The sequence below is a fragment of the Lemur catta genome, chromosome X (assembly GCF_020740605.2).
Source record: "Lemur catta isolate mLemCat1 chromosome X, mLemCat1.pri, whole genome shotgun sequence".
NCBI lineage: Eukaryota > Metazoa > Chordata > Mammalia > Primates > Lemuridae > Lemur > Lemur catta.
This window is the reverse complement of record NC_059155.1, coordinates 15,731,495-15,852,128: the sequence shown is the minus strand read 5'-3', so window position 1 is coordinate 15,852,128 and position 120,634 is coordinate 15,731,495. Positions and strand designations below refer to the sequence as shown.

The 120,634-nt window shown below is 41.4% G+C and overlaps 1 protein-coding gene across 4 annotated transcripts; it reads left to right on the top strand.

Moving 5' to 3' along the window:
• The first annotated feature begins 32,292 nt into the window (after positions 1-32,292).
• On the top strand, positions 32,293-95,076 carry AMOT (angiomotin). 4 transcript variants are annotated; one of them, XM_045537784.1, is made up of 14 exons: positions 32,293-32,773; positions 40,921-40,997; positions 48,385-48,533; positions 50,558-51,447; positions 57,704-58,232; positions 61,979-62,123; positions 63,046-63,138; positions 67,770-67,915; positions 79,786-79,935; positions 80,712-80,902; positions 88,034-88,156; positions 88,908-89,140; positions 90,266-90,937; positions 91,271-95,076. In XM_045537784.1, exons 4-14 carry the CDS (start codon positions 50,576-50,578, stop codon positions 91,366-91,368), a joined length of 3,252 nt encoding a protein of 1,083 aa, XP_045393740.1. In that variant the 5' UTR covers positions 32,293-32,773; positions 40,921-40,997; positions 48,385-48,533; positions 50,558-50,575; the 3' UTR covers positions 91,369-95,076. The 4 variants fall into 4 exon arrangements, with proteins under 4 accessions (XP_045393740.1, XP_045393739.1, XP_045393741.1 ...); XM_045537783.1 differs by having other exon boundaries at positions 50,514-51,447; XM_045537785.1 differs by lacking the exon at positions 48,385-48,533 and having other exon boundaries at positions 50,514-51,447.
• The last annotated feature ends 25,558 nt before the right edge of the window (positions 95,077-120,634 follow it).

Here is a 120,634-nt window from a genome sequence, read left to right as displayed (position 1 = left end):
CGCCTTGGAACAACCTCATAAACGCAGAATAAGCAGACAGATTGATTCATAATTTCTGATTTTTTTAAAGGGCAAATGTCTAGCTTCTAAGGCAAAAAGGCAGCAGCAGAAACAAAAACCACACCCATTTTTAACAGATTATTATTGCTATTAACACATTGCACTAGTATAGTGCTTTATAGTTTACCAAGCCCTTTTGCAATTATTATGTCATTTAATACTCACACCAACCCTGTGGGACAGGTGTTCATTAATATAGGCATTTGACAGATGAAGAAATTCAGGCACAGAAACGTTACGTGACTTACCCAAGGTTGTACTGTGAGTTGGTATTCATAAGAATCATTTGCCTTTTGTGCTAGATAAATGGAGATATCGGAAGAACTCACAGTTCTGTTTTCTATGAGTCCTGATTGAGAGGAAAACTCCACAGCCGTGTGTTGCAGGCTCATCTTTATTTCAACTAGTGTTTTTGGTATGTTAAATGTGTAGAAGCAGCAGACACGCAGGTTGCTCAGTGAAATTGGCATGATGCATGTGTGATAGGTAATGTTCAATAATGGACTAATGCTCAACATTATCTGCCACATAATCAATGCTCAGTGTGGCCTAAGAAGGACAAAACACCTAGATTAAGGTGTGAATTTGCTTGGATTTCGTGATTATTTCCTAACAAATTTGGTAAATAAAAATCTGTCCTTCAACCAAGTCAGGGAGCAATTTCCTCATGGCTTGATTTTTATTAACCATCAGCCAGCCCACTTAACAAATGTAGAACAATAACCTGTTGTTGAATATTCACTGTGAGAGACAAATCTCAAAACTGATATATTCTGAGATATCTATTGGGATTAATTTCCAAAATCTAAAATAGCCATGTTCCCCAATCTCTCCAGAGTCTAACAACAAATACTAATTAGTGAGAACACGGAGATACTTTCTGATCCCTTTCCTGCTGAATTTTTTTTAAAGAAAAAAAAATGAAATGGCGGTTGTAGCATATTCCATAAAGACAGTTTTTCAAATATAAAAAATGGGAAGTTTGCAGCATTTGTAACAAAACTTTGCTTTCCTTCGAGATATTTTTAAGGTAACTTGATATTCTGTATTTTAAAGACAATTTCTTTGGAGAAAAATAAGGTTTACTCATCACATTTTATTGTTGAATAGTAGCTACTAAACCTGCTAGCTGAAATGTGTTTATGTGAGAAGCTGCACTTTGAAGGAGGTAATTACTACTTTATATGTTTCCATTGCCACTGCTCAATTCTCATTTTCATAGTTTAAAAAGAAAAATAGGTTTAAATAATGCAATGCTTATTAGCATATGAATATGAACTTAATTGTCCCTTTTTGACTCTAAGAGGAATAAGTGGGAATGTCCTCTATGTAATTGGGTTAAGGAATGTGCCACATATGCAATAATAACTATTAATAAAAACTTCCATTTTGAAAATCACAACCTTATCTCTTTGTCTTTTAGTAGCACAATAATTGCCTGTCACTCTGCACTTTGTTTAGAAGATCCGTTTTACGAATACGTGTAGAATAGTAAAACCAGCACATTGAATTACAGCAGAGTGGATTAGTGTCCTATAGCACTTTGTAATACTGTAATACTCGGGTTGCATCAAACAAAGCCAAAAGGATAGTTCAAAAATGAAAAATAAAAGCAAAGTGGTTATTTAGCATCAAGTAGACCCTGAGATAAATCCGAGGTTTTTGTTTTTGTTTTGGGTTTGTTTTTTTTTGTTTGTTTGTTTGGGTTTTTTGGATTCGTTTTCCTTCTGAACTAGACAAACCCATCAGGAAGTGGCATAATCTGGATGTTCTAGAAGTTTCTCAGAAATTTATTCAGTTACCCTTCCTAAGACTCAATGAAAAATGTTTCCACCTAACACTGCAAGTTTCTCTTTCCTACCAGCTCAGAAAATGCCTGTCATATTTCAAAACATGCACTAGAGACCAATGAGATTTTAGTTAAATTTTCTTAATGATTATAAACACTCATTTTTAAAACACTGGGCTCATTTGTATATATGATTGCTCAAGCTGTTAAAGTGAAAAATTCTCTCAAAAACCAAATTTCTTTTTGGCTCTGTATTGCCAAATACTAGTTTGGCTAATTGTGTTTGTTTGGTTGACTGAATTTTTACCCAGAATGCCTAATCAAACTGCCATTTCATAGACCCCATATATATGAATTTCAAAATATCCTTGCTATGTATACTTTATATCCCATGCAACCAGTTTTCAGTGTATTTATTCTATGTTATACTGACATCTATGGACTCCATAAGAGAAATTCACTGTTTTAGAAAAATTCTTTTGGTTGCTTATGAGCAATTTAAAATGTGACTCAACTATTCATATGTAGACTAAGGGTCCCTCAATCTATTGTATGTGAGCTACTTGTTGATCTTTGAACCCTATCATTTAGATCAAAATCATTACAAAGCACTTCTCTCTACCTACTGGACCTGTCCCCTAAGGAACTCACAATCTAATGAAAGAGACAGAGAACTAAAAACAGTCAGTGTACAATAGACTATGATAAGTACTATGATAGGGTGTAGTTTTCAGGATAGGCTAAATGCTATAACAAACCTGAAGGTTTCCGTGGCTTGTCGGTAAAGGTCTTTTGCTCATTGAAGTCAAAGTCCAATGTGGTCCATAGGAGGCAGAGGGGCCTCTACTCTAGCCAGTCATTCAGGGACCCGGATTCCTTCAATTTTATAATACCACCATCTTCAATGCATGGTCTCTAAGATCACTGTGGAGGGGAAAAAGAGAGAGAGAGAGCATGGGTAAAAAATATCCACTCTTACCTGGCTCAGTCTAAAATAGACACATCACTTCTGCTCACATTCTATAGGGGAGAACCAGTCACATGGACCCCCTTAGACAAAGGGAGACTGGGAAAGGGAGTTCATCTGTGTCCCTTAGAAAAGGAAACAGGCTTGGTAAACAACTATTGATAATGAGATGTAGCTAGTGGTAACTAAGTAAGAAAGGTAATTAGAGATAACTAGAGAAAGCCAAGAAGTAAAAACAAAAAATGTCCTCTCAAATCTATCTTATTCTATGTTAGAATTATGAGTCACAGCTACAGAAAACTAGAAAAAATAGAGGATCATGTTATGTTAACTAGTAACTAGCTAACTAAATAATTAGAATAACTGGAGTAAGCCACGAAGCTCAGAATCTCAGAATAATACTTTCATCTCAATTCCAATTTCTCATTTCTTACTTGAACAACTACTGATAATTAGATCTAACCAGTTTTGATTAGATAACTAGCTAACTAGAGATAACTAGAATAACTGAAGTAAACCAAGAACCTAAAAAACATATTCCTCTCAAATGCAATTTCTTATTTCTCATTAGAAAAGCAAATGAGAACTATAGAAAACTAGAGACAGATAGAGATATTATACAATTAGTTAACTAGCAACAAACTAACTAATAGCTAGATACTAGAGACAACTAGAATAACTGAAGTAAGTTTCTGATCCTAGAGGATCAGAAACGTACATTGCACTCAATTCTAACATCCTACTTTTTATTTTAGTAACTATGGCCAAGTAGATATAATTAGTGGTAAATAGTTAACTAGAGATAGCAAGAATAACTAGAGGAATCCCCCCCAAAAAAAACTGAGAAACACGTTATTATCAACTTCAACTTCTTCTCACTTTCGGAGCATTGTCCACCTCTATGTTTCCTCATTATGTAATATATCCCCTATTAGGATGCCCATTGTCTCCTTTTAAACCCTATTTGCTCCTACTTCACACTCCCCTGATGTTAAAGACCAACTTCTTGATTGGATGGCTACTTCCAAAATGTCTGCTCCATTTACCTCTTGGAATCTAATATGCTAGATTTGTGCTCAGTGATAGTGGGCTACAAAGAGCCAAGTATGGAGTGTTGTCCTATTTACACAAAAAGAGAAAGGGTTACTGGAACACAGAATACATCTGAGATATGGAGGGAGCCAGGCAACCAGATAGAAGGTGACCAGTTTGGCAATGGCAGTTATGGGAAAGTACATTTGCAAATGACAGAAACCCAAACAGAGTCATTTGAAGAAAAAAGGAAATGATTGGATTATATAACTGGGAAGTCTAAGGTAGGGCATTTGGGCCACATGCTCAAATGATACCATCAAGAATATCTCTGTCCATCTTTTGCATTTCCTTTCCTTTGGTTTTTGGCCTCATTCCCTTCTACTAAGGTAGATTCTTCCATATGGCAGGAAAGACGACTGTTTGTGGCTCCCTTTCTTCTTCTAGGTTTATGAGCCAAAGTGCTAGCTCAAAATTGAAAATTTGAAGGAAGGACTCTGACTGGCTAAGCTCAATCACACTAGATTGAAAATTTCAAGGGAGGACTCTGATGGGCTATGCTCTGCCCCACCAGAATCACATTATTGGACAGGAGGAGCAATCCCTCTAAGGAAGTGAGGGTGCTGAACAGAAAAACCAAGATACATCCATGATAGGATCCAATCACTTGTAATATGTAATAATTTTTTGAGCATATGGGTCCTGATTCAGGCCTCTATATAGATGTCCTCCAGGAGTTTGGCATGGAACTAAGTTTATTCTTGGGTATTGCTTGCTGAAGGATATGTGTGTTGTTAAAATATTTGTGAGACAGTCATCTGTAATGAAGACAACAATGGGCAGCAGATACAAAGGTGAAAACTACATTCAGCATAGAGTGAAGTACTCTTGATAGATACACAACGTGTGTCAATTTAAGAGACATCCAGTGAGGATAGTAAGGCTACCTGCATATTTTGCTATAGCGGGTCTAGAAATGGAGTCATGGCTTAAACATCTAGGAATGATGTACAGAAGAGAAGTTTTGTAATGAGTAAGGTGTCAAAGAGAGACCTTCCAGATCCAGGAGTTGAGTTTGGATAGAAAGTAGGACATTTTCCTAACGATGCACATTTGTGAAACTTATTTTTTAGAGAATCCAGTTTCAAGACAATGGATGGCATCGTAGCCCCAAAGTTGTGACATATCCATGATTATGAAGGTCCATGCATAAAAGAATTGTTGGATATATTAAATTATATAATGCATATAAAGTGCTTAACAAAATGAGCACATATTAAATGTTCAGCCAATGATTTTATCATTATTGTTACTGTGTAGATGGCAACATGCCAGGTACTTTAGATTATGTAACAATAACCCTATTTAGAGAAATATTGCTACTCTATTTTAAATAATTTGCTAGGATAACAGAAATGTTCTTTTGCAGAGTTGGAATTTAAACCTGGGTCTATCTGACTCCAAGGTTTGTGTTCTTACCATATGCCACAGGCCTCCCAAGGAATGCTAATAATTTCCCATGAAATCAAGAAATACTAAGTAATAAATGATATATTTTTGGTGCTTAGAGCCCTTTGTAGTTAACATCTAAATTCCTTACAAGATGAGAAACCTGATATTTAGAAGGTTGAATTGACATTTCTGGAATTCTTCGTATTGATAGAATTGATGCTATCCCTGGATTTGTCTGGAATGAGATGTTCTATTCACTCAAGCAGGAACATTAGAGGGTGTCATATTACAAAGTAGACTGATAATCCCATACTGTTCTAGTCCATAATGAAATATAATGTTTATGAATCTTTGGAAGACTTCAGGGCTTTTACACAGAGTAAAGTTTCTGAACAGTTGTTCACATTGTCTGTATTTAGTCTGGAAGGTGGTTTTCTCCTCACCTTCCTTGAAAATTTATATCAATTTAGATGTCTCTCAAAGACTTAGGCAAGAGAAAATGTAGTCTATGATGTCATGGATAAGAAGCATCAGTCATTAATCCTGGAAAGTGATGGCACTGAGGCCTCAACAATAGTTATGGAAATAAGGTGGGAAGTAGGAAGAGGTAGGCTGGCTCTGTGCAGGTAGTCTTAAAGACCTCGAACTTAGGATTTGAAATTTAGTAAATCCTTTTGGCAGAAATCATCACCCCAGACATCTTGGAGATAGTCTAATCACACTTGACGATAAGGACTTGACTTCTTGCTTATTGAGCCCAATTGTGAATCTTGCATACCTGGGATGCTATTTCAGGGCAGCCTTTGTACTTTCCTAAATGGTTGATATTGCCTAGCCAAGATGCTACCTACTCGCTGTGTTTCTGTGCTCCATAGAACATTAGGCTACCACCACATATACATAGATGTTATTAGGAAGAAAAAAAATATGGTGATCAAAATATCTAAGAAATAGTGGTTTAAATGTTCAACAGGTTTGTTTATTATAGGACTTCTCAGAGGTTTTAATAAGCTCATATGTGCTATGAATCTTTAGGGAAAACATCTATTATGAACTGTTTCCAAGTGTATTTGATCAGGGATTTATTTGTTTCTTTTTTATGACTACATACCAACATATTATAGAAAACTAGTATATTTCTGTGAAATACAGTTTAGGGAATGCTAATCTGTGCTAGCATAGGAATAGGTATGACACAAACCAATTGGTATCCATAATGGAGGATCAAAGCACTATTGGAAGTGTCTAGCAGCCAACCCCCAAATTCTTAAATTAACCCCAAGAAAGCTTGATAAGAGCACTTTCTCCACTAGGAAACATGTCTGACAAGTCTTTCAAGCTCAGGAACAGATATATCAGAGGAGGGTCCTGTGAACTCCGGGCCCACTTGGACTATATATCCTCCCCCTGCCTTGCTCAGTTCAGTATTGGAGGCTGGGCTTCCTCAGTTCGTGGAGTACATTCCTGTTCTCTCACTGGCAAGGAAACACGTCCCTCCATTCCAGGCTTTATGGCATTAACCCTGACCTCTTGCCTAATTCTTGTCAGATCCCTCTTCCTGGAGACTGTTGATTATTTAATGATAAAGTATGATGAGTAAATGACATCACCTGTGTTATAAGCGGTAAATTAAATTACACATGTAAAACACTCAACACTGTGTCAATTTGGCATACACTCAGCAAATGTTAGTTTCCAAATAGATACTGAAAATCTCTTTAACAAAATCTGCCATCCATCTCAACCTTTTACTTTTCATTTTATACATTTTGGTATTATTTGGAATTTTTTAAAGTCACAGACATAAATTACCCTTATTTTAAAAATTAAAATAACTAAAATAAGCCAATCACAAAGAGACAAGTACTGTAGGATTCCACTTATATGAGATACCTAGATTATTCATAGAGACAGAAAGTAGAATGGTGATTGCCAGGGCGCGTGGGGAGGAGGGAGTGTGGAGTTAGTGTTTAATGAGTAAAGAGTTTTAGCTTTGTAAAAAGAAAAGTTCTGGAAAGTGGTTGCACAACAATGTGAATGTACTGAACACTATTAAGCTGTATATTTAAAAATAGTTAAGGTGGTGAATTTTGCATAATGTATATTTTACCACAATTAACAATCTTAATAATTAAAATTAAAGAACTAAAATAACTAAATAAAAACGTTTTTCTCCCTTCCTTTTGTCCTGCTTAAAAGTCTCTGCCTACCCTTCATCTCCTATTCGGTTTTCCATATTGCCACTAAGATGGTGAATCTGACCACAGCACTCCCTATTAATCACTATAGGGTAAAACCACAAAGTCTTCAGCCTGACATGCAAAGCTCTTCACTTAAAGCCCCTAACTGTCCCCATCTCCTAACACTGCCCCATTTTGTGCCTCTGACCAAGCCATGCCATATTGCTCTTATTTTTCAAAACACGGTATTTCATCACAGCTTGTCTCTGCCTGAAATGCCTTCTCAGAGTCCCTTGTCTGCCTGCTGAACACCTCATCTTTCAAGACTAGGCTTAGTGTCTGCTCTGTGGAGCTTTCTTTCACTAAGCAGAACACTGCCTCTTTTGTACCACCACTCTACCTGGTAGAGCACTCGATCACTGCAGGTAGCATGCTGCATTGCAATGGTTTGTTTATACGTCTGCATCCCTCAGTAGACTGGGAGGACATCAAGGGCTCATTCATGTTTGTGTGCCCAGGGTTTAGAGCACAGTGTCTGCTACATTGGAATTGATTAATGCATGGTTGTTGAGTGAATGAATGAATGTATAGAAGTGGAAGCACAGACCTGAGAATTCTTACCCCTGTTTTCACTACTATCAATAGAAACACTAAAAAAATTATATATTCCTTAAAGAGACTCTGTGTTGTCATGACAGCAGGCAGACCAATACCTGATGATGCAAAAGAAAAGGGGTGGCCAGCCCCAAATGCCTAAAAATCTCTGTCTTCCTTCTCCTTTCCTGCCTCTGAAGAGACCACCCTCGTCTTGGAGCCTGACTGAAAAAGGATTTAGAGTTGGGGTAGGGGAAGCCCCGGAGGAGAGTCACCGTAAGAAAGGGGAATTTAGTCTGGTCTTCTCATGTTGGAAATGAACTTTATTCTTTATAGAAATGTTATTATAGATGATCTATAATATTTTACATCAAGCACACTATGAGTTAAGTAGGTGGACTGGTTTGTGAATATGCCCATAATTTATAACATTGTTGATACGGGAAAATTGTTTCTGAGTTAAAAAAAAAAAAAACCTTTGGAACTTAACTTGATGACTTCTTGAATTCTTTTTGGAATTACATTAATAGTATCAATAGTAATCTGGAGATATATGAAAATGAAGAGTTTTAATTAGGGGAAAAGTGATCGTGGCAATATTTAGCCATAACATTATAGCTATTATGACTAGGTTACACCAATCCTATTTTGTAGTTCTCAAATTACCCATTATTGCAACAAGTCTTAAAACCTAGAACAAAGTAACTGAAATAAAGTTGAAAAATGCAAGTTTCCATTTTAAACCCAGTCTCGTAAAGGCCCACCATCCAATATAACCTATGTTGTGTCATACACGATGCCTGCAACTTGCTTCAGGACACAAGCAGCCTGTAAAAGTGACGTACCCTCTCTCCAGCACTTTTACAGCAAAATGTCAGACCATGAAAATGACTCACTGACTTACAGTTTGTCATCAGGATAAACTATTCCCCGAAATAAAACAGTCTCTGTAGGGACCCTCTGTGTGTAAACAGATGCATTTGAAAACCCATATGACCCAAATGGTTATTTCTGGCCATTCCCCTCCCCACATCCAAATGTTTGTGATATATTACTATGCAGTTGAAGGCTGCAAGGCAATATGCATGATTTGAGAGGAAACAGTTCATTTACTGACACTACACAGAAAAGTTGAAGAAAGAGGCTTTCTTTTAAAAAAATAGAAGAATCTAAAACTGCTTTTAAGAATCACTCATTTTCCTGTTAGAAAAAACAATCGTGGATATCTGTCAAATACTAATGACAGTCTGTCAATCACACCCCAACCCTGCCCCTCCCTATTTTCAAGAGCTTGTCTTCTTATTGTAAAACTAGCTTTTAACTATTTCCAAAGCAACAGAATTATATTGCTGCTATGTGTGACTGAAATGTGTGACAGGTTGTTTGGACTGTCATTGCAAGGCCTCATTTATGACCTCCCAGCTAACACACTCTCCTCATTCAATAGAGCCTTGTGACTACATAATGTCAAACAAATGGTAGGGCACTAAACAAATAATGAGCTGATTCAGTAACCTGTGGAGTGTCTCAGGTTGTGCCTAACCGTAGGTTGGCAACTTGAAATTATTCTGAGAGGAGGCCTGCCCCATGGTAACACTGTGATGTTGAGGGATTATCTGGGCCATTCACCCACATCTTGTCTCACTACAAAGTGCTGAACATGCTGAACACATTCATTCACTAAATACTTAAATGAATGAACCCTAAGGAAAGACTCTTTGGCCTTTCTAAGATGGAGTAAATTCACCTAATTTTTTTTTCCTATTTTAACCGTCTGATTCACATTCATTTAAAGGAATCAACTACTCAGACATCAGCAATGTTTTCTTAAACCTTTCCCCAGGGACATCTTAGGCTATGGCAAAATAAGGGGATTATGCTGGCTGTCTGGTGACTCAGGGCAGGGATGGATTCAAGGGAACTGATACATTAAGTGTGGGGCCTATAGAGAGTAGAAGGAGTGGGCAGTGGGCTGAAGTGTTCGGGGAAGGAGACAGAGAAGATATAGGCCTCAGGCTCTGGTTTTTGATATAGATAAGACTTGTCCTCTCAACCTCTGCTTCTCTCTATCTCTGAATTCATCCTTTCATCCTTCCTTTCAATCTCAAAATAAGATGTACACCCAGTCATTGTCAAAGCTCAACCTTTCTGCTCTTCCTATGAACGTTTCTAGCACTCATTATCACATTAAGTATGGACAGCTCTACTAATACAGCTAGTACCATGGCTTGTCTACACAATAGGATTATAATATACCTGAAGAGAGGGACCTTGTCCTCTACTTCTCAGGGTAGCTATACCATTCTGGGCCTCTCCTCTCTTCCTGCTCTTCCTGGATGTTTTAACTCTCTCTTCTTTGCTTACTAACATGCACAGGACATTTTGACTGCTAAAAACAACAACAACAAAAACATGATTCTGCCTTCTGTAATGTCTTATCATCATCCTTCTTCTCTTCTTACCATATTCCTTTCCTTAGGTGATATCTTCTACTCTCAGGATTTCAATCATCAACTAAGAAGATAGTTTCTAAGTGGCAGTCTCCAGCCCTAATTTTGCCTCAGAATCCCAGCCCTATCTCTCAAAACTGATTGATGACTTACATAATTTGCTGTCATCCGATACTTGGCCTAGCACCAAAATGCTCCTCCTAACTCCCAAACTTAATTTTCCCCCTGACACCCAGATTTCTGCTAATGAAGCATGAGTCTCCAAATTATCATATTAAGTTCAGTTTATCTTGGGAAATAATTGGGTGCTTACCATGAACAAGACATTGAACCCAGAAATCTTGCTAGGCATCTTTAAATCTTCCCTCTCATTCTCTATTTTCAGTCTATCCTGAAGCTCAGTAAGTTCTTCCTTTGAAATGTCACCTATATCCAAACCTTGTTCTCTATTCCCTTTGCTGACCCCTTCAGCAGTCCCAGGACTCAAGATCTTATGCCTGTGTTATAGCCTTCTAGCTGGTCTCCATGCTAGTATCTCTCCTTCCTCCATTGCAGTAGTTCTCCAACTTTGCTGAATATTAAGAATACCTGGGGATCTTTATAAAATCCTAAGGCCCAGACTATATCCCATACCATTAACTCAGAACCTCTGCATTAGGAGCCAGACATCAGTATTTTGTAAAGCTCCCTTGTTGATTTTAATGTGCAGCCAAAGTTGAGAGCCCATGCTTATTTCTTTCTACTCATTAATGCCAGGACATCTACAAACACTGCTTTTATTATGTAACTTACTGGCTCAAAAACCTTTAACAATCTTCCACTGACCAACTCCAAGACTCTTTACAATCTGATTCAATACCACCTCATGCAACCTACACCTTCCCAACTCCAGGACCATCTCCTGGAACGCCTTTCTTCTGCCTACGCAAATCTTACTTGTCCTTCAAGGTCCAGTTCATTCAAGAAGCAGCTTTCCTTAAGAAACAGACCACAGTGATTATCTTCCCTCTGGCCACCAAGAGCACCTTTTGCCTATATAATCATTTCCTAAGTATCGCCTTATCACCTTAGTAATATTTTATGCTCATACCTCATTTTTGAAATTAGTTGTATGTATTTGGGGAAATAGCCTATATCTACCATATGCCTGCCCACTGTACCTAGTACAGCACTATGAACATTATAGACATTCAATAAATATATGGACTGGTTTACATCCATCCAATCATAAAGGATGCTTCAATCAACATGAAACTCACTTTACATGTTTGTGCCATGTTGTAATATAATAAAATTAGGCAGTATGCTTAATCTTCTCTACTTTAGTCAGTAGACAGGCTGAAAGAAAACAGGACATCACTTTCAGATGGGGCTGCTTGTCTTGAATATCTCCTGGGTATAGCCAAAGCATGTAGATGAACTGTATATAATAAACCCAAGGGAGTCTATTAACAATTCAACATTTCCTGTTCATGTGGAAAGGCTAATTCAGTTTTACAAAGAAAGATAGAACAGTTGTTCTTTTAGTCCCTTTTTGGCTCCTCAAAGCCCAAGGCTGTAATCTCTAGTGGAGCCGGGGAATGGAGAAAGGAGCAAACCTTCCCAGTGACCTTCTGACCACTGGGTCAGAAAGTCAGGCTAACAATAAAGATTTCTATGTTCAGAAATGTTAAAATAGACCATTTGTAACTGAAGGCAGCTGTGGGTCTTGTAAAGAGCAAGAAAGCTGGAGTCAAAGGAGCTGAGTTCAAATCCCAGTTCTATCCACTTAATGGTCCTGTGACTTTAAGCAAGTCAGGGAGCATTTCTGAACCTCAGTTTCTTCACCACAAAAATGAGATTGGTAGTAAATCCCATTTTAGTGTTTGGGAGATTATAAAACAAAACAATATATGTGACTGTCCCTAGCACGTAATAAGTAGTCAATAAATGTTAGTAGATTTGAATAATGCTAAAATATGTTATTTGCATATTTAGCATAAAATGTAAATATTTTAACATAAGGGAGCCATCCAGCTCTGCAAAGAATATTCCATACATTTTTTAAACACTGGCTTTTTATTTGGAAATAATTTCAAACAGAAAAATGTAAGAATAAAATAGTGTAAAGAATACCCACATACCCTTTACCCAGATAATCCATTATTAACATTTTATCTCATTTGATTTATCAATTTTATCTATCTATTCTACCAAAACTCCTGGACTATTGATTGTAAGTTGCACACATCATAGCCCATTGCCCTTAATTGCTTTGGTGCATATTTCCTACCTATAAGGATATTTTCTTACATACCACAGTATGGTTAACAACTTCAGTAATATCAACATTAGTACAATATTCTATCTAATCTACCATCTGTTTTCTAGTTTTGTCAATTGGCCCGATAATGTCCTCTATAACGTATTGTCCCCTTCTCATACTGGATTCAGTCTAGGATGAGGTATTTCATTTTACTTGTCATGTCTCTCTAACCCCAATTAATCTTGGACATTTCCATAGTAGTTCTTTGTCTTTTATGATAATGGAGTATTGCTCAGGCATAAAAGGTGAATTAATACCTTTTGCAACAACCTGGATGTAACTGGAGACCATCCTTTCATTTTAAAATGAAACAGTTCTCTTATTATACAAAGTATAGCAGTTAAGAACATACGCTCTGAAACCAGACTGGCTGAATTAGAATCCTCACGCTACCACCAATTAACTGGATAATCTTAGGCAAGTTACTCAAAGTCTCTGCATCTCAGTTTCTTTCATGAAAAATAGGGTTGATAATGTTACTTCATAAGGTTGTTATGAGTATTAAATGAGGTGATACACATAAAACATCTAGAACAGTGTTTAGCACATGGTAAGTACTAAATAGTGTTAGATATTAATATTATTATAATTCCAATGCCAAATCAAATGGATCAAAATTTACTGAGTACCTCTTACATGGAAGACCAAGTCACGTTTACCTAACCAATTATGGAATCATAGATAATAATTAATTTTTGTGAGTGATAAGAGGTGCAGATCCTGTTTCAGTCTTCTACATGTGGCTATCCAATTTTCCCAGCACCATTTATTGAGTAGGGATTCTTTTCCCCAGTGTATGTTTTTGTCTATTTTGTCAAAGATCAGATGGCATTATAAGGATGGTCTTATATCTGGTGTTCTAGCAGGTTCGGTGTACCTCTCAGGTTATCTCCGACTTTCTGTCTTCACCTTTTCCCAACGGTGTGCAGTGAGTTATGTCCCCCAGCTTAATCTTGGTGATGGTGGGTGGTACTTATGAGTACGAATCAGCCACTCCCTGTTTGCTTCAGTTGGGAGGCACTATGCTTAGCTATGGAGTTGTTCCCATCATTGGTTGATATTTGTGTGGAAGAGCCAGCTGCCAAGATGGTCTTTTGTGCCCATGGTAAGCTCTGGTCTCCCAGGTGGGGCATACAAATGCCCCAAGCTTTAGGAGGGACCCTGTAGCATCCAGGGATTTGCTTGATCTCCACTCCCCTTGAGGTGGGGAGAGGAACAAGACAGATCGTGGCTGGATTGCAGGAACCTGAAAGGCTTTGCAAAGCCTCAGCAGGGCTCAGAAGTTGCTTTTCTGGTCACTAGGGGGAGTCGCTGCTAGGAGGCTCAGGACAAGCTCTCCAAACTGGGAGAGCTGTTCGCTGGAGAGGGGCTTAAATACCTGTATACTAATGCTCCAGGCTGGGATCCTTCTGCCCTTATCAAATAGTGAAGTTTTTCTGTGGGGAGGGGTGAGCACTCCACCAAATGGCTATTGCTTGGACCCCCTCACACCCTGTAAAACTGAGTCAGTAAATGCTGTAAAGGGCATGCAAATTGACCTCCCTGTCAGTAGGTGGTGCTTGCCAGAAGGAACAAGCTGCAGTGATGTTTCTGGGACCTGTGACTGGCTCTAGTCCTTCAGGAGAAGCACTTGAATGCTCCAGGTGGTGGATGGGGCCTTGGAACTTCCAGGTGAGTCCTTATTCTCTGCCACAGCAGAGGTGGGTGGGGGAGTGTGGCTGGGCAGGGCTGGGTTGAGTGAGCTTCCCGTGAGGTTCTACAAAAGCTGGCAAGGTAGATGTTTTGGCAGGGGTCGGAGGTCTGCTCCCAGCTTCTGAGGAAAGCTGCCAGGAAGGGGCGGAAGTGGCCCCACCCAACCAGAAAGTCTGCTTGTGGAGGTGGGGCCACCTGAGATTCACAATCTGACAGTCTGCAGTGAGCCTCACTCCTCTGCCTGCTCCTCTGTTCTGTGGTCTTTTCCTGGCATCTGCCGGCAGGTAGGAGCTCAAATCAGCTGAGCTTCCCCATGACTGTGCTGCAGGCTGGGAGGTTTCCCACCCAGGATCCTGGCCTGAGCCGAGAGTGTGGCCCTCCTGTGGGGTAAGGGGTGCCCTGCGAGCACACTGCAGCTAGGATCTACACTGTACTCTCCCGCCAGATCTGCCCACACAGGCTCCCTCACCTCCCAAGACCAAGAAGATCAATCCCTGACCATGTCAGGGAGAAGCGTGCTGGTCCTGAGTCACCCATGGGGTGCCTGGGCCGGATCGATGTCCCTCCACCTCTGGGCATGCCCTGCTGTGATGGAGCCTCTGGCCAAGGAGCATTAGGGAGGGTTGGAGAGCAGGTAGTTCATAGTCTAAGCACCCCTGAGTCTGCTGCAGGACCCTAAGAAGAAAGGCCTGAGCCACACTCTTTGTGGATGCCTCGGTGTAGTGGCTTAATTGTCTCTCTCAGCAGCTGTGAGTGGGGGAGGGGGAAGGAAAAGAGTCTGTATGGAGGAATACTAGCCCTCTGGTCATCTCTGACCCTCTCTGCAGGAGGCAGTCCACCCAGAATGTCCAAGCTCTGGAGTCATGAAGATCACCTGGGACCCACTGCACCCCTGTGGCTCCTGCAATCTGGGCCAAAGCTGAGAAATGTCTGTGTGGGAACGAGCAAGATGAAACCTGAGGAATTGAATCTCCCTAGGGAGGACAAAGGTGCAGGGTGGGTAGACAAGCAATGTGGCGCCTGCCATCCCAGTTCAGGTCTGTGAGGCAGGAAGAGCCCCTGGGGCGGGGTGCTGGGAACCTGGTCCCCTGTCCACAAGAAGCTCCCAGCTCACTGGTGTCAGCAGCCTGTGGGCTCATGTGGGCAGAAAGTCTCTCCAACAGCGGGAGAACTGACTAACTGTCAGAGATGCGAGGGAGGGAGAAACAAACTGCTCCTTCTACCCTTCCTGCTGGACTCCAAGCCCCATGGGGGGTGATCTTTGCAGATACCGTGATCCTTCTTGTTCTGTTCCACAATTTCTTCCCATGGAGTCTCCAGAAGGTTCTAGCACCCTTCCTTCAAACCCACATCTGATTTATGTTTGTTCATTTTTTTTCTTTCATCTAAAACTCCTTCTTACTGAGACGCTCTGGCAGCTGGTATCTCTGGTCAGCCATTTTGCTCCACACCCGCCTTTTCACATTGTTGCTTTGGCTCACTGAGGTAACTTAGCCTGCCAAGGTACTAATATCAAGGTGTCAGCTTGAGGTGTGATCCCCTGAAAATAGTAGTTTATTTTTAAAGCAGGATATCTTAGAAACCAAAAAGCCCTCTAAACCAAAAGGAATCCAGCTCTAACAGTGGACTGGCCTGCAGTGGATGAATCCTTTGGGGCAGGGGTCCTATACCCTGTCATATTCACATATTCTGTTCCAGCTGACATGTATTGAGCCTATACTCTTTCCCCAATTGTGCCACACATTTTCTTTCACACCGCTCATTGTATTCTTCTCAGCAACCTTCTGAAGTAGATATTAACATCTTCATTTTAAGGAAAAGGAAACTGAGGGCCACAGAACCAAAGTGATTTGCCCATGGGCAGGCAGCAGAAATGCGTCAAAGTTAAAACAAATTCCCCATGCCTCTCTGATTTCTAGTCCAATATTCTTTCATCTATACCACACTGCCTCATTTGACATGTTACAGATGAAAGGAATGCCTCCTATGTGCAAGATGCTGCCTTGAGCCTTATGGAATGATGCAGAAATGAGTACAGCATGTCTATGCCCTCTGGGAACTTAAAATCTATTTCCCATCAAATCATATTACGTAGTCAGTGCCTCAAGGACAGACTATCTCAGAGATTATCTTACCCAGGTCTAAAGAATTCTCATTGAGTCACTCAGGATGAGGGGAAATGGAAGGTGGTTAATGATGCTTTCATTTATATGCTTTCTTATGACCAGAACTCTAAAAATATTTTTCTTTCTATAAGCAATGTCTATTTCCCCTGGGTAAGCAGTAGCCTCCTGTTAACCTCCAGCATCCTGTTAAACTCTAGCCTCCCAGGAAGTCAGCTGTTTCTCCTTGTTAGGCTGGACTCTTTCTCTATTGGAGCAGAGTTTCTTATATTGCCAGGCTTTGCCCTCTGCAATGATGGGCAGTTTTAGTGAGACCTTACATGTGACTGACTTTTTTTTCTCTGCTCATGGCATTCCCTAACATTCTATATACCAACATCTTTCCCATATTTTATATTGTCTGCCACCTTCATGCTTTCTTTGCTGTGTACCTATCAAACTTGCTGCACTCCAGAGGGATCGGGTATTCGACCTTTATATGTCACTGTGAATATGTTCAGATTCACTAATTCATCTATTCCAGTTACAAATACTTTGAAGGATATGTTATACTATATGTAGGTAGATATCATTGACAGAAAAAAGACATGGACCCTTTCCCTCAAAGAACCTATTTTCTATTAGGAAAGATAAACAGACCATTACAATATAGTAGAATGTGATTAGTTTTATATTGAAAATATGACTAAAGTACCATAGAGGCCACAGAAGAACATTCAATGCACACTAGGATAGTTGAGGAAAGATTTCTCAGGGAGGTAATGGCTAAGCTGTCTTGAATGACAAGTAGTAAATAAAGAAGTAAAAATTTCCAGAGAGAGAGAGAGATAGAGAGAGAGAGCAAGAGAGAGCAGTACATGCAAAGGCACTGGGGCATGAGCAGGCATTCAAGGAAAGAGTAACTGTTCTGTGTGAATGGAACACAAGGCACGAGTTGGGAAGAAGATTGAGATAAGCTAGAAGGCTTGAGAGCCAAGCTTAGGAGTTTGAGTATTATCTTGAAAGGAATATGGGGCACTATTGAAGTCTTGTATATAGAAGAGTGGCAAGATTAGATTTTTTTTAACAGGATGCTTGTTTCTGTGGTGTGGACGAGGGACTTGAAAGTGAGATGGGAGAAAGACACAGGGCAGGGGAAGCCAGAGGTCATGAGAGCCTAAAAGTAAGACAGTGGCAGTGGGAATGGAACAGAGATTTGAGATATTTTAGTGAATGACTGGATAATGGGTGGTGAGGAAGAAGGAAGATTTTTGTAGGTCTCCTATGATTTGTGATCTCCTTGGGTAATTAGGCAATTAGGTAGATAGTGGTGTCATTCATGGAAATGAGGGATACAGGCAGAGGCAGAAGGTAGAGACAGGGACAGATGATTTTTTATACTTTTTTTAAGAGATGCTATGATGTCTAGGCTGGAGTGCAGTGGCTATTCAAAGGTGTGATACCACTATGATCAGCACAGGAATTTTTGACCTGCTCCATTTCCTACCTAGGCTGGTTCACCCCTCCTTAGGCAACCTGATGGCTCCCCGCCCCCAGAAGGTCACCATGTTGATGCCGAACTTAGTGCAGACACCAGATAGGCATAGCACACTACAGCCCAGAACTCCTGAACTCAAGCGATCCTCACACCTCAGCCTCCCAAGTAACTGGAACTACAGGTATGCCACTCTGCCTAACCGGTTTTATACATTTTAATTTGAAATAGCTATCAAACATTCAGGGAGTTCCAGCAGGCTGTTTGATACATGGATGGCATAAGAGATCTGGCAGGTGGTATTGATTTTGAAATTATTAGTCAACATGTTCCCTTCTTGTTTTTTGAGGCCATGAAACGTCTTTGGCTTCTGAATCCTCAAGAGCAGTTGAAAAAGGCATTTTTAAGGGACAGAAACTCCTTGAAACACTTTCATGGTCTTGCCACCTGCTGAATGTGCCCTCCAAATCCAGTGTAGCTGCTTTAGACAAAGCACAGGTCTATGGATTTGGCTGAGAAACATGATGTATGCAGTGGTTAAGGTATTCTTCAGGGGGTGGTAAAAGACCCAAGAAAGTCAAACTTGGTACTCGCAGTCTTGTTCCCTAGTTAAATAGTATATATGCACCAAGGAGAACTGCACAGAATGAATAAGAGGTTGTATACTCCTGGCTTTGGACTTCTTTGTTTTTAAAGCTCTGTAAAGTCTCCGTTGCCTCCAGTTTATATACTCTCTGAACCATTTTGTACCACCACCAGGTTACTCTTGGTAAAATGCCATTTTCATAGGTCTCCAAAACCTCCAAAAGAACAAGTTCCAATTGTTATAGCTGTCATTGAAATGCCTCCAAAATTTAGTCCTACCTTACAAAGCTGAAATTAACTTTTTCTAACCTCTACACAAACTGTCTGCTGCAACCAGTCTAGTCTGCTCCCTTGTACTGCAAACAAGCCAGACGTTTTCAAATTATAAACCTTTGCTAATGCTATTATTCCCTAAGCTTGGAAAGCTTTCTCCAAACTCTCTTCTATAATCATTCAAAGAATCTTCATTGAACACCCACAATGTACCTTCTTTGCTAATCAAAGCTCATAACAATCTCTCCCTTCCCTTCTCTATTACAGAAAGCATGGTCACGGTGACCATATATTCAGAATAAAATGACAATTTGAAATATATATATATGTGCTATGGGACAATCAGGACAGTCTATTTAAAATTGAGGCTATTCACTCGTGTGGGTTGTATCACAGAACCCCTTGCATAGTTATTTAAGCATTTTGTCTCTCCAGCTACACTGAGGTTTTTGAAGGCTGGTCCAAGTTTCAACTTCTTTGTACCCCACAAGGCACTGATCACATGCTTAGGTATCTAATAGTTCTACAGTAAGTATTTGTTTTTCGACTAACTGCTAATGTTCTTTGTTTGATGTTGGCAACATTCTTTAGGTGTGGCCCACCCTGTGTAACTATGAAGGTAGTGCACAAGGAAAACCAATGAGAGTAAGATTAAACTTGGCAGAAAATACATTTTAACAGGGGAGATTAGCCCTTCTGCTGAGTAAGCTGAGACCTAGTAAACTGATCCTGCCTTCTTCCAAAGAGCTATGGAAATAAATCACCTTGTGGGTAAAACAGAGTTAGTCTCCATTTGCAGGGGGATTTCAGGTGTCTCCACGGTTTAGTCGTCCACAAAAATCTCCACATATTTAACATCTGCTCTGTCTTTGAATTACCCTGACCATTTTTCTGAGGCTCTGTGAAAATGAGCAAGGAGCTCTCACTTTCCAAGGTGTCCACCAGAGCCAAAGGGATATTAATTAGAGGCAGGAGGTGAGGGAACAGGGAACTGGTCTTAGCGAAGGAAGATAGTTTATTCCCTGGGAAAGAAATGAAATGTGAGTTCAGGAGGTAGAACAGAAACCTTTTAAACTCTTCATGGCTAGACTGGAAATTGAATGGAAGGGATAGATTGAGATGGTAAAATGGGGTAATAAATAAGTCAGAAATTTCCTGTAACCTCGGAAGAGAAGGTGATAGGGTCAAAACTCCTTGAAACTGTTTTTTATTTAATAGATACTGAGGAAAACTCTAGAAGTCAGAAAACTTTTTCTGTAATGGACCAGACAGTAAATATTTTAGGCCTTGTGAGCTACATACCTGTAGTCTCTGTCCCATAATCTTCATTTTTTAAACAACTCTTTAAAATTATATATAAAAAAAATCTTAGCTGGAATTGCACAGAAACCAGCCACTGATGAACAATAGTTTGCTCAGCTTTGCTAGAAGATGGTGATTGTGCAAATTCCAATTCCATTTCGACTTGAAGAATACTTGCTGGGCACAGTGGCTCACGCCTGTAATCCTAGCACTCTGAGAGGCTGAGGTGGGAGGATGAGGTCAAGAGTTCGAGACCAGCCTGAGCAAGAGTGAGACCCCATCTCTACAACAAATAAAAAAATTAGCTGAGTGTGGTGGCACGCACCTGTAGCCCCAGTTACTCAAGAGGCTGAGGCAGGAGGATTGCCTGAGCCCAGGAGTTTGAGGTTGCTGTGAGCTATGATGGTGCTGCACTTTCACTGGCAAGCAAGAACAACAAAGCAAGACTCTGTCTCAAAAAAAAAAAAAAAAACTAATTGAGCACCTATTGTGGTAAGATGATCAACCATGCAAAATCAGCAGTGAAAGTCCTCTAAGGTAAATGTAAAGAGGTTTCTAACTGAAGAAAAGACTAAGCCTGACACTAACTAACCAGGGCTCTTCAGCCTGCAATAAGGCAACTGTTCCCTGCAGAAAGAGCTAGCTGGAGAGGGGGCAGGTTTGAGTGAATCTAATGGTCTGTGCAAAAGCTATTCAAAGTGAAAAAAAAAAATAAATGGTGAGTGTGACTTGAGCAGGACACTGAGTATCTGGCCAAATTAAAGCTTGGGAACTCCCTCAGGAGGTTTCAGAACCAAGTCGAATGCAGTCTGGAAGCTAGGGTCAGGGAGAGAGGCAAACGCAGAGGGTGTTTTCTGACCACAAAGGTGGGGGAAGTCCTGGGTTTCATAATTAACAATCACCCGAGACTGCACTTTGGGAATAAGTGAAATCTCTGCAAAATGTAACTTACCTGCCTGGGACCAGTCTATAATATCTTCTAGAGTACACATTGATGGATGTAAAGAAATTATACCTGAAAAATTGGAGTCTGGGGACCCTGAGAGTTCTGGTGCAAGGGAGGAAGAGGTTGGAAAAGTTCCCTTTTTCCCTTCCCCCACAAGAACCACTTTTCACTAGAGAGGACAAAACAGGCCTGAAGGTAGAAGCTACATGATATCTAAAGCGCACCTGACAAAAAGCTTTTGAGAAACCAAGGGAGCGGCTCCCCCCAGATACTGACTGAAAAGACCTGAAGGCAACAAGTCTTAAGCCAAGATCAACTTGTCATGAAGATAGGAAGAACAATGCTTCCCCCACCCACTGATATAACCCAGGACTAGAGTGTTTTAACACTGAATAAATGCTTGGTGCCTAATTGAGGGGGAGGCAGGTTTAGTGTGGGTGTAACCACACCAACCACAGGTGTCCTGAAAATAACCACCTATTTCAGTTTTCAAGGCATTTTCACAGCCATTGTTTGACCTGTAGCTTGCAACAAGCCAGTGCGGTGCCAAGACATGACAGCAATTATTCTCTCAGTTTTTACAGATGAGGAAATTGAGGCTCAGAAGGGTTAGGATACTTGTCCAAGTTTGCACAGCTTGTAAATTGCATCACCACAGTCATAACTCGGGACTCTGAATTCAATGCTACTTTTACATCAAAATGGGAAATAAGTGGCAAAGAAGACCATTCTTGGGAGAGGTCACCCACTTGGCAACTGGAGGGGGTTGGGATGCAAATGAACAATTGGAAGATAAGGACCACAGAGTCAGGAAAAACATAAGGCTTTTACAGGGCTGTGAGTTGAAAAAAAGGCTTTTAAACTGATGCAGTTCTGAATCCAGAGTCTGTTCCAAGGAAACAGAGTTCAGTTTACAAAAAATGTTAAGGGTGATCTGAGAAAGCCACGGAGATGGAGTTGGGATAGCTTAGAGGGTTTTTTTTTTATCTGAGGCAGAGGGAATATTCCAGAGCAATGACTTTGCCTGCTCAGTTGCCTACAGATGCTGAGAAAAAATATCTTTGATTTTGGATTTAAACACAAACTAGATGGGGGATCAAAAAGGATGATAAACAACTCATTTACACAAAAACCTGCTTCATGAAATACATTTCCTTCATCTAACAAAGGTCTTTGGAGTACCCACTACATGCCAGATACAGCATGTGCTAGGTGTGGGACACACAGCAGCAAATGAGACACTGTCCATGACCTCAGAGGAACATACAGTCTGGTTGGCAATACAGATCATAAATTGCTAGAAAACAGTGTGATAAGTAATCTGATATATAGGAACTAGGACCAGAACTAAAACCTAGGGAAAGGGAGGAAGCTAGGGAGGGCATGCACAGTTAGCCTATAGCAGCAGTCTCCAACTTTTTTGACATCAGGGACTGGTTTCATGGAAGACAATTTTTCCACAGACCATGGGGTGGGGGGTCGTGGTTTCGGGATGATTCAAGCGCATTACATTTATTGTGCAGTCAAATCTCTCTTTTAATGATAATCTGTATTTGTAGCTGCTCCCCAGCACTAGCATCACCACCTCAGCTCCACCTCAGATCATCAGGCATTAGATTCTCAAAAGGAGTGTACAACCTAGATCCATCGCATGCGCAGTTTACAGTAGGGTTGTGCTCCTATGGAAATCTAATGCCACCACTGATCTGAGGTGGAGCTGAGGTGGTGATGCTAGCACTGAGGAGCAGCTGGAAATACAGATTATCATTAGCAGAGAGATTTGGCTGCACAATAAATGTAATGTGCTTGAATCATCCTGAAACCATTGCTCACTGGCCCACTGCTCACCTCCTGCTGTAAGGCCTGGTACCTAACAGGCCATGGACCAGTACTGGTCCACAGCCCGGGAGTTGGGGACCACAGGCCTGTAGCTAACTGTCTGCCTGAACATCCTGACCTAATGCCTTCCGCACCCCTGAGGGAGGGGGAAAATGGTAATTGAAGGGCTGGAAATATGATAGTACATGAAACATGACACTTGGTGAAATTAACCACATAAAGTGTGAAACATAAGTCATAGTTCTGTTGTTCCACAATATGGTAAAAATTGTAATTTTTTAAATATTTGCATTTTACAATGCTTGGTGCCTAATTGGAGAAGAGGCAGGGTTAGTCACCTAACCACAGGTGAGATTCTTGCAATATAATAATAACAAGAATGAGACAACTAGACAACCAGATTGTACATTCCTCTGATGTTATGGATAGTGTCTCATTCCCTGCTGTATGCTCCACACCTAGCACACACTATATCTGGCATGTATGGTTACTCCATAGACCTTTAGTAGATGAAGAAAGTATATATTTCATGAGGAAGGTTTTTGTGTAAATGAGTCATTTATCATCATCCCTTTTGATGCCTCATCTAGTTTGCATTTAAATCCAAAACCAAATCATATAAAATCAAATGCAAAACTAGAAACCATGAACCATGAAAGACTATGAGAAACATCTACTCCTTCCTCCATTCTAACACACTATGTTTCTAGAAAGGAGGCTATGGAGCTAGAGGGGGTGTGACATGAAATTTATGTTAAATGTTCAGTTGGTTAATGTCACTTGGGTAAGAACATGATGGGAATGGTTGTAGGAAAATGTCATGATTTCAGATTCATGTTCTTTGATCTCCTACAGATAATGAAGGAGGAATGTTTATCCAAATAGAGGTTAAACCTACTGTTCATGGTCACCCTGGGTTAATTTTACCTCAGAAGGAACTGCTATTGAGGAAATCATAGTAGGAAAAAAATACTGGTACTTAGGATGGAAAAACCCATACAAGCCACGTGCTATTATTATACTATATTACAAGAATCTCAAGTGCTTTGTTCAAGCCACCTATTGTCCCTTGTATAGACATTACCTGGTTTCACCTGAATTTTAACAGATGGTGACTGCTTTATTAAAATATAATAATAATTATAGTAACTGCTATTTATTGAATACCTACCATATTGCAGGACAGTAAGGACAACATCATGAATCTTCACAAATCCTTAAATGTCTACCCACCATTTCCACATCCCTCCAAACTGTAAGCTCCATAAGGGCAGGGATTTTGCCTATTTTGTTCACCAATGCATCCCAAGTACTGAGAACAGTGTTTAACACATAAGGGATGCTCAATACACAGTTGTTCAAGCTATAAATTAGAAAATTGAGACTTGAGAGGTTAAGTGATTTATCCAAGGTCACACAATCAAATTGAATGTGGGGATCTTAATCCAGTTCTATCTGATTCAAAACCTGTTTGTTTCTTTCACTATACTAGGCTGACTTTGGTAAATCTAGTCCTGGTTTACAGTTCTAATGAGGGTACAGAAAGTGAAATCATCCCTTAAGTCATCTGGAACCATCCTTTATCTATCAAATGCATTGCGCCAGGTGGACACACTTTACTCCCTAGCACTCATGCCTGCACTGTCTTTTGAATTTGCTAGTACCAAATAAACACTCCACCTTCTCCTTTAACGGTTCACACTCACATTTTCTAGTTGTACTTCAACACTCCCCATTATACACCACGATCAAGGAACTGGGGAAGCCGGAGGATGCCACCACAGCTATAGCTCTCCACACTAGCATTCAGAAAACGAAACTTGTCAGCATTCTGACAACTGTCAGCAGTCAACAGTTGCAAGGAACCCTAAAGCTCATCTAGTTCAATGTTCCCACCTAGTGCTGGAATAACTATTAAAAAATTACTAACACCTTAAGGGGGGTAGGCAAGAGGATGCCATGGAGTGCACAGAGCTGCAGATAGGCATGCAAATTCTTCCCGGACCAATAATTTTCTAGATTGGGAGACAAAGTTAAATAATTTACACATTAAATATTTTAATATTAGTTTATATTAAAACCACTTCCAATATAGTTTATCATGTAGAACACACAATTCCCCTGAATACTTAAAGATAATCAGGAGACAAGAGTGGAGGTCACTGCTCAGGAAATACATCCCTGAAGAAGTGACGTTTAAGTGGCGGCCTGAGAAATGAATTGAATGAGTGAGGTGAAGAGTGGAAATAGAGTGGGTTGCAGGGGGGCATCCGAAAGGAATGGTGTGCACAAGGGTTCTAATGCAGGGGAAGAGTATGGAATTCAAAGAGCAGCAGGCCCGAGTGTGCCAGGCCCACGTGCACAGGGCACATGTTCCGTAAATATAGATCTCCTGCAATACTTCCTAGGAATCTGTCTTTTCACTCGCATCCTACCAAACAACTGTGGCAATCTTGAAGGAAGGAGTTCAAAAACCTGGAGCTGACATGCCTATAGCTGCCCCAGCACCACCCAAAATTTCTTAGCCACAATCAGGAGGCCAGGGGCACATAGATGTCATTTGCTTAAGGATTTTCAAGCCTCTTACTAAAAACATTCATTGGTTTAGCTTAGAAACTGCTTGATAGAAAAAGTTCTTTAATCAGTCCATCATACAAAATATTACAAATAATATCAACTAATATTTGTATATGACTATCATTTTTATCTTCACAACCACTCTCTGAAATAGCTACTGTTATTATTCTTATTTTGTAATGGAGGAAACTGAGGCTCAAATTTTGCCTGAAGTCACATAGCTACTGACCAACAGAACAAAGACTACAAAACTAAGTCCTTTTGGTACTGAAGCCCATAGATTTAGCCCCACATTGCACTTCAGAGCAGGGTCAGTGGAAAAGGATGATTCTAAGGGCCTTACTGCTAGGTGCTTTAAATCCCTATAGGCCACCAAGCGAACCCATAGTCCTACCTTCTGGAGTGCCCTAAGAAGAGTGAATTGAGGAGCATAAAGAAACTGTGTTAAGGGACTATGATATGCCAGACATCATGAAAGGATCTCTAAATATGTTATTTTATTTAATCCTCACAGCAACCCCTTATGGTGAAGAAATGATTATCCCCACTTTACAGATGAGGGAACAGTGGACCAGGGTGGTTAAGTAATTTACCTCCCTGGTAAGCAATGGAGCAGTGACTGGAATTCAAGCTTGAGTGACCCTAAAAGTCTACACCCTTTCCACAGAGAGCACACCAGTGATGGCTTACTATTTAACCCTTCCCAGGTTACATGTTTGCACTTTAACAAGGTCTTTCCTGTGTGAATTTCACAGAACAGTGGCAGACCTGAAGAGAAGGCTGACTGGGGCCTGCAAGGTGGGCCTGTCTTAAATCACACTGGAATGGCATTGACCTGCCTTCTCCCCGGAGTTCCTAAAGTGGGGCAGCGAGCCAGAGAAGATAAATCTCTACTCAGGTCACAGCCTTCTTCTCCTCCAACTGGGATAACAATTCGCAGACACTCTGGCAACTACAGAAACAGAGAGAGTGCCGAATCAACCAGGAGTTTATTTGCGAAGGGTAATGTCAGAGGATGAACTTCCTTTCAGTCCTGCTAACTCTGTACATTTAACGTGCTTACTGGCTCAGGAATTTGATTTTCCTCTGACTTGCTTTCAGAGATTTGTTTTTTATCATTGTCTAAATTATATTCTCCCTGTCAGTCCACCACCTTTCAGAGTACAGACTTTGATGTGTGTTCCTCAGGCCTCCCTATTTTCCTCTTGCTCCAGCTAACCTGGGACTTTACAAACAAACCCTACTGAGAAGTATGGACAGTCTGGGCCTTTCCAGAAACTCAAGCTGCTGAGGGAAATATGGTATTTAGTTAAGCTGAAGTGAGGCCCTGTATAAATCATAAAGAGGCAAACCCAGGTTACTCAAACAGGACCCTAGGAGGTGTTTGGGGAATAGACTTGCAGGCAGCTTTATTTTTCTACAGTCGATTTACTTCCAAAATGCTGGGGCCTGCAAGTACCCTAGGAGTAGCTTGGCTCCCAAATGCTGTAGCAGGTCTTGGCCTTGGAGCACGTTCTGGTGTTGTTTCCTGAATTCCCACATTGCTGTTTTCCACACATGGATCAGGCTTCAAACTTCCTGTGTCTGGACAGCGTGTGTGTGTGCATGTGCACGTGCGTGCATGTGTGTGTGTGTGTGTGTGTGTGTGTGTGTGTGTGTGTGTGTGTGGTTATTATGTTTGGGAAGGGTGGAAGGGGGAGGGAGGGAATCCAAAAGGAAGAACATTTAACTCAATGCTTGTATTGCATGTGTGTCTCTTTGTTTGTTTCCTGTTCAGATACAGCAGCTATTTTCTGATCAGCTGGTTTCTGCATGTACAGGACTAGTGTCCTTATGAATATATAGGAACCTGACTTTAGGAGGTATCCGGGAGAAGACTTCTTTTCAGTGTTTGTCTGATATATCTGTAGTATGTTTGGGGGAGATAAAAGGGGACAGTTACGTGTGGAGACATAAATCCTTAGGATTTATTTTCCCCAGCATATGTGCTTGCCACTATATTTGTTCATAAATGCATTTAAATGATTTAGTTGTTCACCAGGCAATTAGAGGAAAATGTGCTCATTTTCACACTCCCAGCGGACTTGGTGGGTGGGGGAGAATGTCGTTCAGTGCAAAGCACTATGGTTTTGTCATCTTTCCTTTAAGGAGAATCTAGCCAATGGATTGGGGAGTAGACTATAAGGTACATTCTCCTTCCTACCTTTCCTGTACATTGGGCAAAAATGCTGCACACAAAGGGCAGACTTTTTTATTAAGACATTTATTGGTTGCCAAAACTAAAAACTAGGAGATTTTTACATTAAAATATTTGAATTCTGATTTCTCTTGAAAAATCAGAAGTTCTGGTCACATTAGCCTGCCTTCCCCAGTGGGGGCAATCAGGCTGTCCCTTCACGTGGGGTCCCGCCTCCTCCTTCTTGGCAGCCCCCATCACTGGCATTGTCTCCTGACACTAAGCCTAAGGGTCATTTCTTTTTCTTTTTTTGTGTGTGGTAAGACATACATAATAAAACTTACCATTGTAACTATTAATATTTTAAGTGTATTATTCAGTAGCTTTAAGTACATTGAAAATATTGTGCAACCATCACCACTATTTCCAAACTTTTTCATCATTCCAAACAAAAACTGTACCCATTAAATGCTAACTTCCTGTTCCCTCTCCTCAGCCCCTGGTCACCACTACTCTACTTTCTGTCTCTATGAATTTACTTATTCTAGGTCCCTCATATAAGTGGAATCATTCAATATTTGTCCTTTGGTGTATAGCTTATTTCATTTCACATAACGTTTTCAAGGAACAACACATTTGATATTTTTAGAATGGACTTTATTTTCTAGAGCGCAGATATTGATATTTATTGCATGTTAAAGGAGGAGTGGCATGTTATGAACAAATAAAAGGCTAAACAGGACAGGTAGTTTGGGATGGAAAATCTTGAGTTCTGAGCTTAAATTGTTCCTTCTCTTTTCCATATCACTGCATGGAGGTTCTTAATGTGCAGTATTTGGGCAACCCAGTGTCTTTATGCAGGTGTTTTACAGCTAGTGGTTAATTCTCCTGGTATCCCCCAGAGGGCTTTCTATATTTTATAGTCAGGATACGAAGACACAGGGATGCTGTGGGGATTAGTTAAATGTGTGTGGCATAGTTTGCTGTATAAACTCACTCTCTGGAGCCAGTTTTTGACTCTCTGCTCTTACCTTCCACAGCTTTTACTGTCAATACCATTCATTTGGCACTTAGCACATGCTTGTTAGTTGTCTTTTTATGTGTATATCCTTGAAGGCAGGAGCCAGGTCTCACACCTCTTTGTTTTTTCAGTCTTGTCCATAATAGCATTTCAATCAATGTTTGTTGATGTTGGCCTCTCCCCCTCCCCCTCCCTTTTAAGTAGAACAGGCAATGCATAGCTTTAAATTCAAACTCAGTTTAAACAAACTGAAAGCTTTTCAGGGTAAAAACAAAGAGGAAGTCTTGCATGGCAGGAGAAAACTCTTGGAAGGCATGGGTTAAACAGAGGTATCAAAAACCTGTTTTTGCCACAGGTTAAGAAGTGTCTCACACATGCCCTGTTTCACCAGGAGTTCAGAGCTCTGCTAACTCTACTCCATCAAAATTTGGAGAAGAGTCATGCCCAAGGCAGGGTTTGAGGAGGGAGGGTTAAAGGAATTAAGTGTTTTAGGAGTTTCCGTTGTATGTAGGAAAATCATGTTAGAAAATCCTTTTGAGGGCAGCTTCAAGGCTAGGGGCAGGCATACTACAAACCACCAGATCTTTCTTACCAGGATTTTTTTTCTAGCATTTTCTGTAGTGGCAAAAGGTAAGGTAAGAAATGGCCCAAACCACAGCACCTCTTTTTTTTTTTTTTTTTTTTTTTTTAAGAGACAGGCTTCCGCTATGTTGCCCAGACTGGCCTTGAACTCCTAGGTTCAAAGGATCCTCCAGAGTAGCTGGGACTATAGGCATACACCACTGTGGCTGGCTCCCAAATCTTCTTTTAGTAGGGAAATGAATAAAAGACTTTTGGCACATCTATGTGATGGAATACTGCATTATAATGAAAAAGAATGACATAACTGTAGTTACCCTGAGATGGAAGGATATTTAAGATACACTGTTAAGAAATGCAATAAGATATGCAAGATGTGCTGTGTGTGATTGATGATCCCACTTGTAAGGGGCAAAAAGGGACTATACACACACACACACACATTCATGCTTGACTATGGAAACAATCTATTTGGAAGATGACATACAGTCATTAAAGAGAAAGGGACTATGGGAGCAGGGTGGTAGAGAGGAACTTTTCACCGTAGTCTTTCAGTACTGTTTTATTTTACCATGTGTGTATTTGACTTCTTCCATTTTGACAGCATTGTTGATTTTAACAAGTATCCCATTGTAGTAGCCCTCCAGCATATACTTACCTTATCTACCTCTCCTGTCCACTACTCCAGATAACAAAGCTGGAATAATCTTCCCTTGACTAACAAACCAGGTATCTCCATGTCTTTAACACTCAGAAACTCACCTTCCCCATGAAAAATCACCCAAATAACCTCACCTTATACATAAACTGAATCGTAACTGAGAATCCGTGTTGCCCATATTCCTGCTTCTGAATGTTTCCACTGCTACAAGCAGAGCGTGCTGCATGCTCTACAACATGGCACCCGCACACTACTTTTCCTGCACCCAGTTATATTCTGAGACCCTGTTCACCATGAAATGGTGTTTCTTTTAAGCACACTTCCTCTTGAATGCTTTGAACATCCCATCAGAAGGCTCCCATTAGGGCAGGATTGAATGGGATGTCACTCTTTCATTGGCATGAGTTCATTATAATAGCTCTGCATTGTCAAGGCCTTTCCTTACATTAAGGCTTTCTTCCCACTTGAAATGTTTTCTAGGAAATATGGATATGTAGAGAATGGTGGTTTCCATGGTAAATGTTCCCTCATATTTGTTTTCTCAAGTTCACTTTGGAGATACACAGCATGATTTCCTCTTTCAATACCAGCACCACAATAGATTTAGGTCGTGGTGCAACTGCAGAACTGTTTAAAAAAGAAATCTCACCCACCCTGGTTAGAAAAGGGGTAATTTATTATTCTAACTGCAGGGAGCCAACTTCATATCCACCCCCAAAACTGTAGGAAAAAAGTTGACTTAAAATAAAGCCACAAAACCTACATAACCTTGGAAGCAAATACTGAAAACAGATGAGCAGAATATTTGATTCTCAGACACCATGTGTCATGCACAAGTAGGAACATATACATGTATGGAGTGCTTTGTGGTTTATAGTTTTTACATACATTTCATTTTATTTTCACATCAGTGCCATTAAGTTAATAGGGCATGTCTTATAACCTTTATTTACAGATAGAAAAATTAAGGCTGAGAAGTTAAGCCCCTTAACAGAAGTCACATAACTGGATAATAAGTGCCAGGGCCCCAGATAAATTCTTCCCTTGGTTCCAAATTCCATGTTATTCTGCTATCCCTACACTGTTTCCTTTGTACTTTCGTTTTCCCAGATGTAAAATGGTAGATTTTCCGTGTCCCCGGATGCTGTTCTCAACCCTCCCTGTTCTTAAGCAATATCAATTTTTCGCAGCCAGAAAATGTGAACACCACATTGACACTTCATGCACTTTACCTCCTCCCCACCCTCCTGATTTAATGAATTAAGGGGGAAGAAAAGTTATCTATTCCCGGAGGGCTGGACAGTGCCGTAAACATAAAGGTGTGCCAGAGTCAGCTGACACACTGTCGCACTTTTTTGCGAGGCTGAGAAATAAACTGTCTCATCTTTCTTTTCCCAGCAATAGCTGGGGGAGAACAGAGAGCTAGACAATAGCCTCTTGTTTAGTTTTATTAATTTTGAGGGCGGGTGGGACAAAAGATCGAATTGGCAACTCAAAGGACCAATGGCAAGCTAATCCTAGGCCAGGACTGGCCAACGGGTGGCTGCAAAAGAGTGGTGGGTGAGACTTACACTTCAGGAAACCGCTCCGCCCAGGTCGCCGCTCCCAGCCCGCCTTAGAGGCGGAGCCTCCTCAGAGCCCCGCCCCGCCTCCCCCACCCCCCACCCCCGCCCCCGGGATCGGGGCGAGGGCCCGGACGCGGGGTGGGGGGACCAGCAGGGGAGGTGGCTAGTGGGAGCAGAGGAAAAAAGGAGGGTGTCTTGCAGAGCTGTGACCTGGGTGGGGGCATGCTGGTAATAGGAAGCAAGAGGGGAAGGAAAACGAAGGAATGCTGCTCCTTCCTGCATTATTTTAAGCAGGCTTTGGTAGAAGCTGCTTTTCAGCATTTCTATTATTTGTTTTTCTTCCTCCCGCTGTGGGGCGGGGAGCTGCACTGGCTCTCCCACGCTACTCCGCTGCGCTGTAGCCATACATTATTATTGTAGTCTCTGCAAAACCCTTTCCTTCCTCCCAGCCAGTGCCTGCGCATACTCTAGGGGTTACTGTAAACTGAGTCGTGGCCCGCTAGTGAGAAGGAGAGAGCTAGGGTCCCCTGCTTTCGCCCGAGCTCCCGGACCCGGCCGTTCAATTGTTTGAAACTTCCCCGCCCCCCGGCCCCGCCTCTGTGCCGCGCCCCACCCCCATCCAGGGCCCAGGCAGGCTCCCGCCCTTCTTTCCCCGCCCTTACTCCGCCTCCCTCCCTAGTCCACCTCCAGCTCCGGGGCGGTCCTAGCCGCTCACCGCAAGAAGAAAAGCCACCCATTCGTCCCCCTCTCCTACCTCCCATCCTTTGCCTAGGAGCTGCCTTCATCGCAGTCACGCCCCTTCCTTCCTAGGAGCTTTCTGGCTGCTTAAACTGGTAGACCCCCGAATTACTCCTCCATCTCTGCTCTCTTTCGCCTGCTCTTCTCTTAGTTCTCCCCGCCTCCTCCCCACTACCACCACCTCCAGCTTGTCTCGCCTCCGACCATCCGCTGCTCCACCCTGCTGCGCGGTATCCTGCCTGTCCACTGCCACCAAGGAGAGCCCGGACCGAGCAGCAAGGAGGGGAGCAACCCGGAGTTGGGGCTTTCCCCCTGCTCATCCCTGGCCGCCGGCCCGGGACAGAAGCCACTTCAGCGAGCAGAGTCGTCACCTTGTCTTCGTTGCCTTCAGGGGTAGGAGACGCCTGGTTACTTTTCGGGGGGAACTGGGTTAGGTATCCACGGTGGCATGAACTTGGTCGTGCCCTCGGCGTGAGTGCGTCGATCTAGATGCATGTGGGGATGCCCGTGTGTTCTACTTTCTTTGCAGCTGGCAGTGAGTTTCCTGTGATGTGCAGCAAGTTAAATTGGTTAAAGTGCGCTTCTTTCCCATCCTGCTTCGGTGAGGAGATGCTAGTAGGTACCACTACTTGGTGGTACATTCACTTCTTTGCCTCCTAGGGTCCTTGGAGGTCTCTAGGTAATTAATCACATTAAGGAGCTAAAGACCCAGGGGAAGCTGACATCTACATTTAGCCCAGCATGAATGTCCGTGCTTATCTCGGATAACTAGGTGGGTTTCTCCTAAGTGCTTAGGCTTGGGGTGGGGGCTCACATTCCCTGAGGCAGGGGGAGGGGGAGGAGGACCGTGAATTCTTGACGTTTTTTGAAGTCTGGGAGTAATCTACAACACAGCGCTGCTCTTTGGAGGGTGTGTGTGGTGGTGGTAGTGGTGGTGAGGAGGGGGTTGCCACATCTGTTTTATAAAATGTTATAAGATGTTACTAAGTAGTTTTGCCGGATCAGGCAGGTGTCTGGAGGGTCCAAGCCTGGGCCACTTGTAGGTTTGTGCTTCAACAGTAAATATGAAAATGAAGAGAAGGAAAAGTGGGAGGGAAAATGACAGTCTTTATAGACTGTGAGCAGTCCCTGGTAAATTATCGCTGATAATACTATAATGATTTACAGCAAGGGACTAAATACAATTAAATAAGAGAGGAAAGGGAAAGTTTGTGAGAAACATTTACAATGTCTAGTATAGGTTTTAGGAAGAATTTTCTGACAACTTGGAGTGTTTAGTCCAGTTCTCCCCTCCCCACGGTGAAAAGTAGAAGAGTAGAAGTTGGGAGGAATTTAAAACTTTTATGAATATAACCCTCTTCTCCCATTCAGAGAGGAAGATAATTAGTCACCATAATCTTCAATGATGAAGGGCTAAGGGTATTTATGTCTCCTTGAGGTATGCTTTGTGAAAAGTTCTTTCTCAGTCCAGCCTTTGTGAAGCCTTCTCAGTTAGACCTTTCAGCGCCCTCATTTAGTAGCTAAGAATAGTTCGAAATGCCATTTTGGATGTGGTATAAATTTTCACCCATCTCCCACCTATCTTCAATTGGACAAGTATGTTGAGCTTGTAAAACTCGTGACGTTCAAAGACATTACTGAAATGTCCCTAACCCATTGCTTGCTTGGGAACAAATTATTTACTTACATTTTAAAATAATTTCTTTGATAAATTTTAATAGGGGAAAGGGAAGCAGGAAGGTAGAGAAGGAACGTTACAGGGTGACAATTTTAAAGGCTATCGTGTTTTCAGATCAGCTGGGAGGGAAAAGCTGGCCTGACCAAACTACATTTTATAACTGGCCTGGGACATTTTAACAGCCAGGTGGTTGTAGAGTAGTTGCATCTATTTACAGATGATAACTCAGGTTCCAACTATTCTGTATGGGTTTATCCAATGTCATTTACAGACACTTTCTGGCACTACATCAGACTTCATTTTAAGTTACTTCTTTCTTTGGAAAAGTTTGTGGCTCTGTAAAATTGAAAGTGCTTTTTCTAACTTCGTGGTCTAGATACGAAGTAAACCTCTGACCACAATTGTATGTAGAATAACTTTCACATGAAAAGTTGTGGATCTGGTTACCTATTTAAAAGCTTTTAGAAAGGGAGTTTTAAAAATTCATATTCAATACTGTTTTGGATTTGGAAATTAAAATCTCATTTCTGGTTTATGAAGTAGGATTTATTAGATCAATGCCTAACTAAAGATATTCTGTAGAGTTGCTTTTTCTGAAGTTGTGTAACGAACAAATCAGACTCTAGAATGCTGTAAAAACAGTCTGATCAGAAGGCAGAGGAATGGATGCTATGACCTTGAGGTCCCATTGAGTGCCAGAATTCTAAGTGGGTACCTCTGCTTCTGTGCCTCTCCTAAGAGCCCTCTCCCAGGACCTGCGCCTTCTTTAAAAGGGTGTCTTTGTAATTAAGCAGTCCTTCTCCCCCATCCCCCTTTCTTCCTTTGATCCAGCTTTTTAAGGCCTTTTTTTCCATTTGGAAACAAGAAGAGTTTCTCACACTCTCCTATTCCCCTCTCAACGTTTCTTTTCCTTTACCCCAGAAAAGTTTCCTGAAGTTCTCAGGGTGGTTAGAAGTTGTTTTGTTTTGTTTGGGGCGCACAGAGGGGGGTGGGGCGGGTGTTACCAATGAGGAGGAGTAGAGGATATATTCCCTCTTGGGAAATGCTTGCAACCAGGTAGCCTCCTCCATGGAGACTGAGCATTTGGAATGCATGAGAACAGTCTATTCTTGGGGACTGTCTGGTAGAAATTGTCCTTTGCACCCATTAAGCCCAGCTTAAACCCACTGAAAGGGGTGGAGAGAGGTGTGTGTGGTCGTGGCAGAGCCTTTTAGGTTGGTAAATGGGTAAATGTTTCCAAATCTCCTATTACATCACCTCTTTCTCTCATGGATTCAGTGGGTTTAGTGATCTGCTTGACAAGTTAATTAGCTGGGGACTAAACCAATTTGTTTAGAATTGTGATCCATTGATTTCCTGTCCCTAAGAATTTTTGTTGGTGTTTTACTATGATGTATTGTCTTTAGCCTTACTTACTTTTCGTTCCTTGTTGCCTTTTGTGGACTTTGGTCCAAAATCTAGGGTCCCACCCCTGAGTCAAAGGTTAGAATTTTGTCCCAGGAACGAAGGGGGCATTAAACAGGCTGGCCATACTGCATTACTCTCCTCCATGGTGGGCTTCTGACCCCTTTTAAGCCAGAGAAAGGAGGGAAGTCGCCCCTTCCACACATAACACACACAATCTGAACAAAAAAAAAGGAAAAAGAAGGAAAGAAAATAGGAGGTCATTTGCTTTATAAAAGAATCAACAACAGATTTTTTTGAAAGAACTAGCTTTCCTAGTTAGTGCCTTTAAACTATGACTTGATATATAAAAATTCAGTATAACTGGGCCTTCTCAGAAACATTTATTGCATTAAGGAATACATTAGAATTTGTTTAATGATTATTGCTTGAATTAAGGCCATTATTTGGACTTTGAAATCTTTTTGTTATATGGGATGGAGTTAGTTAATTGTCTAAATCATTCTGCCTTGTAATAATGCTGGCCACGTTAGCCCCAGCCTACAACTGCTTGTGGAAGGGACCTAGTATTACTTTCTGAAAATAAATCAGACTTCATAGTTTTTGAATAAGCCTAAGGATGGGACTCTCCACCCCATATAGGTGAAAGATTTTATTTCCAGTTATTGTATTTGACTAACCCAAGGACCCAGAAAATTGTTTTTAGTAAATAATGGCACCTGATATCATTTTTGACCTAAGAATATACAATAAGCTTGCCTAGTGAGCCTGTTGGTGAGAGGGACCTGAGCTCTGGCCCAACTCTGACTCAGTTTACCACTCTTGGCAAGTTTGCTCCACAGTAAATGGTGGGGGTGAGACAGGGTGATTTTGAGAGCCAGATCTCAGAAGTTTATGGTTTCCTTTCTAGGCATCAATATCTGGTATAAATGTGAATGATTGCTACTAGAATGAAGTTCAAAAATTCTTAGAAATACAATCATTTAGTCATCACGTAAAAAAAAAAAGAGCCTATAAGGATGTATCAATATAAATGTGTTGTGTTTTATGTTTTAGCAACATCAAATTAAGAAGCTAAGACCCCGTCTAACACTCCATCAATAATTCCATCATCCTAACTGATCACCTGCCTTATTTTTTCTAGTTTCTTTCAAGTCCTTATTCCTGTATTAACATGAATTTTGCATAGTTAGAAATATACAATGTTGCTTTAAAATAAGAGCCCACCTAAGACTTAGCTTTATAAACCTGTGTGGAGGAATGAAGTCAGAACCTGACTGAGTACGCACAAAGAATCTTATACATTTTGTTTCTCAAATGCCAGGAGTGACTAACGGATTTAATATGTAATCCCTAAACAGTTTCTGTGATTCAGGAGTTGTTGTATGTATCTAGCAAGGCTGTTAATTCTATTCCTTTGACCTCCTGTTATCCCTTTCCCATTCTTTTAGACAAACAAACAAAAACAAACAAACAAAAAAAAAAAACCCTAGGGTCTACAGTTTACTTTGTCTAACTCATTGGCAATGATTCTTAAATCACTATATCACGATATCTTATCTAGAGAGTATGAATTTGGGTACACTATGAAATCTACAGATTGAGAAGGGAGAAGTAGAAAGGCCCAGATATGCTTGTTTCATAACATTGAAAATAATATGCTTAAATTAGACTAAAAGATAGCAAGGAAACTAAGGATTTTAGACAATTAAAAGACATATATGTATAGCAGAATGGCCTACACATAATAGGGTTCTTTGCTGAAGGCCTTTGCTGTGTAGGGAAAGTTCATTTCCACAGTCCTTTAATTTTCCTTTGATAATGAAGGTATACTATATATGTGATCTCCAATTTCTTTTCTTTTTATTTATTTATTTATTTATTTTTGAGCCGGAATCTCACTCTTCCTTGGACATGAGCACAGTGGCATGATCATAGCTCACTTCAACCTCAAACTCCTAGGCTCAAGTGATCCTCCTGCCTCAGCCTCATGAGTAGTTGGGACTACAGGCATTTGCTACCACACTCAGCTAATTTTTCTATTTTTTGTACAGAGAAGGTCTTGGTATATTGCTCAGGCTGGTCTCAAACTCCTGGCCTCAAGCAATCCTCCTGCCTCCTGCCTTGGCCTCCCAAAGTGCTAGGATTACGGGCATGAGCCACTGCATCCAACCCATGATTCTCCAATGTTTGATGGATTCATTCCTGGAAACAAGTGGCTCATCATATATTAGATTAAATTTCCCTAACTGGAATAGAAAAGGAAGGTGTGGGTTTTTAGTATTTAGAAAGTACCAAGCAAAGTATAGGAACATTTTATTTTTATTTTTTGTAATATGTGATCATGGGGAAAATGCAAATGGATATATTTGCCAGTATTTCCCAAGGCAGGTCTTGAAAATCTACTCTTTTAAGTCTGTAGGCTTGCCTTGACATTTGTAAAGTCACTTTCACTCTTGCACCAACTCCATGAAATAACATTAGCCTGTGTGACTTGAAGTCAGGATCTGGTTTTGTCTGCGCAACCCCTGTCTGACTTGCCATGTGACCAAGGGTAAATGAATTAGCTGCTCTAAGCTTTAGTTACCCTTCTGGGAAGCAAGGATATTAATACTTCACAGAGGTGTTTAGGCATGCTTCATATTGGGCACATGTTTTGAGGTCATTGGATGAAAGGTGTTTGCATGGTGGCAAAGCAGGCTTATTATAGGGTCCTTAGCAGGTGTTCCTTTTTAATGAGCTTTGCTCTCTTATAACATACAGTGCCCTTTGGTGCCCCATTGCCTTACTGACTATAATTACGATTGACCCAACATTTGTATTATTGACCCTCTCAGCTTTTTGGAAAAACATTAAACATTTTTGTACTATGTGCTAAGTTGAGTTGTGCAAATAAGTGGACTCTAGCATCTGCCAGGGTGATGAAAAATAGCTTCAAAAAGAGACATTAGTTGAAATGTGCCGTGGAGATCAGCGAGTTCTTCAAAACTCCAAAAGATTAAAAAGAGTAAAGCAAATTTCTCTGTGTGTGTGTACGCATGCCCGTGTTTTAAGGGAGAAAGTTTTGAGGAATATTTGCTTGTGACACATACTGATGATAGCCAGTAACTGAAACCCAGCCATTGTGGTGTTTTATAGACAGCTGGTTTTTATTAATGATGGAATATTTATGCTTGCTGTACAATTCGTGGCTCATTTCCATGTGTATGTCAGAACTTAAATACCCCCCAAAGCAACATTAAGATAACATTAAATATAAATGTGGCCTAGCTAGAAAGGGTGAATTTGGTGGAGAGTCTCCCTTACTCTTACTGGTGTTGCTTCAGATCACAATAACTGTGCCTCGCCCCCCTGCCCTGAGCCGAGCCCTTGCACCAACTTTAGGCATTAATGCTGATCCTTTTTTTTTTCTTATATATCCCATAGCAAACTTCAGATTTTGGTCCTTTTGATATGAACAAATGAAATGCCCCCCCCCTTTACAATGCCGATAAAACTGATGTATGTGTTTTTTAAGAGCATATTTTCCCTGCACATGCTTCTCATTATCCAAGAGGCCTGGACTCAATCAGTAAAGGAGCAGAGAAACCACATAATTGAAAGGAGAATGACGGTGGTGCATACTTGGAATATTTGTGGGAAGGGGATTGCTGACATCAGAAAATGTAGTGGCCTGAGTGTTAACAGCATTGAAGAGAAATCAGCTTTCTGTGTTTCTCCATATTGAGAATTATTTTTAAAGGAATAAAAATATGGGCCAGGTTTGACATCCTTTTATGAAGTTGCCCTGGAAACTTTGATGAAGGTTGTTAAAGAATAGTTCAATTAAAACCTTCCCCATTAGGAAGCTAATTAGTGCATCCCTTACTCATTTTGGTTGTTTTCAAGGGGCATGGATTTGCATTGAATTAGTGACATTTTTTCCATGTGATAGCAAACTAAGATAAAAATCACAGATGGGGAAAATTATTTAGATTGCCTATTTTGAAGAAATCTAATTTCCTCTTTATTACATTTAGGTTTTCATTTCAGATTTTTTTTTTACTCTGTTTATATACAGTGATCACATTTTAATGTGGTAGCCAGTTTTACTTTCTGGATCACGGGCTATAAACCAAAGCTTATTTGAATTTCCCATATGAATTAGAGAAATATAACAAATCACAATAAACCATTTTATTAAGGTAACATTTGATTTTTTTCCCTTCTACAGTTAGTTTCACTGTGCTGTGTGTGTGTGTGTGAGAGAGAGAGAGAGAGAGAGAGAGAGAGAGAGAGAGAGAGAGAGAGAGATATTGAGGGAGGCAGATTGTTTTTTTAAAAGCAAACAATTTTTGGAGCTAAGAAAATTTTGATGACCTCTTTACCCCCAAGAACATTCTGTCTCCCTCAGGCTGCCAGTTAGGCTTCCGTTAGGGGAATGCAATGAATTTTCTAACCTGGTGCTTTTTGTGACCAGGCTAAACTAAGCAATTCTTCCTTGGTAGCCTGAAGGAGAGGGGTTATGGTGGGAACAAGAATGTGGGATTCCTAGCAGGTTCTTTCTACGGTACTCCATCTTTTTTAGGGGGATGCGTACTTGGTCCCAAGATTTCAGGGCCATTTGCAATAGAGTAAATGTTCTGTGGCTAAATATAAAATATGGGTCTGCAGTGGTCATCCTTTTCATCATAACTTGTAGGGGACAGTCATTCTATACCTATGGTCCCTGATGCTGTGCTTGTGGCATATTCCTGCACTCATTTCTGTGAGTGGGAAAGTTGGCTGGGTTATATGATTTGTGGTTTAACTGATCTCACCCTAGTCTTTCTTGGGAAGGCAGAGTCTAGATTCTGTTCTGCAATGGCACCTCAGTCAAGATAGGTTCTCCCGGCTTGCAAGGCAGCAGCAGGAGGAGGGGCTACCTTCTGCCTTTGAAGAGTGACTCAGGCCCTTTGGTATGAAGATATGAAATGCTGGCTCCTATCCATACACCTGCTGGATGCCACACCTGCAGTGAGCACCTGAGCCCCACTCATACATAAAGACCAGACGTAAGGCAGATGGGGCTGCTTTTGAAAGGGGTGCAGTGAAACAGGGAGCTCCCAATTGTGTTAGCAGAGCCCCACTGGGAATTATGTTTAGCCATGCCAGTGTTGGTATGGGGAAATGTCTTAGATAACTTCTAGGTGCAGCTCACTCATTTGCTCAAGATACTGTTGGAGTGCTGAAGGAGTTTGCTTTCCTAATGAATTTCTCTTGTGAACCGTCCTCTTAAAAACTGGAGAGGCAATTCTGTGGAGGATGGTGTCTTGGAACCGAGCACAGGGCAGGAAGTCACAAGACCTGTGTTCTGATCATGGCCCTAACCAGCGAGCAACAGTGAAATCCTGGTCTAATTATTTATCATTAGCTATCTTGAGCTTCTCCCTCCAGTTGTAAAATGGAATTAATCACATCTGCCTTTATTTCCGCACAGAGCTGCTGAGAAGGACAATAAGATAACAGAAGTGAAAGAGCTTTTGTCTCCTTAGAAGGAAGGCTGAGAAACTAAAGGTAATATTATTATTATTATTATTACTGTTATTTCATGTCTTTCATTTCTTTTCTTCTCCTACTGTGGTCTCTAGCAAAGTCTCTGGGAAGTTGTCATTCACTCAGTATGCAATTAGCAAGCACATTTTATGTACCAGTTAATGTTTTAGGTGTTGGCATGGATACAATAAAAAACCATGCACCCACCCCATGCCCTCTAAGATCTTATGGTTGCAACTTCCACTTCCACGTCTGGTTCAACCTATTACAGTGATTTCTGCCTGGGTGCTCAGAAATTTAAAAGGCAAGAATTAACTTCTTTTCTCTTTCCATTGCAGCTGGGGACTTCTGTCCCTGGAGCAGTGTATTCCAAGGTCTACATTCTACATTGAAGGCATATGGGAGGAAAGGTCATGGGGGGCAAATAAAGGAATTTCTTTCACTCCCACGTTTGCAAAGTATCTGATCCTTGAGTGATCACTTTTCAAGGATCCATCGTTAGTTTCATCCTGGGTTCTCTTTCGTTCCTTCTCAATCTGGTCTGGCCCACTCTTATGACCTTAGCTGCCATCTGTATACTGATTCCCAAAGATATATCTCAACCTATCTTTGATGTCAAGCTGGCCACCAAATTCCATGTCTTTTATTCAGCTTATAGGTTTTTTTCCCCCCTCTGAGAAGCTTTGTCAGGTAGCCCAGAGTTCTTTGTGGAGTCCTCTGTGCTGCTGTAGCTGTCTGCTCATACCACTCTTCTCTCATTGCATTGTGCCTCCTGTTTGATGGGGAGCTCCTTGAGGACTGGCTCTGTTTTTATTTTTTTTCTCCCCACCCTAGGGCCTACCTAGCACAGTGTCTGGCCACAGTAAGTGCTCAATAAATGTGGAAAATATGCTGTGATAAGTGTTGGAATAGAGAGAGAATTAATTTTCCATATTGAGCAGACTGGGGTCAAAGGGGAGATGGAGAAAGACTAGAGAAAAACCTTCCAGGAGGAGGTAGAAAGCAGAACTGTCTTTTTCTGAGAGTTCTAGCTAAGAAACCAAAAAAAGAAATGCCTGTTGTATCTGTTCTTGCTAAGCTGGGTGCATCTCTGGCCTGTTGCCTCCCTTGCCTTAGGACTGGATGACTTTTATGGTCGGGTCTGCAAATAAACCTCTGTCTATAACATGTTGCCCGTTTAAGACAGGTGCCACTTAATCATATGATATTAAACAGAGCTGACCTTAAATGTGCCACCTGTACTGAGGCTGCAGATAGAGGTACACAGACAGGCTCATTGATCATGTTTGCTTAATTCTATACAGCAACATGCCCTTTAAGATATATTGAAGACTGGATCTGAAAACTAACAAATTCAATTCTCAGAATGTAGCAGGTTGGATCACTAGAACTGAATGTCTTCAAGCTGACTGTCAGATCTTTCCAAGGGCAAAAATGAAAGATGATATAAGCCACTACAGGCCATGAACCTGTTCTCACCCACCTGATGCTTTTACTAATTAGCTTATTGGCCAGCTGGCAATTTGGGGCAAGTGAATGCAAGCTGGATTCACAAGGGAGCCTACATTCCACTCTGCCATTTCGCAAGCCACTGGGATACTACACTGCTTCTTTTGGCTTCTTTCCCTGCCAGCAGTCCTGCTCTGCCCTGGTGGAAAAATGGGAGCAGGAGAACTTTTCATTAAATAAGGGATGAATTTCATCGGGCTTTGGTGTTTTGCTAGTTTTATTTTTTTAGTAGGTTGTCTAAAAACATTCATGTTCCTTGACCCGTCAGTTTTTCTTCTGGGGTTCTATCATTAGGAATCAGTCTGCAATATTGAAAAAGGCTAAATCACAAAGATGTTTTTGTAACATTACTTAGATAGCACAAACTTGGAAGCAATTTACATGTCTTAATAATGGGAAAATGGGTGAGAGAATGTTGATGCACTCATTTGATGTGCTATCATGCAGCCATTATAATGTTTGTTATGAAGTTTTGCCACAACATGGAGAAAGTGCTTATAATGAAGTGAAATGCAGGATCCAAAATTATATGTACATTAATGTTTCATTGCTTTACAAAAAACATATATACCATAGAGGCCGGGTGCGGTGGCTCACGCCTGTAATCCTAGCACTCTGGGAGGCCAAGGCAGGTGGATCACTCGAGGTCAGGAGTTCGAGACCAGCCTGAGCAACAGCGAGACCCTGTCTCTACTAAAAATAGAAAAATGAGCTGGGCGTGGTGGCACGCACCTGTAGTGCCAGCTGCTCGGGAGGCTGAGGCAGGAGGATCGCTTAAGCCCAGGAGTTTGAGGTTGCTGTGAGCTATGATGGTGCTGCACTTTCACTGGCAAACAAGAACAACAAAGCAAGACTCTGTCTCAGAATATATATATATATATATATATATATATATATACACACCTGGGAAAACTAAAGGACATATTCTATAATGTTAACAATGTTTGGGTTGAGGTGCTGGGATTATAAGTGATTTTTCTCTTTATTATAAATGTGGGCATGCTGTGCTTATATTACTTGTAGAATAAAGTGTAAATAAACATGAAAATGGGTGGTCTGCCATTGGAAGCAGGATTGGTAAAGCAGACAGCTTCTAGGTATATTCTTAAACTTTTCTCATTTTATGTGCTCAATCTGACTCCATGGACCCCTTGTGTTTTTCCTCAGCCAATAAGGAATAGGATGTGATGGCGTGGTCTAGTCCCCCTCGGAATGGATGCATGTGCCTGGAGTAGAGGGAGTTGGTGATGGGATTCTCTCTGCTACTTATAGTTTCATTGCTCATGTCCCCATTAGGGTTGATCACCTTTGTTGCCTATTAACATGTTCAAGTTAATTGCTTCACTGCAAAGCAAAGTCAAACTAAGACCAAAACTGACCAAGCTTTTGAGTTAACATCTAAGAAACAGATCTCTCACACTGATCCTTGGTAACATTTGGAAATGCCAAGGCCTTTCTGTGGTTCTTAAAATAATCTTCCAACCTAATCTAGATAGAGATAGAGATGAGGCCAACTCTTTCCTTAATCCACTTCTTAAGCTAGTGCTAGAGTTAAGTAAGAGCAAATGCCAAGGTGGTATGATGTTGAAAGACCTAGAACAGGAAGGGGGCCTGGAAACATTGATCAGTGGAGGTTCAAGTTGCTCTCAGACTTACCTGACATTGTGGCCTAAACAGGAGAAAATTTGCAAGGCTCTTCTGCCATATTTTCTACCTAAACACTTCCCTCTTACCTCTTGGTATTTTTTCCTCCTGCCATTAACATTTTTATTCCAATAGAACTGAAAAATTGGTGGTAACGTTAAACCAAGTTTGCAGTCTCTTACAACAAGGGTCAATTTCGTTTAAGAAATATTTATTATGTATCTTCTATGTGTAAACTAATAATGCTAGATAATATATTGTAGTGGAAGGGCCTTGCCCTAGGAGTTAAAAAACCTTCATTCTGGTCCTGGCTCTGACCTATTTGAGGCCTGGGCATCTTCATCTATAGAAAGAGAGATTGGACCACTAGGTGATCTCTCAAGTCTTTTCAATTCTTGCCTTCAATGATCTACAGACCCCGGGCACAGTGGCTCATGCCTGTAATCCTAGCACTCTGGGAGGTTGAGGCGGGAGGACTGCTTGAGCTCAGGAGTTTGAGACCAGCCTGAGCAAGAGCAAGACCCCATCTCTACTAAAAATAGAAAAATGAGCTGGGTGTGGTGGCACGCACCTGTAGTGCCAGCTACTCGGGAAGCTGAGGTGGGAGGATCACTTGAGCCCAGGAGTTTGAGGTTGCTGTGAGCTACGATGATGGCACTGCACTCTAACCTGGGCAACAGAGTGCGACCTTGTCTCTAAATAAATAAATAAATAAAGAACCCCCCCCACGAAATAGAATGAGCTGAAAATAAAAGTTTTTTTTTAAAAAAAAACTTTCTTCATAAAATTGCTCCAGTCTTCTAGAAAAAGGCTACTTTGAAATAATCATTATAGTTATAGCTAACTCTTATTGAGGCCTTACTATGTGCCAGGCTCCCTGACTAGCACCTTACATGGATTACCTCTCTTAATCTTTATAACAACCCCATGAAGTACAAGCACTGTTATCCCTATTTTGGAGATGAGATGATGAAATTGCTGCTTGGGAGGTCAAGAGACATGTACGAGTTCAGTTAGTAAGCCATAGATCCAGGATTTGAACTTGGTGTAGTGTGACTCCAGGCCCAAACTCTTAACCATGGTGCTTATACTGCCTACCCCTCACCCGTTGAAAGTTTAGGGATAACCTGCCAAAGGACCATTGTTTCTTACTTCCCAAAGGAAGCGAATTAATATCCTAGGTGGCAAGACTATTGGGAAAGGTGACCTCTAGGACACTCCCGGGCCTCTGACCAGTACCGGTCCAGGTCCATGGCCTGTTAGGAACTGGGCTGTACAGCAGGAGGTGAGTGGCAGGTGAGCAAGTGAAGCTTCATCTGTATTTGCAGCCACTCCCCATCACTCACATCACTGCATAAGCTCCGCCTCCTGTCAGATCAGCAGTGGCATCAGATTCTCATAGGAGCCTGAACCCTACTGTAAACTGTGCATGTGAGGAATCGAAGTTGCACACTCCTTATGAGAATCTAATGCCTGATGATCTGAGATGGAGCTCAGGTGGTGATGCTAGTGCTGGGGAAAGGCTGCAAATACAGATTATCATTAGCAGAGAGGTCTGACTGCACAATAAATGTATGTGCTTCAATCATTCCAAAATCATTCCCCCCGACCAGGTCCATGGAAAAATTGTCTTCCATGAAACCAGTTCCTGGTGCCACTGCACTAGGACACTTTGGCCACAATATGGACCAATCTGAGAGGACATGAAAATTCACTGGGGCCTCTCTCTGTGAGAGCTTACGTGTTATGTGTGTGTGTGTTTTGCATACACATAGTTAGAGGTTCCTTTCCATCTATCTGGGAGCCAAATTGAATGAAACAAGTTGGCCACGATTAGCAGAGAAAGAGATGTACTAGACTTAGATTCTTCATCCTGGTTGGTCGAGTGAGGGATGGGGGCAGAATGGGAGGAGGAGGTAGAAGGGATAGAAAGAAGATCTTCTAGGCATGTTGCAAAATTATTTGAAGGGCGAGAATTTGGTCTGCCCTGGCCACCTTGTAATGTTGATTTTCTGGGACGTGGCATGGGAAACATCTGGGCTCTCACTAATGTGTTTTGGCTCAACCTCCCAGGTGTACCGGGAGAGGCCAGTGACTGCAAATGTAGTAAAAATTTAGCTTGGCCTTGCTGGCCTGTTGTTGTTACAGAAGAGTTGAATATATAGATTCAAATAGCATTTTTAAAGACAGAACCATGGATATCCTTTCTTTCCGTATCACATATCCTCAGGGAAAGTCTGTGTGTCCAGGAGAAACAAGGTTATTTTATTGATTGAAGATGATGTCGGACCCTCGGCAGTGGTGTGATTAAAGATGTGGGCAGATTAAAGGTTGCAGAGTTCATACTATTTTAGTATTTGTGCATAAGACAAGGAATTTTTTCCTTTCCTTTCTCTAATAAGTAAATGGAGTAGTGTTTTCCTCCTTATGTGACTCTTGACATGTAGGTGAACATAAGTTCTTTTGGAAAAAAAGTCAGTAAAGTGGAGAGGACTCTGTAAAACTTTTTTCTTAGGCTGATTTATTTTCCTCTTTTAAACAGAAACAGAAAAGGCCGGGGGTGGAGTGGGGGTGGGGGAACAAATTGTGTCCGGTTAACAGAAAGTGATTTGGTTTTTAAAAAGGATATGGAGGAGAGAGGGCAAAATTAAGGGAGGAGAGTACGACTTTGGACAAGTAGTTTTCTCAATGAGAAGCTGAGCGTCAGGAGAAATCCATTCAAAATGGGCATGAAGAATCTAAACAATACTGGAAAAGAACTGTATGGTGGTTTCTCTCCAGAGGCTCAAGTTTAAAGGCCTTGGGTTGTTTTCTGGTGTTTCACTTAAAAAAGACAAATTTTTTTTTTTCAGAATTGGACAATAGAAGCACGGTGGTTATTTACCATAGCTCTCTTAACAGTCCAGCTTTGATTCCAACTAGAAGTTGTTCCTATGCTTTGAAACTAGGGGAGACACCCTAAAATAATTACCTTGTAGATTGGAGACAATTTTGCTTTTGATTGTGATTATATGTTGGGCCAAAACAAGATGGAAAGACAAATTTCTGTGTTTGTTCACTCTATATCTGTTCACTTTATTTTTGGCAACATTGCAAGGAAATAATGTTAAATTAATCACTGCGCGGTTTTGTGGATTTAAAAAAAAAACCTGAATGTCTTGGACGTGCTCCCAACATACAGAGATGCTTGTGTGTTTCCTTCACATTGCCTTGCTCCTCAAATGGAGTCTCTGGTGTGGATTAAAGCCTTTTCTTTAAGTGGTAAGAGTGAGTCGTGGATAGGCTGGGACAGAGGATAGGAATGTGGTTCACGTGCATCTCACCTAAACACAAACTTTTGAGTTTTAGAACCATTTTGGTTGGGCTGGCAGGGATTTTCAGAGGGTCAGAGCAGAAAATAGAAATTAGGACGATCTCAAACCTGTATGTATTAGGCATTTGCATCTAGTCTCTATAATGAGTCTAGTAGTTTCCTTTTGCTGAGACACTGGAGCCGTGGAAGTGCTGGGAAAGCAAGTGGAGGCACCTTCTGGAGAAGGGATGCTGCTCTATGTTGAGAAGAGCAGTCAACTTTCCTACTCTGGCAAGAATGGATGGGCTACTGATCAGATAATCAGAGCGTAAGCTCTGTGAGGGCAGAACTACATTATGAGTATCATTGTAGCCCTCACTGTGTCTAGCATGAGGCTGGCAAATGTCTTGAGTAGTTGATATGCAATAAATACTTAATGACATGGTTGAAAAGTTGTTTTGTTTTTCCTTCTGCCCATCTGAGGTTGAGGAAGTCAAATTGGAAGCCTCACCAAGTGTTCTTTTTTTCACCAAAACCCTGACTCATGATGGCTGCCTTCCCTTCCGGGATGTGGGGCAGTGAGTTTCACTAACCTGCCCTGCTACTGATAGCAATTTAAAGGTTGCACCCTAAAAGTGACAGTGGTTATGGCTTTTGTCATCATCCGCTATTCCAACTGGGGATGGAAGCAGTAGCTTTCTAGGGCTATGAGGCCAGAACAGAGCCTTTCCAGTCTCAGACCTGAACATTTTCATCACCTGGAGACTGGCATGGCCTTGCTGGACAGTGAAGTTTCTTTTCTGCCCTGGTGGAGGTGGACGCTGCCACTCATTTAAAAGCCAAGCACCATGGGAGGACAAATCATTCCCTTGGAAGGATTGGTTTGGTTAACTGCTGGCCATTGGTGGCAAAATAGAAACGACGTTTTTATTTCTCCCTCCCTCCCCCTCCTGAACATTTCAGAGTGACCAGTGGTTGAACTCTTGGCGGCGCTTACCCTGAACCTGAGTGTTAGGGGAGAGGGAATCTGCCGTTGCGGTTTCTGGAGCTGCTCATAAGCAAGAATTCCCTATCCTGATCAAGGCTTTAAGCCTAAAAGAAAGCAGAAATAGGTATGGACCACGGGTGTGTGTGTGTATGTGTATGTGTGTGTGCCTATCCCTGTGTGTGCCTGTGCGTGTGCTGGGTGGGGTGGGTGTGGCTTGGGCGGGGGTGGTATACTCTTCAAGGGTCTAAGGCAGCTCAGTGTCTGCGTTTCCCTGCCTTGCAGAGGGGATTTGGAAGTGATTTTGCTTTAATACCATACATGTTCCCGTTTCTATTTTTTGAGAGAGGAAAAGTGGTTTGGTAGTCACCTCTTTAGTTTTAGGCACCAAAAAAGATTTGTCTGTTATGCTTGTCAGCCTTATCAGAAAATCCCAATTTGACAGTTCAAATACAGGAGTCCTAGGAGGGGCACTGGGAGGGAGGGAAAGGGGACTGGGTTGCTCAGCCATTGGTGTGCACTTCCCAAATAATATGATGAATGGTATTTTAAAGGGGCCTTTGGAGGGTCAACTGTGGAGTCAAACTGCTCATTAGAACAATTGGAAACCAGGTAGCAGTAACCATCAAGAAATAAGAAAGAAGAGAAGTTGACCTTTCTCCATCTACTGTATGCATATTCTGGATTACTCCTTGCATGACTAAAGGAAAGGGTTCATGTTTCCAGAGAGATTGGAGGCCACTTAATATCATGGAAAAATAAGGGCCTGGGAGCCAGGATTCCAGAGTTCTCATCGAGAAACCTGAGGCTGGTTAAGTTGACCTTTTTTGTGACTTTTTGTGTGACATCACGTCCATTCTCCACCAATTACTTAGGATCCTTAGAACGAACATTTCATTCATTGAACAGTACTATTAATATTAATTTCAATGTTTATCATGGCAGATAGATGCTGTCCAAAGAATTTTTGAGTCTCTAATGAGTTTGTGTCCACTATACAGTGTGGGGGGGAGGAGAGAGAGAAAAAGAGAGAGAGAGAGAGAGAGGAAAGGAGGAGGAGGGAGGGAAGGAGGAGGAGAGAGAAAGAGAGGGAGAGGTCATTTACCACTCATTTTTCAGTTGGGAAAATAGAAGTCAAGAAAGGAGGAATCAATTGTTTGGGTTACTCTGTAAATCAATAGTATGATTAGAATTTGAATATTAAGTTGTCTTACTACTATTATATGTTTCACTCAACCAGTATTACTTTTTTAGAAGAATTGGTGGTGGAGAGGGTATATGGTAACCATATACCATTTCCAGGATGACCTTTATAGTTTTCAATTGCTAAATGTTGTCAGAGGCACATTTCAAATGAAAGAGGCTTCCCCTTTAAGCTCCTCCCACCCAACAACAACAAATCTCAACGACTATTTCCAGATGGCTGAAAGAGAAACTTTGTCAGTAATAATTATCCCAAGTCCTTCTCTTATTAAGCCAAGGAGCATCTAAAATGGACATTACATAAAAGGATTTTTTTTAAAAAGGTATGTTTCAGAGTATTAAGAGGTCAGAGAAAAAAGTTTGCATCAAGGCAGGGATCATTTCTATTGGGTGCAAGCCAAGCTCTCTTCACCTTTTATTTATTTTAGTTTTTATTTAGCAATTTATGCTCCCTTCACATCCTAAACCACTTTACAAATCCTGTCCATGGGGTAACTTTCCCCACTGTTCTACCCCTACCTTCACAGCCATAAGAGTTGGATGTTTAATTTAAACAGAATATACAGAGAGATGAACCCTGTGAATAAGGATCTTGGAGAATTGCCCACTGTGATCACCCTACTTGACTGTTCCAGGTTTCCCCAGTCCTCTTAGAAGTTAAGTCTGGATTGAATATTTAACTCATGCTAAAAGTGAAAGAGGAAACATAGAGCTTTGATGCCTCCAACTCCTCATCATACCAATGCTAGAGCCAAGAATACCCAACAATTAATCTGTTAATTTTAGATTCAATTCTCTACTTTGTTTCTGCAATGGAATCCTCACCCCCAACCCATTTTCTTCCCCTTTAGAGGACTGATTTATCCATCAACTGGGTGTTAAGCTTCCTGTTTCCCCTTCCCAGGTCAAGGGCAGCCCAGGTGCCCAATTTCTCTCTCTCTTCACAAGGCACCACCGGCAATAGAGATGAGAAATTCTGAAGAACAGCCAAGCGGAGGAACCACAGTATTGCAGCGTCTGCTACAAGAGCAGCTTCGCTATGGCAATCCTAGTGAGAATCGCAACCTGCTTGCCATACACCAGCAAGCCACAGGAAATGGCCCTCCCTTCCCCAGTGGCAGTGGGAACCCAGGCCCTCAGAATGATGTGTTGAGTCCTCAAGACCACCACCAACAGCTTGTGGTTCATGCTGCTCGACAAGAACCCCAGGGGCAGGAAATTCAGTCAGAAAACATCATCATGGAGAAGCAGCTGTCCCCTCGAATGCAGAATAATGAAGAACTCCCGACCTATGAAGAAGCCAAGGTCCAGTCCCAGTACTTTCGGGGTCAACAGCATGCCAGTGTTGGAGCTGCCTTCTATGTCACCGGAGTCACCAACCAGAAGATGAGGACCGAGGGACGTCCGTCAGTTCAGCGACTCAATCCTGGGAAGATGCACCAGGATGAAGGACTCAGAGACCTTAAGCAAGGGCATGTCCGTTCCTTGAGTGAACGTCTAATGCAGATGTCACTGGCCACCAGTGGAGTTAAGGCCCATCCACCTGTTACCAGCGCTCCCCTCTCCCCACCACAACCCAATGACCTCTACAAGAATCCCACAAGTTCTGGTGAATTCTACAAGGCCCAAGGGCCACCTCCTAACCAGCATAGCCTGAAGGGCATGGATCACCGAGGCCCCCCACCAGAGTATCCCTTCAAGGGCATGCCACCCCAGTCTGTAGTGTGCAAGCCCCAAGAGCCAGGGCACTTCTATAGCGAGCATCGCCTGAACCAGCCAGGGAGAACAGAGGGGCAACTGATGAGATATCAGCACCCCCCTGAATATGGAGCAGCCAGGTAAGAGAGTTCCCTTTCTGTCATTTCCTGACCTCATACCCAACCAGCTTCTTCTGCTGTGTGTTGGGAATCTAAGGGAAGGAATGGGCAGGTGTTTGGTATAACAAACTCTGCAATGCATGACTGGTTCTTGGCTCAGTAAATTGCCTGCCAAACTGAATTTCTAGCCTCTTCAGCCATAATTAGCATTGTATTAACATTCCCTTGACTTCATAGGTTGAACATGGCCTCAACTGCCTAGTGGATGAACAGGAGCACAAGTCTTGATTTAGCAGCTATTCACTGTACTGTCTCCTAGGATGTTGAAGGAAGGGTTAGTGTTTATCTTCTTGTGAGTTGTTAAGCCTTTCTTTGAGAAGTAGAAGCAATTATTTTGGACTTTCATTAGTTTGGAATAGCCTATCACTTCCACGTATTCTTTTTCCATAGAGCTCTCATCACTTATTTTTGCAAACAAATCTGTGCATTTCCTGTTAGTTGGCATTTCTCCATAGAATTACCATGATTCTTTTGGACACTAAACAAACACCCACATGTAATGGTGGGGGGAACTAGGTATGTGTGCAGATTCAGAATGTTACTGCCTTGTACTGCCTTGCGGTTCATGAAGTCTGGCCTGTTTTGTCTTACTTCAGTGGACAGTTTGTTGCTTGCTTGCTTGCCTGTCACATTTTTAAACATTTAAGTTAAATTCCTATCATGTCATGTAGAAGTTTTGGTCAGATGCTAAAATGCAGAAGGTAAAATATTCCCATGACTTCTGTTTCACACGTTCAGTTCTTCCTAAATATACCTCTTAATTATTCAGAGGCCCGTTGTCCCATTCATTGCTATATTCACCAGACCTTATGATTCCATGATTCTGTTCACTGTTCCTGTTGTTAGTATTTGGGCCAGGTCTCTGATCAGTAGTATTTCAGCATGTGAGGCAGGGGAGAAGGTTTAAACCATGGGCAACAATGGTGGCAGTTATGTGTGGTATTCCTGCCCTGTGACCATGGGTAATGGTGGGTGGCCATAGGGTTTGAAGTTCTTAGACCTAGGCTGGCCTTCTTCCAAATGCGGCCCACAGACTAGGTCTGTGATCTCTTTGATGTCTAATTCTGTGTCTCCTGTCCCCTCCTTGCTCTCTTGGGAAAGAACCCCTTGGCTTTAAGTTCATTGGGTGACTCAGGAGAGAAAGTAGTCAGGGGGTGGAGTAGGGTGAAGGTAAAAGAAGGCACCTGGCATTTCCTGGCATTTCATTTTTTTTCCCCCTCCAGGCCCTGTTTTGTAGCCAGAGGGAATTCACTTTGGACTCCACCCCTAACTTTGCCAGTTTACAATTTTTTTCCTCCTCTTAACTCAGGTTGAAGGGGTTAGCCCTTTTCAACCTCCTCTGTGCAGCTTTCAAAGGGCAGGAGCCTACATTCTGATACGTGTCTTGGAATAGGAAATGGGGTGACCGACAGGGCCATTCAGGTTTAAAGAAGAGCAAGAACCTGATTCCCATCTGCCCAGTGAAATGAAGACCCAGGGAGGGGTAGGTCTGTTCGAGACTGCTTCACCTAGTGGAAACCCATTCAAGCCAGCAAAATGTCAATGAAGCTGGGGGGTTTTGTTTTGCCTTTACCATCAGTATGGAAGAGTCTAGGGATGGGCTGACTGACGTCTGTTGCCTTGTAGGAGGGGAGTGTGCTGGCTGGGGTGTGGAGCAGAAGCCAAAGCCCCGCTCAGCACATGGCCCGCCTTCCCGGGAAAGCTATTTTCAGAACTCATTCACCATTATTGTTTGTGATCTGAAATGACTCCCACAGTGTTTGAAGCTAGATGGAAAAGCCCTTTGATCTGCCTAAATAAATAATAAGGAGCCAAAAGAGGGTTTTTTTTTCCCCATACTGATTAAACCACCAGAGAAATTTAGCTGTATTTTAGCACACAGGTTTGCTAACAGTTTTTTTTTTTTCTACGAGAGAGGAGCAGAGTGCTTGATAATGCTTGATGAATAATCACACCTAAAATGGCCCTAGTGGGAGAATATTCCATTTGAAGTTTGGGTCTGCATCAATCAAATTCTGGCTGTAAAATTTTTGCAGGGCCCTGCATGAGGGAGTGGCACATACTGACAAATGACTGGCAAGAGGAGGTAGTTGAACTGCTTTTCAGAAGTGTACTGCTTTTAGGTGGTGACACATTTTTTCTCCTTTATTTCCTTTAACCAACTAGCTATATAGTTTGTGAGTACCTTTGCAAGTAACTGCTGCTAGCACCAACCAATTAGAACACTGAATTCTTAGTTCTTAATCTACAAATTACAGATCAGGATGAGAAGCAAGCTCTTTGAACAAATTACTGTTGAAAAAAAAAAAACAGACCTTTGTTTGCTTTTAGAGGTGCAGTGAAACGCTGGCAATTTGCTGTAAAAATGAACAAAATGTTATAAATAATCCTTTTATTACTTCATCTTCCCTATGCCCTCCTCCCCACTTAAAAAATAAATATCTTGAAGGCCCAGAACTCTAAATGGGAAATAAGGCCAAGCCATCTGAAGAATTTTACAATTTCTGAATCTTTGTCTAAGTGCTGAGCCTTTTCTGCATCCGGGGTTTGTACATTTATCAACTGCTTTTAAAAATTAAATCATTTCTGTTTATAAAGCAGCCACCTCCTTTCAGTTGTTGAAATCATGCCCAGATCTGAGGTTTCTTGAAATCCTTGTTTAGTGGAATCTAAGGGTGACCTAACTCTGTAGTTCAGAGCAGAGCTGGTTGTGCAAGAGAAACCATCAGGAATTTGCAGCCTGCTCCAGGATTCACAGATTCACCGTTGCAGAGCCTGGGAAAGACACAGTTTCTGTGGTGAGCATAATTCGGGGTTCCAGGCTGTTAGTGGCATCTGCTCTGGTGAGAGTGTGCCTGTGCAGGCTGGCACACATGTGGGCCAGGAGTGCTGACTGCGTGTGTGTGTGTGTGTGTGTGTGTGTGTGTGTGTATGCACATGTATGCACGTGTGTATGGCTGGGGAGGGCAGGGGCTCCCAGCCTTGGAGGTGGCAGGGTAGAAGATGCTGTGTCAGCTGGGTGGAGTGGCTTTTACTTTCCCTTTTGCCCTCACATGCTGTCTCTGGGAGGGAGCACCCCACCCCATCCCCCTGGCTTTGGGGAGGACCCTGATTTTCGTCACTGGCCTGTGTCCTGCATGTGTGCCATGTCCCCTTTTCTGCAGAGCCCCAGTGGCCCAGGTAGGAGCAGGATGGAGGGAGGGAGGAGGAAGGAAGGCAGGTCAGGGCTTCCATTGGATCATGTGATTCTGTTGTCTGCGGGGTGGCTTGTTGTTCCTGGTTAATGTGTCAGTGGGGAGTGATTCAAGCTGCTGTGTGGTAGAAGGACCTGGAGAGTGGGCTGCTCACCCAGCTGCCACCTTTGTTATATATATAATATCGTTACTCTTGCTGTTATTATTATTTAATGTTGGGTGTATTTTTACTTCCTCTGACATCCCTGGTAACTCTCCTCCACCCCTGTTGTTCTTTAATCCCTTCTTCTCAGGGGGAGCTTCACCCCACTGTTAATACTATCCTGCTTTCTTGTGGTGGGCGGATGCTGGAGCCCAGATGGAGTTCCTTTGCTGAAGGGCTTTCTCTCCTTTTGTGACTGCCCAAGCCTTTACTTGTTTGCAAACCTGCCAGTGACGGACTGCATTGGTTTTCCCAACATCATGGTGCACTGAGATCTGCTTCCTTTTCCAGCCTGGGGAACCTAGGAGCAGCTGCCTTGTCTCTACTTATCTTTGTCGTGGGCTTATCTGAGCATGGAGACCTCCTTCTGGAGACCTTGTGTTCTCCTCCTTCCTGAGGCCCCTGGGAAGCTGTATGCTGTCCAGGGCACTGAGAAGCCTTTCAGCCTCCAGGAAGAAGGGAGGCCAATGGCTGAGTCTGTTTGAGAGAAAGGTCTGGGTTGCTCGATGGGGCCCAGGGGAGCTGTGGGGAGGAAGCTCAGTTCAGAACTGGGCATTCAGTCTTTAAAGAGAACACCTCCCAATCCTTGGGCTTCCAAATCCTAGGAATGAGAATGAAGGTTAATATAGTGATTTTTCCCTTAACTTTTGAGAGCTGGATTGGAGAACGTGAAATTTAAGCCCCCTTTTTTTTTTCTACGCAAGAGATGCACAAGCTGCAACGAATCCCAGGACATTATATTTTAACTCTAGGGATATGTAGAAACTGTAATAGTATTTGCTCAAACAAGGAAAAAGAGCACATAGTCTTTCGCCTATGAGAAAACTGAAGATCCATAGAATGGAAAATAGGAACTCTTCACTAAACACATTTATAAACAGCTCCCAGGCTTTTGATTAGATGAGTGCTTTGAACTCTGGGAAAGAAAGACTATGTACAGTAGCAACTTTCCAGTTGTAATGATGAGTGCCATGTAAATTCCTCTGGTGTGCCCAAGTAGTTTGCATGCCCTCTTCAATATTCAGCAACTATTTATACTGACAAATGTATGAAATTGGGAGAATGTGGGTATACCAGAGGCAAAGAGGGGGCTGAGGGACAGAATCCAGGGTTTGAGCAGGTTTGAGGTCTCTTGTGAACATCTAGGTTATTGGGTATCTACGAACAAGTGTTTGGAATGAGTCTGTAGCTGTAAAATGTCCTTATGGTGAAAATCTCTTATAGGGATCCATAAATGAACAATAATGGTAACTGGAGTGTATGTGGGAGGGATTTGCTTTAGCATCTGGAATGCCAGTTAAAAGTTAATTGCTCTTGGTGATTTGTCCCAGTTCCACCATAAATTTTATGCAATTTGCCACAAAGATTAAATGGATATCCTATAAGTAACAAGCTAACAAGGTCAGACTATCTCACTGGGAGGTGAGATTCTTATTGAGCTAAAGCTAAAAAATGAGAAGACCCCAGTATTTCTGTGACTCATTTGCAACTTCAGGAATGAAACAGGCTCATACAGATTGAGTAACTTGAGCAAGGTTGCACAGCTAATAAGCAGTAGAAAATGTCTCTAAACTCTCTGTCGGGATCCAAATCCCATGCTCTTAGCTATATCAACTGTAGCTCAAGCATCTACAGGACATGGGAGCCTAGCAGTTAGCTGGGCATGGGCTGGGGGTGCACAAGCTGTTTGTATTCAGTGTACACTGAAAGATATTCTTCCTGGTAGTGGTGATGGTTGAAGTGGTCCATCCACAGACTCTGATTGTTTCCCTTAATGGCTAATAGTCATTAAGTATGAATTATTTGTACCTAGGTATTAGTATTTTGTACCTGGTAATTAGGCACAAAAATGGGAGAGCCACATTAAACAATGTGCTAAAGTCCTCTTTCTGGAACTTTCTATATGCAATAGGCTGAGAATCTGAACATTAATGTACAGAAATCAATGTATTATGGCAGTAGAAAAAGCCAGAAAATGGGAATAGGGAAAGAAAGATTCTACCCTGGCACTACCACTAACTCAGTCTAGTATTTGGCAGATCACTTCCCCTCTCTGGGCCTCAGGTTTCCCCTCTATTCAAGCATAGAGTTGTACTGAATAATTTCTTTAAGGCCTTTTCAGTCTTTACATTTTGTGATTCAGTACATAAAAGGTAGTATGATAGTGTTGCATGTAGCTCCCTCCAAGTCTTGCTATGGTTACTGCTAATGGGCATCATTAAATCATTAATAACTGAAATCAACAATAATTATTTGATATCTCTAACATAATAAGTATCTGCCTGTTCTTGAGCAATTTTTTTTGGTGAATACATGAATTATCAAAGGGAGTTGGGGATAGCAAGATGAGGGGTGGTTTTGATGGCTGTTTGTTGTTTCCTTCTGGGCCAGTGGAACATATTTTCTAAATTGGAATCTTTACGTGAGCTGGACAACATATGTAATGTCAGAAAAGCTTTTGTTTAAAATAATGAGATGAAGATCACCTTGTGGAAAAATTGTTTGAAATGCTCAGACCTGAGCAACGAGGGTGCAGGCGTGTATCACTTAGATTTTCACAAAACAACCATGGTGGTCATCTGGTTCTCTCCCCCATGGGATGACACCTCTGTTTGTCAGGTGGAGTCATAGAAGGTCAGGCCTAGAAAGAGTTATAGAGGTCTTTGCAGAGATCCCATAGTCTAACCCTGTCTGCTCCTCATTTTGCAGGTGTCCTGGGGGCACCGGAAGCCTCCTCATCTCACTTTCTTGTGCCCTTGTCCCCCCCACAAGTGACTTAGGAGGGAACTTAACCTGCAGGCCTACCCTTCATGTTTTACAGGCCAACACAGGACATCTCACTGCCATTGTCAGCCAGGAACTCTCAGCCTCACAGCCCTACTTCTTCCCTGACGTCCGGGGGTTCCTTGCCCTTGCTGCAGTCTCCACCATCCACTAGATTGTCTCCTGCCCAACACCCCTTGGTTCCAAACCAAGGGGACCATTCAGCTCACCTGCCTAGGCCACAGCAGCACTTCCTTCCTAATCAGGCTCATCAGGGGGATCACTACCGCCTCTCCCAACCTGGCCTAAGCCAGCAGCAGCAGCAACAGCAGCAACAGCAGCAGCAGCAGCAGCATCACCACCACCACCAACAGCAGCAGCAGCAGCAGCAGCAGCAGCAGCAGCAGCCAGAAGCCTATTCAGCTATGCCTCGAGCTCAGCAATCTGCTTCTTATCAGCCCATGCCAGCAGACCCTTTTGCCATTGTTTCCCGAGCCCAGCAGATGGTTGAGATCCTCTCGGATGAGAACCGGAACTTGCGCCAGGAGTTGGAAGGATGCTATGAGAAGGTGGCAAGACTTCAGAAGGTGAGGCTTCCATTTTAGCATACTAGGGTCTCCTTTAAGTCTTATTTGTGGGATTTGTTTAATATCCATATAAAAGTCTCCACTTGTGAGTGCCTGCATTACTTATGTGCAAGTCTTCAAGATTCTTACATCTGAAGGTTGAATATGGATCAAACTGTGGAAAGTCTTCTGCCTGTCTGTCTAAAAGAAGTAACATTTTACATGCTTGCAAGGAGAAAAAAAATGCATAGTTTTCCCAGACACCACAGCCCAGAGAAAACTTAATTGATTGTTTTAGAATTCCAGAAGGCAGGGATACTTCCTCATAAGGTCAAGCATGCTGATGATACCTGTGTAGATGAAGGATCTGCCAGCATTTTGAACCTTGTCGTCTTGATCAATTTTTCCCAAATATGAATTTAAGTCTTGAATTAAAAGAACATAGTTCCTAGACAAATCTCACCAGCGGAAGTTAGATCCAGTCCTGCCTTGTTCTGGAAAAGGCTTAGAGTATTTTTCCTAGTGGGAGTTCTCATAGTAACTCTTTTCAACAAGCCCTCCTCGCCACCCCCCCACCCCCCCGCCACACACTTTTTGCTTTGGTCCTTCCCTGCAGCTCAAATTCAACATCTGCTCTCTTTCTCTGGTGTGTGTGGCGGGAGGGGCGGGGGCAGGAGGGGTATAGCACCACAGCTGGGTGACAGGTGACAGCCCTAGGCTGAGGAAATAGAAAAAGGAGTGTATGTCCCCAGTTCACATTCTTCCCTTGGGCCCCTCTACTGTCTCCTGCAGCTGGGACTTTAGCTCTTGAGTGCCCCAAACTAGGAACCTTAGCTCTTGGCTTCCAGTGGCTGTTGGTGAATAGGGTTATGCCTTTAGCAGACTCTATGCAGCTTTTGTCATTGTAAAGCTCATGTGGTTTGATCTCCCTACAATGTGAACTGTTCAGGGAGGTGACGTGAAGGTGGGGGAGGGAGGGGAGGTTGCCCTGTATTGCTCAGTAACTCTGTCCTTAGGAGACACAGGAGTGGAAATTTCATGGGCCTGAATGAAGCTGAGAATTTATCAAACACCAGATCTGGATCCTAAAGGAAAGGAGGGCTTATTATCAGCTAAGTATTTTTATGTAGCAAAAAGGCTCCCCCCACCCCTAATTTTCCCAAATCTGGATGGTGATTTATTGGGATGGAATGAGAACTGTTTCCCCTGGGCTTCACCCAGATTTTATATTTTCTCGCCCTCATTTGAACTATATCCCTCTCCCCATCATAATGGTACAATAAATTAATTATTGCCCCACACTAGAAATCTGGTTTGTCTGATAAGGTTAAGAGTTGCCTCCCCTCCCCAAATTCTGTCTTCTGGGTGGTCTGGCCCTGTCTTTGATGCAGTCACTGAAGGATAAGCCAAGATCTTCCATAGGCTCTCTTTGTCAAAGGATCCCTTGTGATTTTGAGGAGGAGTGGGGTCAGGTGGGTGACAAGGAAGAGGAACAGAATAGGACTTTTGCCGTTTTGTTCCCCAAGGCAGGGAAAGATGCCTCAGATAAGTGTAACTGGAACAGCTTGAGTGCTGGCTGAAGTGGAGGCCGACCCAGTGCTGAGGTGGAGTAGAGAGGAAGGTGGAGTAGGAGAAGAAAAGGAAAATGGAGAGAATAAGGCAGATCCCGGGTGGTGCTGGAAGAAATTAAAAGGTTCAAGGCTTGTAAGGGGAATAAGTAGACAGAATAAGTCTGCAAACCCACCACCACCTTCCCTGTCTCCTGATCCCAGCATCACCCAGACCAAACCAATAGATATGCCTTTCTGTGATGTCTTTTCCTGGAAGGCCCTCTTGACAGATGTGTAACTTGCCCTTTTGAAGGATATGGTATCTGTGCAGGGGGTAAGGGAAAGATTAGTACAAGATCTTGAAATAGCAGTCTGCAAACCTTGAGGAAAGGGACTGCCTTCCAGGTGTGGCATTCTGTGAGGGAAACTGGACAGCCTTGCCCTGCAAATGCTGCCCAGAGCAGACCAACACCAAGCCTGCTCTTTCAGATGGAAATGTTTATTTTCTCTACCCAGCGCTTGAATTTCATGCAAAAGCTTCATCAGGCACAGGCCTTTCAGATCTTGTCTCTAAATGCCATTCACCAGTTTTCACCTTCTGTGCTGCTATCTTGGTGCCATCTGCGAAGAGAGAAAAACACTTTTGAGTCTGCTCTTTTCTGTGGTGTGAGCGTCATTTGTTTGCAGGCAGTCCTGTCGCTGGCAAAATTTTGGAGATGGGGGCAGGTTGAATCTGGCTGGTTTGGTAACCCTACCTTTCTTTCCCCCAGTCTCCCAAGGGGGTCCTGAGATTTCTCCTCATAAATTACCTTGAGCTTTGGTAGGGAGAATAGTGGAAAACTGAGAAGGAATGCAGAATGGTTGCAGGAGTCAAATTTAATTTGAAAATTGCTTAATAGGCCATGGGGTTTATTTGTCTCATACAAATTATATGCAAATATCTCTGTGGTTATTGTATGTGCAGTGGATCTATACTGGTTAAAGAAAGACACCGGTGTCTAATTTCTTATTTTCTTCCTGATTCTGGCTGATTCAGGGCAAGACCCTTTCTCTTTGAGTTTTGTTTTTTTTCTTTTTTTTTCCATTTTACAAGATTTGCAGGTGTGTCATAAAACACAGCTTCGATTATGAATTTCTGTTAAAAAAAATCTGTACTGTTTTCTCACTGACTACAGGGTAAAGTCCAAATGCCTGGCATTAAAACCCTTTTATGATCTGACTCCAGTCTGTCTTAGCAGCCATATCTCTCCAGCTTCCCTCACTATACCCCACAGTGTCCAGCCAAAGTAGACTACTGGTCATTCTGGGAATGCATTTGCTCACTCAGAATAGAATACCCTTCCCTTCACCTCTGCTCATTGAAATCTGACCCAGCTTTCAGGATTTGACTCTAAATGCCACTCCTCCCAGAAATTGTTCTCCTCCCTCCTTCTCCCAACCAGGAATAACTTCTTTCTTCCCTGTACTTTATAGCACTACTCCTACTTTTCTTAAAGATGTATCTTGCCCTATATTCTTTCATTTGATTAGATTGAAACCTCCTTGAGGGTAACGAGAATGTTCCCATTCATATTTACACACCCCACAGTGCTTTAAAGAGTTCACGTAAATATTTGGCCCTTGGTAAATGTTTGTTAAATTGAACTGAGTTACTGCATGAGGCTGAAGCATAAGGTTTTTTAGGGTTTGTCTCTGCTGCTGGTTTGCTCTTGGGAAAGGCAGTTTTAACTTTTCCCTCTGCTAAAATGGGGGAAGGTATCCTTGCCTAGGCAAATAATCAGGACAAATTGGAATCAACAAGTGAAAGCCCTTTTAATGCTCTGAAATAAAATTATCTACATGCTATATACATTATTATTGATAATTTCAAAATTAAGACAATTTTTATTCAGAAATTAAAGTCATTTATAACCATATTTATAAAATTTATTCTATCTTACTACCTTCTCTGAAGGCAGAAACTAAACTATATATATTTTTTAAACCTGAGAAATTCTTGTGACATAGTGAGTTAATTACTGACCTTATTGTTGAACTTGGACATCCTTCCGTGAAACTTTTCTCATCTGGCTGTGTTATGTTTGCCCCCTGGCCATCTGTGAGCCCTGGGAGAAACTGTCACTGAGGATTTATGTATAAGTTTTCAGACCATCTTCCCCATCAACCTCCTGCCATCACCACCATCTTTACTTTTTCTTTTCTTTTTTTTTTCTTAAGGTGGAAACAGAAATCCAGCGTGTCTCAGAAGCATATGAGAACCTTGTGAAGTCATCCTCCAAAAGAGAAGCCCTGGAGAAAGCCATGAGGAACAAGCTGGAGGGTGAGATTCGGAGGATGCATGACTTCAACAGAGATCTGAGAGGTGAGGGAACCAATGGACTTGTCTTTGCATTTCTGAAGGAGCTGTAGGGTGGTGAAGGGGAGGGCTGAGGCTGAGGAGGTTCCAAGTAGGCTCTCTGGGGTTGTCCAAAGTACTGGGTATGGGCAGTAAATGACTGGGCATATAGCAGGCTAGTTTTTTGTGATTATAATGATATTTGGTCCCAAGCTTGATTAATCAAAATGGGGGGATGCATCTAACTGACCTTTTGAGTGATGAGCTGATCCCCCCTGTGACTCCTGGACTCACCTGGCCCACTCCTACAATTGCTGCTGCCTCTCTTTCTTGACAGATTTTGCAGAGCCATATCTTTTGGCTGTGCAAGCTTGAAGTAGTGATGTCCTCTCTTATTTCTAGGGTACATTCCCTCCTTTTATTTTTTACCTTCACCTGATACTATTGAAGACAGTGGGAAATATTCCTACTTTAAACCGTCATCAAGACCTTCAAAACTGCTGACCTTGGGGATGTTTTCTATCTTTGGATTTCGGTTATCTTATCTATAAAATCAGGGGATGCAACTGGATGTTGCTCATGGTTCTTTTCTAGCTTTGACATCATGTGATTTTAAAGACTTTACAATATAACTGTGATGTTCTTTTTCCTGGTTAATAAATCTATCATCATATATTCGGAGATGGATTATTTTGTTGAAATTTAGAATTCTGCACTTGGGTTTTGGCAGTGAGGAGTGAAAGTGTTAAGTACTTACCTTCTCTTTCCCTACGATGGTCTAGCATTGTTATGGGATTCGCATTTGCAAACCCATGTCTGTGTCACCCATTTCTGTTGAACAAGAAGAAGAATCAGGCTGGTTTTGCCAAAGGTCAGTATTTAGAGGGCAAACAGCATGTGCTCGAAAGTTTGAATTTGAGGCCTTGTTGATTGTCTCCAAATTCCACAGAGCGCCTAGAGACTGCCAACAAGCAGCTTGCAGAGAAGGAGTATGAGGGGTCAGAGGACACCAGAAAAACCATCTCTCAGCTCTTTGCAAAAAGTAAGTCTGCAAGCTTCAGAAGCAGATATTAATGTGTGGATGGGAGCAAGGTGCATGAAAAGGTTGCACAGTTGTATTTAGCTTTCTAGAACAGCCAGGGCACAGTGAATGTCACCTAGGGATTCTTTTTCCTGTTCGGGCATGAAGTTGGAAGATTCTGTTCTTTTCTTCCTAGGCCAAGAAAGCTGCTAGTAACATCTAGTAACATCAAATGGCTCCTTCTGTATTAAACCAGAGAAAACCGTTAAAATCCCTGCTATTGTCATGGCTAGCTGAATAAAGGGCCGTACTGAACATGGGGTCCCTTAATATTGAAGGTGAAGGGATTTTCTTAGAAAGTTCCATGCACTGGCTCTGGTAGAGTTGCAATTAACATGCAGGATTGATGATTAGTGTTTGGAATACCTAACCTATACCTGAGGCTCCCTTAGGTAAACACCTGGTTTATATAACATCAGTACACGTTGGCAGATTGCACGGGTAGCTAGAAGGGAGCCACTGCTATGGCCTGAACTAGTGACTCTGGTTGTAGAGTTAGATGGTATGGGGGAGGGCAGAGCTGTGTCTTCCTCATAATAGTGTTTTCTTTGTCTGGAAATACTCCTAGGACAGTGACAATGAATTAATCCTCTTCTTTATCGGTCCCTAATGGACTCCACCCAGCTAGACAATACCTAATTCTTTCCAATTGCCATCATAAAACCAGCAATAAAAACTTCATAGTGGATTGAATCCGCAGGGAGAATTAGTTGGGGGGAAACAGATGAACTGCCTTCATTTCTACAGATGCTCATAGTTGGTTTCCCCTACACCCAGCCTCCCTCAGTGTAGGTCTGGCTGTAGTTGTGCTCGGTGGGGACTTGTCAGTCTCTTCGATCTTTGCTGGGCCTCCAAATGACCCTTTCAAGTCATTCCATGCAGCTTCCAGTCAGCTTTTACAAGCTTATTTGATCTTTACTTACAGTATTCCCCCCTTTCCGGGTTGTTCTATTGTGCTCTGGCTTTAGAATGTGGTTTTTTCTTCCTCATTTCCCTACACCTCCTGTTCTTCTGTCAGCATTGTCTTAAAGCAAGGAATGCTGTTTTTCTGGTGTCATCAGTGCCTAATGTAAATTGTTGTGAAGTTGCTTTTGTGGTGTCACGGTTACCCTGGAAGCTAGTTCACTGGCAGAAAGAGGGTGGCAGCCTCTGAGGACAAAACAAAACAAACAAAACATATGGATTCTTGCCCTGGATCTGCTCGATTGTACTCCTCTCTGTGTGGAGGTGGTATTTCGGGTGTCCTAGAAGCTCTGCTACTGGTTTATCAAATGTGGTACCTTAGTAGATCAAACTATATTACCTGCAGGGCAAAAGACTGTCAAATGGCTCTAGGAAGGAAAAGTGAACTCCTCCAACTAGGCAGGGAAGAGGGCATGGCTCTTGGCCCTCTTAACTTCTTTTGTCTTTGGACATTGACAGGGTCCTGCATTGTTGGAGCTGTGGCAGGAGAAAAGAAAGCCCCCTTGCAAAGCCTCTCTGGGGAATGTTCCAGCAATCCTAGAGAGACCAAACAGATTCAACCCTAGGACAAGGAAGTCTGGTATAATAGAAAGAGTTCAGAACAACCTGGGCTTAAGTATGGGCTCCACTACTTATTTACCAATGGTGGGACCTTGTGCAAGTTAATTAAGCTCTCTGAGTCTCTATTCTCTCATATGCAAAATGGAGAGGAAAATAGCATCTTCCTTGTATGATTGTTCTGCGGATTAACTTAGTACAATACCTGGTATGCAATATGTATTCAACAAATGTTCATTTCTTTCCAAACATAAAGTCAGAGTGGAAAAGAAGGTGAGGCTGCTCTATTGAAGTTTCTCCTACAAACTTAAGGTTGAAGGCCTCCAGAGGCAGGGGTCACAATGAAAGACATATTTATGAGGCTGTAGATTCTCTCTTGTTATTAATCATGGTGATGCTGATCACTATCTTCTATGTAGTAAGTTTCTTTGGTGTTTATGCTAATAGTTCTTTCACTTAAACAAATATATTTTCTCATTTGATTCCTAAAAAATATTCTGAGGTTAAATAAGATGGTACTGTTACCTCTGTTTTAATCTCTAGCATTTTTTGATTTTTTTTCCTAAAGTTTCTATTCGTCTGCTTGTATTATTCACCTGTTCTTGCATGCTGTCTACTTGTTTTCAATTTACAGTCTGATAATTCCAACATCCCTGCTTTATCTGGGTCTGGTTCTGATGCTTGCTTTTCTTTTCTTTTTTTTTTTTGTTTGTTTGTTTCTTTCTTTTCTTTCTTTCTTTTTTTTTTTTCTGAGACAGTCTTGCTCTGTTCCTTGAACATGAGAGGACAGTGGCATCATTATAGCTCACTGCAACCTCAAACTCCTATTTCAGCCTCCTGAGTAGCTGGGACTACAGGCTTGCACCATCATGCCTGGCTAATTTATTTTCTTTTATTTTTTGTAGAGATGAGGTCTCGCTGTTGCCCAAGCTCCTCTGTCCTTTCAAACTGTGTTTTTTGCCTTTTAGTATGCCTTGTTCAATATTTTTTTTTTTTTTTTTTTGCGGAATGGCAGACCTGATGTATGGGGTAGAAGTAACCTCGGTAAATGGGCCTTTAGGCATGTGATGGTAAGGTATAGGGGGAAGTGCTCTCTAGTCCTATGATTATGTCTCGGTCTTTTAGTAAGCCTGTGCCTCTGGTCTGTGAATTTCACCAATGGGTCTCAATTTTTTTTCACTCCCTTAGGTGGTGCGGGATGGCTAGAGAGGGCTCCAGTCAGGCATTTCCTTCTCTTACATGGAAGGCTAGAGCACCCGGAGTTGGTTATTTCCTTTTCCCCAGGTCAGTTAGGCTCTGGGGGAAGAAAACCCAATAGATTAGGCTCTGGTTAAATAGTTTCTCTTGAGGGGAAGCCTTGTTAAGAACAGAATGTTCTGGCATATTTCATAATGGTTCCTTTTTCTCAGCCCTTGCTGGAAGAACAAATGACCCATCTAACTAACAGACATCTAAAACTAGGACCAAGCAATGGCATCTTTAAGTGATCATTTGGGAGGAATGAGAATTACCTCATCAGGATTCAGTGATAATCACTTCAGGTGGAATATTTCAATGTTCAGGCCAGCTGTTGGTACTGGAACAAGGTACAGCCACTTTAAGACGGCAGACTGAAATAAGAATAGTATATGGACCAAAGTGTAAAATCTGTTTAGATACTACTTATAAATCCATATTAACTTATTCACACATTAACTTGTGATAATGTTCCTTTATTCTCTCCAAAATTACATATTTGGCTATTGTCTCATACTGATGCTTTTTTTTCCTTCTACTTTTCTTATATCCATCTACAAGTATTTATTGGGTTCTTAAGTGCTACTTAACTAAGCTCTTTATAAAACCCAAGCCAGAAAGACCATTATCTTTCTATTAAGCTCTTCCATTCTAAACTCATAGATTATATCTACATACACACACACGTGTGTGTATACACATATACATATGTGTATGTATATATTAACATGTATATATACACACACACACACACACACACACACACACATAAACCTGTGTGTGTGTGTGTGTGTGTGTGTGTGTGTGTAAGGACACAAGCATATCAGATTACTTTAAAAAAAATCTAAACTTTCAAACCCTAGTAGACTTAACTGCTAACATAGCAGAAAAGGAGATTCTCAAATAGAAGATATTTTTTTCAGGCAAAATGGCTGCCTATATTCTTCTGATCCTGATGTTTTTCCTTTAACTCTGCCTTGTTCTTTCCAGCGCTCCCTCCACACCCAGCCTATCTTGCAGGATAAGGAGTAGGAAAAAGCAAAGAGTGGTTTCCAGTCTTACCTTACTCTCCTTTTAAAAACACTGGGTTCCCAAGAGAAGCAGATGCTGAGATAAAACGGGTTGGGTTAGGGGGTGGTATTGGGTTAGGCTTTCCCTGGAGAGGACATGTTGTCAAATAGACTTGATCTCAGTTAGAAAATAATGCTAATGTGTAAGGGGTGGGATTTGAGGTTTTATCCGTTTTACTAAATATCATTTGTAGATCTATTTAATATACTGTCATGAGGAAATAATGAGGAAAAAGTTTTTTGAGCTCCCTTTACCCTTCTGCCAGTGAAAGACTATTTTGAAGAAATAAAATTAAGAAGATAAGCCCACCTTCTCTTCTGATGGTGTGCGTGTGTCATGGTATGCTTCTTTGTGTCATGCTTAATGCTTTTCCCGAAACTTTACACCTACTTTCTCATTGCTTCTACACAACAACCATTAAATTGTTGTCAAGTGACTTTTCTGCATCTACATAGCAAATTAGTGGTAGAGCTAGTGATAGAGTCCAGATCTTGGTTATCCTTGTTCTTTTTTTTATTATTTCAGAATATCACAGGGGTACAAATGTTTTGGTTACATGAATTGCATTTGCACAGTTTGAGTGAAGGTTGTAAGTATGTCCATCACCCGTATAGTGTGCGTTGTGTACTCGCTAAATCCTTGTTCTTTTAGCTGTGCACTAGAATAGTAGGCTGTCGAGCAATGGGTATGACTTGTCAGTTCTGCTCAGGTAAGGCTTTGAGCTGGCTCCAGCCTGGCAGTATTGATAGTTCATGTTCTGACAGATAAAGAAAGCCAGCGGGAAAAAGAGAAGCTGGAAGCGGAGCTGGCCACTGCCCGTTCTACCAACGAGGACCAAAGACGACACATCGAAATCCGAGACCAGGCTCTGAGCAATGCCCAGGCCAAGGTGGTGAAGCTGGAAGAAGAGGTATGGTTTCCTCAGGTACCATATAATCCTGAGGGTGGGAGAGCTGGGAAATCAAAGGCACTGGGCTCCCCATTTTGGTGAATTGGCAGCTGCATAGTCCCCAACAGGGAGGTGCCATTTGCTGCTTATAGGAATATGTGCTGATGTGAGTGGATTTTGATTTCTTTTCTCTTCTCTGCAAGTTCCTTTCTTTTACTCCAGAATAGGAAATCACCAGAGTCAAGGAGCAATTTCCATTTGCTCATTCATATAATAAGCTAACTGCCCACACGCTCCACACTCTTACTATATCCTTAGCCCAACCTTAAGCCTGTGACAGCCATATATATATATATGTATGTATATATATACATATGTATCTGTGTTAATTTATGCCCTTATAGTGCTTTTAAAGCTTTATTTTGGAAGGACTAGAAAATGATTGCAGTTTAAAGGACGCCAAAGATGTACTCCAAAGTACTCTGAAATCAGAACAGCCCTTGTCTCCCCATGCTCAGTGGGAAGTTAGTCCATCCTCAAGTCAAAAATGAATCCTTATGGCCATACTGTTTGCTGTTGGAATTGCTTGGCAGGTTGGTTTTGGAATAGAAGCAGTCTAGGGAGGTCTGAAACAGGATGGGACCCATGGACAGTTTACAGTTTGTTAGGAGAATGTACTGGCCAAGAGCTGTGGCTCTTAGTGGCTAATTTCTAGAATGTAGTTATGTGGTGGGATGAAATTGTCAGTTATTTGTATAAAAAGATGGAGTCTTCCCTTGACAACTACAAAGGCCCCCAAACTATTAAGCAGTTCATTAATATATATCTGATTATTCTTGATGTAGATGTTACTTGATTGCAACACTAAACTGTATTCATGTGAAATAGAGGGAACTTTGCTGCTGGCTTGTCATTAATTAGTTTTGATATCAGTTGTCATTGCACTGGAATACGACTAACTCTTAGATGTTTTGCACTTTAGGGAATGGGTATGTTCCTGGAAAAATCGATGCTGAAGTATAACTTGGTAAAGACAATTTCACATTGCACTAAGTTCTATTATAAAATTGGAATTGTTTTCAGGGAAAAAATAGCCTCCATCATAACCAATTGAAAGCTTTATGAATTTGACACAAAAGAAAAGTATTAATTTCCATATAGCCATTCTGGCTATTGTACATGATGCATCTTTCCTGCCTTCATTCGTTGCCTGCTTCCTTTTCCCTCAGTAAGAATGGGTCTAGTTCCTGGAGATCTCCTGACTTACAGATTCCCTCTGATTTCTTTTTTGTATATTAAAAGGCTTTTTGGAGTTGAGTTGTCAGTTCGTACTTTACCGGGAGGTAATGCCATCTAATCCATGATATCCTTCAGCCCGACTTGCTTAAGTATTAACTTTAGGTTGTATAAAATCAGGTTACGGTCCTGCTTTGTCAGTTGTCTAAATCAGAACTATGCTAAGTTGCTGAGTAGAAAATGAGGAAACCTTGTATTTGCTTCATGTCCAGGTCTAAGGAGCTTAGCACGCTCATTTTGCTACACCTCATGTATTCCCTTCCTTCCCTCCCATTTTTGCAAGGAAATTCCAAAGAAAATTACAGGACAGGGTATGATTGGATTCTTTTAGAGAAGGGCAAGCTGAGAGACCTGCTGAGAAGAAGTAGCTTGCTGGTGGTCACATGGCAAGTCTTGGGTAGAGCCAGGAATAAAACTGGTATCTCATGACTCTTCATTCCCTAAATCCTGCTGCTTGTCTCCCTGTCTGAATCATCCTTTGGTTCAACTCCCAAAAAGAAAATGTGGGAACTTGTTCAGATTTAGTAACCTCTGCATCTTGTAATTTTTTAAAAAATTGCTTCACCCATTGGGCCCCTCTTTTCAAAAAGACTATGAGAAGCTTGTCCAGACTGCTTTGAGATTGGGGTGTATAGACAGCCCTGCTGCCCCTCCAGGAGGGATGCCCAGCCAGTTGGAGATAAATGGGGACAAAGTCTCTGGAACCATCTTGGTTTGCAGTGTCTGAGAGCACAGTGGTAACTGGTTGTTAATCATGAAAATAATAAACATGTAGAGAGAAGATGTTAATGTTCCCACTGGGCAGCCCTCTCTGAAAAAATTGCCTGAAATATATTTCTGGCCTCAGACTTCTGAGGCTTTTCTGGGCATTTGTTTCAGAGATTTTTAATAGTTTTCCAGGGGCCTGCCCCCAAATATGTAGCTTTACAATTTAAAGTTCTAAATAACGGGCTTGGATGGAATGATGGCATTTAGAGGCCAGATATCACAAATGAGCTCATCAATTATTGTTAATTTTTTAGTCCTCATCCAACTTCTACTTTCACATGGAGTCTAATTGTCGGGAAATTTTGAGTTGCTCTTGCTAAAGGAGGTGGAACCTTTGACTGGGAGAGCAGGCTCACTGCCCTCTACCCAGCAGAATCTCAGAGACCATGTAATGTCTTCCAGACTCTCAAGTTGGATCACTTCTAGCACATATAAACATTGCAAGAACACATCTCAGGGAAAATCAACTGGTTCTTATTTCCCTTTTTGTTTTAGCAGCCTGTCAGAGCTGGATTTGCTCCTGGGTGGTGTTTGTCCTGTCTCCCCTGTACTGTTCAAAGGGAAACATCCCTTTCACTTATCCTCAGATATAGGAATTGCTGATTGAAATTTTGCTCCTCTACTGTGACTCAGTCCACATCAGGCCTCACTCTTTCTGGGGTAAAATTTCTAAGTATGGAACGTTAGGGAGGTATTTGAGGTAAATAGGTAGCTCTGGAATAGATCTAGGAAGGAGTCTTCATTGTGATTTCTTCACAAAATCAGTGAACATTACTAAACCAAGAAGGATATTCATGAATACAAGAGTTATCCCCTCTGTCTGTCTAAGATGGCTCAAGTGAGGCAGTGACCAGCCTGTGTCTTGCATGAACAGATGATTTCATGCTGGCTTACAAATGGCACCATGAACTTTCCTTTTTTTCTCCAGCTTTAGAAGTTCTTCCAGGGAAAACCTCTTCTAGCCTACTTAGCAAATCAGAATTTAGAGAAACTCTCAAATTAGGCCTTTTGTCATGGGAGTATTTTTCTCAGCTTTCTAAGTACAGGGTTACTCGGGTAACTAGTTCTCATTGCATCAAAAGGTTGGGAAAGATTATAACTAATGATCCAAGGATGCTTACATTTATTTATGTTTTCCTCTCTACAAAGACCTCACTTAGATGTTTTTCTTGAAATTCATTCTGTCTTTCTAATCCCACTAAGTTTCTTGCCTGGGGTTCTCTACAATCACTGTGCTCTAAGCTCTACACAGAAATGTTGCCTAGGGCTTACAGAGAACTTTCTACTGCAATCACAGCTTGCATTCTCTTCCAAGTTCAATGCACATTCTTTCATCAACCCTGCCCTGCTGACATCCAAGAAGGTATCTTGCTGGGGAGGGGATAGCACTCTAACTAAAAAGAAGACTTATTTTCTTGGTGAGTCACTCCGATCCAGACCTTGAACCAGTCTGCAGCATATGCAGCCGAATGAGGTAAACGGTGCCTTTCTGTCCTTGCCCTTATCTTTCGAGACACGTAGGTCCTATTGAAGTGGAGGCTCATTAAACTCCAAGTCAAAAGAGCTCTGTGTCCTACAGCTACCATGGTATTCTCCCATTCAAAGAGGGCCTCCCCACCCCCTACCAATTTGACCTCACTGGAGAGTTTCAACGGATGCCTGGCATATCCTCTCACAAGGCTCAAGGCAGCCCAGGCTTCTGGCTGGCCGCTGTCTTATGATGATCCGGAGTGGAAACCGCTTGGGTAATTGTTTCAGGGATGGTGGGAAAAAGCTCTTGGCAAGATCAAAGAGGGAAGATGCTGCGGGTGGGCTGCTTACTGAGCTGAGTGCACAGGAAGGGAGAGAGCGGAATGTGGGAGGGCTGGCAGAGACAGCCAGTGAGCCTTGTTCTTTGGCTTTAGGCTAGAATGAAAGCCATAGAGATTCAGCAAGAAGGGGTCCAGGCGTTAACCTTTTCTAAACTGCAGTGGCTGGTGATGATTTAGACATCACATTGGTAGCTCTTAGTGAAGAACCCAGTGCATTTCCCAGAGTTCTGTGGCCACTCTACTCAATTCTCCCAAACTAAATTCATATTGTTTTGCTCCATTTCTACTATTTTTCTTAAGGGCTGATATTTTCTCTTCTTCCCAGGTCCCTTGCTACTTATTTGATTTGTATTTTTGATTTTAAAGATACATAATTTTCTGCTATCACACCTATCCACAAAGTCCCATGACCAGTTTCCTCCTTTCTCAATGTTAGAGGAAGATATCTTAGGCATAGACATTTATATGTCTAATACCCCAAAATAATTTTCAAACAATAGGATTTTGTTGGTGAAGGTAAATCTCACACCGTGGTTATGATGGATTAAAGATTTGGATGGAAGATATGAGGTTATGAATTCTGGGTTCATTTAGAGTGTTGATAGGATGCACGTAAAGTATGTATCCACCCAGGAATCTTCCAGAGTGTTCTGCTAGTGAATTGTTGATTTATATGAAGGGTATTTCATGTAAGGATGACATTTTCCATATTTATGGCAGTGTATTTTCTTGAAGTAGATATTGCTCCACCCAATGTGTTGAAAAAGAAGGAATTATGCCCCTTCTAATAGAGATGGAGTGATCCCTCTAAGCTCAATATTTTCAGTCTTTCCTATGATTTTTGGTTTTTGAAATCCCCAGATTGGAAGCCTTGTGGATTTCTCTTTAGTCTCCTTTACCACATGAGCTCTGTTCCAAAGGTAGCAAATTTTTAGAGGTGGTTTTTTACTCTTCAATTCTTTTAATATCCACCAGTGGACCACAGCCTCCTGGCAACAGACAGTAGCAGCTTGCTAATACCAGGGTAGTGTTACCAAATTGCTTCAGCGTGAACCCTTCCTTGGATCCTGGGTCTCCTGGGTAAGACTAAATGAGATCAAACTAAAATCACCAAAAGCTCATGGAGCAACATATAGCCAGTGGTATAAAGGAGAGGAGCAAAGAAAGTCTATTTCAGTTGTGACATTTGTGAAATAGTGAGTGTTTGGAGTTGTGGATGATAGAAGGGAAGAGGGAAATCAGAGATAATGAAGGCACTGGACTTAGTTCTGTATGATTAGCCTCAATGCCCTTTAGCCGATGGAGTGTTGGTTTATGTTGGTGGTCATCCAGCTAATATTAATAGCCTGCCCCCTCCACCTCCCAATCTGTATTTTTTAAACCTTAAAAATATTTAAAAATATATTATTATATCCCCCCAAAATTTGCAAGTGTTATTTACCTTCAACAAATTCAGAAATTAAAGTGCAGACAGATTTGGTGATAGTGAAAAATTTAAGAGAAAACCTAGATCTTTTCATTCCAAAATATTTAATCCTGTTCTTTGTCTGCAAGTGAATAAATGGAAAGGCTAATTATTAAGTCACTTCTTTGCAAATGGCTGAAACAAATGGTTAGCTTCAGGGGCACTAGAAGTAATTTTGTCTATAGCCATCCTTTAAAAAATAAGTTTGAAAGACACCCACAGTTGTTGGAAGGAGGGAAGAGATGCCATCACGTGGTATTCATTTGCAGGGATCAGATTTTCCTGAGTCAGAAGGGGGTTAAGGGCTCTGCCAAATGCTTGGGAACGGGTTCAAATTATTACAGAAGTGCAATGGAAAATCATATGATTGATTGAGCTCAAGAATATTTGCTTTATTCTTCAATAGATGTCTTCTTGCTGTCCCTTCTCCCAATTTTATGAATGCCTTTAAAAAAGTTATCTCTGATTAGGAATGATATGAAACCCTTATCTTGACTTGGCCAAGCAAAGTATATACATTTATGAAGGTGTGTGTTTGTTGTTTGTATATTTGCAGCTAAGCTATGCTATCCTCATTTTTGTTCTTGAATGCATGGTTATTTAACATTAACTGGTCATCAAGAATATAGTGACCAGTGAACTAGAACTAGAATGTAAGAGAGATACCAAGAGAAATAGAAGGGCCCTGCCCTTAAGTGGTTTATGAGATACTGCCTTTCAATGGGGCGGGAACTTTGCCTTCTTTCTCCTTCTTTCATCCTTCCTGCTATAAAATAGGGCCTGGCATATAATAAGCATTCAGTAAATATCTGTTAAATGAGTGAATGAATGAATGAATCCACACATGAATAAAATCTTACAAAATGACTGCTAACAGAGTATAGATGGTGAGAAGTTATATAGAAAAGAAGCAATCAGGGACAGGTAAGATTATTCAAGGAAGAATTTACAGAGAATTTAGTGATTTGGTGGTGAGCAGGGTTGAAGAAATGATCAGACTAATACAAAGTTTAATCGTTTGCATAGCATACCTGGTAGAATTTTAAGGCAGTGGTAGTCTATATTTTAAGGACATTTTAAAAAGTCATATCTAGGCTGGACAGGGGACAATGGGACAATAGACACAAGTGGTTTGATATATGGATGAGAGAGAGCAGCTCTGGTCTAAAGAAGTGAGAGGGGAAATGTAAAGGTTCTTTGGTTATAGTAGGTACCTAATAAATACTAGTTGAACAGATGTGCTAGCAGTAGGTTGCTTTTGTTCTTAAATAAGACAGTGCCATGATGTACTACTTCAGGAAATCTGTTATAGCAACTGTGTGTAGGATGGACTGATTGTGTGAGTGTGTGTGTGCATGCATGAGCGTGCGTGTGTATAGATCAGGAGGGCAGCTGAAAGTAAAGTCTGTTAGGTTATTATTGTAGCTTAAATTATGTTGGCTATGAAAATATAAGGGTATTAAAGAATATGAGAGATGTTAGAATTAAACCATAGTGATAGATTGGATATGGTAGACAAAGGAAAGAGGGAAGAACAATAATTCCAAGATTCTGATACTGGAAAAATGCAGTAAATTGTGGTGGCTGAACTGCCAGAAGAATGGCATTTTGGGGAAAGGTGAAAGCAGTCTGGGGCATGTTAAGTTTCAGAGTAAGAAATCTACAGTCATCTAGAAGTCTGTGAAGATACTGAAGAGAACATGATAACATTAAAATATGAATATAAGCAATTGTTGAGAGTGTGGCATGAAGGAGATCTCTATTAGTGCTGAAGTGTGGAGCGCGGTTTCTTAGCCTCAGAATTACTGACATTTAGGGCTGGATAATTCTTTGGTGGTGGTAGCGGTAGGGGGTGCTATCCTGTGTATTGTGGGATGTTTAGCAGCATCCATGGCTTCTACCCACTAGATGCCAGTAGTAACCCATCCCTAGCTGTGACAACCAAAAATGTCTCCATACATTGCTGAAATGTCCCCTGGGGTGGGGAATCTCCTGCAGTTGAGAACAATCGATATAGAGGCAAAAAAGGAAACTACGATAGCTTGGGCCTTGTTATACAGCAGGAGGTGGAGATGGGGCAGGGAAGAAGGTGGATTTAAATCAAGACAGAGAGTAAGAATAGTTTAGAGATCTGCATTAAGAGAACATAGAATTGGGGAAAGAAAGGGAAGAAGGGATTTTTCAACTTCTTGAAAATTGGCATTGGGTAAGAAAGTATAAATGGATGGAATGATTTCCTCCATTCACTGAATGTTCAGGGGGAGTTTGGTTTTAAATGAAGGATTTACTTGGCTTCTTCTAGGGGGTCATGGATACCAGTCTTTAGATTAGAAACCTACAGTGACTATGGTTATTAAAACTCATTTTATGCATGAAAACCTGAGCTACTTACCTTGGCTTTGGAAATTTCTTAAATGAACCTTCACCTCTTTGTACACTCGACACACAGAAAAATAAATCATCTAGGATCCTATGGCAAGTCCACACATTATATGGTGCATCTCTTGCATGTACAGACAAAACTTTGTTTTGTTTTTACCTCCAAGAATATGTCTATACAGAATTCTAGGACCCCGTTTTGCCTAGAGCTCTTGGATATTGGTCAATGTCGAAGGTGAAAAGGGGACTCTTGGATTCACAAAATTGGGAGTTGAAAGACCCTTGCAGATCATCTGAGATCACGTGTCTAGCCTGGTGGGTGTTTTTAACTTCTTAAAACCTGGTGGAGCAGGGCATTCCTAAGAGAGAGAATATCATGTCCAAGGCAGTGAGTAGTGAAATACTCTAATCATTATTCAGGAACCTTAAGTTACTTAACCATACTGAAGCAGCAACTGTGAAAAGATGATGGAGCAAAGTAAGGTAAGAGTCCCATTCTCTAGGGAAGACAAACAACACACAACAAGAATGAATATGAATACACACACACACACACACACACACACACACACACACAAAGCTGTGGCCATCTATTTTCTGCTTAACTCTGCCATTGTAGCTAGAAGGCAACCATGGGCAACATGTAAATCAATGGGCATGGATGGCTTTCATCTGCTGCTGACCATTTTGGTTTGCTGACTCCTGAAACTGCCCTCTTTAAAAAAAAAATGGGGACTCTGAGGCTGAGAACAGGGAAGCAATTTGCCATTAATAGCAGAACTAGGACTAGAACCCATGTTTCCTGATTGGCACCTTGTTCTTTTTACCTTTGTGCTGTCAAATAGAAATTTCTAATATGTCTGTGTGAGAGAGAGAGAGACAGAAAGAGAGAAAGAGAGAAGAGAATATGAGTTCTGCCTGAAGGTCTTTAGTTAAACAGTACCTTTGATCATAAATAAAATATTTCTTTCTCATAAAACAGAAGTGCTGCCCAAACCATGTCATTTTGAGAGAATATGGTATCTTTACAGCTACTCAGTGGTTGCTTCTAATTGTATCTCCAGTGAATGGCCTTGCCCTATAAAGATATCTGCAGCTCTGTTGCATGAAGTATTTGAGGCCTAGTGTTATATGTCTTCCTGCAGGAAAACAGCTATATTTTTAATGTAATTAGACATTGATGTGGTCATTAGCGTTACTGAGAGAATGAGAACCATGTCAAGGATACCTGGAATGAGTGTTCAGAGTTGAGAGGACTGGAACGTGTATGACTTGGTATTAACTTTTCCTCTGAAAAAGAAAAAAAAAATACCACTCAGTACTTTCCATACCAGACACCCTACTGAGCACTTCATGTGTTATCTCATTTGATCCTTATAGAAAAATGTCATGATTCATCATGATGAAGGTAAAAGTGAAGCACATAAAGTCCAGGATAGTAGCGGAGTTAATAAACCATACAGATCTTTGTTCCTTTCTACACTGTAGATAAGATCCAGAAAACATAAAGTATGTAACTTAGAAGGTGGCTGGTTTTGTTGATTGCATCTGTAAGGTCTTGCATTGGTTGCATACAAGAATTGTCCTTTTCTACTCTAACTTTTCTAGGGAGTAAGCATTTACTAGGTGATTTATGGGTAAACTGTACCCATAAATGGTACAGTTTACTCATGGTGTTTATGGGTAAACTTTTTCTCCCTTTAAAGGAGGTGGAAAATTATGCCAGCCACAATAGTCCTGATATCTTGTGGAAAATCATCCCCTTGGCAAACCAAAATGGGAATTTTTTTTTGGACAGCTTTGTGGAATTTGACCTGAATGCCTATCTTCAGCCAACTCAAGAGTACTCCCTGAGCCTTTATTGCTTTTTCCTGCCAGAGCACTGGCTCAATGACTTCCAGTGCTGGGGGTGCTTTTTGTAGGATATTCAGGTTTCCTTTTTCAAGAAAGGCAGGCCATGGAGAAATCCACATGGCTCTGGACTGCTTATTTTTCAGTTTTGTGAGCTCACATTGCAGTACTTTACCATCAAGGCAAGAACTGCATGCTATCTAAGTTTAATTGCCTTTAAGTATAACTGCTGTAAGCCTTAGTAATTATAGTTAACATTCTCTGCATTAACATTGCACTGCTCCCTTAGGGTTTTCAGAGCAATTCACAAATAAATGCATTCAACTTTAAATAGCTCATGAGGATTATAGAACCCAAAAGGTGAAAGATAGAGGATGTTTTCTGCTCTCCAGTTATTCAAAGCTTAGCAAATAGGAAGGCAGAGGCGTTCATGACCTTAAAGTTTTGGTTGCCCCAGTCAGTGTTGTTACAAATAGTCACAGACCCCAGGAAAGAAAGATTTAAGCTTACTGACAGAAAGAGTATGATGATTTTTTGGTTTGTTTTATTTCCTAGGAGAAGCTCTAATGGATAAAAACATCTAGGCTTCAGACTCACCTCAACTGGTTTACAAGGGTAGATTGAACTAGGCCTGGAATGAAAGGAAATGTCAAGAAAGTATAAAAATTTAAAAGTTCTTGCTTTCCAGGCATCTAGGCAAAGCATACCACAGGTCTGGTAGGAAAATACAAGATAGGTTTCTTCCCACTTAGAGAAAGTTCAGCAATTCTAATTGAGGAGAGGGCAGTTAGTTATAAGACAAAAGGGTAGTTTCCTCACATGCCAGTACTGTCTGACTGGAAATTCTAGAGCACAGTGATTTGGGCTCATTACCATGAAAGAGTTACCTGGTTTCTGCAGTGGGGTTCAGGTCGGCCCTGCAGCTTGACCCAAGCTAAGTGGGTATGGGCAATGCTGGTAGGGTGGGTCACTTCTTACATTGCGATTGTCTACCCAGGTGACTCCAGAGCTTGGGAAATCATTGAAAAGTCAGACTTGATTTCCTGAATTTCTTTTTGACCAAGTTATCAATAATAATTTCAGATTTTAATTTTAACTGTGAAAGTATTCCTAACCTCAGCATCCATAAAAGGATAATGACAGATATCCCCCACTTAGAAGAATTTCTGCTTTAGAAAGAGTCCATGGGTTGATTTAATTAGCAGTGAGGGTGCCCCACAAGCACTATGAGAAGCATAGTCTGCTTATTTGCTAACTAGATAGGAAGGCTAAACTTTTACCTCTTTTCTTGGGTGTTGAGAGTATGTATATATTCTTTAAGGAGCTCTGAGATCCTCCCCATTCCTTCCCTGTGGAGCCAGGATTTAGCTTATAAGTTATAAGGAAACAAAGAATTCACATTCTTATTTCCAGCCTGCTTCTACTTTTGCTTTCGGATATGGCTTATAGGCTTGCAAAGAGGAATAATCAAGTTTGACCCATTTCGTCTTACTTTTGATTCATTAGTTTGAATCTGTAGGTATCTTTGAAGCTCCTAGAATAAAAGTTGAGAGACTACAGCCTTGGGTCACCAACTCAGTCTCATGAAATGGAAATCACAAATAACCTGTGGTCTTTTAATGAAGAACTAGCAGAGCAGTGCTGGGCAATGTGCAGACTAAAGACTTTTGAACCATTACATGAAACCTTTAGTACTTAGAAGCAGAAACTTCCCGGGAGAGCAGTGATGGATTATACTGGGTGATTACTAGGCCCACAGAGTTCAAAAAGACAGCTCTGGTCTCCTTGTACCTTCAACATTTGACCACCCTTTTTCTTCTACTTGGAGAGAAGAAAGTTACAGAAAAGGGAATTCCTTTCCATACCAAATTAAACCTTTCTCCCTGGAGACCACCCCCCCACCAACTTTTAAGCATCTCTCTACTGTAATAACCAAAATAAGATGTAACTTTCCCCAGAATATTTCAGATTAGAATGAAGAAGACCAGAGGTGAGCACATACATAAGCAAGCACCTGAAAACCTTGACATCTAAGACAGACAGTACTGATGGGAGTAGACTTGGGGAAGACATAGGGATGGGGAAGGAGGAAAACATTAAAAAAGGATTCCCAGTTCCTAACCCTCTTCACATTTTCTGTATGGGAAATATAAGGCAGCTGCTACTCATTGTAAAGGACCTTCTCACTCTCTATTCCTTTTTGGAGCTGGACTCTAGGACAGCAAGAGATCTAAACACAAGGCTACATTTGGGGGACTGCATAACTGACCCTGTTGCTCTCTTTCCTTCCATCTTGCAAATCTCTCAACCTGGATTTCCAGCTGAAAAAGAAGCAGGTGTACGTCGATAAGGTGGAGAAGATGCAGCAGGCCCTCGTACAGCTCCAGGCGGCATGCGAAAAACGTGAGCAGCTGGAGCACCGTCTCCGGACAAGACTGGAGAGGGAGCTGGAATCCCTCAGAATCCAGCAGGTATGGAGGATTTAAAGGAAGAAAGTGGGAAGAAAGGAAAGATAATGAGATCATTCCTGGTTGCTTATTTTTCAGTTGGCATTTGACATGGACAAAAAAAGCACACAGTTGCTCATCTTTACAAGTTTTGCCCCATGTGATCGTACTCCAGAGTGCCTCCCAATTCTAAATCCAAAGTCTGTTTCTTTAGCTTCTTATCCCAGAAATGTCCTTTAAACCTATGATCTTGCACCTTTTATTTTCACATGAGCCCCAGAAATGGTAGACCCTATAAAAAGTGAAGGTGCTACACAACTAGACTCCTCAACGTTTTAGAACTGGAAATTGTCTTTACAAATCATCTGGCTATACTGCTCCTCAGTTTTAGAGGAGAGAAAATCAAGCCCCAGGTTGCATGAGTCACGAAAGATAAACACAACAAGTTAGGGTCAAGATATAAACAGAATCCTTGATTTTTTTATTCCCACTTCTGTCACATACCATGCTGACAGACAGGGATGGCAGGTTTGAACCCATTACTCCACTTTTGGAACAACATGACAATTTGATATGGCAGGCTCCTTTCCTGAACAAGGGAATCTCACACTCAAGCCCAAGATAGGAAGTCCTGTGGCCTTAGGAAGAGATCTGAAATCCCCCTGCTTCTTTCCAAATCAGAATCCAAACAGAAGTGGTTGGTAGTCATCCTTTCCAAGAATATGGGCTCTTCCAGTGTCACTCGAACACTATGGTTCTTCTCTCACTAACTTGAGGGGTCTTGGCATCTACCCCAACAGCGCCAGGGCAGCTCTCAGCCCACCAACGTTTCAGAATACAATGCCGCTGCACTGATGGAACTCCTTCGGGAGAAGGAAGAGAAGATCCTGGCCCTGGAAGCTGATATGACAAAGTGGGAGCAGAAGTATCTGGAGGAGAATGTGATGAGGCATTTTGCTCTGGATGCTGCTGCAACCGTGGCTGCTCAGAGGTGAGTAGTTAGCTGGGAGGGCCACCATGTGGAGGGTGTGAACGGGAAGAACAGAAAGGTCACTGCTTCGTGGATTTCCCGGTGTTTTATTTTCTTTAATGTTCTGATTTTCTTCCCCAATTGCTGCCTACGTGTGTTTTCTTTCATCTGGTTATGCAGGGACTGAATGGCCATGGGGACAGAGGGGCAGGGATTTGAAAATGAAAGTTGCTTTATGAACTTATTAAAATCCTAGTTTAGCTTTCCTTGGGAGCCAGAATATTTACAGATGGTCAGCTGAATGCCTGCACACCTTCTTCCCTAGAGCCACAGATTCTTTCAGCTACATGTGCAGGTTGTTTAGCTGCAGGACTGGAGTGAAAGCCTCTCCAGAAAAATGCCACTCAGAAACTAAATGTCACTCAGGAGTGGCTGCTGCCATTTGATAGCTCTGGCTCATCTAAGGTATGCCAGAGGCTGTGCTGAACATGAACCCATCTCTGCCCTTTGAGAAGGTTTATATTTGAAGGCCACATTCTCTGTGTGCATGAGCTCATCACATGTAAGCAGTCACATTCCATCTGGTAGGGGAGAGAAAGTGGCAGGAGGATTTTTATTTTTTGCTTCATATTTGTTCTCCTTTTTATATTATAAAATTAATTATTGGCCTTTGAAGGAAATAATACCTCTTAGCCCATTTGTCTGTCTTCCTCTGCTGTCTGTTCATACTCATCATTAGGCAAAAAAGAAAGGAAGAAACAAAGAAAAAGAGAAAGAACAACAAAAACTAAATTCAAACCAGGTGATGACTTGGGTTGTGGATAACAGAGCCTTGGTCTGGAGTTGGGTATCAAAGGTGGGCTACAGCAGAGTGTACCCAGATAGGCCTCTATCTAGAACTTTATTAAAAAACCACAGTGTTGTTTTTAACATTCTCCTAAACCTGGTAAGTCAGCAGAGCCTGGAAGTGCTTGCCAGACTTTGGGCTAGGATATGTGTGTGGAGGGGGCGGTGGACACATTTATTTTTGAGTCCTTCTCCTACCAAATCAAAGTGGGGGTAGGAGGTTCAGTGCTTAAGAGCTGAACTGGTGCCTTATAAATAAACCGCAATTCTCCAGGAAGACATCTTATGTCTTTCTAATGTGATCTGCCTTTCTCCAGATATCCACTATACCTAAAATAGGTTAAAGCTGCCTATAGCTTGATTTTGAGGTCCTCAGGGGCTTAAGCTTACCTGGCCTTATTTCCTGAGAAAGGCGTGCTCAGTATACACCCATGTGCTAATAGAGTGCACAGACACCCCAGCTGTGCCAGAAGATGGATAGTCTCAAGGTTTGTAGGCAGATTAGAAGCAGAATTAAGTGTAAATTTACCTGCTGGCTCCCAAGGAAATCCCTGCACACAGCACTTGTTCCGACCCTAGCACTGACAAAAAAAAATTGTTATTATTGGGAGGTGGGGAGATGCAAGGTAATTTTGTCATTTTAGGGCAGAAGCTTAGAAAGATACAGCTCATGAGAGTGTACAGTGTGAGAAAATGTCCTTCTTTCTTCCCTCCCTTGAAAGCTTTGAGTATTGAGGGGACCTTCTTTCACATGGATTTTCAGAATCTGTTGGCTCCCATAAGGTAGATTTAATTTAAATCGAATTCCTTTAAATTACCAGGTAGAAAGTTTTCATCTAATTACTGTTTTCAGCAAAATGTCTGTGCTTATCATTTAATATGATAAAATGCAGCCAGTTCCCACCTAGTAGAAACACCTTCTGATAGTTCCACAGGTCAACATTCCAGATCTGGACTGTGAGCCTTTTTTGCATGCTACTGATCCAACTCACAGGAGAGATTGAGAAGTAGAGAGACTGTATTCAAATTTCTGTAAAATGAGAGAAGTGGACTAGGTGATTACTCCAGACCCTTCTATTACTAGGATTATACATTTCCAAAGATAGTGCCTCTTATGCTCTGCCACAGAGATTGATTTCTTTCTTCTCTTTTCTTTCTTCATGTGATTTTAAATTTGGGAGGTAGCATTCAGAAAACTTTATTTCAGAACCTGCGGGTTCTTCTCCTTTCCTTTCCAACTTCTCTTCTCATTCCTTTTTTGTCCATTCGTTTTCCCCTTTCTCTTCCCAAACTTAAATGTGGGTATTGACTAAGGTTCTGCCTTTTGCCCCTTTCCATGGTAAAAGCTTTATATTTTCTTTGCTTTCAAAATAATTTTTAAGTGTCTAGGATATTGGGTTCAGATAGGAAAGTGTTCAAATATATTTGAGTAAAGAAGGAAGGAAAGAAAGAAGGAAAAGGAAGGAAGGAGAAAGGAAGACATGAAAGTGGGAAGGAGACAATTTCTAAATGTATAACTTAAATCCCTAAATCTAGTGCCACATTTGAATGGCCTGGTTGGTTTCTTTGTATTCTTCTAATGATCTCAAACTTAATGTATTCCAAACCTAATAGGCTCATAGGTGAATGACAGGTTTCACAAGTAGGGCATCTTGCTTGGGCAATATCAATTGTAGTTGTAGAAGACAGGTTTTTTTTATTTTTAGTTCAGATATTAGTTACATATTTTTAAAATCACCTATTTCAAGTGTATGGTTTGATGAATGCTGGCCACCACCACAATTAACATAGAGGACATGTTCTAAATTGTCCTTGTGCCTCTTGAACTTGATCCTTTTCTACCCTGCCTGACCCCAGGCAATGACTGATCTGTTTTTGTCATAAAATTATAACTTTCTTTTCTAGAATGTCATATGAAAGGAATCATATTGTGTTTACTCTTTTCGTTTGACTTCTTATGCTCAGCATAATGATTTTGAGATCTATCCAAGTTGATGCATGCATTCATAATTCATTCCTTTTTTTGCTGAGTAGTGTTCCATGGTACAGATGTACCACAATTTATGTATCTGTTCATCTGATGATGGATATTTGGATTTGTTTACAGTTTTTGGCCATTGTGAATAATAAAATACAGATTTTCATATAATAATATGCAAGTGTTTTTTCTCAGGTGAGAAGACATATTAGGTGATCTATTTATACCTCTTCCAGCACTTTGATTTTATAAAACACCTCTTGTCAAAGGGAAAGCTGTCGATGCAATGATTTCAGACAAGATCAGGGTATGAAAAGCTAGGTTTTTAGCCTTAATGGGTCCAAGAGTAGACATTTTAATGCACATGGAAAGTGCCGGCATTGCCCCTTATTCTAAGATGCACCTAGACATCAGATACAGCAACCCTGTGATATTGGTCAGTTGTATGCTTAGGTGAATTTTACTCAATGAAAAGTTAAGAGGTCCCAGAGAGAGAAAGAGAGAGAGCGAGCAAATTGATGATTTTTGGCCATACTTAAACTGACTATTTGATACTTAAAATATTTGTTTTTGTTCAAAGGGATAACAGGAAATTTATTTATTTATCAACACACACAGTGCTTGCTATACAAGGTGTTCTGCTAAACACTTTACACTTATTAATTATCCCTGCAAAAATACTCTGAGGTTAGTACTATTATCCATTCTACAGAGAAGGAAACTGAGGCACACAGGAATGAAATAATTTGCCCAAGATCACACATAGCTACTAAATAGCAGAACCGGGATTTAAATCTACATTTTTGTCACCTTAGCTGCTATACTCTGCTGCCTCCTAGATATAGTGTAGCTCAAAGATGGTGAAATAGGGATCATTAGCTATTCAATAAAATACTACTTTAGGTTTATTATTTAGCCACTTGGAAATATTATAAATAATCGCAGTAATATGCCCTACATTAAGGCTCCATATTATTGTATCCCCAGAGCCCTCTCTAGGTGCTTAATATAGATTAGGGGAAATTACTACTGAGTAGGAGTTCCTGTTCATCCCAGAAGACCCAATTTGGCAATGCAGATTTTTAGTTTTAGCTCACAAATGGTAAATTTATTTCTGAAGAACAGCAAAAGGATAACAAGATAACACACTCAATCAACCATGTAATTTATTAGTTTGCATTTACTGAATCAAGTTGTTGCCTTTCTCTGAACGTGCAATGTTTCATGTTTATTTTGAGCACAGTAAACTTGAGAAAGAAGGAAGTAAAGAAAGAGGAAACAGACAATAGAAGCTGTTCACACACATCACATATGTCTACCTATTTCTTCATTGTAGACATTTCTTACCTTCATCCTCTGCTTTCTTCTCATTCTACCTTCTGTCCTAGTTACCTTGTTTTCTGCTGTAGCTTCTCTGTGATAGTAGCAATGATAATAACTCTGTAATAATAACTCCAACGTCTCTAAGATTAAAGTTAGAATTTCCAACAACTTGTTGGATATTGTCGTATATCTATTCTTAAGAAACTTTCAATCCAGTGTACCTAAAATCAAAACCCATTCCAATGCTTTCCAACAAACCTCTCCTGGGTTTCTTTTCACAGCAAATAGTATGCCATCTTTCCTAGGCATTTGAATTAGAAATGACAAAGTTCTCATTCATTCCTCACTCTCCCTAACACCCAGATTGACATAATCTCCAAGTTCTATCAATTCTACCTCCTACAACCTGTTTTCATTTCCCTTGCTACTTAACTGGTTCACGTTTTCATGATCTCTTACTGGGATTATTACAATCACCTTGCTGACTGGTCTGCTTGATTCCAGTGTATCTCTCTTCTAATCCCTCCATCACATTTATGCAAGAGATAATGCTGTCTTCCTAAAGCACAGCTCATATTATTTCATTCCCCTCAAAAAGCTCTACTAATTTTCGGTACCTATTGGAATAAAGTCCAAACTCACTCCGGTACTAGTTAATTATTTACTTTTTGATCTTCCCTTGCAAGATTCCTGCATTCAGGGACTAGTCTTATCCATGTCTCTCCCCTCTCCAGCCACCTAGGCACTTCATACACTGTGCTCCACTTAGGTAGAGTTCACATATTTAATTAAAAAAAGAATGCTGCCATTAGGAAAAGACAGACTTGAAGTTTAAAAGGCCACTAGATGTTTTAATTAGCATTTCATTGGTGACATTCTAGAGAGCAGTTTGATCAATGTGATGGGGATAACTTTGTCAGAGAAAGGAAAGCAAGAGAAGATGACAAACAGTTTACTTAAGAATTTGAGATGGAGGATGTCAAATTCAGGGATCTGCAGTTTGGGGTTTGCAGGTTTTGTTTTTAGCTATTAGCCTGACATCTCTCTCCTGATGTTCCTAAGGAAAGTCTCTGAGTATCTGAAGGTAGCAGGTCAAGTTGCTCCTTCAAATACTGTGCTTGCTTGCTTTTGCCTAAGCCATTGGCCTAGTAGCCCTGGTCTTCTAGAAGGAAGATTGATGCTGAGAGCTGTCCTGGCAGCCCTGTAGGAATTCACTAAGTGCCCCACATTTTCAGGCTCCATTCCTGAGGAGTTCACAGTGTCCATATCAATTAGCTGGCAGGGCTCTGAGTCCCCAAAATGGTCTTTTATGCAATGAAAGTGGCAGCAGGCCAGCACTAGTTCCCCCAGTGACAAACCGTACGCTCAAGTCCCCAGTGTCCGTCAACACCATGCACTTTTTGAGAGGCCTGGCTCTAAAGCCCTGGCAATCACACTGGAACTCTGTAGTGCTGGAATTGCCTCCAGGATTGTACCAAGAGCTAGAATTCTTTCAAGTCAGAATCTCTTAGATGTTTTTCTCCTTCCATCTATGTGTTTCTCTCTTAATAATAGCTTTATTGAGTGCTTTCACTGTGCCTGACACACTGTATGTTTTTACATGCTTAATTTTTTTATCCCCTATGAGATGAAAGTGCAGTTATTGTTCTCATCTGGCATATGAGGAGACAGGTTTAGAGCAGGTTACTGACTTTGTGAGGCCCTAGAGCTTGTTTGTGGCTCTGTGTACTTGGGGAGTACTTGGGGAGCTGGAACTTGACTCCATGTCATCTATAGTCAGGGCCTGTGCTCTCAAGCACTGTGCAAATGCTGCTCCCTCTTCAGTTTCCAGTTTGACTATAAGCAAGTGAATTGCACTAGAGAAATGATAGAATTCTGAGATGGCAAAAGATTTTAAATTTGGCAAAGGATGAGAGCCATTGTATTCCTTTTCCTTCTTGCTCTCCAATTATTCATCATACCCATAAATGATTTCAACCTTGCATATAAGGTGCAGGTGTTTGGAGGAACAGTAGTTTTGCAGAGGCTCACCAAAATTCCCCAACCTTAACATGAACTTTCTATCTTTTCGTTCTCTTGACACTTCACTCCCATCTGCACTGGTCACAGTCCCAAAGCTAAGAGAACATAGCTAGCTGCCAGCAGAAAATATGCCTGGAGTTCTCCTACAGACCCTCGTTCTCTTAGGAAGTGTAATGAAGCTGCGCCAGTTCATTGTTTTCTTGGCCTATTGTCTGATTTCCTTTAAGACCGATACAATTACATCAGTATTCTCCCTAATCCTGATACCCCCTCCTCTCTCTCTTTCTCTCACCCACATGCACATGCTTTTCTTTATGAATTGGTCTTTGAGTTAATGGCCTGAGACACTTTCAGATGGAACATGATAGTCCCTTATGCAGTTGGGACTCTGGCAAGAGAACAGTCACTTAGTTGGGGTAGACTCATCGATTTGGTGCTGGCATGTTTCGGATGTACATTAGGTAAGAACTGAGTGGCACTGACTCAAAGGCCCTGTTTGTCAGCTCACGTGCTCTACCTGATCTTAACTGTTGACATGTCCATTGTTTGTTTCTAGCACTGAGGTGTAGTTACCAATATTCATCTAGTAGCAATAAACTATTTAGTATACCCTCTGACTTCCTTCAAAGTCTAGGCTTTCCCCCTTCATGACTGTCATGAGAAGAAAGTGGAAATAAGTACATATTCCTATTGCTTGGCCATGATCTAGAAACTTTGAGGTTTGGGGAGGATATCTGTCCAGTTGGAAGGCAAGCCTTCACTTCACTTCCCCCAATGACTTCTGCGGCCAAGCCCATGTCAATAAACTCTTTTTCTGCCCTTCTTGGATGCTCTTACCAGTCAGTCACCCAGAACCAATTGTTCTGAATGAGATTGATTTCAGCTTAGAACTTTCCAAAAAAGCCTCCTTTGACTGAGAAAGGAGATAGCATTCATTGATTTTGCTGCCCTCCCATCATCATCACTGCCATTTTCCTCCCCAGGGACACAACAGTCATCAGCCACTCTCCTAACACCAGCTATGACACAGCTCTAGAAGCTCGCATCCAGAAGGAGGAAGAAGAAATCCTGATGGCCAATAAGCGTTGCCTTGACATGGAGGGCAGGTAAAATGGCAATCTGGATGCTGATGGATCCGAGAAGTTGGTATAGAGACCAGATAACTTAGAAGGGCAAGCATCTTTATTCACAACTGGGAAACCTGATCACTTAGTCTTCCCCCACCACCATCATCACCCTTGCCAGCCTACCAATTAGTGTGTGAGATGCGATGACCTTTACCTCTATCATCCCCACTAGCTGTGAAATTCCAAGTAGGGTTGCTGTCTCCTTGGCCTTTTTAATTGCTTTCTATCCACCCTCTGAGCTGAATTGTTGGCATTTGCACTCAGGGGTTTTCTTTCTCATACTGCATCTCAACCCTGTGATACAGCAGATTGCTCAATAAAAGAACATCCACTCACACTGCGAGGTGAAACACCTGATGCCTCTTATAAATTCATTCATAGAAGATCTCATCTTTTCACTGAGCACATTATTTCTATTGACTCAGATTCTTCACCAGAGCACCCACTACATTGGTTCATTTTCTCATATACAGCCTTTCTTTTCACCAGTACTTTACTGTGACTTCCTAAGGCTTAAGCAACAGCTCCTGGATGCTCTGCTGTATCCATTTAGGTGTGCAGAAAGACATTTTTTTAAAAATTGTAACACACTATCCCTTGTCTTCCAACTAGAACTAACTAGACCATCTGTTAGTCAACAAGATAATGGGAACTCAAGTCCATATAATCAGTAAGACCAAAACAGAGGTAGCAACAATGTCTCTGTATGTTCTTTGTCTTTGTCTCTAAGGATTAAGACCCTCCATGCCCAGATTATTGAGAAGGACGCCATGATCAAAGTACTCCAACAGCGTTCCCGGAAGGAGCCAAGTAAGACAGAGCAGTTGTCGTCCATGCGGCCAGCAAAGTCTCTGATGTCCATTTCCAATGCCGGATCTGGCTTGCTCTCCCACTCGTCCACCCTGACTGGCACCCCCATCATGGAAGAGAAGCGAGACGACAAGAGCTGGAAGGGGAGCCTAGGTAATGACAGTAAATAAGGAAGATTTTAGTCACATGTTCAAAGAGAGCCCTGAGATAATTACCCATGCAGTAAGGAAAAGGGCAATGGTCCAGGTTCTAGAGAAGAAGATGGTAGGTTGGGTTTTTTCCTCTCCTCAGAGCCTAGCTGCATATTCAGGAGCTTCACCACACTGTGAAGTCTCACAGTGAGAACACTGATTGAATCTTGAGTTCTATTTGGGTGGAAAGGAAGATAACTTCAGTTTCCTCTAAAAAAATTCTTAGCTTTGGCCTTTGCCATGTGGGAAGTTTTGTCTTTGTCCTAAGCCCATGGAGCCTTTGTGTCATTCAAACTTTCAAAATTCCAGCATTTCTGTGTTCCTTCCTGCCCTACAATAGAAGGACCCAGAGTCCTAGTTAAGCTAAATGGAGCTGGGTGGTAGGCTTTGTTACCAGAATGTTCTGATATGAGAACAGAATGTACTTTTTCATTCCATTCCTGTCCATTTCTTCCCCTCTAATCAAAACCCCAGACACATTGTGGATAACACGAGGCACATTTTTAGAGCCCAAGGAAGCAAGCTATATATATTTTTATTTTAGCTCTTTTTGTTGCTTTTAATTCCTTTCTTGGTCCTCTGACACTTGCAGTATCTTTTGGTTAGAGGAAGCATTTTGGGGACCTTGGTCATGGTCAGAACCTTTGCTCACGCAATTATTACCACACTCATCTGTGTTGATAAACCTCTTCCCCCAATCCTTTCCTGCTGTCTGAGAATGTGTGCTGTTGGTTTATAAGTGGGGCTGAGTAGAAGAATTTTGACAACTAGATAGAACTCAATTACCATTGGAAAACTAAATCAAAACAAGATACCCAGGACACTTAAAGGTTTAATACCTTGTGCTAAGAGCAAGATAATGAGGACCAGAAGGGATCCTCCCAGTCTGGAAAAAACTTTTTTTTCTTTCCCCTCTCACCCCCCCCCCGCCCCCCTGGAAAAAACCTTTTTAGCCGTGGTGTGAGGTGCCTGACAAACTAATTCCTGGGTTTGCTGGAGGTAAAAGTAAGGAATTTAAAGCCATTTGCATTTCTTTTGAACTGAATGACCTATTGTTTTCTAATTTCTTTCTCTCTTTCATTTGTAGGTATTCTCCTGGGTGGAGACTACCGTGCGGATTACGTCCCTTCCACACCCTCACCTGTGCCCCCCTCAACTCCCCTGCTCTCGGCTCACTCCAAGACGGGCAGCCGTGACTGCAGTACCCAAACAGAATGTGGAACGGAACCGAACAAAACTGCAGCTGTCACTCCCATCTCTGTTCCTACTCCAGTTGCTGCTGCCGCCACTGCTGCCGCCAATACTGCCACTGCTGCCACCACCACCACCACCATGGTAGCTGCTGCTCCAGTTGCTGCTGCTCCAGCTGCTGCTGCAGCTGCTGCCGTTACTGCCGCCACTGCTGCCCCATCTCCAGCAACTGCTGCTGCTATTGCTGCTGCTGTTTCTCCAGCTGCTGCTGCTCCTATTCCAGCTGCTTCCTCTGCTGCTGCTGCTCCTGCTTCTGCTGCTGCTGCTCCAGCTACTTCGGCTCCGGTTCCAGCTCCGGCTAAGGTTCCAGTTCCAGCTCCAGCAGCAGCTCAGGCTTCTGCTCCGGCTCAGACTCAGGCACCAACTCCAGCTCCGGCTGCGGCTTCTACTCCAGCTCCACCTCCAACTCCAGCTTTGGCTCAGGCTGAGGCTCCTGCAAGTCCAGCTACCGGTTCTGGACCACGTCGTTTGTCTACACCAAGTTTGACTTGCAATCCAGACAAGACAGGTAAAATTCTCTGTAGCGGGTAGATTTTGGTTCTGCCTTCAAGTGCAGATTTACTTCCCGGTGCCTGCTGTTTGGGCAGTGTCGTCATTTGGACTGAGTTTTTCATGTTGTAAAGGGGAGAGAAGAGAAGAGAGTCTGTAAATGACTTCTCATCCACCAAGATGGGAACGGGCGTGCGTAGAGGCCATTCTCCCAGCAGAAACAAATGAGGGGGGTGGCAGGCAAGTCTTATTTTGCCATTGGCTTCACGAGGGCCCCGACACTGTCTAGCTCTAGAAATTTGAGTTTTTTACCTTGTCCCTGAGTGTTTTCTAACCCCTTATTTCCATTTAGATGGCCCTATTTTCCACTCCAATACTCTGGAAAGAAAAGCGCCCATTCAGATCCTGGGACAAGAGCCTGATGCAGAGATGGTGGAATATCTCATCTAAATGGCCAAATCAAGAGCTGCAGTTTATCAGCAAGAATGCTTTTAATCATTTTCCCCTTTTGTTTGTTCTTATGTGGAGGGTGAGGACAAGGGTTGGGGGGAGGGGGTGTTTTCTAAAGGGACTTTTTATTGGAACAATAGACTACTTAAGTAATACCATAAGAACTCCAGTCTATTCTGATATACTTAGAGAGTACATCTAAAGACAGATTAAGCAGAATGTGCTCTAAAGTATATTGTTTGGATTTATACAAATACTGGGACTGTTAACAGGTGGTTATACATGGATGTGTTCAATGTGCTTAAATTTGTTTAAAATTTCCATATTCCAGATCATTTTTTCATTGAAGAGCACAGTATGTATGGAAGACAGTGTGTAACATGTAGTTTGGAAGTGTGAAGCTGGAGAGAATTTGAGTGTGTGCTGTTTTGTGTAGTTATTATCTCGACAGCAGCCAGAGAAAGTTCTCACCTCAGGCTCACAAAAGGGAATAGTTTAGGAGCTATGTAAGCTGGAGCAAAGGTAGGGAGTTTTGGGGTACACAAGGGTTGCTGGAGCTAATTTTTCCTCCTAGTTTCCCAGCTACCCTGCCCCAAGGGATTGTGTTTATCTTCATTTCAGTGGTGCTTTGGAATTGGATTCTTTTGGTTCCCTTCTGGAGGTTCATACATTCGTATACATGCTCTGGAGTAATTTATGCATTGGGATAATTAATATATTGCTTTCAGATGCTAGGAGAGTAAATTAACTAAGTGATGCACAACTTCCTCTCTGTGAGGGAGTTAGACCACCAGAGGCCTCGATGGAGAGTTGCATGAGGTGCTGTATGCAGACTTTTGTAGTCTGCATGTAGCCGTGAACACAGCTCGCTTGTCTTTTCTAAGACCACTTACTTGGCTTAGTGTTTATTTCTTTTACAGCACAGATTCACTGGCTGGGTCACCAGTCTCAAGTTGCCAATCATTTGCAAAATGAGGAAGCATCTTTGTTGATAGGTTGAATGCTTTGAATTTCTAGTGACTACTTTGAAATAACTCATTTGGTTTTCCCAAATTCTTAGCATATGTCATAAAGGGCATTTTTGACCATCACCTCCAGGGGAATAGCATCAGAAGCCCAAAGTATTATGCTGTGGTTGGGGTTGGGGGAGAGGCTGATTGCAGCAGTATCCTCAACTATCTCTTCTCACTGCCCGTGACTCCATGTTGGAGTACCTTTGGGAAGCAGCAGGAAACGTGCATGTGGGAGGGGACCAAAGGAGGCAATGATTCCAAACCTTGCCATCGGGCTTCCTCCATGGACACAGAGGGATGCCAGTTGCCACAGGTCCCTGCCCTGTGTCACCTGTCTGCCCTTCACTAAGGTAACGGATCCACAGATAGCATCATCAAGATCAGTTTTCAGGGGTATAGGGAGGGTGAGGGGAGTGGGGGGGTTAGGTAAGGGTTGGGGGGTAGAGGTTTGGGGATGTGTTAGTTAGAAACCAGATTAATAGAAGAATAGGCCTGATATATTATATCATGAGCCATAGTGGCAGGAAGGAACTTTAGCAGTATAGCCCTACCCCCTTATTTTAGTGGTGAATAATCTGAGACTTGGAGAGGTTCAGTGACTTTTTCAAGGTCACACAGCATAGCTGTCTACTCTGCCAATTATCATGCTTATTTGGGGAAACTCTTATTTTTAAAAAAGCCCACTTTATGAAAAGGCATCTTCACGGTCCAGGGCATGTGTATTTTGTAAGATGTCCCTGGCTTGAATAGTCTGTCCAGGGTTCAGACCCCCTATCTTGCCTCTCCTGTAGTGCCTTGTGCAAGGTTCTCCCTTTCCTTATCCGCGTTTCAACATTTAGTCACATTAAACGTCCCCCTAAGAAATCGAACTCCACTTCTTTTCTCATGATGAGATTGTGTGTCTCAGATTATCTTACGGGGTTCCTCTGTGAGTACAGGAATGGTGTCTTTCCTAATTATATTCCAAAGGAATTATTTTGTGGGTGGGGGGAGACAAGACAGAGGGTGATGTGATTTTCAGCCAGTCTTTTCACATGTTCAATAATAAAGTGATCATCCCACTTACACATTAGTCGTCAGTTATAAAGTGAATCCCAAATAGAAATTAAAAAGTATAGTTGTGTTATAATTCATTCATACCACCCTTTAGTCATAAGAAATAAGAAAAAACTCAAATTGTAGAAGCAGCAAGTGGCAAACTTCAAAAGAGCTCCTTTGTATCCAAATAAATAAGTAAAAATAAAAATAAACTTTTCATCTGCTCCTTTCATGGTTATAACTCATTGCCAGAATGTTTGCAGGCTCTGGGAGCCATGATTTTAATCACATTCTGTAAGGTGACGAATGTCATACATTCCACATTGTGTGGCAGCCATCTCTTTAGACTCATGTGTTTTAGGAAAATGAGGAAGTTCTTGGCTAAGTGCTACTTTGAACTTTCTAGAACACCTCTGTCCCCTCACACCAGAGGCAGTCCCTCTCTGCTCAGTTTTCAATCCCAGGTAATTTGCTAAAATAACATTGCACGTCTAAGAGAGGGAAGAAGACCATGTCAGTGTATTATGCTTAGAGAGGAGATAGATAACAATCTTTTCAGAAAACCTCTACTAGTTGTCATTTTAAAAATTCAGGTTTATGGGAGAAATCTCAAGTTAGCCACCTTTTCTCACTTGTGTGGATGTAACATTTGAGGGATCTTTCTGGACTCCCACCTATCTATGCATTTTACTGGTACCTCAGGACAGGAAGGTGACCTTGTTGTCTTAACTTGTACTGCCTGGTGGTCTCTGAGGACCTTCTAATTCAGCTGTACTCCACTGTCCCATGTACAAGAAAGCTTCATTAGAATAAAGTTTTACTTGATATAAAACGCCTATTAACAGGTTTTTTTGAAATAAAGGTAGTTGAGCTTTCTTTTAAAATTATGTATCTTGATTGTTGATTTAATGAAGGATTTACTTTCAGTGCTGCTTTTGAGCTTCAGGGTGATAGGACAGCAGGAACCTGAGATATCTGCCATCATCTGCCATAGGAAACATACCAGGAGATCTGTCATGTTCTCTTTTTGTTGTTACACTGTTGGGTGGGTATAACAATTGGAAAATAAACAAACTGATTGTGCAAACTACTTTGTCTGAAAAGCCTAAACACTCATAATGCGGCAGCTTAAAGTGTATACGTATGCACTAAATTTGATAAATTATATTCTCATGTCTGTTAGCCATACAGTCTCCTGTTATCTCAATTACTCATTCACATATGGAATATGTTACTTAAAATGTGTGCATTCTTACTGAAAATGTTTTCAAAGGAAGGCATCAGCTGTGGGCTAATTGCCACCAATTTCAGCCTGCCACGATCCTTGGAAATGTATCTTCCAAGTGCCATCCATCATCAGTAGGACAAGTGTTGGGAGTTTGTTTATTTTTTTCTGGTAGCAACGATGGGTTACATGGAGCCATCCAACCTCCTTCTGGCCTTCCTTGTGATTAATGGCATGTGTTTATAAAATGGATAGCTGGGGTTGGCAGATGGCTAGAGAAGAATCGCCTTTGGTTTAAAATGTATGTGGTCCCGTAATGATTGTGACCCCGTTCTGTAATCAACTAAGCTAGTTCCAATAAAGTTAAGCAGGTTTAAATCCACTTTGTGCCTATCTTTTCACCGACAATAAAGTTAGCTATTTTAAAATCCAGTACCGTGTGGAAAATGCTTTGGTGTTTACCCGACAGGCTTTATTTGTGCTGTATCAGTGATTACTTTCAATTCAATACGCAGTGAAATTGCCTTTCAAGGGCAGCAGGAACAGAATTTGCATTTGCTTGAAGTATGGAATGTGATTATAGATTATAAAGTATTAAGACAACACCGCAGGCCACATGCTCTAATCGGTCTCTTTATATACTCAGGCAGCATATATTAAAAGCTTTGCATCTTTTTATCTCCTGGTTCCGAGGGATAAAATGATGGCCACCCAAAGCAAAGAATTCATCCTTTGGTTAGCATTTTGGAAGGCCCCTTGATATTCCTTTTGTACCCTTGTTCTTATGCCAATTCATCAGTTTTGGTTGAGGGAGCTTGTTATTAAAAGCAAATCAAAACCACAAACAAGTTGGCTTTTCACTGAAAATGTTAAGGCTGCCTTTACACTGCCCTTTTGGTGCCTCCTGTTTACCAGTGAGTTCCAAACCTAACTGGTGAGGAAAGGATCCCCACAGACTTTGAAATGACATGTTTCACAGTGAAATAGACTTGATGGGTGTTGCAAAAAGGATATGGAGGGCTATAGAATTCATTCAACTATAAATTTGATTTGTTTTAAAGTTCGGCTTTATTCCCTCCATGTTTATGATGAATGCTTTGAAAACTGTATCGATGTGAGCCCTCCTCTCTTTTTCAGGAAAAGAAGATGGTATTAAGTTAACCACACTTTACAAGGCTTTGCACAGCATTCTTTTCAGAAATATATCTATGCCCAGCTCTTAATGAGCAGTCACTCGTGGGAAGAAAAATCAAGTGTTCCTTCAAAAGTGTGTGAGATCACATTGTAGTACCACTTCTAGGTGTTATCATTATTCAACAGTATAACTGATCTAGTATCTGTGTGGTACTTCATCTTCCTTCCGGTGGATCTTTCCTACTGAGATAATCAATCTGTACACCCTATATGAGTTAACTCAGTTGCAGAAAAAACGCCTCTGCTTCCCACCTCCTCCACCTCCATCTTATCCTGCAGGAAGTTTTTTACTGGAGGAAAAAATGTAAATGGTTTGGTTGTAAAACATTTTCCATATAGACTGGCAAATCACCCTAGTATTTGAGAGAAGAACCCTGGATGATAGGACTTAGTTTCCAAGAAGAAAAATGTTCTCCATAACATCAGAATGTCACACCCCATCATAAAAACTACCTCCTTAGATGCACAAACTGACCAAGCCCAGGGTATTTATTTTGGTCTTCATGTTTTTTTCATTTGCCAGTTGTTTGTACCAATGGATTTATGCATGTGTGAGTTATTGAATCACTACTTTTCAGATGTTGCCATTATGTGGAAGGCCCTACAATATAAAATTTAAAAAAAATACAGTCCATGATTCTAATTTATTAGGGAAAACTACACACACACACACACACTTACAATTCATTGTGATATATGAAATGGCACAAGTTTGAAGGAGACACAGAACTAGTGCAAAAAAGGGAGTGATTGTTGGGATGGCACAGGGAGTGGGCAGTGGGGAGGAATTAAGTTGAGCTTTGAAAGATGTGTAGGTGTTAACCTGGTAAACTAGGGATGAAATTCCATGCAGAAGGAATAGGATGTGCAAAGGCAATCTCACTTTGCAGATCTGCAATCAAATGAAAACTCTGTTTCCAAGATCAAAGGCCCTAGAGAACTGCTCTGAATTTTAACAGCCTCCTAATGGTAACTTACAAACTTAATCAGATGGTAGAATGTATTAGTGTAGAAGTCAAGAGAGCATGGAATTCTAGTGCTATGTCTACCACTAAATGTATGTTTACCTGTGGATCAGTTCCTCAACAGGATCAAAGAGGTTTATCAGTAAAATGGGGTAAATACCTATCTTTGTGGACCTCATGGAGAGGTGGTAGGAAAGCCTCACAAAGTGCGAATATGAAGAGATGCCAGTCAAAGTGAAGGGAGAATCTATAAAGATGAAGTGGTTTCTTTAACTTTTTATTAAGGAAAAATTGAAACATACACAAAAATAAAATAGCTAGAGCACTTCCATTTACCCATTACTGGGCTTCAAAAATTATCAGTGCGTGGCCAATCTTGCTTCACTTAACACCCCCATCCACCTATCCTATATTATGTTGAAGCATCTCCCAGACATCATAGCATTTCATCCATAAATATTTCAGCATGCATAAATGTAAAATTTTTAATAATGAAAAATAAAGTGCTATGGCTAGAACCAAAATATATAACCTACCAAACAAACAAATAAAACCATGACAGTATGTTTCTGCTTTGCCACTTACAAAACTTCATTTGTTCCCTAAACTCCTGCCTTAAACAGAAAGCTGTGGTCTAAAAAACAGAGGGGTTCTTTCTCCCACCACCCACATACCAAAGGGCATCTTTGAAGGTTCTCCAGTTTAGGTTCCAAGCCATTATTCCTCCTCCACTCATATAAAAAGCTCTGGCTCCTTTAATGTCCCTGTCATCCAGCTGTTCCTTGTTTACCATTATCTACTGATCTGGTCACTATCCCAAATGCACTGATAATTTTGGACCCTGGATCACAGTTGTCTCTCCAGCCCCAAATGACCCAATCAGCATCCTGGCCCATCAGCTCCTTGGCCTCACCAGTTACACTGACTTCCACATGCACTCCACTGCAGCCCACTGGGTCCACGGCCAACTCAGATCTGGTTATTACTCAGCACTGCTCCACTGTGGATGTCATGTCCACCAGTACCTCACACTCTGGCCACAGTCTTCCATCCTTCCAGTTTGCCTACTCTGACATTACCTGCCAAACAATCTACACTGTGACCAAACTAATCAACTATGCCACTCTCCTGATTAAAACCCTTCAGCAGCTCCCCATGGCCAACAGATGCCTCCATCAAGTCCCTCTATGCCTCCATTTTCTGCTAGGCTTTTATCCCTGACCTACCTGATCTGGGCTTCAAGCTCAATCACTTGAACCTGCAATTCATTCACATCCCCTAAAACCTCAACCATTCATCACAAGTCAGAAACTCATGAGTCATCCTTGACACCTCCCTTAGAGCTAATATCAAATCCATTATTGATCCTATCAAAATAAATCTCAAAACTTATTTGATTCTTTCCAACTCTGCTACCAACAACCTATTCTAAGCCACTATTACCCTTCACCTGGAATATTTTAATAGCCTATTAACTGATCTGTCGTGCCCACTCTTGTTCCACTCTTTTTATTTCAATCTTTATTCATCAGCAAATATAATTTATATCATATCATTCCCCTGCATAAAATTTTTCAAAAGCTTCTGATTTCAATGTGAATAAGATGGTATCAGAAGAGGTAGAATATTAATAACTAACCCAAAGTTTTATGGTTGATAAATTTGGAATTAGGATGCAAATATTTTGGACTCTTGTTTCATCAGAATCATTATCATGCTTCATTCTGAGTATCTTCTTTTCTTTATGCTCAAAGGACATTAATGATATGGCATGATTATTTTCTCTGATATTCACCTAGAGCAGTGTTTCTTGATGTCTTCTCCAAACCATCTATCTTGGAATCACTTCTCTGGCACACTCCCTGGACTTTCCCTCAGAGATGTTTATCCTGTAGTTCTAGAGTCAGACCCAGAAATTTGTATTCTAACAAGCTACCCAGGAGACTTTAAAAAAAACTGTGATTGGCACATAATAATTGTACATGTTTAGGGGTACAACGTGATGTTCTAACACATGCAAAATTGTGTAATGATCAAATCAGAAATTAGCATATCTAACATCTTAAATATTTATCATTTCTTTGTGATGAGAAGATTCAGAAACCTCTTTTCTAGCTATTTTTGTTTGTTTGTCTTTTGAGACAGGATCTCTCTCTATTACCCAGGCTAGAGTGCAGTGGTGTCATCATAGCCCACTGCAATCTCAAACTCTTGGGCTCAAGCGATCCTCTTGCCTCAGCCTCCCGAGTAGCTGGCACTACAGCTGTGCACCACTGCTCCTGGCTAATTTTTCTATTTTTTGTAGAGAAAGGGTTTCACTCTTGTTCAGGCTGGTCTCCAACTCCTGGCTTCAAGTGATCATCCCACCTCGGCCTCCCATAGTGCTAGGATTACAGGCATGAGCAACCGCGCCCAGCCTCTTCTAGGTATTTTGCAATATACATTATTGTTAACTCTAGTCATTCTACTATGCAATAAACCACCAGAACTTGTTCCCTCTATCTAACTATAGCTTTATATCCATTTACCAATCATTTTTTAAAAAACCCACCCTCACCATGATCTGGCAACCACTATTCCACTCTCTGCTTCTTTGAGAAAAACGTTTTAGATCCAAAATATGAGAGAGATCATGCAATATTTCTCTTTCTATGCCTGGATTGTTTCACTTAATATGATGTCCTCTAGGTTCATCCATGTTGCCACAAATGACAGGATTTCATTTATTATGGCTGAATAGTATTTCATTGTGCATATATACCACATTTTCTTTATTCATTCATCCATTGATGGGCATTTAGGTTGATTGTATATCTTGGGTATTGTGGATAGTGCTGCAATAATCACAGTAGTGCAGATATTTCATTGACATACTGATTTCATTTCCTTTGTATATATACCCAGTAGTAGGACTTCTGGATCTTTGTAGCTCCTCGGGAGACTACATACTTTGGGAAACACTGGCCAAGGATTTCCTGACATTTATCTAACTTTCCTTCCTCTTTTCACTTCTTCTGCTACATAATAGATGGCCAAATGCACGTAGTCAAATGGGTAAGTCCAGTGTGAGTATTAGCTGTCACACACCCCATTACTTCAGTGGGTGGCCGTTTTTTTTTTTTTCTTCATTCACTCTTAGTACCTATGGTGAAAGGGCAGCCTATTCTTCTCCCCAACTACAACTCTAAGTGGTTGGATTTACTGTTCTGATCAAACATGGTATGTTGTTGGTTACTTTTGTTGTCGGTTCACATGGTTTATAGTCCTTGAGACAACCACAATCACATTTGTGATCTTGGCCAGCTCGTTTACCTCCAATGACCGTTCTGTAATATGAGGTCACTGGATTATGATCTCTAATGTCCCTTCTAGTTCTTACATTCCATGAGTCCATGAGACTAAATACTGCCTCTGAGGTCATACATTCTTTCACATGGATCCAAAACTGGCTATGCAGCACAGATGAAAGACATTTTAAAATCTGAATATACTGAAAATATTCTATAGGCCTGCAGATTTATTCATCAAGCCTCATTTTTCCTCCCACTGTTTCTATCTGCACTTCAACCTTTATTCTCCCATCTTGGCTATACCTACTCTATTCTCCTATTCTGCATGTCATTTTCCAAAGAAGACAGGTCTACAAGAATAAACTTCCCTCCCCCAAATCTGAGGAAATCAAAAAAGAGGGGAGGCAGAAGAGCTTACATTTCTTTTAAGCCACGAGTTTATGGTAATTTGCATTTATCCAGTTGTAGGGTTAAGTGGCACAAACAAGATAGGGGAAAAGTGAAGTGTTATGTCACAGTAGATGGTCAAGAGAAGTGAGGCAGTTGCTGAGCCACCATGATACCCATGGGACAAACCAGAGATAGGAAAAGGGGAAAGAAAATAACTTTATTGTAACCTATTAGAAACCAGTTGTGTGATAGATACTTATGTACTCTTTGCATCAAAGTTACAAAATCCAAAAGAAAAAAAGGAGGCATATCTTTCAATACTCTGTTTCTTTCTCTGACACAATCCACATTTTGTGAGTCTTGAAGCTTAGACAATTTGGAAGACACTTTTTAGGAAAAAGAATTTTTGAAATTATGAATACACAACCAGATATTAAAGTATTTATTTAGAATGAGAAATCACAAGTACCAATTTTTAAACGCTGACAAATACCATAAACATCACAATAAAAAAACATTATTTTTAACTAATTAACTGTCAAATATACCTCAATTGTACTTATTTCCTATGCTTTTGGCTTCATATTCTTTATTTGCTTCTTTAGATGGCAATGGTTTCACAATATCATTTTCTACCAAGAGAACAGAAAGATAATTTAGTCTTTCCACTAGCATGGTTGATCAAAATTTATTATTATTATTGATAGTTGGGAAGATAAGCATGCAACTTTACACACAGATATTCCCAATGCTTGTGGAACTAATTTAGGTTTCTACTCTACAAACAAAAGAATTCTGATAAATTATATTTTATGCAATTCACGTCACAGACTAAATAAAAGTATTATACAATAGTACAATGCATAGTTGTGTACATTTTATTATTGAGTATATTACTAACAGAAGGGAATTTCCTCTGTAGTTAGGCATTAAGGAGACCTGAATACTCTGCATACCATTTTTCACATCAGATGATTGAAAGAATTTTCTTTTTCTTTTCTTTTCTTTTTTTTTTTTTTTTTTGAGACAGAGTCTCACTCTGTTGCCTGGGCTAGAGTGCAGTGGTGCTGTCATAGCTCACTGCAACCTTGAACTCCTGGGCTCAAGTAATCCTTCTGCCTCACCTTCTTGAGTGGCTAGAACTACAGGTGCATACAACCATGCCTGGCTAATGTTTTTTATTTTTTGTAGAGACAGGATCTCACTATATTGCTCAGACTGGTGTCGAACTTCTGGCCTCAAGTGATCCTCCCACCTCAGCCTTCCAAAGTGCTAGGATTATAGGCATGAGCCACTGCACCCAGCCTATTGTGGTTGCTGGAGAAAGATGTGCAGATTGGTGCCACCGCACATTCATAGGCTGGGTCCTTCTGTACTTGCCCTTGGCCAGTTTCCTGTTCCCTTCAGCAAGTATTCCACACATAGTATTCTTTTCACACAACCTGCAAATATCCACCTCCCTCACTCACAGAGTTTCCATTTCAATGTGAAAGCAGAGTTTTTACTTGGGAACCTGAGGCTCATATTAAAAATATATAGCAATAGGTAAAGCACAGCCATGGACCAATCAGAAAGCAGTTTATCACCAAACAGCTGCTATTTCCATGTTGGTGTTAACCAGCCCAAAATCTGCCTCAGGAACAACCTCAATTTCCAGCCCTCTCCAACAGCAAACTTAGTGACAGCTCCATTCAACTCCCATTTTCCTCCAGTCTCTGAGGATAAGGCATCCTTCTTCCAGAACAAAATCAACCTTCACCTCTCCAACCTTTGCACTTGATATCACCCCCCTCCTTGTCCTCTCAGGCACACCCATCCACCCACATGCCCTCTCCTTCCCTTGTCTGCAACCTCTCCCCTTCTCCCTGGCTCCTCCTCCTCATCTAATCAAGGTGCTCAAGCTTCAGCCTCATCTCCTTCCCTTCACAGTCACATTTCTTAGAAGAGACCTGGGCTAGTGGGCCAAAAACTCAGACTAGGGATCCAGGTAGAAGTCCCATTTTACAAAACAGGGCACAGGTGGGAAACAAGCTGCAATTTACAAACTAGCAGAACAAGGAGAGTGCCCCAATGCAAAGCCCCGAGAGTTGGAATTTGGGATGGAGGAGCCAGATGAGCTCTTCCTATGTCAAGCCCTGGTTGCTTTGGAAATTGGGGCAGGACAGAGTCCTCTTGCAGGCAGAGGCAGAGACAGAGAAGGTGAGGAAGGGGTGGCTGATGATGACAGTTGCCTTCAAATATTTGAAGGATTGTCAAGTAAAAAGAAAGATCTACACTATGCAGTCCCAAAGCAAGATCTGCGAACAAGGGGTGGAAGCAAAGGTAGGGGGAGATTTCTGTAGAGTGAGAAAAAGCTTCCTATCAGAACTCTCCAAAAATGGAATGAGCTGCTTAGAGGATGATTAGATCCTTGTCGTTCGAGAAGCACAATACAGAGGCCAATAATCACTTACTAGGCATTCATCATGCTGCAGTACTTATTTAGTCACAAGACTCCTTCATTGGAAGAATACATGTGATTTATTTTTGTATCCTCAGCATCTTTTATGCCTGATTCCATGCCTGCTACATAGTAGGTACTCAAGCAGTGTTAGTTATTAATGATAAAAATAATGGTATATTCTCATTAAATGTGTCATAATGAATACATTAAAAGAGAATTAAAATAAGCATTATGAGGATTGAAAGACAAAGTAACCTTTCCTAACATGCCATTCTTATAATTGCCATAAAGATGAAATAAAGTATTTGAGAGCACTTTGAAACCCCCTATAGAGTTTTATTACCAACATTAGATATTTTCAGAAGTTGTGTTGTCTTAGCCCAGTCTTATAGTAGGTCTTGTGAGCAGTACAATAATATAAAAGCCTGGGTTCATGATTTTGAGAAACTCACTATTCAAGGAGACCAAATAAATGTATACAAAGTAATTGGAGGAAATCACTACTAAATTGTTTGTTGCTGTGTACATAAGAGCACTTCTGATGCCCACGGAGTCACTGTGGCCTTCTTACTATATCGATGACTGCTGACATTCTTTAAGACTTTAGTGTAACATAGTTTGTGACCTTGGGCACTGTCACAGCTCATTGTATCTGTTTCCTCATCTGTCAAATGGGAATAATAACTCCTGGTTTATTTTGAGGATCAGAGGACGTAATGTACTAGAATATACTTAGTCAAAGTAAACCATGCTCTACAAATGCAATTATGGTCATCATTATGCAGGCATTTCATGTTCTCTGTTCTTGTGCTACATAGCTAATATTCATTTTTCTTACTTATCATGCTGATGATTTATACCCAATTTATCCAACTCCCCTTTCTCCTTGGAGGGAAGATCATTGAGCCCTGTGAAGTGTAAATCTACTGGCTGGGGTACTGTTGAAATGTGGGCTAAAGAAGAAAATACACTTCTAGCCATTGAAGGTGACAATTGGGCGGGTGTGGGGGTATGAGGAGGGGTGTGAGGAGTGCAGACTGACTGACATGTTGGCAGGTGACTCTTTCCCTTGTCTAATGTGTGCTTTTCTTTCCTGGTTGGACCTTTCCAGAAGTTGGAAGGCAGGCTGGCCTACGTGTCTGTTTTCAGTCTTCCTATACTGCCTTCCTGCAGGACCATTCTCTGAATGGCCTTGGATCTACCCAGTGCTCTCCTCTTTCTCTCTTGTAGTTCTTAAGAGTAACTATAGAATATTCTGGGAAAACAACACCTTGAGATAAGAGAGGAGCTGGCTGGAACAGCCTCCCTTAGAAACAGGATGTCCTTCAGTGCTTTAGCCCAGTGAGTCCTGTGACCCCAGATATAAAACCCAGGGTGCGCTGCTTTCATTTGCAGTCCTTCATTTGCAGTCATGAGCCTTGGAGGACCAGCTCACAATGAATCCCAGGCTTCTGTTGTCTTTTGCTGCATTAAGTAATAAATCCACTTCATGTAACTTGTTGCATGTGTGGCTGTTTTGTCTCACCAGATTCAGACAAGTTAGTAACCAGCACATGGTGAACCCCACTTCACACTTCTTGCTATGGATTGAATTGTGTGCCCCCCCCCCTTACAAACGTATATGTTGAAGCCCTAACTCCCAATGTGACTGCATTTGTAGATAGGGCTTTTAAGAGGTAATTAAGGTTAAATGAGGTCATAAGGGCAGGGTCTTAATCCGACAGGACTGGCCGCCTTATAAGAAGAGCTCTCCCCGCCACTCCCTGAGGATGCACCAAGGAAAAACCACTGGGGACACAGTGAGAAGGCTGACCTTGCCTGCTAGGCTTTGATCTTGGACTTTCCAGCCTCCAGAAATGTAAGAAAATTTCTGTTAAGCCACCCAGCCTGTAGTATTTGTTACAGCAGCCCAAGCTGACTGAGACACTTCCCATCACATTTTAGACACATGCAAACTTGAACACAGGAGCCCTGGAGGAAATAGCTACAAATCAAGAGGAACAGAAACCTCACCCTGATTTGAAGCCCCTAAACTCAGGGAGAAGTGTTGTGTGGTATGTGAGTGAGTGGCATCTGTATCCCCAGACAAGGATTGCTGAAATTCAGTGTTGGGTTGTTGGAATCAACAACTATTTTTTAGCAGGGGGGCCATTTGCATTTTAAACTAAAGCCATATTTCTGAGCAAATTGCTGAATCCTTCTGTGGTAAGGCTGGCTAGATTGAACCATGAGAAGCTGAGTTGCTGAAGCAAGGAACAGTCTGTTTCTTTTTTTAGTGGTCAAGTTCTGTGGAGGCCTTCTGTAGCAGATGGGATTATTTCTGTACATTCTTCTAGTAGTCTTTTCCCCCTTGCTTCTCTAGAAGTAAAATTAAAAATTGAAGTCAATTTAAGAATTAAAATATATTTGTTTTTCTTTGCTTTTAAATTATTGGTATTGCTGCTTCCGATTCTGTGCTTCATCAAACAGATTTATTCCCAGGCATCCAGAGGAACAGAGGTTCCTTGAGACTATATCACCTTACAAGCCAATACATGAGGACAGAATGAAAAACCACAGGCTTAGGGCTTGCTTCCTGCACAGGCCAAACTGCCTGCTACCCTTGCTTCACCAAACTGCCTAGGAAAACATTTGGCTTCCAGATGCTATGTATGACAGGGCCCTTGTTTTTTCTCATGGTCCATGTGACCTGAGCTATGAATGCCTCTGGGGTATGGTCAAAGCTACTTTCTATAGACATTATTTTCAATTATATTTGTAAAGGTCAGGACATCAGGACAGGTGGGTGGTATAAGCTAGGAAGGATTAAGTGACAACTACTGGCCAACCTTCATTATCTTTAAGGCATTGCTTTAAAGTCATTTTCGCAGTATCTAAAAATACAGATTCCTGGACCTCCATTCCCAGAAGATGGGATTGAGTTGGTGTGGTATGGGATCTGGGTATCTGCATATTTAATAAATTCCCCATGTTATTCTGATGCTTAGTCAGGATTGAAACCCATTGCTTGCTTTCGAGAGCCTCCATAAGTAAATGAGGATATAACTGCGTAAAAGCCCACCTCACCTTTCCTTAGTTAGATCAGGCTGCCATGTCTTGAAAAAAGGCAGCTGTTTCGGGCTGATCCTTGCTATGTAAGGGAAAATGAATGATCTGTCATGCTTGCTTTCAGATGAACAACAATGAGGTACCACATTGAGCTCATTGAAATGGAATATGCCATTTGCATGTTGTTATTTAAATGTCATTTATTAAATATTTAATGAATCCCCACAGTGAGCAGGAGGGAGTTTTCCATTCTACTGTTTGGTCAGAAAAATTGGTTATACCAGTCATAGAATTTCAATACAATTTTTCATTCTTTTGTTTACTTATTCATGTTTTGATCCAGACCCATTCATTCATTCATTCATTCATCAGACTATGCCCCAGAGACTGTGCTGGCTGTGGGGTTATAGTGAAAAAGTCAAGTCCCTGCCTTTAAAGGTGCTAGTGACCTAAAAAAAAAAAGAAGCAGCAACAGTCTGGCACAGATGTTACCAAAACAAAGTAGAATTTAGGGTGGACCATATACATGGACAGAAGAGGCAAAGGTCTCAAAGAAGTCTGTTTGTTATCATAAATCAATAGCTATGTAGTGCAATATTCCCCCATTATCTGAGGGGTATACATTCCAAGACCCCCAGTAGATGCTTGAAACTGCAGATAGAACTCTACATATACTGTTTTCTCCTATACATACATAACCATGATAAAGTTTAAGTTATAAATTAGGCACAGTAAGAGATAAGCAACAATAACTAATAATAACATAGAACAATTATAACAATATGCTAGCATCACTACTCTTGCACTTTGGGGCCATTATTGAGTAAAATAAGGGTTACTTGAACACAAGCACAGCGACACCATGACAGTCGAGCTGATCATCAAGACAGCTACTAAGTGACTAACAGGCAGGTGGCATCTACAGTGTGGATACACTGGACAAAGGAAGGATTCACATCCCAGGCGGGACAGAGTGGGACAGTGAGAGATTTTATCACATCATTCAAAATGGCAGGCAAGTTTCTTTTCTTTCTTTTCTTAAAATTTTTCCCTGAATATATTCTGCACAGAAAGTTAATTTAAAACTTAGGAATTTTTTATTTCTGAAATTTCCTATTTAATATTTTTGAACCACAGTTGACTGTGGGCAACTGAAACTGTGAAAAACAAAACCATGGATAAGGGTGCTATTCTGAGTGTTTTACATCTATTAACTCATTTCAGTCTAAGAATAACACTAAGAAATAAGTACTATTGTCCTCATTTTACAGATGAAGAAACTGAGACACAGAAAGATTGAGTAACTCATTTATTAAGAGGCAGAGCTAAGATGCAAAATCCTTTTCTAAACCTCTGTGCTACATTTCCTTCCCTTTGATATCTGAAATCCCTACCATTGGAGAGTCATTGTTTTTAATCACTATAACAACCAACAATGGTAGCGTTAATGAATGACTTAATATGTACTGGGTACTGTAATAAGCATTTAATATATATTGCTTATCTCATTTAATCCTTACACCAATTATCCCCATTTTAGAAGGAGGAAGCTAAGAATAAGAGTGGTTAATTCACTTGCTTAAGGTCACACAGCTAGTAAGTAGCAAAGTTTGATTTGAAACAAGTTCTGTCTGAAGAGCTCATACTCAACTGCTATTTCATATTGCTTTCCACAAACTGGTGACACAATTAAGGCAATGTGACACCAAGGGAACAGTGATTAAGAATACATACTCTGGAGCCAGAATGCCTGAGATTGTGTCTTCTCTACCTCTTATGAGCTGTGTGATAGTGATTCAGTGTACTCATCTATAAAATGAGGATGATAACAGTACCTATCTCCTAGAGCTGTCATGAGGATTAAATGGGTTAATATAAAAAATACTTAGAAGAAAGCCTGTCACATAGTATGCACTATGTAAATATTGGCTATTACTAGTATTATTTTTTCATATGACAAGAAGTAACCATCATCACACATCTCCGTATGAATGTCTATCAGATACTAGCTAGTTTGTCACCTAGCAAAGCTCTAACAAGATGTACCATAGGATTAGTAAGGGGGGGGTTATAAATAAGGGCATTCCAGGCAAAGGCATGAAGATCAGAAATAGCATGTTGTGGCTGGGCGCAGTGGCTCTCGCCTGTAATCCTAGCACTCTGGGAGGCTGAGGCAGGAGGATCACTTGAGCCCATGAGTTTGAGGTTGCTGTGAGCCAGGCTGACACCACAGCACTCTAGCCCAGGTGACAGAGTGAGATTCTGTCTCAGAAAACAAACAAAGAAAGCAAGCAAGCAAGCATGCATGTTGTGTTTGGATTTGAGGACTGCAAGGTGCTCAGGACCACTGGTATAGAATATATTAGAAAAAGAGTGTCCAAAGCTGAAGCAGGGCAGGTAGGCAGAAGCCACGTCATCAAGGGTCTTACCTCCACACACAGGGATTTGGATTTGACCTTCTGGAGGGTTACAGAAGATTTTAGCAGGATAGAGACATGGCCAGCTTTGCATTTTAGAAAAATCACCCTGGCAGTAGCCTGGAGAATGGATTGAAAGGGGTTGGACTTGCAGCAGGCTGTGACAGTAGTTGTTTTTGTTTTTTTTTTTAATGAGTAATTATGAGTGCCTGAACTGAGGCAAGTATTAGCAGTGGGAATAGATTTCAGAGATAATTAGGAGGTAGCATTCACAGGATATGGTGAGTGATTGATTGTAGTGGGGGAGGGTAGAGAGAGGAATCTAAGATGACTCTTGCTTGGGTTTCTGGCTTGAGTAACTTGGGAGGAGGGGTAGTGGTGCAATTCACTAAGAGGACACAGGAGGAGAAGGTTGTTGGGGGAGGGAGTAGAGATAATCCATGTCATTTGGGACATGTTACATCTGAGCTCCCTTTGGGACATTCCAGCTGAGATGACAAGTAAGCAGATGGATATATGGGTCTGAAGCTCAGGAGAGGGCTAGACAGGAGATAAAGATTTTGTATTCATCAATCTGTATGTTGTATTTAAGGCCACAGGACTGGTTGAGATTGCATAGGAAGAGTGTATAGAGTGCAAAGAGAAAAGGAGCAAGGAAAGAACCTCAGAACACAGCAGCATTTACAAGGTGAGCACAAGAGGGATTAGTAATGGAGCCTGGGATGTAACAGCCTGAGAGGAAAGAAAAGAACCAGGAGAGAAGGTATCTGTTAGGAACTGGGGTGAATTTTGCTAGTATTTAGATGGCATGTGTCTATAGAACCTGGGAATGCTGAAATCCTGCCCTGCCAATCAGTCCTTCCCCTTACGAGATTCTGTAGAGAAAAATTTGTGAGGATCAGTGGTGAAATGGTGGACAAAGTATTGCTTTAATAGAAAAGCTGAAAACTCAATGCATGGCTCCCTAGGAAAGTTGAAGTTACATAGCTTAGGCTAGAGGCCTAAGTAGGGCTTACACCTCTTTCTAAAACCTATCATGCTCTGGGTAGAATCTGGAGGAAGTTGCAAGCACAACCAAGCCAAGAGCAAATTCTGTGACCCCTTTATCCACCAGTACCTGAAGGAGTGGCAATAGGAGAGAGAGAAACCCCAGTTTAATAGAAGAAAGAAAATACAAGAGTGCAGAAGAGGAGCCAGACAAAGAAATAGAGAGACTGGCTAATAGGATAGCCAGAGAGAGAGGAGAAAAGCCCAATTCAGGAAGATATTCAACCAATGTTGAAGGCCACAAGAGAAGTCACATAAGAAAAGGTAGCAGAGGGAAGTGCTGGACTTTTCTCCTTATTTTCATTTCTGATCCTCAGCCCCAAACACTGCAGCATCTGCAGTAGAGCAGGTTATTTTAATGAGCTCAGTTGTTCTTTGCTTGCACCGTTGGTTTGCAAGGATGATGGAATGAGTGGCTCTGACTTACAATCTGAACTGGCTCCTTGCACATTCAGAGACCTAGAACAGAAGCTGTAAACTGGTAGTGGGCAGACATGATTTTTTGACCCGAGCAGTATTTGCCAACATATAAAAACCAGGAGAGTTCACATAAAAATCAGGATTTCTGTCTTCTCTTAAAAATTTAGAAGATTTGTCAAAGCTGAGCCTGCACCATGAATGAATGATTCATTGCAAGTCCTGGTTGCCTCCTTGAGATAGGCACGTGCTTTTTAGTTTGCTACATCCTTCCCTGTTGCTCTATGGCCCTGTGTGTATTCTGCTAAGGGACAGATTGGAAATATGTTAGGTTTTGCAGACTATACAGTCTTGTCACAACTACTCACTTCTGCCACAGTAGTGTGAAAGCAGTCACAGACAAATCGGTATCCTAATGGGGGTGGCTGTGTTCCAAAAAACCTTTAATTGGATTTTATATACTTTTCATGATCACCAAATATTTTCCTTCTTTTGATTTCTTTTAAACATTAAAAAACATAAAAAACATTCTTAGCTCGTAGACCACATAAAAAGAAGTTGCCATGCAGATTTGGCCCAAGGGCTGTACTTTGCTGACCCTAGCCTAGAGAATCAAGGGGCTTAACAGGGTAGGTAGCATGTGGCTCAGAGGCCCCCCTTCCCAATTAGGGCATGTGATCATGCATAATTGCTTGTAAAATATGCTTATGGCTATGGGAAATGCAAGGTTGGCTTGAGGACATCATTTTGAATGGCTAGGGGTGGGATACTAAAAGGATCTGGCTTTATAGGTAGCCTCTATTCTCTGTGAAAGTTCCAAAGGCAAGACAAGAATAAAGAACCCAGAAAAAGACAACTATCTTAAACCAATCAGGCAAAAGAAAGCTAGTGACAAACAATGACCCAAATCAGGCAAACTCTCTAGTTAACCTCTTGGTCTCTCCTCTTTCTGATAAATGGTGTGACTATTCTCCAGGTTTTAGGGGACTTTGAGCGGGTAGGCACCTGAGAGGGAGACCAGCCAACACTTATGGGGACAATACCAAGAATAGAAAAGCTGTCAAAACAATCAAGTAGTCACCTTGACTGACCTGAATTAGAATGAGTCTGAGGGGTGGATGTGTGTGTGGGTGGGTAGGGGAGGGGGAGAAAGAGGCTTTCTGAGGAAAGGTAGCACTACATCATTTGGCTTGGGCTGGAGTTTATAAAATGGGTACATGTCAGAGCACATCTTACAGCTAATAACACATCCTGGGACCTTGTCAGAGACTCCATAAGGGTACCAGGTGGGGTACCAAAAGGTGTCTCCTCATCTATCTCTATATGGAGATGGAAATGGGAGTCCTTTCCTTCTAGTGAACTTAAAAAATATATCTGATTATCAAAATGACACATATTCACTGTAGAACTGTAATATGCATAGTATAGAAAAGCACTAAAAAGCAAATAAAAAACATTCCTTGTTATTCTTCCACCTAAATGCAGTATGGAAACAGTGGTTCATATTGGGGTTTAGTTTTATTCCAGTGCCCTTAAAACACTTTTACATAGTAGGGAATTGTATGTATGATTTTTAGCTTGCTTTTTTTACTTGATCTTAAAATTTTCTCCATATTCTTAAAAATTTTTGCAAACATGCTTTTTGTAAATTGTAAATATATGTGCATATATATGTATATATATTCCCCTCATTCTCCCATCCCACACCCCAGCACCAGCAGTGTTAACCATTCAGGCATTCTCAAAAGTTTTGCTATTATAAATAATGCTCCAAATGGTATTTTTATTCATAAATCTCTATTTATATATTAAATGGTTTCCTTAGGAAAAATGTAACTAGAATCGAAACTACAGGGTCAAATGGTATGATATTTTTAAGCTCTTGCTAAATTTGTCTGATTTTTAAGATCTATATAAGGGCCTTCATGAAGGTTTTCATTATCTCCATTATTTTTATTTTCATTATTTTATTTCATCATCTTCATTATTTTTACTAATTTAGCAAACATTTACTAGCACTTGTTATATGTCAAAGCTCTGAGGTAGATACAAAGAATTTAGATATATAAACTATGCACTTTGGAGCTTGTAGTCTCTCTGAAAAGACAAGATCCAAACACATAAAAGGTTACCAAATTCTACTGGCAAGAATTTCATTTACAGATATACTTGCAAAATTTCAACAAGAGATATGGAGAAGAAAAATATTCACTTTAACTTTCTAATAGCAAAGAAAGAAAAAGTAAGAAAGAAAGAAAAAGAGAAGGAAAAGAACAAAAATGACCAAAAATAGAAATGTATAAATTACAAAATGTCAAACAACAGGGGACTCATTAAATCAATATTGGCATAGTCGTATGTTAGAGTGTTTGGGGGAAACATTGAAAAAAATAAGAAACATTGAAAAGTATCTGCACGGGTGGATACAAAAACATTGCTAGTATACATTATTCAGGGGACAGGGAAGCAAGGGTGGAAGAGTGTGTATAGTACCCTCTTTGTGGGGTGTGTGTGTGTGTGTGTGTGTGTGTGTGTGTGTGTGCGCGCGCGCGCGCGTGTGTTTGAGAAAAAGAGAGACAGAGAGAATATGAATATAAAGACAATCCCTTGTCTGCATTATTTTAATCCTAAAAGCCCTGAAAATGGATTTTTTTTTCAAAATCTGTCACAAACTCGTTTGGGGGAAAAAAAACCTGATACTAATGACATGTGACTATTTATAGTCTTCACCAGACAAATAGTGTTCATTTATCCAACATAAAGTGAAGATTCAAACTCTTTGCTCTATAAATTCTAGTATGTTTGATTAATATTGGACACGTCTAATTCATATCTTTGCTGTGCCAAACCCTGCTGAGGTAGTGACATACTAAATGTCATAGACACTATATCACCATGTTAAAATCCTAAAAATGTTGAATTCCAACATAATTCTGGCCTCAAGCATTTGGGATAAGGGATTATGCCTAGTATAGATACATATATGTATGTGGGTATATGTTGTTTTCTTTTTTCCTGGATAATACCACATGAAATATTTTATAGTGATCTCTAGGAAAAGGACTAGGGATGGTGGGGAGACGATTTGGTACCTTTCCATAGGTAGAATTTTCTAATTTTACATATGTATTGTCTTTATTTAAAAATTTTAAATTGACAAATAAAAAATATGTATATTTATTTATAGTGTACAACATGATGTTTTGAAATATGTATACATTGTGGAATGGCTAAATTGAGCTAATTAACATATGCATTACCTCACATACTCATCATTTTTGGGGGGCCAGTGAGAACACTTACAATCTGCACCCTTAGCAATTTTCAAGTATACAATACAATGTTATTAAGTACTGTCACCATGTTATACAACATATCTCTTATAGTCCTCCTGTCTAACTGAAATTTTGTATCCTTTGGCCTACATCTCCCCATCCCCACTCCCCCAAGTGTTACCTTTATATAAAAAAAAAAAATCAACAGAGGTAGAAGGGGGAAGTTCATGGCCCGTTGTTTGTTTTATTCTTTGTATGTCTCCATATTTAAAATCAATATGAAAATAATTAAATTTTTAAAAGAAAGTACATTTAAAACAATAAAGATAAAAGTAGCTAAAATGGGGGAGCAGTCTATGAAAAGAATTAGGATGTGCACATCCCATGAGCCATAGAAGCATGAGGGGTCCCAGTAGCCTGAGAGAGATCCAGCAATTCTTCATGGAGGTGATGGGGCTTGAGCTAGACCTCACACCTAGGATTTGGTTGGTAGATGGTAGGGAGTTCAGATGGGGAGGGCAGTCCACATAAAAGCAAGAAGGTTAGAATGAACCACTGTCATCTGGAAATTTGGGAGACTCAGTAAGGAGGATACCACCGACCTTGAAGGTCCTTGAAGGTACAAAGGATGGAAGAATAAAGGTGGCCCCATTCCTCGCTTACATTTGACATTGAGTGTGCACTCATGGAATATAGCTACCACCAGACCGAAGGTATGAAGTTACCGTTTGTCTTCTACCCATCCCCAACCCATTTATTTCCTTTCTTCCACTTCCTTCATAGGCTTTTCATTAAACAGCCACATTTTTAAATTCTTAGAACCCCAACTCTAGAAACAGTTACCACTGACATTTCTGTGCACATTTAAAAAATGATATGCACAACATATAGGAATAACATTTATTGGGTGTTGGGCAGATGTGGGGGGAGGAGGGGATGGGTGTATACATACATAATGAGTGCAATGTGCACCATCTGGGGGATGGACACGCCTGAAGCTCTCACTCAGAGGGGTGGGCATGGGCAATATACATAACCTAAACATTTGTACCCCCATAATATGCTAAAATAAAATAAAAATAAAATAAAATAAGTGATATGCACAGAATCATTTTGGGGAGAGAAAAGTCTTTGAAAATCAACCAGCCCATCCCCCTCAAATGCAAGAAAGGGAATACAAGCTCTCGAGAGGTGAATCATTTTGCCAAGTTACATAGTTTGCTGGTGCAGAGCTCCAAATAAAACCCAGTCTTCCACCTTACAGGCCAGTTTTAGCCTCGTCTTTTTCCCCCTGTGTTTACCGATGATACATTCATTTCCCAGACTAGCCTGTAATCTGGGAAGATGCCAGCCTGTTATTGACATCCAGGAAAGGTGAAACAAAACATAAAAGCACATGGAGGTGGGTGGTCACTAGAGAAGCATAGTGCTGGCTTGCATAGATGGTTGATGGGAGCCCTGGTACCAGTGAGTTACCATGGCAACATCTGGGCGTGCATTTCAGGCTCGAGGGAGAAGACAGAATTCTCATATCCTGCCTGGCCTTTCATTCCTGTCAAGATATGATTCATCACTCCAAGAGACTGGGCCTCCAATTGTCAAGTTTGAGAGGGGGAAGATGAGGGGAACGGGGAAGTGGACACTCTCCTCCTCTCCTGTTTGTCATGTTCTCATTTTTTAACGTGGAAGGAAGGAAGGAAGGAAGGAAGGAAGGAAGGAAGGAAGGAAGGAAGGAAGGAAGGAAGGAAGGAAGGAAGGAAGGGAGGGAGGGAGGGGAGAGGCCTTTCTTTTCATTGGTATTTTGCTTGTAATATAAAACACTATGCTGCCATTAACCCTTCCTGGCCTGGAAAAAATTGTTCTGGCTATATCTCCTTCCTTTGAAACCCAACGCATCTTACTCTTCTCTCCCAATTCCATATGCTGCCACAGGATTCCACCAATGGTATGACATGGTTGAGAAATTCACAGCTTTTATAGCAAAAATAAATGTTATTATTCTTAAAGGTTTCTTTCCAAGAGTCAGCAGTGAAGCAGCAGCTTTAGATGAGGATGGGTATGGGGCTAAGGTAAGGTTCTGGAGTGGATTTGAATTGCTTTGGAATCCTAAGGTAGGGAATGGACCAAGTTTAGCCCAGGCCTCACAAGGCCCATTCTGCTGATCCAACCTATGCACCTCACCATACCTCAGTGGGGTACACAAAGGGAGACACAAATGATAGCCTAGCTGAGAGGTGGAGATCGTGACCTTGGAAACTGATGGCATACTATGTGCCATGGAGCTATTTTGAGAGGAGCCTCGAGGGATGATTTAGAAACATAATCATCTAAAGTGGATGGAATAGGGCCGACACCAAATGATTGCTGCTTCTAGGTCTGAGTCACTGAGCAGTGTTGCTCCAGTACCAAAGCTCAATTGTTCCATCTGTGAGGTGGGAAGAATGATTCTATATGCCAGAGTTCCTACCTTTCTCCATTCTGTGGCCTCTGGAACAGTCAGGTCAGTTTATTCTCTTTATTCCACACACCAGACTCATTTCCACCTTCTACTTTCTTGGTTTCATCTACTTAGAATTTCCCTTCCTCATTCCCTCTGCTTATCCTAGTTCTATGATGGGACTCAAAGTCAAATTAGTGTTCTGTCTCCTCCAGAGGGCATTCCATTATAGCCCCAAGCCATGATAATTGACCTTTGTACAAAGCTCACTTAAGTTTTACATTGTGTAGTTATTTAATCCGTCTGTGCTTTGATGAGGAGAATAACAACACCCACCTCTTAGGTTTCTAGTGAGGATTAAATAAAATAATGCATGTAAAGTATTTAGAGCAGTGCCTGAAGCATAGAAAATGCTAATTAAGTCATATCTCTTATTATTATCATGGTGAGGCATTGCAAAGCCCAAAGTTAGGGCCGTCGCACTTTGCTTTTGTATAGTACATAGTAATGATATAAACAGCAGCAGGCAAGGTATCTATTTGTGCTTTGGAAACACAAAAGGATACATTGCCTCCAAGAATAGGTGAAGAATAATATGAGTAGTTAACATTCATTGGGTTCTAACTATGAGCCAGGCGATGTTCTAAGTACTTTACCTGCATTAACTCGAATCCTTATATCACCAAGAGTTCAGGGCTATCATTTTTGTCCCCATTCTACAGATGAAGAAAAAGACCCAAAGAGGTTGGTTAACTGGCCACAGGCCCCACGCTTAGCTAGCAAGTGGCAGAGCAGAATCTAAACCTATACAGTGTAGCTCCAGAGTCTGAACTCTTAGCAGCTATACTATCCCCCTTGCAGATTAGAAGATGAAACTCCAGGCAAGGCTTTTGGGGAGCAAAGAGGCCGTTTAGAAAAGGGGAGGAGATTTAGCCGGAAAGTGTCCAGATTCTTGAGAGAATACAGGCTTCAGGGTGGGCCATATCAGTGGAGAACAAGCAAGCCTTGCATGTGAACTGGGTGTGCTCACGCTGTCCTTGCTGTCTGCCCCAAAGTAGTTTCAGTTGCATTCAGGAAGTTGGGCCTGAAAGCCTGTGGCTGTCGTAATGACTTACTGTGAGGAAGGGGACTGGAGATCAGGGAAAGGGAGAATGGCATTCCCAGGCTGTGGGCACCAGAAGAGCCCAGGCAAGCCCATGGGTGATGGCAGGGAAGCTGAAAGAGAGGATCTGGCAGCTGTTGCACAACCACTGAGGAATATAAGCATTTTCAGAAACTTGGCTTCATAAATTAAGCCTTAAGGTCTTATCTCCAACTTCTTTCTTGGCTCCTTCTTGGCCACAATCCTGTTGTTTATCTGGAAGGAATTTCAAGTGTTACACAAAGCTGAGAGGGAACATAAATACTTGGTTTCGATGAAATAGTGCTCAGAGAGGGACCGGCAAGTTCTTCAGCACCAGGGCTGGGTGGGGGCTTTTGGTCAAAGGGAAGCTGCTCTCAGACCCTGAGCCACAGGAGCTGAAGGCTAGAAAGCCTGCCCTACCTCCAAGTTCACAGCTCTGTGCGGAGCTTTTCTTACTTGCCTTTTGCCTTTGGCTTCATGCTATTTTCAAATCTCTGGTGACTTCACAAATATTTGGGAGATTAGGTACCACCAGAAGAACTGCTACAGCCAGGGCTGGAAACTTACATGGTTTTCAATCATCAGGGATACTAGACAGAGCTTCATCCCTAAAATACTAGCCTGTCCCTAATGCTTGTCTACTATGGGCATTTAATGTCTTTGAATCTTGAAAGTTTTTTTTTGCATCTTCAAGAATACTCATCTAAGAACTAGAAGGGCACCTGAAGCTCATCTGGTCTAATGCAGTTAATCTCTGTGAAAGTGTGAACATCCTTTAATGCAAGTAGAATACTTTCAGTGAACCTGAGGTTTATGAGTAGGCTGTATGAATTCCCTAAAATTGCATGCAAAGTTTCCTGCGAAAGCCCAGATGTGCATTTTTTTTTTTTACCCATTGCAAAGCTTTTATCAGCCAGAAGGTAGTGGGTTGTGTTAATACGTGGAAGGCAGGAAGGCACAGTGAAAGGCATAAGCTTGTAGAAAGGCCTGGGTTTGAATTCTGGCTCTACCGCTTACTAGCTGTGTGGCCTTAAACAACGTGTTTAACCACTCTGAGCATCATTTGTAAAACAGAGAAAATAATAGTTCCCAACTTGAAATGGTATTGTGAACGTCCAATGAAATAAGGTAGGTGAAGTATAGAACATAGTTCCTGGCACAAAATAGATGCTCAACAAATATTAACTAATTCATTCAACAAATATTTATTGAGTACTTATGCCATTCATTCTTCTATGACTCAGTGAACAAAAATCCCTGCTCTCGTGGAGCTTACATTCCAGTGGGTTGTACTGTGAATTTTACTCTGTCAGGCTCTATTCATTCATTCATTCATTCACTCATTCAACACATTTCTGTTAAGTACCTATTATATGTGATTCACCGTGCTGGCAATGAGGCTAAGATGGAGAACAAGACAGATATGGCCCCTTGTCTCATGGCAATTTGGTGAGAGAGACCGGCAAAAAAACAGTTCAAAATTCAAATAAATAAGATAGCTAAAATCATGATAAGAATCATGCAGCAAACAAAGAGGACTGAGAAGGAGAATAATGGGGGCGGGGGAGAGGAGACTTATTTCAAGTAGGACCCTCGGACATGGTGACATTTAAGCTAAGATCCAAAAGATGGAAAGGAGATAATCATGAACAGGGAAGGGTGGTAAATTAGTTTTCTATTGCTGTCATAACAAATCACCACAAACTTAATGAATTAAAAGAATCCTGATTTATTATCTCACAGTTTCCATGGGGCAGCAGTCCAGGCACAGTGTGGCTGGGTTAGATTCCCTTCTTAGGGTCTCCAAGGCCAAAATCAAGGTGTAGGCCAGCTGTATTCCTTGCTAGAATCTCTGGGGAAGAGTCTACTTCCAAGTTCATTTCCTTTTTGCATTTTCCACATGGTCCCTTCCATCTTAAAGCCAGCAAGGGTGTCTGGAGACCTTCTCATGCTTCAAATCTCTCTGACTTCCTTTCTGCTGCATCTCTCTGCTTTTAAGGCCTTGTGTAATTACTTTGGGCCTGCCTAGCTAATCCAGGACAACCTTTCAATCTTAAGGTCAGTTTGTTAGTAACCTGAATTACATCTGCACAATCCCTCTTGCCATGTAATGTAACATGACTACAGGTGTGATACCAGGGGGCGAAGGTTATGGGGACCCAAATTCTGCCTACCACAGATAGAAAGGACATTGAAGGCAAAGGGAACAGCATAATGTATAAGTGCACTGAGATAGACTCCAGCCTGATATATTTGAGGAACTGAGAAGCCAGTGTTGCTAGAATGTTGTGGGCAAGCACGACACTGGGACAAAATGAGGTTGGAAAGGTGAGCAGGGGTCAGCTCCTGCAGGGCTTGTGGGCCATGCTCAGGAGTCTGGGTTTCAGCTGAAAGGCAATGAGGCTAATGAGGCTAATGAGGCTAAAGCTGCCAAATGTTGTGATCTGGTTGGCATATTTGAGATCGCTCTTGCTACAGTGTGGAGAATGAGTTGGAAGGGAGCAAAAATGAAAGTGAGAAAGTCATCAGGCAAAATAAAGGTAATGACCCCAATCCTTAATTCTAGAGCATCTAAACTTGTTCCAGTAACACAGTACAGAAAATCACAGAGTTCTTTGTGGAATATCATGAAATGTTCATATTTAATCATTAAATATCCACAAACATTATTCTATACTAAATCAGATGCTAACTTTTATGTTTTAGTGTAGGCACAGGGGAGCAGGAACCAAGAGTTTCAGCAAAATTTATGGGGGAACATCCTATCCTTTAACTTATTGCTTTTTCTTGGAAATTTTTGGGGAAAAAAATCATTTCATTTTTAGTGACAGAATATACTCTGACTTTGTTCACAGAACACAGTGTTCTCTGACAGGACAGTTTGAAAAACATCGTTAAGAGGAGAGCAAACTGTTAGGGAATAGACACAGATGTAGGCTAGATGCAAGACCAGGGCCCTTTCTGTGTCATTTCAGTCTCTTTTGGTCTTCTTTGCCCAGACTTTCAGCTAGCTGTTTGAAATACGTTATTACAGTGGGAAGAAATTCAAAGTCCAAAGGCTACGACGCAGATGGGAAAAGCCCAGGTTCACAGACTAACTTAACTTATCAGTGGGAGGCAAGATCCTTTTGGCCTGATTCCTAGGTGGGTCCTTTGGTCTCAGGTTAAAACTACCCTGAGTGTACCTGGCAGCCTGATCAAACAGGACTCCCATAGTTTCCTCTCTCAGAGCTCTTTGAGCACAAAGTTCCCAGCCGCCAGCAGTTTCCCACCCAGCCTCCTCCTCTCCTACCCTCTGGCTTTCAAGAATTCTCTGATCTATGCTCCTTGCAGACACTTAGACTTCTGTCTCCTACTTTCTCATGCTGTCCGTCCATTTACACACCTCTCACTGGGTCCTTCAAATGCCCCATTTTTCTAAATAACCCTTGTGTTTCCTTTCATCATTTCTAGGTCCCCCCTTCCCAGCGTCACACATCTGGGGCTCTGATGGCACTTGTCCATTCCCGTCCCTTACATCGACTTTGTTCAACTCATCCATGCTCAGGACACACATTTGCATGTCTAAAGTCCCATTAACATTATGATTATGCCTTGCCTATTCATTCTGCGGTTTTCTCAACATCACATACATTGAGAAGAGGGAAAGAGTTTCTATAGGAGCCAGGATGCAGGTGTCAGAATTGTGAGAGAGGCCTTAAAGGTGGCACTGTTAGATTCCTGAGAGCCTGGGCTGAAGTAGCTAAGAGTGGACTGAAGAGGCGCCGGAATGTCCACTTAAGGATTCATGGGAGCTTCTAGTATCTGAGAAACAAAAGCAATATTGTCATCCGCTTTGGACAAGTCTATCCAGCTTCAAATGGAGTGGGGCCTGTGTACCGCCACATCCTTTTATCTATTTGGAGCATTGGGGGCTTCTTTGGTGATGGTCGGCAATGAGGGGT

What these genes read in the sequence shown, in the direction of transcription:
- AMOT (XM_045537785.1), top strand. Translation starts at nt 50,576, where the DNA reads ATGAGAAATTCTGAAGAACAGCCAAGCGGAGGAACCACAGTATTGCAG. An exon ending in AATCCCTCAGAATCCAGCAG is followed by an intron (nt 79,936 to 80,711) that starts GTATGGAGGATT and finishes CTACCCCAACAG; the next exon opens with CGCCAGGGCAGCTCTCAGCC. An exon ending in TTGCAATCCAGACAAGACAG is followed by an intron (nt 90,938 to 91,270) that starts GTAAAATTCTCT and finishes ATTTCCATTTAG; the next exon opens with ATGGCCCTATTTTCCACTCC.